Source organism: Ischnura elegans, chromosome 6 (genome assembly GCF_921293095.1).
Source record: "Ischnura elegans chromosome 6, ioIscEleg1.1, whole genome shotgun sequence".
In the NCBI taxonomy this organism is placed as follows: domain Eukaryota; kingdom Metazoa; phylum Arthropoda; class Insecta; order Odonata; family Coenagrionidae; genus Ischnura; species Ischnura elegans.
In genome coordinates this window covers 122,564,776-122,708,954 of record NC_060251.1, presented here as the reverse complement: position 1 = coordinate 122,708,954, position 144,179 = coordinate 122,564,776, and the positions used below count along the sequence as shown (strand labels likewise).

The 144,179-nt window shown below is 40.0% G+C and overlaps 4 protein-coding genes and 1 long non-coding RNA gene across 8 annotated transcripts in view; 3 read left to right on the top strand and 2 right to left on the bottom strand.

Moving 5' to 3' along the window:
* The window catches only part of LOC124160092 (guanine nucleotide-binding protein-like 3 homolog), a 79,424-nt gene extending 21,807 nt beyond the window's left edge, over window positions 1–57,617 (bottom strand). Inside the window, exons 1-10 of the mRNA XM_046535813.1 lie at window positions 57,508–57,617; window positions 57,102–57,205; window positions 56,893–57,000; window positions 56,518–56,818; window positions 56,302–56,444; window positions 53,325–53,633; window positions 41,832–41,919; window positions 34,454–34,634; window positions 19,499–19,641; window positions 3,979–4,261 (exon numbers count right to left, since the gene is read on the bottom strand). Coding sequence (XP_046391769.1) covers window positions 3,979–4,261; window positions 19,499–19,641; window positions 34,454–34,634; window positions 41,832–41,919; window positions 53,325–53,633; window positions 56,302–56,444; window positions 56,518–56,818; window positions 56,893–57,000; window positions 57,102–57,120 — 1,575 coding nt within the window. The 5' untranslated portion in view covers window positions 57,121–57,205; window positions 57,508–57,617. The remainder of the gene's footprint in view (window positions 1–3,978; window positions 4,262–19,498; window positions 19,642–34,453; window positions 34,635–41,831; window positions 41,920–53,324; window positions 53,634–56,301; window positions 56,445–56,517; window positions 56,819–56,892; window positions 57,001–57,101; window positions 57,206–57,507) is intronic.
* On the top strand, window positions 23,522–24,491 carry LOC124160093. 2 transcript variants are annotated; one of them, XR_006865072.1, is made up of 3 exons: window positions 23,522–23,923; window positions 24,037–24,197; window positions 24,281–24,491. It is a non-coding gene; the product is annotated as an uncharacterized LOC124160093 (long non-coding RNA). The 2 variants fall into 2 exon arrangements; XR_006865073.1 differs by having other exon boundaries at window positions 23,522–24,197.
* A 15,593-nt stretch (window positions 57,618–73,210) lies between the features above and the next one.
* On the top strand, window positions 73,211–132,050 carry LOC124160088 (high-affinity choline transporter 1-like). Of its 2 annotated transcripts, XM_046535808.1 has the most exons (11): window positions 73,215–73,654; window positions 88,722–88,829; window positions 90,133–90,285; window positions 94,272–94,420; window positions 101,205–101,363; window positions 102,511–102,640; window positions 104,739–104,830; window positions 104,898–105,020; window positions 109,555–109,658; window positions 114,375–114,505; window positions 129,169–132,050. In XM_046535808.1, exons 1-11 carry the CDS (start codon window positions 73,492–73,494, stop codon window positions 129,483–129,485), a joined length of 1,629 nt encoding a protein of 542 aa, XP_046391764.1. In that variant the 5' UTR covers window positions 73,215–73,491; the 3' UTR covers window positions 129,486–132,050. The 2 variants fall into 2 exon arrangements, with proteins under 2 accessions (XP_046391765.1, XP_046391764.1); XM_046535809.1 differs by lacking the exon at window positions 114,375–114,505 and having other exon boundaries at window positions 73,211–73,654; window positions 129,169–129,248.
* Window positions 132,051–132,134: 84 nt separating this feature from the next.
* On the top strand, window positions 132,135–136,966 carry LOC124160089 (PH domain-containing protein DDB_G0287875-like). The gene is made up of 5 exons (XM_046535810.1): window positions 132,135–133,758; window positions 133,848–133,981; window positions 135,961–136,149; window positions 136,262–136,622; window positions 136,718–136,966. The coding sequence occupies exons 1-5, from the start codon at window positions 133,707–133,709 to the stop codon at window positions 136,963–136,965; spliced, it is 984 nt and encodes a 327-aa protein (XP_046391766.1). The 5' UTR covers window positions 132,135–133,706; the 3' UTR covers window position 136,966.
* A 7-nt stretch (window positions 136,967–136,973) lies between these two features.
* Window positions 136,974–142,217, bottom strand: LOC124160090 (putative nuclease HARBI1). Of its 2 annotated transcripts, XM_046535812.1 has the most exons (4): window positions 140,456–142,217; window positions 137,808–137,955; window positions 137,585–137,728; window positions 136,974–137,372 (listed from the first exon to the last, which is right to left on the bottom strand). In XM_046535812.1, the coding sequence occupies exons 1-3, from the start codon at window positions 140,653–140,655 to the stop codon at window positions 137,618–137,620; spliced, it is 459 nt and encodes a 152-aa protein (XP_046391768.1). In that variant the 5' UTR covers window positions 140,656–142,217; the 3' UTR covers window positions 136,974–137,372; window positions 137,585–137,617. The 2 variants fall into 2 exon arrangements, with proteins under 2 accessions (XP_046391768.1, XP_046391767.1); XM_046535811.1 differs by having other exon boundaries at window positions 136,974–137,728.
* Between the last annotated feature and the right edge of the window lie 1,962 nt (window positions 142,218–144,179).

The window sequence follows — 144,179 nt, the reverse complement described above, 5'->3', positions numbered from 1 at the left end:
TCCAGCTCAACCACATCCATGCGAGTAGTTTTTGATGCCAGTACCAAGACTACTTCAGGTTTGTCATTGAATGACATATTAATGGTGGGACACTCAACTCAGCAAGATCTATACTGCATCATTCTCAGATTTCGCACTCATCAGATAGCTATGGTAGCTGACATAGAGAAGATGTACCGACAAATATTAGTTCATCCTGATGATCGCAAGCTACAATGGATTTTATGGCGAAAGTCACCACAAGACGAAGTTGAAGAATATCATCTCACTACTGTGACCTATGGTACTGCTTCTGCTCCATTTTTAGCCACAAGGTACTTGGAACAACTTGCTCGAGAAAATGAAGAGAACCATCCTAGCATTTCAAAGATTATACATGAAGACTTTTACGTGGATGATCTTCTTAGTGGTGCATCTACCCTTCAAGAAGCACTGGAATTCTACAAGGAATTGACCTCAGTATTAAGTACTGCTGGGTTTTCATTAAGGAAATGGTCTACAAATTCTCCTGAATTGTTGGCAAACATCCCTTTGCATTTACAAGAAACAAAACTTCAGTCATCCCTTGGACATGGAGTTGTTACTGCATTAGGTTTACACTGGGATCCAGTCAGCGATCAGTTTCAAATAAAAAGTAACTTAGCCTTACTTAATCATAATCTTGTTGTAACAAGTGCAACAAAAAGAAAAGTGATGTCTATCATAGCAACCATTTTTGATCCACTTGGATTGATCAGTCCTGCAGTTGTTTCATACAGAATATTTCTGCAGACATTGTGGCAAGAAGGAATTGATTGGGATGAGGAACTTACACCTTCTCTGTCGAGTACTTGGACAAAGCTCTTTGAACAAATTCCAATACTTACTAAGATAACGATTGATCGTAAGGCTGTATGTGATCATGATACAACCTTACACCACAAAGACACATCTAAAATTAAGTTTGACGCTCAGCCCAACCTGGAAATTCATGGATTTTGTGATAGTAGCCAAAGGGCTTATGGTGCATGTCTGTATCTTCGGTCAATTGATTGTCAGGGTAATTATGTGTCTAAACTTTTGTGTTCTAAATCTAAGGTTGCTCCTGTGAAAACAGTATCACTGCCTCGTCTTGAATTATGTGGAGCTTTACTCCTAGCAAGGCTATATGATAAGGCTAGAGTAGCTCTGAATCTACGTGTACATAAAGTTTATTTGTGGAGTGACTCCACATTGGTGTTAACATGGTTGGCAGGAAGCTCATCAAGATGGAAAACCTTTGTTGGCAACCGAGTATCCATTATTCAAGATATCACATCTAACGCTCATAGGAGACATGTCCCTTCAGTGTGCAATCCAGCAGATCTTATTTCACGTGGAATGACTGCTGATTCTCTTACAATTTCTAGATTATGGTGGAATGGTCCAGAATGGCTTAATCTAGCAGAATCATTCTGGCCAACATTGACTTTGGAATTACACAATCAGATAATTCCAGAGGTGAAAGTTTTGCATTCTTCTGCTGATCCTGCTCCTCAAGACTGGATTCAACGATTCTCCAAATTACATAAACTTGTTCGAGTTATCGCATACTGCAAAAGATTTATTGATAATTCCAGAATGCCTAAGTCCAGTCGTCAAACTTTATGTCTTACTGCAAGGGAACTGGATGCTGCATTACTGTCATGTGTTAAAATGGTCCAGCACATTCACTACTATAGGGAAATCAATGACTTAGTGAATACAAGGGAAATACCTCACAAGAGCAAATTAATGAGTCTAGTACCTTTTTTGGATCAAGATGGACTATTACGAGTGGGTGGAAGATTGCAACAGTCTCTTTTATGCTATGATGCAACTCATCAATTCATATTACCAGTAGAACATCATTTTACTAAATTACTCTTGAAGGCTGAGCACTTAAGATTGTTACATGCTGGCCCACAGCTATTAGTAGCCTCCATCCGTCAGAGATTTGGGATTCCAGCTGTTAGAAGTTTAGCACGGAAGGTAGTGCATGAATGTCTTCGCTGCCACCGACTGAAAGTCCAAGCATCAAAACAATTAATGGGAGAGTTACCTTCTTTGAGAGTGCAACCTGGAAGACCATTTAAGGGCACAGGTATCGATTATGCTGGTCCAATCCTTTTAAGGCTTGGTAATTCACGAAGCAGGACAATTATTAAGGGATATATTGCAATATTTGTACGTTTATCAACCAAGGCAGTACATTTAGAAGCCGTCACCAGTTTAACTACAGAATCCTTCCTTGCAGCCTTAAGAAGATTCATTGGACGTCGTGGCATACCTTCTCACATCATGTCTGATAATGCAACTAATTTTCGAGGTGCTGCACGACATATTAAGGAGTTGTACCAGTTACTTCAATCAAATAATTTTTCTGAGAAGATACAAGGATTTTTAGCTGGAAACAGCTGTGAATGGAGTTTTATCCCTCCTTATGCACCACACTTTGGTGGGATATGGGAAGCTGCCGTGAAATCAATGAAATACCATTTAAGAAGAGTGTTAGGAGAAAACGTTGTAACATATGAGGAATTAGCCACATTATTAGCACAAATTGAGGCATGTATGAATTCCCGACCCATCTCCTACCTATCCAACCAACCTGATGATATTAGTTATTTATCACCTACACATTTTCTCATCGGTGAACCCTTGACCCAATTACCATCTCCTGACTACTCTGACGAAAGGGTTAGTAATCTTTCCAGGTGGCAGCAGCAACTACAACGGCTGCAGCATTTTTGGAACCGTTGGACCAAGGATTATTTACAGGACCTGCAACAGCGTCGTCGCTGGCGGCAAACCTATCCAGATTATCAACCTGGGATGGTGGTACTTCTGAAGGATGATCATCTACCACCATTAAAATGGAATTTAGGGACTATAACTGAAGTGTTTAAGGGGCCTGATGGACGGGTTCGAGTTGCTCAATTAAGGACATCCAATGGCTCTGTTAAAAGGCCTATTGTTAAGCTATGTCCTTTACCTGTGACAACATAATTTGTTTTGGAAACAGAGGTTCCAAGGGGGCCGGTATGTTGGCGCCGAGACATTTGAATTGCGCTCACTGCCTTTTCATTATTGTTTTGTTTTTTTTTGTCTTTTGTCAGTCAGCGGTTGCTGGGCACATTGTGGAAGTTATTGGGTCTCAGTTCCTCCTGTAACGTGTACATGTACTTACAGTCCATTATAATACAGTCCACTATATATGTATCTTCAATCCGGCATTCATTTTCTTCTTCTCAGTTTTGCCTTCCTCAGCGCGAAACAGTCCATAATAATATTCCGTGTGTGAATGCTTTTAAGTTGATGCATATTATAATTTCCTTAAAATATTTCATTAAAACAATTGTCATCCTCTCATTACTTATTTTTACTACCCATTTTTTTAGCTGATTCCTGAAAAGTATTACCCAACCTTCATTGGGCAGAGAACACTTAATAAAGGAATTTTTGCTGCATGCAGCACCTTTTAGTTACTTAAAATAATATTTTTTATTCATAAATAGCCATTCCAATCATTACAGACCCTTAAACCTGAAAAAAAATGGCAGGTCCTAATTTAGTGTTTTTCCGCATTTAGTGTTTTAAATGTTGTCCCCCTGAAAAACGTTAAATCAGGATTCTACTGTATTTATGAACAACATTGGTTATCTAAGAGATGAGTAGGTTAAAATGGCTGTAGAAATATCTTGCAAGTTCTCCATTCTACCACATTCTCATAAATTGGGAAACAATATACCCTTTGCAGTTTCCATGCATCGAGGGATTCCTTCCTTCAAAAGCCAAAAGTTGTTTAATAATCACATATCATTTAAAAAAATCACATATTCTAGCTTTCCCAGAAACTTTTCCTTTCCTGGGAGAGAAGATTGTCCTATCGAGGACTGGACACTCATTATCATTGGAACTGATCAATAATCCATATACAAAAATTTTCAAATAAATTGAGAGCAATGACTTATTACTCACCAAGTGTGCCATTGCATTGCCATCGCCTTGCACGGGGGCCTCGTCAACGCTCATCACCTGCTCTCCTGGGGCCACTGCCTCCTCAACAATACCCCCAGATGGCAGCAGCATCGCCTTGCCACTACGCTGCTCCTCCTTGCCTAAACGTGACAACACATCCGTTTCCATGGCCTCAAACTTCGAGGGATCGAAGTCGGCTCCCATTGCATCAACTATTGAAGCACTCACGTGGCAGCTGCTATCATCCAGCTCAGGCGGCAGAGTGTAGTATTTTATCTGACCCCTACAATCAACATAAGAGAACACTTGGGAGTGAAATGAACAAAAGAATAGAGAGACATAATGTAGCTCACTAGCTATGATGTTCTTTCCAGAAGGCATTCAGAAGTGGTAAACAAAATAGCACAACACAAATTTAATTGAACTATTTCTGGCCCAACTTTGCACTTCTTTGAGGATGTTAAAGAGGAGAAAGACGTAACTATGAAATAGTTAACAGATAGGAGAGTGGAGAGAATGGAGAGCTACACCAAAACAACTGTAGACATATGATGATAAATCTTAATTCATTTCTGAGCAAAAACTACAGTAAACACTTGATTATATGAAGCAGGACTTAACGAAGTTTTCGATTATACGAAGTGATATTGCGGTCCCAGCGAAAAGCCTATGGTAAATACATGGTGCTATTCGATTATACGAAATGTTTTGAATTTACAAACCTCGGATCAGTCCCCAGGGGCGAAAGGCATTCGTTTATACGAACTATGGCGAAATATTTGTCAACAAAACTAGTTATGCTGGTGTAAGTAGCTAAAAAAATCAGCGCTTCCAACTGTGGTTCATCAAAAGTGTGAAATCGTTAGTGATATTTTTGGAGAGAAAGGGTTCGCCTAAAACCTCACGGTAGGAATTTAGGGAAGTAGGAGTTCAGTAAAATATCGCAACTGACATAATGCCCATATTTACGTGCCCATTCGTAAACATTGCATCGACAATACTTTGTAGTTTTACTTGTCAGGAAGGTCGCGCGGGGTATTTCGTACACTCCTACTTAACCCTTTGCACTGCTGTGAACGTACTTAGAAGACTACTTGACTACTTTTCGCCGAAGCACTTCGAAGGGTCCCTAATCCGGGACCCTTTCCTCGATGACCTCACCCTCGCTGGCTCCTCTCTTCGACCCTCCGAGCCTTTCTCCTCAAAAGTGACACCTCTGACTGCATTTTGAAAATCTATCAATCAATGTCATCATCAAAAAATAATTGTTTGCATCGCACTCCTGCCAATCAGGCATTCAAGTACGTCTCTGAACCGTGTTTCTGCGATGAGAAATAATGATTTTGTTAACTTTGCTAAAATGACCAAGTTAATAAAATTGTCATTTTTCATCGCAGAAACACGGTTCAAAGACATACTTTATTTCCTCCACTACAATCGCAAATTGCTGGAAATCGGCCTGATTCCCTTTGACAGCGCATCATGAGGATGTTCCATAGGTTGGTAATTGATACAACTAGCCTACTAGTAATTCTACTGCTATAATGTCACGGCTATGGTTGATTCGTTACGTTATACCTTCAGGAAGCTGCAGCGGATAAAATCGCGGAGGAGATTAGAGGCTTAAAAGATGATTTTGAAAAATTCTTGGACATCAAACGATTATATGGCCCTTGACGATGATCTCCGGGCTTGCGACAATGGGACGCTGGTACATGCGTCGGAAGAAGCAGCGGCCGGGACTAGTCATAATAGCAGTGACGACGAAGATGAAAGTGAAGTAATTTCACCAAATAAAAAAGAAGTACCCGCTGCCCTCCAAACATTAAGATATATTGATCTGGCTAACGAGTTAGGTCGCCAATTTCATTCCCATTTATGCAAGTGAGAAACCATGGTGGATGCAGTGATGGAGAAGGGCAAAAAGAAAAAAAATAACAGATTTTTTTAGTAGTATCTTTTCGTGTATACAATAGCCTTCCTGAATAAACAACTTAAATATCTTAAGTATTAGGCTCTATTAACCACCAACTTATTTTTCAGACTACTCGTAATGAAGACGCACTTCTAACTCTAACCATGAACTTTCTTCTCGCGCGTCTCCCCGTTTTCCCATGCTGAGAGATCTTTCTTTCCAAAGCCTTTGTTTACTTCCTCCCGCGGCCTTCTGCTGATCTTGTTAACACCCACCTTACGCATCCCAAACCCCTCCTTCCCCAGCATTTCCCATTCCCTCCCCCCCCTAAGGTTACGGAGTTTGAGTGCGTCGTAGAAAAATACGCCCCCCAGACGCAAACTGAGGCAGAGCTGAAGGCCCTTTCCCCACCCTTCTTTCTCCTGCCCCCTTCACCTCACCATATGCTGACCACTTCTATCCTCAGGCAATCCCCATCCCACTCATTTTCACCCCACCCACTGGGAACGTTCCCCGATTGTGGAGAAGGGCATGGTTCATCTTTACCTGCAACGGGGGTAAGTTATTAACCGGAGAGAGGCTGAAGAAGTATCTTCCACTATCGGGGAAATGGTGCCGCGCTTATAATTGTCTCTCTTCTTCTCTGCTGACGTTTCAATTGAAATTATTTTCTTTGCTCTTTCCTCACTATATTTATTTACGATTATGGCACGACTATTTTTTAGTGCTAAAGCTAAGAAAATCTTTTCTCTACGTCAATGATCCTTTGCATAACTTTCAATGCGGCGGAGAAAGGGACACGAAAACTAAATGAGGAGAATGTACAGGTTTTTGCGTGTCATTTTTGGGAATTCACGCAAGTGAACCAATACTTCACACACGTTGAGAAATGATGAAATATCTCTTGTAGGAAAACAATCAATGCGGATAATAACGTTTCCCTCTTTATTTCTCCGATTATGGAAGATGTTTCTCCTGTCGTTTTCCGGTTGGAACCTTGCTCCTGTCGGCATAAAAGAAGAGAGAAATACTATATGAACATAGCACTTCACACCTGGTATGAAGAATATGGTCCTGATGAAGAATAAAGTCTTTCGTAGCAACGTCTGCTAAGATGATGGAGCACAGTATCTGGACGGAGAACTCAAACAGAATTTACTTCAAATATTTGCCAGAAGACAATCATATCCTACGTAATTTATGATCGTAACTGAATCTCAATGAAAATAACTAATGGAAAAGATAGCACATTCAACTGAAAATATGGAGTAACTCGAAATATTAACTTACGAAGGTTATTTTGGAAACGGGTGTAGGCCCTCGTTTTTCTTTTTTTTTCTCTTCACTGAGCGATAGAGGGCGACATAAATGGCGGTTAGGCCCTTATAGTATGGTTAGGCCGGCTGCCGCTAAAATTCCGTGGGTGCTGGAAACAAATATCTATCTTACGCGTTCTTAATAGTTGTTTTTCGCTCCTAACCACAAATTTATAACATTAAATTCTTATAATAAACTTTGCAACACATTATTTGATTACGTTTTCTTAACTGGTCGGGAATTTCTTAAGCGATCGTTGATGTTGAAGTATGAACGAGAAATGGGAATTTTATAGTGGTATAATTATTTAACGATCTTTCACAGCATAAATCAATAAAAAAAGCCTTTTCTATGAATAATATCGAGAATAACCACCAAAAACATTTAAATAAGACCACTAAAGACAAAAAAGGGCGGAAGAAACAAAAGCGAACTTTTTTTTCGTGACTTATGAAAAAGGTTTGAAATTACGAAACTCGATTTTACGAAGTGCCAATTTTCTGGTCCCACTGACTTCGTAAAATCAAGAGTTTACTGCATCTGTTTGAAGTGCTTTGAATTAAATTGCAGCTTCAAGTTTATTCTACTCTCTCTTTTACATTTATATCTGCATCATCAGTTACTACACCAGTTATATCGGAGTTGCAATGATGTATTCATTATCTGCCATGATTATTATGACTATTAATAAATCAAACAACAGTTATTCCTTTACCTCTATGCTACATATTCCAATTCCAATTATTTTCTCAAAAATGACAGCCTACACACGCCAACATCAAGAAGTGAGTCACAATTAAAATTAGCACAGCTATCAAATGCCACTTGCTGCAAAAATAATTTTTACCAATTCTGTGTCATGGAAAAAGTAAAAGAGCAAGAGGTCCAAGGGAGTGGAAATGTATCGCTGAGCAAGAAATATGTACTCTCTTTAAGACTCTCTCTCCGAGGGGAGCGAAAATATTTCTCTTCTCCAAGACCTTTTTTCAACCGAGTGATCTGCTCCCTGCAATGGAAATAACCTCCCCACCAGTTCCTCTGCTGGCAACTTCCCCTCTGCCTTTGCGTCTAGCACATCTCCACCACCTCTGCCCAATACACAGTTGAACTTGTTTAGTACGTTTCTGAAGGGACCACAAAAAATGAACGTACTGACCAGGAAAAAAACGTCCTAACAAGGAAAGTAAATATTAGCAGTCAGGGTAATTGCAATCCGTGGAAAAGTCATCATAATTACAATTACTATCGGCAGCTCTTGTAGGATCGCCTTCCTGCTGGGTTATTCCACTAATCGTATGGCCGGGCCATAAGTCGAAATCGACCATAACTACGGCCTCGAGACATACGTATGGCTTCGAGCGATTCTACTCTGAGCGAAAGGCCATAAGTCGGGCGGTAGCTATGGCCTAAAGGCCGTAATACTATGGCCTGCCTAAGAGGCGGTCATAACTCAGGCCATACGGAATGACATTGCTCGCCTAAGGAGTTTTAGAAGAAATTTACGGAGTGTCGTCGATTATATAGCGATTGTTTCAAGAAATATATTAATATTGCGGGGAAGCACATATACGGATTCAACGGGCATTGGCTAGATATATAAAATAAAGACGCTGATTTCATCTGGAAAGGAGGAGTACGGGATACGTGTAATCCGTTCGTATACGATGATGGATATTTTCATTAAATATTTCCGCGCGTCAAAAGAAGTTGTTACTTAATTCGTATATATAGTGGATGAACTAAAAGTTCGCTTGTAGTTAAAAAGTTAGAAATACTTTTTTAAAGGATGCTCTGTTAAAGTGAACGGAGGAACGGGCTTTTATTTGCTTTCTGTGCCACATTTGCCAGCAGATTTCTTACTTGTTTCGAAAAGCTGTAGGTAGCTTGAAATATCCGCTATTAAATTTTTTATATTTTAAGATTCTCGTAGCATTACGATTCACGAGGGAGGATATCTAAGAAACATAGGGCAACACATTTTTTTTGGCAGTAAGGCAGTCTTCAGTAAGTCGATGCGTAAAGGACAAATGTCGTCCATAAATCAAGGAAAGAATGATAGTCTCATATTGATGTTTTAATTTTATACAGCTACCTAAACATAAGCCTCTGATAATAAAATTAATGAAACTTTAAGTTTCAATTTCATCTTTAAATTTCGAGCATTGGCTGGATTTCTATGGCTTTTGAGGGCAAATTATTGCAGCCATGAGACAATAGTTACACCATTGGAAGGAGAGAAAGGGGGTTATAACAACAATAGGATATCATGTTCTTACTCTATCCATTACATGTACAATTCACGAATATTATAATACTGTAGGGTACAAATCATGTACAAATTTCTTCTGCTTCATCTCGTCCGTGATTTGCGTTCTTCACTTTTTTTAAAGATCTCCAGCGTCTGCCGCCAGATCAGAGTTTAAAGAAAATCCAAATTTATCCTTTAATAAGAGTCCATTACAGTTAAGGAACATAGAATTAATTTTTTATCCACGTGTGCCATAATGGGCACTTTCTCAATCCCTCCGAGACTTCATCACGAGGAGACGATTTCGCGAGCGCCTGAGTGCAACTCTCGCGAAGCGCTGGAGTGCGTCGTGCCTGCCTGATCCACGCGTGCCGCTGATCCTCGCGTCCTGTGAAGTGCTCACATTTTATAGTGAATTCACCAATGGTGTCGGCCTCTTTATGCCATGTGTGAACTCTCGTTACCCTCCGCCACCACCTACCCAATTGTAAGGTGAAACGTCAGTGTGAAACCTGTCTTCCCCTCCTCTGCCTTCACCTCCCCTATCACGCCTGCTTCGAGCGCGGCCACTATCCTGTAAGCGAGCGGGCCTGCTCTCTCTGCTACTGACCTCAGACAAGGAAAGAACTCCTCGTGCCCGGCATCTTCCCAACAGCAAGAGTACATTAACCTCAGGCAATTTAGTATTTTATGTATTGTGCTCCTAAAGCTTACTTTGGATATTAAATGTATTAATACTGTACGAAATCAACCATATTGTTTGTTATTTTTTTCACTCCTAACCCCCTATTTCTCGTCAATTCATTCTCGCGACATGTGTGCGTTGCACACGTTGGAACAAACTTCCTTCTCAAAAAATGACTAGTGTTAAAAAAAGTGAACCCAACTTATAGTACCAATTATAATTCTCATACTTGCCTGCAGAAAGGGCGTTAAGACTTTTGGCCGGGCCATACGATATGGCCCCTCGAGAGTGGAATCGGTATAGGCCGTAATTTCGGGTCAGGCCATAAGAAACTTACGGCCGGCCATACGTATGGCCTCGTTTAGTAGAATAGCCCTGCTGACCTCTTTTTACATTTAAATCAAGAAAATGAGCGCTACATTGAAAAACAATACCATGTGAATAAAAACCACAACAATCATACATTTTCGGAAGACAATAGGGTGGCTTCCTATTATTTTTTTATTACCTAAATCGAAAGATTATTACTCCTAGAGTAGGTATTTCACGCTTTTAGATTTTTTAATAACGATATCTATTTTTCGCTATTAAATGAAAAGTGAAAATTTTCAAGCGCGCGAAAACGTGATGGCTAATTATGAACGCTGGGAAAATCCTGTGTGACGTCATTCTGCTTCCTGCTGTCGTCGTGTGAGGTGACCTTGGGGCGAGGCAAACAGTGAGATCATCAACACACTCGCAATACTCAATACTGTGCGATTAAATATACATGTGGAAGAACAAAGTTTCTTCTTTTCAATTTTCATAATGAATCGCTTTCACAAAGTTGCACCTCAAATCATCAATTCTCGCAATACTCGTTGAAATTCACCTCTCTGTGAACTAATCTATGAAACAGAAGGTGAGGAGCTTGGGGTGGGGAAAATTGTGGATGCAGGAATGTGTAATCTTCACGCTAATTCCACTCGCTTTACGAGTGGATTTCAGTCCACTTCCTCGAGAATTTCTAAAATTTTAATCTGCTTCACTATAAGTTTTCTCTCCATTTCAATTGTAATTTAACTGCCTTCGCTATAACTCGTGCAATAGAAACAGCTGCCCACTCGCAAAATTTGTGCGCAATGGGCACTCCAGAGGCAACAGAAGGTGAGGAGCTCGGGGTGGGGAAAATTGGGGCTTCTAATTGGCTGCAGTTTTGCGTAGTCAGACATTCCTGAAAAATGGCGGCATTTCATTATTCATCACATCACAAGAATTGAGAAATGCATTTCGATAAATCATGGTCGTAGAAAGAGAAGTGGAATGAAAGCAAGAATGTTAATGGCTAATAATAATAAATTAAATCAAGAATTCGAAGGCTTAAGAAGGCTTAAGAAAATACTAGAGAACGAATTGCGGGTTGCACCACGGCAAGCAATTGAGCGTACTAACAAGGAAAGAGCAATTTTTTCAAACGTACTAACCTAATACTTTTACCTGTATATTGTTCGGATGGTACTGGGACCAAGAGAAATCGCCATACTAAGGAGGAAAACGTACTAAGGAGGAACGTACTAACCAAGTTCCACTGTAATAGGTTATCATTGACATTGTCAGACTGCCCGCTGGCAACCAAGATGGATATCTGAAAGCAACCACAAAACATCCGCTAAGCTAATCTCATTACAAAAAGAAACCAACAGCAGTCACATCAGACCAAATAACTGACCTCATTTATAGTTTTTTTCATACATTGATGCAATTTTGATCAGTATTTTAAAATTTTAGGGCATGCGGGACACCTTCATTGCAGAGGAAAGGACAGAAAATGACTCAAGCAATCACGTAACACAGTTTGGAATTTCATCCTCATTACTGGACTAGATATCTGGTAATGGTGACCTCCAAGTGTGAAATAATTAAGCCGATATTGGGGACTAAGCTGAGGCAGGGACCAGCCAACCAAATATATTTTACCAAATTACAAATTTTATTCATCAAAAGATGCATTTTGAAGCCTTAACACCACACTTATAATATATAGTAATAATAACTCATTCTCCATTAAAAACGCTTCCATACAAGTAGGCAGAAGATTAGTCAGGGTAAATACAATATAGATAAAATCAGGAAAATAAAAGAAAATAGTCACAATATACAGACTGTCCCAAGGGTCGTGTGTCATTTTTGACCTGTAATTTTAGTAACTTTCCATAGAGCAATGTTCATGAAAATTGGCACACTTATGTGGAAAGGTCCTAAGTTTTGTTGAGTGTAAGCAAAATTTTACAATTTTGACCTTTTGACCTCACAATTTGGCTCCAAACCAAAAATTTGAATTTGCCTTATGTTAAAAAAATGTTCAATGTTAAAAAAATCGAGATAGAAAAATGTCTGAATTTCATTGACCAAGATGTCAATTCTTAAGGTTTCGGACCCGAGAAACCCGAAAATAACACTATTATTTACGAAAATTCAACCGTTGACCCAGTAAGGCCACCGTCAAGGTCATAAGAGTGGCAAAAACAATAGCATACCGACAAAGGAGTCGATCTATGGGTTTTGTAGGATGCCCAAGTCATTGGTATTGTCCAAATACCCGTATTATTCACTAGTTGACCTCCGAGGGTCACAATGGGGGTCTAAGGTCATAGCGTTAAACGTCGGGCCATCATGGCAACCAACGTGTCAAACCATAGGTTTTGAAGGGTGTCAAAGTCGGTAAGGCAGTTCATAGATCCGTATTGTTGGTTTTTTGACCTCCGAGGGTCACAATGGGGGTCAAAGGTCATAGAGTTAAAAGTCTACATCTACATAATACCCCGCAAGGCGCCTAAAAGGCGTGTGGCAGGGGGTGTTAGGACACCAGCCGTTTACAGCTATAAAAAAAAAAGAAGTGCTCTAACGAGGTTGGGACAAGCGTTTATTAAAGTCCTTTATTGTTCGGGGGAAAAACGAATTCCCATATCTATCCGTTCGGCAAAAAATCTCTCTTAATTTATCGCTTCTGTCGGACCTGGAAATATAGTGTGGCTCTAAGATTATGTTCTCTGTGTCGCTCTTAAAGATATCCATTCTTAATTGTTCAAGCAATCTAAGCCTAGCGCGCAGCCTCCGAGTCTCCAACGGCTACCAGCCTAATTCGCTTAACATCTGGGTAACACTGTCTGTACGCCCGTAGCGGTTTTTGACGAAACGCGCAGCCTTCCTTTGTATCTTATTCAGCTCGCGGATTAAGTCTTTCTGCACTGGATCCCATACACTCGCTGCATATTCAAGGTGCGGTCGGACGAGAGCGAAATAGCACCTTTCTTTTACTTTCTCATCCGAAAATCTTCCCACAATACGCTTGACGAATCCTAATTTCTTCAGGGCTATGCCGCAAATATTCTTTATATGTGTTCCCCACGTGAGGTTCGAGGTTATCGTAACTCCCAGGTACTTCACTTCGTCTGTTGCCTTTATGTTAATGCCATCTACTGCATAAACATTGTTAGTGTTGGACGAATTCTGCAAAAAATGTACCGCCATGCATTTGCTCAGGTTAAGTTCAAGTCCCCACTCTTGACTCCACAAATGAACGTTGTTTAAGTCAGATGATAGATTTCCATAGTCAGAGTGATCACTAATTTTGCGATAGATGACAGCGTCGTCAGCAAATAAACGTATTTTACTGCTAATGCGGGAGCAGAGATCGTTAATGTATATCATGAACAACAGGGGGCCGATTACGCTTCCTTGTGGAACACCTGATGTAACTTTTACAACATCAGAGCTAATTCCGTCAAGAACTACTTTTTGTTTACGATCTCTGAGGAAGTCGCGTATCCAGTTTACAACTGTTTCGTTTAATCCGCATGACTGTAATTTGTATAAAAGTTTGTTGTGAGGTACAGTGTCGAAAGCTTTCTTAAAATCTAGAAATAGTGCGTCAACTTGTCTTTTCGATTCACCAGATTTAATAACGTCGTGAAGAAAGAGCGCGAGCTGTGTTTCGCATGATCTACCTTTTCGGAATCCGTGCTGACAGTCATGGAGGAAGTTACGTCTGTCCAAGAAAGTCATGATATTACTAACAACTATATGTTCAAGTATCGTGCCTATAATTGATGTTAGGGAAATTGGACGGTAGTTGCCTGGGTCATTTCTGTTTCCCTTTTTGAAAATGGGTGTAACACTTGCAATTTTCCAGTCGGGCGGTAACTTCCCTTCGGAGAGTGACTTCTTGAATATGATCTCTAAGTAAGGCGCGATCTGTGGAGCTAACTCTTTGAGGACACGCGCGGGTATTCCTTCCGGACCCGGAGATTTACTATTCTTAATCGATTGTAGTTGTTTAGTTATCCCATCACGTTTTATAGATATTTCTTCCATCAAATCATCAGTATATGGGATGTCTAAATTGAATTGAGTATCGTCAGTAGTGTATACACTTTCGAAGTGGGCATTTAAAGTGTTAGCTTTGTCAATATTTTCGGTGACAAGTTTACCATCTTTATCAAACAACGAATCTACGGTTGAATGTTTTCCCTGAAGCTCTCTCGCGTACGACCAAAAGGATTTCGGATTTTCTTCGAGTAATTCACCAAGTACTTTTTTCTTAAACTTTCGCATTGCAGTTCGCATTGATTTCTTGGTTATTGAGTGTTGAGCAGCGTAACTTTCTTTAGCTTCAAGTTCCTTCGATTTATTACGAGACGTGATGGACTTTCTGTACAAGTTGTATAGTTTTCTCTGTTTCCTAAGTTCTCTTCTGACATCGTTGTTGTACCAGTGAGGTTCCTTATTATCACATTTCAGTTTTTGCGGAATATGTTTGTTGATTCCTTGGCGCAGAATTTCTAAGAAACGTGTCCATATTACATCTGTGCTTTGGTCCTTTGATGTAACAACGAATTTTTTGTAGGAGTCATTAAGCATCTCGCCAAATTTAGTGAAGTTACATTTATCGAATAGGTAAATATTGCGTTTTGGTTTTACGGCTGACACCACATCAACTTTTAACGTTGCAAAGATTACTCTGTGGTCGCTTATACCGTCAATAATATCGACTTGTTTTATCAACTTAGGATCGCTTACTGCTAAAAGGTCTAATAGCTTGGTTCCTCTCGTAGGTTTGTCAACTACTTGGGCGAGAGAGTGATTTGCAAGTATGTTGAGTAATACCTCGCTGATTTCTTTATTCCTTGAATTCGGTTTTACAGTGTAAGTATCCCAGTTTATGGATGGAAGATTAAAATCTCCCCCAATTAATATTACACCTTTACTGTCTCTCTGAGTAAATGCGGATATTTGATTTTCTAGAAGGTACATAATATCGACTTCGGAGTTCGGCGGTCTATAAAAAGAGCAAACATGAATACTCCTTTTGTTTCGTAGTTTAATTGTACACCATACGCTTTCAATTTTGTTGTCAATTATTTCGTGGGCGGCGCTTTGTAAATGGGATTTAACTGCAATAAAAACTCCACCACCTGTTCTATTGCGTCGATCGCATCTGTAAATTTTATATTCTGGAGGAAAAACTTCGCTGTCGCTTATATCTTCCGTAAGCCAGCTCTCTGTCCCCATGACCACGTCTGCGTCCTGAAAAATATGCTCGATTTCGGCGCGCTTGTTTTTTACGCTACGGCAATTAACTACAACAAGGTTAATGTCATATTTTGTAGTTAGAGTTTCGGTTGGTTCTTTTCTAGGCTTTTGTATACTCAGCGGGAGAATTTTATTGGCAGTACTAATAATATTTGATATTTTTTCTTTCTCTGGAGCACGCGTTTTGGGAATAATGACGCTATTGTCCGGCGTTAACGCTTCTAAGCTTACTTTCTTGTATATTTCGCATTGCGGATTTCCTCGGAGGCTACGTTCAATTAAATCTTTGATAACCCCGCTAGATGACCTACCCTCTAGTCTAAAAAATACCTACAGTGCTCAAAAATCCTACGAGCCACCCGTTCTGACCCCTCTTTGGAATAATGCACCCCAGACGAATTGAGGGGAGCCCGGCACGATCTAAGCACCGGCCGAAGATCCACGAACTCTGCCCCAATGCTCACACAGAGTTCCCACAGCCTCTTGTTGATCCAGGAAATCCTGTCCCAATCCTGTAGAGGGCCGCAGTCCGTCCGTGGAACAATGCTGCAGATGGACGGTCGCATATCGACACCAGTGCCCCTCCGAACGCGTTCCACTTCCGAGCTTAGATCCCTGAAGGAATTTAAAATCTCATCAGCTCTGCGTTCAGAGGCATCATTAGTGCCAACATGGGCCACCACCCGCAGTCTAGAACAGCCCGTGTCCTTCACAGCTGATTTTACCGCCGCCGTAGTATGGGGTACAAGGCCTCCTGGTATGCACCACGAGGTGACCCGTTGGTCCGCTCCGTCTCTCCTTGCCCTCTTCTCCAACTGGGGGAAAACCCGCCGGACGTTGGAACTCCCTAACAATACGATCCCCGCCCTCCCTCCCCGGCTGCCTCTCGAAGCTGCATCCCTCGCAACAGGGGGTTGCTTCACGACCTCACCAACTAGCTCCCCGGAATTGTCCTCCGACAAGACCGCGAAGCTGTTGTGAACGGGGATGGGGTTAGCCTCCGCTTCCCCCACTCCCCGACTTGGCCGTGCCACCGCCCCCCGCCCTTGGGGTACAGCCACCCACTCGGGCCTCAGGTTATGAGTTATCCCCCGACCCGAAGACTGCACCGTCCTCTCCAAGGTCTCCGCGCAGGCTACTGCCCCCGAGCTTGCTCGAGACTCCACCTTGGAATTGCTCGGACCCGTAGAGGGGACGCTACGATCCCCGGACCGTGGGATTTCCACAAAACCCGTTACCCGGGCGTGTATTTCTGCCACCAATTTCTCGAGTTCGGTGACGCGTGCCTCAAGGAGGTCTCTTTTCGCCTTACTCTTGATCTTGGTGACGGAAGATCGGCCAGCCATACTACTCTAGCGGCTTTATCGGCTTAATAAAAACGCTATGAAATTACAGAAATCGATAATAATGATATAAATATTGCGTAAGAGGAAGTTAGTTTTCTAAACGAGTTAGTTAAGACAGGTAATAATGATGAAGAACAAGGGTGAATGATAGAGCTCGCACACAAATGAAGGATCAAGTAACTTTTAGGAATTAACACTAATACCTTAAATCTATCAATAAGTTCTAATAGTATTATAACTAGGCAATCACTACAAACAATTAAGGCAACTTGAAATAAGAAAGAGAGAAGAGACATAAAAAGCTAATAAGTTGGTCAGCGACTACTTATCCGTTGCCCCGTCGCGTGGCAGGCACAGCAGCAGCTACAGGACCAGGAAGCTTCACAAAAAAACTTCACTACTATACTTTACTACTCTAGCTACTTCGCAAAATATGATTAGTAGAAATACACACTAAAATCACTACACTAGGAAGGACGGTAGCAACGGGGTGAAAGCCCAAGGCAATCGCTGGCGGTCAGTGAAGAACCGATTTCAGGAGCGCACGGCACACACAACCTCACTCTTCGAGAGCTGGTCAGAGAATGAGGAGTCGGGCCATTATGACAACCAACGTGTCAAACCATAGGTTTTGAAGGGTGCCAAAGTCGGTTATGCAGTTCATAGATCCGTATTGTTGGTGTTTTGACCTCCGAGGGTCACAATGGGGGTCAAAGGTCATAGAGTTGAACGTCGGGCCATCATGACAACCAACGTGTCAAACCATAGGTTTTGAAGGGTGTCAAAGTCGGTTAGGCAGTTCATAGATCCGTTTTGTTGGTTTTTTGACCTTCGAGGGTCACAATGCGGGTCAAAGGTCATAGATGTATGTTTTGAAACAATAGGAAAACTAATTTCCCCCACTAAAGGTTTTGAAGGGTGACCAAGTGAGTGGTGTAGTACACATATCCACTGTCTTTTCCGACAAGCCTCCCTTGCCCTCTTAGCTTCACGCCGCTGTTGATTATTCATTTCCCTAGACATCCTTTTTCCCGACTCTGTGTCCACATTCTTCCACTACATCTCTCTTCAAAGAAGGTCCTAAGGTTGGTCTAACGCCACATAGGACTTTTTTATAACTACTCTGAAATCCCATTGGTTTTAAAGATTAACAAGAAAATAGCAAAACCCATTTATGCCGCTTTTTATTTAAGTATTAGACCTCCATTGGTAAAGCTCAAGTTAAGGATTGCGAGTTTTTCCCATGAAAGTCCTAAAAATATGTTAAATAAGTAGTTAAGAAAAAGTCCCAGTTTCACTGTAAAGACCACAATTCCCTATGCCTGTCCCTCGCCCTGCAAACATTACTGGCTGCAAATTTATCAGGACCTCACTTCACATTCAAACTTGCAAATTGCTTAGGTATGTCTCTGCTTTGATGAGATTTTTGAACACCCAACAATCTCATCAAAACAGAGACATGCAGTTGTGGCTACGTCTTGGCATCTCCTTTAAGATGCTCTTGCCGCTGAGCACTATTGTCCGTGCAGCGTGTACTGGACAATTCCAGGTGTGCGATATAACAAAATTTAAATATTCTAAACTTGAAGCCCTAGAAAGTGTAATGTTGCAGCTTCGAGAAGAAGAGCATGGCAATCAAAACCATATCTGCAATTGGATTGTTGACTAGCACAACTCCATGAAAACTCCATGTTCACATTTCAGTTTATAATCCTATTAATTTTGTCGTTTTATGATATTTGTCTTTAATGGTTAAATATGTATCACATTGCATGATATAATCAAAATAAAAGCTGGATTTATCCATTTCTTTTATGTTTTACCTTATGGTTTCGGACATAGCCAATATCTTTTTAAACGGAGTTTTGTCTTTCACTTTGAGCTGCAAATCAAAAGGATGTTTAGAGAAATAAATGATGAACTGCGGCGTGAAGCTAAGAGGGCATGGGAAGTCTGCCAGAAAAGAATGCGAGGAAATGGAAAAATTTTGGAAGGAAGGGGGGTAAACGCATTGCATATTTTCTCAATGACTTTTGACCCCCATTATGAATTTCGGAGATCAAAAAAATCTGTTGGGCGGAACTATGAACTGCAAAACGGACTTGGGCACCCTTTAGAACCCATGGTTCCACACTTTGGCTGTCATGATGGCCCGACGTTTAACTCTACGACCTTTGACCCCTATTGTGAACCTCGGAGGTACACGTACATTTTCTGTGATGTTATCAGTGTCTCAAATACCCCTCCTAGCTCCAAGAGGACCAGCCAAAAGCAAGCTCAGGAGCGCCCACCACAATCAGCCCACCTTACAAAGAGCATAATGCCCAAGTGGTTCATTTTTTTAACCAGTCTCTAACAATTCGCATTTTTCCTGAAACAGTTTTGGCATGACAGCAGTCAAGAGAGAGAGACAGAGCTTTGTCTGAGTGGAGACTCACCGATTCCAGTCATCGATCAAGCACCGAGCGGCCAGCCGCACATCAGGCACACCACCCTTCTTCAGGCGACCCATTCGAGTGGCATGGAGAGCCAGAAATTCTTCAGGTGTGGAGTAAGTTGGGATTTTGTACAGCTCCATCATCTGAGAGGAAAAGGTACCATAAGAACAGCAATTAACACACTTATACTACGCCAGGGTAATACGAAGCGACCAAATACAATTCTTTCACACTCGAGACTAATTTTTTCACCATTGCTCGAGTAAAATGAGAATGTAAGGCCAAAATAAATGTGTGCAGAGAGGGAAAAGGGCATGCCCATAATTCAGCCAACACATTACGTCATCTTTGAATCGAACGAAAAGTCAAGGCTCTCAGTGAATTACTTCTCCATCTAATGAGAAAAAATTACTCTATTAAAACAGCAAAGTCTTGGATATAACTATCGTAAAAGTGTTCTTGAATTTTTATCAATTGCAGGCTTTACTTACCATGCAACTCTTAGTGAATTTCCACCACTCAAGTAGAGATAGTTTTTGAATTGATTGGACTTGAGGTATACCAAGGTAAGGATCTATTACAGTAAACTCTCAATTATACGAAGCTAGATATTACAAAGTTTCCGATAATATGAAGTGAAATTGTAGTCCCAGCGAAAAGCCTGCAGTAAATACATGGTGCTTTTCAATAATAAGATATGCTTTGAAATTACGAACCTCGGGCTCGGTCCCCAGGAGCACATGGCATTCGTTTATACAAACTACAGCGAAAAATTTGTCAACAACACGAGTTATTCCCACCAAAGCAACAAAATAATCAATGCTTCTGACTGTGGTGCATCAAAGTGTGAAATCTTATATGACAGTGCAACTATGGAGGGAAAGAATTTGCCCAAAAACTAACAGTAGGGATCGAGAAGAAATATGAGTTCAGTAAAAATATTAAGGCTGACACAATTTCCCTATTTACGTGCATACTCGTAAACATCGCGTCGGCAATACTTCGTACTTTAACATGTGAGGAAGTTCGCATAGGGTATTTCTTACACTACCAATTAAACCCTAAATAATTGAATCAAACTAAGAAAATGCTGCTTAGTCCATAAAACTGCTCAAATTTCAACAACCCTGCCATTAAATATTCAAACTCGTGAAACCACTTCTCAAATCAACAGTTTGGAAACACAATGAAGGAAGTGAATTAAAAGTCACTCAATCGTAGAATAGATATTTTTCATTTAGAGACAATGTTACATTTCTGAGGGGGGAAAGGTTGCGCAAATACTGCCCCTATGAAAAAATTGTATAAACCTGGATAAAATTTGTACACATTCTTATACATTTTCATGACAATTGTATAAGAATGTATACAAATTTTATACAAGTTTTACGATATTTTCATAGGGGTGCGGTTGTCAACAACTAGGTGGGGAGGTGTAGTAAGGATATCACAGACGATATAATACATACTTTACACACGAGCCGATATTAAGGGCAAAATGGCTCCTCTATTGCTAAATGTAACAGCGATTTTACGATTCTGTGCATAAAGATTTTGCAAAATCACCTTGCTATCTATCCACAAGGGAGGCTGGCTGGCTGTCTTTCGTCCTGGAACCCCCAAATCGTAAGCTAAGGGCTTGAACTCAATTCATGAGAGAATTTGCAAAAGGCTTCCATCAGTACCTGGCGAATGTCTAAGCAGCAAACAGTGGAGTAGAAGCAGCGGACATACATGACAGTAGTGAAGACAAAGGTGAAAGTGAGGAGGAGTACCTTAAATATTGGGCTCTATTTACCACCAATTAATTTTGCAGGCTACTCGTAATGAAGAGGTACTTCCAGCTCTAACCATAAACTTTCTTGTAGCACTCCTATCCATTTCCGAGACATCTTTCTTGCCAAAACCTTTGTTTACACTCTCCTACCGCCTTTTGCTGATCTTCCTGCACTTGCGCATCCCAAACCCCCCTCCTCTAGCATTTCTCCCCTTCCCTAGCATTTCCCACACCTCTCCGGTGACAGAGCTTGAGTGCGTCATAAAAAAACACGGCCCCCAAACGTAGTCTCAGGTAAGGTTGAAGGCCCTTTACCCCCCACCCACTGCACCTCTCTTTATCCTGCCCCCACTTCCTCGACCAGGCAATACCCATCCCACTCTTATTTACCCCACCCCCTTTGAACGTTTTGTGGCTGTGGAGGACATGGTTAATCTCTCCCAGCAACAGGGATATGTTTCCAACTGGAGAGAGGCTGGAGAAGTATTTTTCATTATCAGGGAAAGGAAGAGGAAAACTTTGTTATCCGCATTCATTTTGTTGGCTACCTGCCTCGCCAATTCTGTAATTGACCCTAATCATTTTAGCCAAGTTAGGCAGCATGAATCGTGTATTGGGGAAAACTAAACGAAACACCAACTTTTTTAAACCCATTACTTTAAGTTCATGCCCAAGGAGGAAGAAAAGTCAAAATGACATCACTTTGACCTCAAAATGACCCACAAAAAGTCACTATTCAGTCAGTACTGTAAAGGTGACTTTTTGCGGGTCATTCTGATGTCAAAGTGACATCATTTTGACTTTGAATTCATTTGAACAAGTTTTCACTAAAAGTGAAAATCTATAAAAAAATTGTCAAATATTCTCTACGATACTCACTCTCCCCGCATTCCAACCTGAAGGTTGGTTTGGAAAGGTGAGGGTAGAGCTCACCCCTGACACTTAATCACAAAACCGCGCATGCGAATATCACACCTAAAGGAGGGGGGCCAGTTCCTTTCCCTGGGCTAGTTCTACAGATAATTATTAATTTTGGGGAGCCCAAAGTTTCACCCCAGGTTTGAACTCCTGGGACCCATCTGCCAATAGTCAGTGGCTACATCCAATAGGTCACTCAGTGGCATAGCCAGGTTTTAGGCCTAAATTTAAAAGGCGGCGCCCCTTAAAATTCTCCCCTCCTTCCCTTCCCCTAATGGTACCCCAAGACGTGACTGCGCCACTTGCCCTGGGCGATATATATCGTGAAATATCGCGATAATTAATTATATCAGGAATACTAATTTGAGTTTTGTACATTATCGATAAATAATTGTCCGATAAATAGGGCCCAATAAAAGAATCGGGACCGATAGAATATTGGAACCGATAAAATATCACGATATATCGTCCAATAAAAATATCGGGTGCGATAAATTAACTGAGCCATTAAAAATATCGGAATCATTAAAAATAGTCTTCCGATAAAATACTATACGGAACTACTATTATAAGGTAGAAATATCCTTTTGATATAATATAAAGATATATCATCCGATAACAAATATTGGGCCTGATAAAAATCGCCATTTGATAAAATACTACGCTAGATAATCTGATAAAAAAATTGCCACCACTAAAATATCACGAAATATCGTCCAATAAAACTTGCTGCTCGAATAAAATATCACGATTTATTGTCTCATAAAAGCCGCAGCCGCGATAAAACATCGTGATTTATCACCCGATCGCGTCGTCGCGCGCGAAAAAATTATCATGTTTTGGCATCGGGAAATTAGTTTGGGAAAATGTTTATGGCTAGAATATGCATAGGGTTGGCCTTCGTTTATGCTAGACCATAAATCGGTGCGTTAAAAACTCACTAATGTATGGTACATCGCGATATTAAATAGGAGGTATTTTTTCATCGAATTATATAACGTGATGTATTTTATCTGAAGGCAAATTTTTATTGGGCTGGAGATTTTTTTATGAAATGATATATCGTGGTATTTTATCGGTAGGCGATTTTTATGGGCTTCGATGTTTGTATCGGATGATATATATGGTGATATTTTAATGGATATTGGATGATATTCATCGTGATTTTTTGTTCTCGATATTTTTATCGATTTTCGTCCGAGATTTAATGACGTTTTATGATAATTGTTCCTTAAAAATGGTCTATTACTCGCTTTTACCGCAAGAAAGTCCCCGGGAACGAACCTATTTCGCCAAAATATTTCGAAGGAAATCCGTGACGCGCCATTTCTAAACTAGAATGCGCCGCGGTTTTTTTAAATAACTCATCGTCGCTGATTGCGTAAGAAATAATTAAGCTTCTCCTCGTTTTCAATATCGGTGAGAGCTCGTACGTGCGTCACTACGGGAATAATAGCCAATAATAAATATCGGTCTTCATTTGAAATCAACAATGGAGTGTTTGTTTCACTGTAATGTGCCATTTCTCGGATTATTTACGCTTGTTTTTACAAACGAGAAAAGAGATTGCAACCATACAAGAGAGGAAAAGGAAATGAAAATTTGCTTTATATTGCTCCAGAAGATGAGATGTTTGAAGCAGCTAATATGCCAAAACTTCTCTGGATGACGAGAAGGATTTAAACAACTTTGAAGAGCTCCTAAAAACCTCATCTCTCTTCAAATCATTTGTGAGTAAATTGACTGTTATCCGCTCTACATCATCCATCAAATTAACCCTTCTATTTTCCCTTCTTGTGCCATATGTTAAAGTTGAAATTTATTTCGGTTTCCTTTCTCACAGGTTTAACATCTTAGACAAATTGCAGTTGATCATACTGATGGAGTTTTCAGCCCATGTGACCAGAAATATGTGTACAAATGAATTTGCTCGCTGCATCAATTGGGATGGAGAGCTTGGAAAAATTATGTTCAACAAACCCTACATCAATAAGGCTATTTGCAGTTAGTATCAATTTTTCTATTTAATGTATCATCAAAATTAGAAACTTTCAGCTTCTTGATGTTATTTTTTCCTTTGTTTGCAGTCCCACGATGGAAGAATTTCCCTCAGGGTAGAGTAATTAAGAAGAAGGCAAAGATTCAGCGGTGGTTCAACAAAATTGCTTAAGCAACTAGAGGCAACTGAAGGGAAAGGAAATGCTACAGAATCAACTGTAATGGCCAATGTAGATGATTTTTCTCGATTTCTATTTGAAGAGGGAGAAAAGGAACATTAAAAGGAAAATTAAAAACAAATCCTGAGGAATTTCTTCTTGTAAAATCTATCTGTTTTTTGTTGCAATAAATCCTAATAGAGGTTGAGTTTCATATCTGAAGTGTTTAATTTATCCCTAAATGACAATCTAAATACAGAAATTATAGTATGAATTGTTATTAGAAGAACAAATAGGTTTGGTCACAAATAGTCAAAGTGAGTTCAAAATGAGGTCAAAATGATGGGTAGTCATTTAAGGTCATATTGAAATCATCATGAGTCAAGAAAGATGTCATTTCACGGGACCATTTTGAGGTCACCGTGACTACCAAGCCATGACTTGAAAATGACATCAAGATGATGTCATAATGACTTTTCATTCCTCCTTGGGTGGAATTAAAAAAAAATAAAAAATCTGCTAAATATTTGAAAAGATTGAGTCAAAACCTGACGTAAGTCTAAAATTATGAGCTTATATTCAGGTTTTGCTAACCCACTATAAAATGGTCAACAAACTTAAATGATGCCTTGTGTAAATACATAGTGTTTTGGGCTGATCATTTTCTAAATATCGTGTACATATATTTAAAATTTCGCAATGTTGGTTTAGTTTCGTGAACTCTTAAAAATTATACCTTAATATGTTGCCCTTCTTTAGTTTTGGGTTTTTATTCTCCACCGTATTTAAAATGATGCTATGTAACGCTGGTATAGAAGAAAGATTTTTCAGTGTTAGCGCTGGATATAGGCACGCCGTGAACGAAACTAAATATTAGCGGAAGGCAGAAAGAAAAAACTAAATAATGATCGAAATAAATTCTTCTCAAGTTTCTGTCTGGGAAGGTGCTCCTTCTACCTCTCTGCCAATGATTCAGTCGTAGACTTTTCCATGGTCATCAATGCCATTTATACCTACTGGGTGTGAGGTGCTGACATTATCAAATTGTCTCTCTTCTTCTCCGCAGACTTTCAATAGAAATTAGTTCTTTTCTTTGTCCTTTCCAAGCTACTACAGTAAAACTTTACTAGTAAGTCTCGTTTTTACGCAGCGACACTCAAGTCCAGCTGGAAAGCATAGGGAATTGCAATGGTGAAACTTCGATTTTACATCTTTTCTTGATTTTACGCAGTTTTTCGATTTTGCAGAGCATAACCCCAGCCCCAAAGAGGCCGCTAATCTTGATTATACGCAGTTGTCTTTCAGCTTGTTTTTAAAATCCGACTAGAGCAATATGAAGTTAGGTAATTATTTCATTTCATTTCATCTCATTATTTCATCAAGTTGCAAAAATGAATACAGTAACGGTTGAAATGACGTAGCGCTATTGAGCGTGAAACTTATAAAAACATCGCAAATCTAATTATTGCTTCCCCCTCTGCCCTCTCAGTAATATTTCAGGCTACTTTACGAATGCGAATATCGATCTTAGTTCAAATTTGCCGTAGAAGGATATCAAAACCTAAAACATACGGCAATCGCCGTAGCTACTTTGATTAAGAGAGATGATCGCCGGAGATAGTAATGTTATCACCTTTCATTTATTATTCAACTTATTGATCAACGCTGTTTATAACATATTTATTGTAATTACTGTAGACAGTCGTTAATCCAGAATTATGAATTACGGAATATCTATCCCTAACGGAAGGTTTTCGAATTTTGCCAACGCTATGTTTTTTGTCGCCCCAGCGAAATATAACGGCAAAATGAGTCGTTAAAAATCCTCCCGTGCCAAAATTTTGGCTTCCAAGGTGATCCAGAAAAAGACAGTCGTACTTCTAGTATGGACATAAGTCGATGGTGATTCAACACGATGGTAAAAGCAACATGTATTGTCTCATTCCACGGGCTGACCCCACATCTGCGGGACAAATGGAGGCGAGGAAAAGTTGCTTGCGCGGCACACTTATCAGAACTGTCGCAACTCTCAAAATGGTTGGAACTTGAATAGCCACTAAATAGCTAATAGCTTAACTCCGCTAGGTTGCAAGCATTTACTGTTAGTGGAAGATGAGTTTATGCCCTCGGAGAATAACTTGAGTTGTCAATCGTTATGTAATCATTGAAGTCAAATTCAAGACGTGAATGATAAGGCAGTCCCTTTAAACTCGGGAATGGCTTAGCACCATTAAATCGAAACACAACAAGTGTCCGGTGTTGTTATCAGATATGGGGAAGTAAAATATTACGTGAAGATGAGTCACACGGCTTGTGAGTCGAAGGTCCCGGCGATGAATTGCCTAATGACGACAGAGAAGCTATACCCAGTGGTTCAATCTACTAAAGCCAAAATTTCATGTGGAAATGCTTTTTTAATGCGTAAAAATTATAAAGAGGGAAAATTGTTCCGGACTATTAATCATTTTTTATTCATCACTGGCGGCATGACGGCAGTTGCAAGGTTATTTAAATAGCTCACTTAAATAAAGTGATCTAAACACCGGAAAAATCTGAATTTCCAAATATCCCGGGTCCTGTGTGCTTTATATTATCTATGGTATGCTATTTGGAAGGAGGTAACTGACAGCTGGGGTTATTAGCGCCATGAAGTAAGGGCTGGGGGGATAGGAACCCTATGTTGGCATTATCCAGGTTGTAATGATAGGCTCAATAGGGACCAGGACTTAACGTCCCATCTAATGGACAGAGAGGTGCACTGGAAGTGCCCTCCACATTACACTCAAGTAGGGATAGGGCCATCTCTGATAAGTTTCTGCTACTGCCAGGACTTGAACCCAGGCCCACAGGGTGTAAAGCAGAGATGTGCGAATAGTATCCGCGAATACTCGAATACTAGAAAGTATTCGATATTCGAGGTCTCGAATAGTTATGGGAAAAGTACCGCCTCGAATACCTCGAATACTTTGAATTTCGCGTCGTACACACGTTGTTGGTAGTTAACTCGGAAAAATGTACAGAACTCTAGTCTTTTAGTGCATGCAGCGCCGTTATAGGCAAGTTGACGAACTACATCAAATTCGCGGGTCAGAGCGGTGAAAAGAGTTCGACGTGGGGAACCTAAATTGATCCGCGTGAAAAAAATCCGAAAATCCCCGGTTTCCCCCACCAGGAAACTCCAGTGCCGTGGGATAGTAACATCGGCACATTTCCCACGATCTGATATCCCCCTCCATTCAGCATTCGCCGCACCCACTCTGACGCTTTCATCTCCGAAATCAAACAAAAGGTCCTCGCTCAGGCAGGGGTCGTATTATGAAGACCTTAGCTTCGAAAAAAATATCAAGTTACGCGAGAAAAATAAAAACGTGTCTCGCACCCACCCCCTTTTCTCACCCACTGACCTTTTTCTACCTACCTTCTTCGAATTTCCCCCTTTCTAGAGGTCAACTGCTGCATGAGTCATCTACTAGCCCGAAAGGTGTCTAACTATGACTTTCGGAAATTATTATTACACCTTTATTGGATTGAAATATTAATAATGTGTGCGTAATTTAAAAAAGAACAAGACCAAACGTGATGTATTTCTGACTTTATTTAAGCATTTTACGCGAAGAAATTAACGTCAAAATAAGACGGAGGCTTGGCATTCTGGCGAGACTCGATATGAGCAGCAGAGCTTCTCGGAAGTTGATGTATTTTTTTCCGAAAACATACATCAAGTTACAATTTATGAGTGTTGCTATAAATCTGTATTGTTACAGTCCCAGACGAAGGGATATTTTCTAATTTTGATATTTTCTAATTTCTTTTCTATTGTTTTAACAATTAATTTTATCAAGTTCGCTAGTAACGCAGTTAAGGCCAGCCTCTACAGGAGACTTTCCATAAAGTACCGGATCGCAGCCCTAAACATCTTTTTCAACAGCCAGTGCATCAACCACAACATCATCCCTAATTACATCAACCGCCAGTGGAAGGAACCCCGGTCTTCAGCGGGCTCCTTTGCAGTCAACGCAGCCAAGAGGACTTGGCTCAAAAGGGAGTTACATGAGTGGTATGTGAAAAGAGACGCTATTTCCCATTACCTGTTTCTTCTATACGTGGAGCTCACTCGCGATCTTCACTGGATTGAGTGGTTGATTTTAGATGACTTAGTTCGCCAAAAAAGTAGTGAAATTGCCTTTGAAAAGAGAGCCACCATTCTGCGCAAGTTGGAGGCCCTTAAGACGAAGCAGACGTCTAGTACCAAACAAACCTTCGCGGATCAACCAGTGGTGGACGCCCATTCTTTCGGACCACGAATCGTAAATCTGTCTAAACACTCCTTTAAGCCAAATGAAGTGACCTTATTAGAAAAGGGCTTGAAATACGTGCCAAATATCCCCATTTCCGTGAAGGACGTTAAGAATTTAGCAGTGGATTGTGACATAGCTCTCCAGAAAGACAATATGCATGTGAAGCATTTCATTGTCCAGGAGTTAAATAGGTTTATAGTTCATGAATCAAAGGTGAAGAGACGATACCCAGAATTTGAAACTCTTAACTCGATTAAGTGTACTCTTAGGTCAGAACAGCTAGTTATTCAGAAAGCTGACAAGGGGAACGCAGTTGTGATTATGGATAAAGAAGATTACTTAGAGAAATGTGAACAGTTCATACGAGACAATGGGATCAAAGAATTGCCGATAGATCCGACTGCCAAGTTCCAAATAGAGTGCAAAAGAGCCTTAAAATCAGTTTCAGTGTTATTTAAGTGGAATGAAGTGAATAGGTTACACCAAATGAACCCCTCAGCTCCACGTTTTTTTGGGCTTCCTAAAATTCACAAGAGTGATTGTCCAATTAGACCCGTTGTTTCCAACGTCATGGCTCCAAGCTACCTCTTGGCGAAAAAACTCAACTGTGTACTAAGACACCACTCAAAGTTTACCCCTAAGTATGGAGTTACTAACGCCATTGACTTCATCCAACACGTCTCTAAAATTGATATCCCCAATAAGTGCTTGTTAGTGTCTTTTGATGTGTGCAATCTCTTCACCTGTGTCCCACCCAAAGAAGCCGTAGACATAGCAGAATCTATTCTCGTCCAGAAACGTGTGGCAGCTCCCATTATAAGTGACTTGTGTGATCTATTGAAGATTTGTGTGTCTCAAAATTATTTCAAATTTAACGGTGTATTTTATGAACAGCCCAATGGATTGGCCATGGGCTCTCCTTTATCCCCTCTCCTGGCGGACATATATATGGACTTTTTCGAAAGGAACCTGTTTTCCCCCCATAATCCACAGACCAAAAATGTGCTATCCTGGCATCGATATGTGGACGATGTGTTTTGTATTTGGACTGGCTCAATAAGACAACTAAAAATGTTCCTATCTTTTTTGAATTCTTTGGACCGCAATTTGAATTTCACTTACGAAATAGAAGAAAATAACTCTCTCAACTTCCTAGATCTTAAAGTCACTAAGGTCAACAATCACCTCGAGTTTTCAGTCTTTCGGAAAAACTCCTATACGGACCAAGTGATCCACTCCAGTTCAAGACATTGTTTTTCCCACAAGTTATCAGCCTTTCACAGCATGTTACATAGGTTGCTGCATATTCCGATGTCCCCTGCCAAGTTCAATGAGGAATTAAACACAATTAAACTAATTGCTAAAAATAACGGATACAACGAACAGTTAATTGATAGCTTATATCGGAAACAATTAAAAAAACAAGCAGTGGGAGAAATTTATGGATCCCGAACGCGACAAGAATCCACGGCCAAGTGGCGCAGAATCCTTTTTTTAAAGGACATTGGGCCGAAGATATACAAAAAGGTGCCTAAGGATAAAATTAAAGTTTCGTTTTACAATAAATCCAACCTAAGGAACATTCTTTCCCTCACCAAAGATCCCATCCCAAGAGAAGAAAGGAGTGGGGTGTATAGACTAAAATGTGAATGCAACGCGGTGTATGTTGGGCAAACGGGGCGACAATTTCAAGAGCGGGTAAAAGAACATCAAGCCTGCCAGAGAAATAAAAAGACTACTTCACAATTTGCTATACATTTGTTAGATAACAATCATCAAAGTGATTTTGTGTTTGAAGTGCTTCATTATGAACCTAAAGGACCTAGATTAGACGCTTTGGAACAAATGGAAATTTTGCAGCACGTACGTTCCAATGACAACATTGTAAACGAATTTTTGTATGACTACCATTCCCCTCTTTTAAGCCTCCCACTCCTAAATTCCTGAGCTAATGACATGACGAACTCTTCGGCCTCTCTCTCTCTCACCTGAACCCCCCCCCCCCTCCACCTGCCGTGCCCCCCATAAGGGAGCCTCCTCCCCCTAACTTCTTCCATACCACATGACCAAGGTTTTTTCCCCCCTCCCTCTTCTCTGTTAACCAATCCGTTCAACCTAATTACCTTCCTCCCTACCCCTCCTTGCCTGGTATAAAAGGATGTGATGGACCTCTGTAGAGTTCACCTGAGGATGACGTCTAACGTTGAAACCATGGTCGTGAAAAAATATTAATGTGAAAGTACAAAGTTCTTCTTTCTTAATTTAATATGCCCAATTGTTTCCATAAAATTAAAGTATTCCATTAATCAGCTAAATTCCTGTTCGAATCCTTTAAAGGAAATCAAAACTACTCCCCAAAATCTTGTGTTGCCTGCTACATAGGCAACCGAGTCAAACATTACAGCATTCATTATTTAGTATTCGAGGTATTCGAATATTCGAGCAATGATTTAATATTCGAATTCGATATTCGAGTTCGAGAAATCTGCTATTCGACCCATCTCTAGTGTAAAGCCTTTGTGATATACAGTGGAACCCCGATTTATCGTTCCCGCATTCATCGTTCGCTGCTCCTGGTCCCAAATTAAGTTCCATTAAGACAATGTAATTTTTTCCCGCATCTGTCGTTCCCCGAAGTATCTTTTCCCGCATTTATCGTTTGGAGATCGCGGTCCCGTCGAATAATTTTCCCGCATTCATCGTTTGATAAAAATGAGACGAAGTGTTTACAACGTATTATTTATGGATAATAACAACAGACACATTGTTTGAATCTTCCCCAGGAGATGGAAATGCGATAGGGAGAAGCAGAGTGCTGTGGGATAGTTACATAAGCGCATTTCCCAAGATCCGGTATCCCCCTCCATTCAGCACTCGCCTCCCCTCGGTTGAAGCTTTCTTCTTCTCCGAAATAAAAAAAGGTCCCAGCTCGAGCAGGGATCTTATTACGACGACCTTAGCTTCGAAAGAAAATATCAAGTTACTTGAGAACAAAAGAAACCTTTTTCACGCCTCCACCTTTCTCGACCGCTGACTTTTCTTTAGCCGACTCGCTTCAAAGGTGGAGGTCAACTGCTGCATGAATCACCAATTAGCCCAAAAGGTGTCTAAAAATGAATTTCGGCATATGGTACTATACTTTTATTACATGGAGATATTAGTGATGTGCACGTAATTCAGTAAAGAATGATTCCAAACACGACGTATTTCTAACGTTATTTAAGCATTTTAAGCAAGGAAATAGTTGGAATAATACGATGGTGATTTCTGGCGAATAACGTATCCTCGCAGCTGATAATGAGCTTCACGGCAGTTGATAACGATTTTTTTTCGAAAACAGGGCGTCTGGTTACAATTTACAAGTTATGCTATAAGTATCACTTGTCTGAGTTGCTAACGAAGCGATGTCTTCTCAGGATATTTTGTTTCTCTCTACTAGCAATCTGAATTCATCTGCTCATCTAGAGCTACGCTTCTTATTGTTAGAAATGAGTTGGTAAGTTGCCTTCTCTACAGGATAAAAAGTTTCATTGCGCAGTCATATATATAGCCTCTGTACTGTATAGCCTCACATATGAGACTTTTTCTGGATCCGGTTCTGGCTCAAATAAGAACTATACAGAAGTGTCTGACTAAGCGTTCCACAAATAATGAGCAAGAGTTATCCTGAAAACTATATTTCACCTCAATACCAACTCTTGATTTTACACACTTTGATTTTACACAGTGCCCATATTTCGGTCCCTCCAACTGCGTAAAATCAAAGTTTTACTGTAATTCTATATTACTGTCATAGTGGTAAGGCCATGCATGCCAGAGTGGTAGAAGGGTAGGAGCCTGATGAAAGGTAGTCCATGTGATGGTGTCATCTAGAAAACACTGTTAGAAAGGAAGAGGAAAATCCAATCAACTATTTTTTCACAAAAACAAACAAATGTACATTGAGTACAATCAAATGTGCCACGGCAACTCATGGAAAGGGACCTGAAAACAATTATTCACCTCAATACCAACTCTTGATTTTACACACTTTGATTTTACACTTGTGCCCATATTTTGGTCCCTCCACCATACGCATAAAATCAAAGTTTCACTGTATTTATTTTACAATAATGGCAAGACGAATTTTTAGTGCTAACATCAAGAAAATATTTTCTCTATACTAATGATACTTTGCATCATTTTCAATACGACGGAGAAAGAATCACAAAAACTAAATGAAGTTAAGGTTTTTCAGAATCATTTTCAGGATTTCACGCAACGAACCAATACTTAAAACTAAATTTTGTTGACAAATAATAACATGCATGTTTTAGGAAAAAAATGATAATAAGGTATGTTACTCTTTACTTCCCCCGATAATGGAAGATGCTTCCTCAGCTTTTCTCCAGTGAGAGCCTGGCTCCTGACGGCATAAAAGAAGAAAGACTTATAATATAAACATGGCACCTCATTCCTGGCATCAATGGCCTTGATGACGAATAAAAAGAATTAAATTTTAACGTCCGCAAAGATGATGGAGCACAGCAGCCGGATGGAGATCCCAAAAAGAATTTACTTCAAATATTCGCCGGTAGAAAATCATATCCTACATGATTTATGATCGCAACTGAATCATGTATTATCGTAACTGAAAAACCAAGTAGCCGTGATAAAATCAGGGCCAAGCTGTGAAGAAGCAAGAATTAAGAAAGGAGTGCGACAAGGTTGTACATTGTCACCCGTAATTTTCAACATTTACATTGAAATAGCCATTAATGAAATTAAAGAAAAGGAATTGGGAGTGAATATCCATGGAGAAAAAATTTGCATGCTAAGATTTGCCGATGACATAGCCGTTATAGCAGAAACAGAGAAGGATTTGAAAAACATTCTGGTTAATATGGGTAGGGTAATGAGTAGATATCAACTGAAAATAAGCACGAAGAAAACCAAGATCTTAGTATGCAGCAGAAGAGAAGAAGTCAAGACCAACATTAAAATAGGGAGGCAAAAACTGATAGAGGTGGATGAATTCTGTTATTTGGGAAGCAAGATAACTAGTGACGGGAGAAGCAAGAAAGAAATTATCAGCAGAATAGCCCAGGCGAAGAAAGCATTCCACCAAAAGAGAGACCTGCTTACAGCGGGAAACTTAAATATGGAAGTAAAGAAACAATTTATAAGAACCTACATCTGGAGTATGCTCCAATACGGAAGTGAGGCATGGACAATGACCGCAGCGGAGAAAGCAAGGATAGAGGCCTTTGAAATGTGGTGCTACAGAAGAATGATGAAAATCAAATGGATCGACCGAGTTAGTAACGAGGAAGTCCTAAGAAGGGTAGGAGAGAAGAGAAGCCTCATGAAAACCTTAATAAGAAGACGGAACAACCTTATAGGCCACATCTTGAGACATGATGGCCTGATGAAGACAATCGTCGAAGGACAAGTGGAAGGCAAGAATGGAAAAGGAAGACCCCGAACAAAATATATGGAACAAGTAAAGAGAGATGTGAAAGAGAAGAAATACGTAGGTATGAAAAGATTAGCTGATAGGAGAACTGAGTGGAGAGCTGCGTCAAACCAATCCTAGGATTGTTGACCAGTGATGATGATGATGATGAACTGAATCATAATGAAAATAACTAATTTGAAAGATCGTACCTTCACCTGATGATACGGAAGACGTGAGCAGGAGAAAATAGCACCCTTTTTCTCAGCATTCACCCCCTTCCGAAGGGTTTATCAGCACCATTGCTCATAATCCTCCCAGCAAAGGCTCATCAGCATGAGCTCATACAAAAGAGGAGGAAAACCCACACACCTGCTCTTTGTTGCATCTCTTGAGGATGGCCGAGGCAGGAGTCAACGGGTCCTCCAACAAGTCCACCCTCGTGGCATTCTTCAAAACTATTGACTCATCCGTCCTGTCACCAGCTGCAAACACAATGCCAGGAGAGTCCAGCAGGCGAATCCTCGAATCCAAGTGAATTTCCTGGGCAGACCTACATGAGGTGAAGAGATTAAGGGAAAGATTTGCTTCAGTACTTCAGTGGAAAGAAAATTAAGATTATCAGAACGAGAACTCATGTTCGAAGTAGACTAAAAAGTCACTTTCCTTTTAATTGGATGATAGGTAGGGACCCTGAAAAGTGGTGAATAAACTTGAGGGAAAGCGGTGCAAAAATCGCTAATTTCATGCTCCGGAGGTGAAAAAAATATTTATGTACTTCTCAATTTAATCAAACAAAGCATTGAAGTAGAGGCAAAAATGCTTATTCTATATAATCCTTATTGATAGTTAACAAAATACACTGTGATATACGCAAAATACAGGCCATTACAAAGATGACTCACAATGGCCACCCAGCCTGTGAGGATTGTGTTGTGTGGGTTGCCTATGCACAAATCTCCTTGATAGTGCTTCTTTGTGTATTCAAAGCATAATGTGTAGGGACCCTGAAAAGTTGTAAAAAAAAGTCAAGGGAAAGCTGTTAAAAAAATCATAGTTACTGCAGGTTAAAAATCTGTAATGTCATGAAACGGGTAAAAAGAAAGTACATATACAAAGAAATCACGTACGAAATAAATATTTGCAGGAATCTCTCATTTGCATATCTCAGTCACATGAAGAGTCAAAGAACACGTTAAGTTGCATTTCCAAAGTTTCTATGGAAGCATTGGTTCTCAAATCACTTAGTATATTTCCATATGAAGAAATAGCCCGCTCACTGTCCACATTTGAACATGGAACCCGCAATACCTTTACACAAGATTCCACAAATTCACTATATGGTCTCCCTTGATGCTGAGCAATGTATCGAGCACATCAGCTTTCTCACCTTTTAGCACTCTTTCTTTTACAATAGATTTCATGCACAAATAGCGAGTTAGTAGCACTGTGTTGTCAAGTTTATTCATTAGATTAATGGATACTGCTGTCTGCACAATGGATGTTTCAGTGTTTTGGATAATGTCCTTTGCATCAAATAATTTTCCCATACTGGAAGTTAAGCTCCGGGCAGTATCTGATGTTAAAAGCCTAGTTAACTTAACCTTACACAAACTCCCCAGATTTGTAAACAGTTGTATTAACTCTCCCCTCCTTACCACTGACTTAAGGTTATTAATCGCAGAAGTTGTCTGACTGCTGAATAAACCGTTACTGACTATCTGAAAATTGTCAAGAAGGCCATCAATTCTACTTTCTGTATGAAAGAAAATGATGATCTAGGGATGAGTCGATTCCACTTTTTTTCGATTCCGATTCCAATTTCGATTCCTTCAAATCGATTCCCGATTCTCGATTCCGATTCCATCGATTCTTGTTCATTCTAACTGGTGGGATTTTGATTTATCTGTAGCATCGCTGTCATTAAAATTTAAGAATTGAATGGAATAAAATAACTAGGGATGGACGGATCCAGGATTTTTGGAGCCAGATCTTTCGAATCGGATATTTTCGAATCCAAATGCATTTTCAAATTCGTGCCATTAATCAAAGTCATTATTAAAGTTTATTGTGGGTACATACAATCAATGGAATGCTTCTTAGATTTTCATTCACATTCTAATATTTTTATAAATTAAAAATTATTTTATGGGCTTTCAAGTTGTTTTTTAAAAACATCTTCACATACTCAGGGCCTAAACTGTTACGCTTGGGTTTTTCAAATGAAAATAGGAAAAATCTTAGGATGAACCACTGACCAGTGGCGTAGCGAGAGGAATATAAATATAAAAAATACAATTACTTTCCTTCATAAAAGGAAAAAAAATATTTAAAAATCATGAATTTACAAAAATGAAAAAAATGAATCCTTGAAAAATGAAGTTTTTCTATTATGAAGGGCGTTAAAATTAGTTTGAAACCCTCTCCTTTGTACCCTGTTGTTTAAAAATTTTCCCCCTGGTTTTGGATCCCCCCTTAACAAAATTCCTGGGTACCCCCCTGCCATCGACTTAATTCCAATTTTCCTCATGCACGTTTCCCCCGAATTTTACTTTCTCATCACTTACGGACTTGTGTTTCATCCGAAAATGCTTCAGTATGGTGAGGTGGATTTAGCACATCCTCGGGATAACTTACGCCACAGTGCACGCACATGGCATTCATTGGTTCTCCTTATCTCAGTGGAAATGTTTACACGCAAGACATTTTTATCGGCGTATCATTAAATTGAATTGCAACTGTGCAATTAGCAACACAATTAACAGTATTTAAAACGGCATTAACGTCATGTGTGACGAGGTGCTCAACTGCTTAGCATGAGGAAGAAGTGGGCAGCAGAAGCACGTAAAGGAGAGGTGGCTTAGCCAGGATTTTCGTTCGGGGGGGATTCAAAACCGGGGGAGAAATTTTTTAAAAAACCGGGCACTAAATAATGGGTTTTAAACTAATTTTAACACTTTTTATAATCGAAAAACTTAATTTGTTAAAGAAAAATTTTGTAAATTCCTGATTTTTCAATAATTTGTTTTCTTTTGTGAAGGACAATAACTGTGTTTTTATATTTCGGGGGGTGAGGTCCGGACCATCCCCATGGCTACGCCACTGGGAAGGAGCACGTGAAGGAGAGGTGGAGAGGAAGGAGCGCGCTCCCTCCGTATTTCAAACAACAAGGCTACAAATGAGGGAGTCGGACGAAGAAATCAGATCTTGCTTCAGTGACGTCGTTGCCTTCAAAGCGAAGCCGGGCGCGCTACGTGATATATGTAGTTGGCGTTTCCAATCCGTCTCTAATTGTTTGAGGGGTTAATATTATGATGCTGCGCTTGTTTCTTTGAAAATTATGCTGTTTGGACAATCAGTAAAGTGTAATTGTAGAATTGTAGATAGAAAACTGATTGGCGATCAATTAGAGCTGAAAAATAAACAGAAATATCGTCAGGAATGCGTCTCGTTTGGTCTAATTCTTTTTTAAATCCTGTGCATATCATCTAATTGTCGAAGCTATCAAGATATCTTCGGCCCCAAAAAGTCACTCTCCTAGCATTTGTCGTCTAGAAACAGAGAATTGAAGCAGGTAGGCCAAAAAAGGTCAGTTAGTGAGGCGAGTATGGTATGAAACACGCTTCAATTGTTTTCATGTGATTTGATATTTTCCTTAGAAGACAATGATTTTTGGACCGTGTGATTTCGGATACAAAAAAAAACAACAGAGGCACGGGCTGGTGGACGGCCGAGGGTGGTTTTCTGAAATCTGCGACGTAGTTACTTTTGACGTGGTTATTATCCTACGGCGCTGAAATTCCTCCGATGATTGTTCAATCTCTTGGGAAGAGTCACACTATGTGCCAGTCGTGTTTTGCCTTTTTTATTTTCTGGCTGAAAATCCTGGCCACGGCTGAAATTCTACTCGCAACCTCTGCGAGAGCTTTCAAACAAAACGGTTGATGAGTAGGACAAGAATCGCATGCGACGAGGCATTCGAAGAGAGAATCGGAACTCTTTCCACCCTGATGGGGCGTTGCATTCACTGAATCTATTATTTAAAATTTCGGATCCAGATCCGATGTCTTCCACGACTTTGGATCCGATGTATCCGATGAAGGGCAATATCCTCGTATATTTGGATCCGAGGTATCCGATCCGACCATCCCTAAAAATAACAATAGCCGCGGTGGCTACATTCTCGTTTGGCCGCGGTGGCTAAACAATAATGTAGCATTCATCGCGTCCATACATACTAGAGCAGCCTGGCGGGTGCGCGGTGGCGGCCGAACGCAACCTGTCGAGTCCGCCCGGAGGCCGCGGCGGCTTATGCCAAGCAAGTATCAACTTCCTCAAGGGTTGCATTGATGAAACTGGGCTATGCAAACGCGAACGTGTCTAATTTTTTTATTATTGACGCAGACGCGTGTTAGTCTAAAAAAGTTACGTATATAAAAAACCCGCTCTCAGCGCGTATTTATAAGAAACTTTTTTCACAGGAAAACTCGCTCTCTGCACGTTTTTATTATCATCAGAGTTCAAATATCATTCGGAAATAAAAAAAATATATTTCGATCTATTGTGCTTTAAAATTGGTGGTCGAGATGAATTCTCCGAATGTGATTCATAATCGTAATACTTTGATTTGCCGTGACCAGCGGCTAATAAAAGAACGGAAAACGAATGCATTGCTTCCCGATCCCGAGGTTTCCAATTTTTTTTTCTCTTAGAGTTGCTCATGATCACGCGCCATTTCAGGGTTCGTCGGTTTGTCGCTCTTTCCGACATTTTCATGTTTCCGAGGCCGCTTAGGTATGCTAGTCGCAGCACCCGCGTGCCGGGCGTATCCTCCGCCCGGGCAAGGCTGACACCGCGGCCGCTTATAATCTATAGATGTGTGGCAGCCTTTGTGCCCCAAACTTATAATCTATGCTCAAAACATTTATCTTCCTGGAATCGATGGAATCGGAATCGACTTTAGGCGATCGATTCTCGATTCCGATTCCGTGCCCGAGAATCGGTGGAATCGAGAATCGACATTTGGAATCGACTCATCCCTATGATGATCCCTCTAAAGTGATGATGGAGTCAATTATCTGTTGCCCATGTTCTTTGAGAAAAGTTGCACTGGCTTTGATTATTTGAATGTTTTGATCTTCTAATTCAGCCAAGTATTTCACTGCAGCACCTCCCTCAACCACAGTCTTGGTAAAGTCTGCCATATCCTTAATATGTTCCCCAATATAAATTGCTGACTTGAACCAAGAATTCCATCTAGTCATAACTGGCGATGGAAAAGCAGTCGTCGTTGTAGCATCTTAACTGCCCCCACAAATAACTTCTGCTCTGCAGTGCAGGACATTATCCTTAGCAAAACAATGAATACGTCACACCGATCCTTCCTGTCCTGCCATCACACATGATTGCAACTTGATGGCCTGTAACTGATGCCTTTATCTGCTCCTTTCTTTTCTTGGCAATTTGGGGAGCACATTTTGCTCTGCAGGTATCACCACCACGAATGTCTCCTGCAGTTATTCAGAAATTTTCAACACTTAGTAAGCAGTATGCAATGCCTCTTAACGAATCTGGGGTGATGGTGGATATCCCTCAGAAAATTAATAGACATAAAAACGCATAAACATATAGTTATCAGGAATGTTTTCATTCAACCATGCTTTGAAGTTTGGATTGTCTAATTTTTCGAAAGGTATGTTCGCTTTCATCAGAGTGCTAACTGTGTCACAAATCAATTCCTCTTTTTCTTGCTTCGCTTTTTTTGCATTGTTCATTGTTTCTGATACGGACAACTGTCGCTCATTGTTATTTCTCCCCCCTTCAACATTTTTCGATCTTTGGACATAATTGCAATCGTGCTTGCTGCTGCCCTTTATGTGCTTCATGATGGAATCTTTTCTGGTCCAGTCGATTCGGATGTCACAAAATTTGCTCATCTTGATTTTGCTTCGCGCGTCAAATATATATAAACCATCGCTTTCAAACTCCTTTTGGCGATCAAATATGCTGTCAGTTCTTGGCATTATGGTCTACAGAGATACTTATTCTGATCAACAGTAGCTCCTATCTAACTATAAAAATGTGGTGACACTAGTTCATCCAGACATTACTGAGAATCAGAAACATCTGCCTGCCCAGACTTGTTTTTAGCAGGTACCTCCCTGCAGCGCCGGTGACGCCACGGCTTATTCAAAATGACAATGCTTGCTTGCCTCACTTACTTTGTCTAAAATTTCTTTCGGGAGAAATAATGCGCCACATCATACGGAAAGATTAGTGCGTCCCTATCTCGTACTTTCTACCGCCCCGTCATGCAGGCGACCCTCCGCCACGGACGCCGAATGAGTTCACAGCGGCGTGAATGCCGTCATGCCGGAGTCATATGATACAGTCGGCAACTTATACTCAACATCAGGGAGTGAATTCGATAGTTTAGCCTTAAATAGCTCTTTTTGTATACCTGAGGAGTCATTACGACCCGTCAGTCACAGCTTTGGTGGAGCTCTCTTTGAATAAAATGGTTACGTCCAATGGACAACTTTATTTGCCTCTTCACTCAACCGCTAAGACATTTGAGATACTCTGGTCTAGCCAAGTTATCGGTCCCATTAATGCTATGCGCAGACTATATGAGATCATCTTTCGTAAGCGCAACTGCAACTTGAATGGCAACTTTTCTGAAGAATCTTTTGGGATAAATACAACACAAGTCAGATTTCGGCAGCGTGACGAAAACGATGCCCCGACCCTGCCACCATAAATGCGATCTAGGGAGAAATACGCACACATATATCATGCTGACGTGCATCATCAGACTGACGATAGTGGCATGGTCACGTGAGTAATAATTTCACAGCAAGACTTTACAAACATTTTGCCATCAAATGGAACAACGACTTTCATGAAGCGTATTTACAGACATCACAATAAAACTTTTCATGCTTTTTTCACAAAATGTTGTACAATATAGATTTAAAAATGTGAAATTTTGCACTGTAAGACAAATACCGTTAAATTTCGCGAATAAAAAGTTATTCGCAAAATTTCGCTGAGTTTAGCTATTGTTAAAATGCCAAATTTTAACTTATTAGGGCTTTAAACATAAAAAAAAACAACTTTTAGGCTCTTAAAAAACAATTCGCTAAAAACCATATTCACAAAATTTAAGGGTCCCTAATGATAGGCAATGAAATCTAAATGCTACACCATGCTTCTGCATTCATAAAATATGATAATAGAAAATTCTCAGCAAAAACAAAACAGAATGAATCACAGGACGCATTTTAGACGACATCACATATGCACTAATGAGTTACAGAGACTCCCGATCATCCGGCTGCGATTTATCCGGATTGCAGATTAACCGTGCATGATTTATCTCTCTCGCTCAATTTTTTCCGCGATCTTTATAAAAAAATAAAATCGGTTGCAAAATCATCAGAATTACTGCATTACTGCTCGGATATACCAGGCTTATTATTTCCATATAGTCTTGCTAAGTTTCCAGCCAAGATTGAAGGCCCACTTTGAAGACGGGCCAAGGAGTGGGAGAGCCAAGGTCCCCCCCTCCTTCGACGCCATGTGCTACCTGTCCCTTGAAATCCAGCCACCCAAGGCTCATGCCACTGTCTTCAACAAGGATTCGACACTCAGCGTGAAACTTAACAAGGCTGCATGTGTATTCACCACCACTGAGGTGGCATCAGGGAAAGAAATAAGTAGGATGAGCAAAATATATGTAGGTACTCACTTGGTCACTCCTGGCGTAGCTCCAACTTGGCAAGCTTTTTTCCTTTTCAAACTGTTGATGACGCTGCTCTTGCCAACATTGGGCAGACCTGAAAGTGCAAAAATTTCATATTTAATAGCTTCATTTTTTTGACTTTTGCCTCAAGGCAAAATGAGAGGCATGTCAAGGTATTAAGAGTACTTTTGAGCTCTCCAACCCTGGGAATTTTTTTTTAACAGTCGGCTACACTGTGTGGTACGAGGAGAATGTCTGAACTCAGGTGTGTATATATATTTTTTTTAAATAAATTATTATTTATAAGATAGAAAAATTCAGTAATCTTACTTTCTGAACACCTCTCGTAATTGCCTGGAAACTCATTATCAGCAATAATAATGAAAGTACAGGCGGTCCCCGACTTTCGTACACAATGCGTTCCCGAAAACGTGTACGAAAGTCGAATGTATGAAAGTCTAACCATTGACTTCCATACTAATTAGGAGTTACGTTCCCAAAGAGCGGAAAATATGTACTAAAACCTTTTTTTTTCACGGAATTCATTTCAATTGACTTAATTTTAATAATATGTTAATAAAACTCCTCAAATCATCTAATTTCTTTTGAAAATACGCAGAAAATGCAAATAAAAGTTTAAAAAACAAGAACTCCGTAGGCCATCGAGTGAAACTTCCTCTCGGCGTTTAGTTTGACATTCCACTTATTACGTCCACTATAAATAAAAAGACATATCAAGAAGCATAATAAAATGTAGTTGTTGAACCCGCACTCTGGATACCTTTTAATTTTTACACCAAAATTCGACATTTGGCAGGTGACATATTCGTGATCGCGTATATTTCGCATGTTATTCAAAAAAGACAAAAGACAAACGGAATTCGGGTGATATTTCGTGCAATATCGTTGCTGAAGGTGTACATGAATTAAACAGCACTCAAACGAAAAAACACAATTAGAAAGAAGATCTTACTAGTTTTATTGAAAGCCATTTGATGATGTCTAGTCAACTTCTTTTGAAAAATATCTTCAATGAAGGCTTTCTTCTTCTCTTGATAAAGGAGCCTATAGCAGGCAGTTTCTCTCCCAAATAAATCACCTAAATTAGAGTCAACTACTAACAATTCCCTTTATTATATACGTTCATATTGTTCGCATATACTGCCATTTGAAACAATTGAATGTTGGGATGCGCAATAAACATCGCGGGAATTTAAAAAAAATTACAGACCAACGTCCGAAAGTCCGAATTTAGCGTACGAAAGTCAAGTAAAAGGTGTCAATTTTGAACGTACGAAAGTGCGAATTGTACGAAAGTCGAGTGTACGAAAGTCGAGGACCGCCTGTACAGTGAAACCTCTATTTTACACTTTTGGATGGACCACTTACAAAAAGTGCAAAATTGAGTAAATTGTAAAATAGAGTATCATTATTTAAAGGTTTGGGACCTGATAAAAACTGTGCAAAATTAGGAAAAATGTACAATGGGGGAATGTAAAATCGAGGTTTCACTGTATATCAAGTCTGTGGCCTTCAAAATTATACACTCCTGTTGCTGGCTAGTCTTCTCAACAAAAGACAATAAATGAGGGGAGATGACATCAATAAAAAAACACAAAATTGTTGACTCCATGACTCTTTTCATCTGATAGCTTGAATAAAGTTCACTCCTAAGTTTCCACAAATATGAAGTGCAGCAGATATCCTGAACTTAGTCCACCAAACATCTTGGCTGACACGAACAGAATCCAACTCACTTCAGTCCCTCCACCAACTGGACCCTCATAATAAACGTTTTGCTCAATAGGGTGTGCATCTTTCCCAACTCTCAATCTCATCTCTCTCCAGCCTGCCATCTCTTCCCTCATTGTGCATTGCATTAAAATTGCACTCCCAAGGCTATCATAATGAAATTGCTCAACACTTTCACAGAGGATGACATATACATGTATTTATCCCCTCAGGCAGAAGGCATAAATGTATGGAGTTCGTTTTTCTGCAAGTCACTAGGGTGCCCCTGGCACACTGACCATAATTACATTTAGCGCTTAGATAACGTGAATGAAACAGTGGAATGGTATGCATACACCCATGCCTCCCTCAGCACAATTTCGATATAGCGCAAATTCGTTCCTCGGGGAAACATCGCAATGCAGTGTAGCCTAATCAAAAAACTTGCTGTTGTTGGCTGTGGTTTGTTTGCTGTGTTGCTTGCTGCTGTTGGTGCTGCTCTTGGATAAGTGCCAGCTGTTGGCTGTGGTTTGTTTGCTGTGCGGCGAGTTGATGCTGGAGTTCCGCGATTGGTGCCTGCAGTTTGGCGAGTTGCTCTGAGTCTACCATGGTCATTTGTCATCAAGGTCACCAATGTAGCGATTTACTACGCTGAATAATACTTTTGTAACGATTACTACGCTAAATAACACACCTGTGTCATTTCTGCAGTGGAGAGTTTATTACCACTTCGCAGTACAGACAGACTGACTGACTCATTGCTGGCCGAGATGGCTTGTTTACAGTGCAACCTCGATAAAACGAGACCCCACGGTGATCAAATAAATACTCGCTATAGCGAATTGTCGCTTTACCAGAGGTGGAGCAAATAATAGCCAATATACACATTGCGAACATTTAAACAGGAACAGGAGTGGTGCGGCGATAAAGAAATTTCTATCCGATAAACGTAAGCATAAATCTAGACGAAAGGCGATTTTTTTTGCATCACTAAATTTCCTTACTTAAACAACAGCTAACCGTTCAAACAATTTATAAGTGCTGTAATGAATAAAAATCATGCAAAGCATTGCTTTGTCAATCATTATGCCAATGCACAACCGAAAAAGCCATTTTTCTATGTACTTAATTAGTGCATTTACGTTTTCATTCTATTATTTCAAAAATGGTATTTTCCACAGAAAATTCAAAAAATAACTGATAAAACTGTATCGTGGTTATTTAATGCCTCAAATTCTTCCATTGGTGTATGTTTATCGTTCCTGTATGTTAAGCGGCAGTTAAGTGAAATAACGTATTGCATTTGTTTCTGCAGACGAAAACGGTGGAAGGTTCTATAATGATCTGGCCTCGGAAGACTTTTTCTATCATATAATGCAATGTCTTCATTATCTACGGTAAAAAGTTAACAAAGCATGCAAAATGATGTGATTAAAATTGCCGTAGTTAAAAAAAAGTTCCTTTTAGAGTGTTACGCTCGCGATGAGTTTGAAATAATACACTGAGTTTACCACAGCACTGCAATAAAAATTTGAATTAAAATTGTTAATATTAGAAAAGATATTAACATGATATTATCTCAATAAAAAATAAAACTCAGATTTATGCTGATGTCACTTAAGTAAAACAAAAGCAAGGCGCAAGAAACTGCGACAAATATAACTCACATCAGGTAATATTTGCGCCAAAGAAACGGAAAGGCTCCGCTCCGTAAAATACTCCGATTTATGCTTAAGCATAGCCCCTTTCTCAGAAGTTCCCGCAGATTGAAGTGGGCAAAACCACCCGAACAAAGCTCCTCCTAAATATTCATTGTCTGCAATCCTTGGGTGCTTTTGCTTTTTTTAAATTGTGAAGAGCGAATAGGAAGATAAATTAACTACACCACTCTCATATTACTCTATTATTTTCTTGCTTTAACGTGTTTGGTGTTTTGTGGCCATGGTGTCTGCCATCAAATGCTTTCTATTCATGCAACTCACGGACGCGCAGGTATGCTGACGACTGCTTTCTGCCATCCGAGGAACAAAAGAAGATCAAGCATTCGCGAATGTAAATGCCACAATATTTTCACCAAAATGAACTACTTATTTATCGAACGACAGTTTACTACATGAATTTGAGACTGAGCACACACGTGCCGGAGAGTGTAATTATTTGATTTTTTCTTGCCTTCTAGAATTCCTTTCTAGAAATTTCTTTCATGTTCACGAACAGTAACATAGAACATTCTGGAAGTGCACCAATAGAATAAATACTGAGGCCTTTCGGCCGGCAAGTCAGTCTGGAAATTGGAACGGATCAATAAACATCGTCCAAACCACTTAAGTGCCTTATCATTGCTAGCAGACAACCCAGACGCCTGCTACAAAGGTTTTCCGGTGATGGAAACTCTCCCTATGGTGAGTGCCAACACCAAAAGGGCCTTGTAAAAACAAATTTTTCTACATGCTTATTATAGGGTCTTGACGGTGCCTTGACGGCTTATTGACGGTGCCTTGGCTATCTCTCGTTATGGCGGGGGTCTCGCAATAGCCCATACTCGCTTTAACGAGGTTCCACTGTATATAGTAACGGCGAACGCCGTGCTGGAAGTTCCTGATTTTCTCTATTAAGTGTTGTGGCGGATATTGCACCACATAGTTTCCTTCAATTAGGAATTATGTTACTTAGCACTGAAAATTGAGCAGTTAGTTACCATTTGTATAATTTAGAGGCTTATGAGCAAACATGTACAGTCGGATACGGATTTAACGTCTTCGCATTTAACGTTTTTCCGCATTTAGCGTTTATTTTTTTGGGTCCCGATTCATTCCATATTAGGACAATGTAAAAATTATCCGTATTTAGTGTTTCCGCATTTATGGTCGTAAAAATTTGTCCCGCTCTAGATTATTTTGCCCGATTTAACGTTTTTCCATGACGGTTCATCCAAATCTTCGAATTTATGCTCATCAACAAGAACAGTCTCATGAAAGTTAACCAAGAGTCGATAGAATCTACCGGGGAACGCTTCTTCAACTGCTTTCTTCCGCGAGCGCAGCGCTACGACCTTCAACTCGCAAGTTGGTTGATTTGTCTTCTCGTAACGTTTCGCTCCCCTTCTGATCCAAACACCAGGCACCTTTTGTATCAGATCCTATCTAATGGAGCAAAGTCATTCCTTAATATCCTCGAACTACCTTATCCTTCACTTCTTGAACTTGACTTCGATGATACGTGACGACTGATGACACGAGTCGGCCGCTACAATAATGGTTTTCTCATTATGTTTTCAATTGATGGCTTATGCCCCTTTCAACTCTACCCCCTACGGGCAGTCGATTATTTGCCCAATATTTTTTCAGTCGGCTACTTTCTCTTTTCAAAAGAGGAGGCCCAATATCAATTGCGCAGTTCACTAGAAGATTCTTTCTATAATCCATTTCAAGGTAGGTTTCCACGGAGGAACAGCGAAAGAACAGAGGAAGTGTTTCCCCTGTCATGACCGTGAGTGAGAGCATTCTTTCCCTACGGAACAACATTATTTTACATCGTAATTTAGATATCCCGGAGCCAATTTAACGACATGTGGCTGGTTGATATCGCTGTCGATTCAAAAATATTTATCTGGTGCTAATTAATGTCAAAAGAGAATGACAATCGGAGTTTTGACGAACTATCACGGTCCATGACTAAATAAATCGCTCATGCTGGAAAAAAATCACCGCATACTCACGGTAGAGTAGATGAGCACGGAAAAATACGAAAATCCGGCAGGTATCCCTAGGTGGTTGACTTCGACATCATAACCCTAACGAAATTGCCAAACTCCAGAGGCACTGACAATTTTTCGGATGTAATCCAGTTCTGTTGAAGATTAAACCTTTTCACTTAACAGAGTTTAGCTAATTGTTATTCAAGGTCCAACCAAATTTTATTAAAAGCTGCCGAGAAACAAGGCGAGTCGGAGTCAAGGTGATCAGCGCGCCGCATAAGCAACTTCCCCCGGCTCCATTCGACCTGCATAAGGCCGCGGATATATGACAACGAATCTGGTGTTATCATCGAGTTGAATCACCATCAACTTACACGCATACTAAAATAAGATTCTACTTTTTTGGAAGACCTCACAATCCAAAATGTGCGCATAGGAGGCTTTTTAAAGGCTCATAAATCCCTTGTTTCGCCGAGGCAACAGAAAACGTTAAGTTGGCAAAATTCCAGGAAACCTCCCTACTAGATATTCGGTAGTTGAGAATTCGGGATTAGCGATCTTCTGCTGTCCCTTTATTTCACTCATTCCTCTTGATTTTTCGAGTACCTCCTTACACCTTTTCTTATTATATTAGAAATGCTATGGTCACCTACATGTCACTTTTACAGAAAAAATTCTAAATTTCATCGAGACCACTGAAATATGCATAAAAATGGAATCACTAATGTCCATAATAATAATCTGTGTGGGAATGCTTTTAAGTTGATGTTTATTAGAATTTTCTTAAAATATTTCATTAAAACAATTGTAATCCTCTCATTACTTATTTTTACTACCCATTTTTTTGGCTGATTCCTGAAAAGTATTATCCAACCTTCATAGGGCAGAGAACATTTCATTAAAGAATTTTCGCTGCACCTTTTATTTACTTAAAATAATATTTTTAATTCATAAAAAGCCATTCCAATCATTACAGACCCTAAAACCTGAAAAAAATGGCAGGTCCTCATTTAGTGTTTTTCCGCATTTAGTGTTTTAAATTTTATCCCCCCTGAAAAACCTTAAATCAGGATTCTACTGTACTTTATTAAATGGTAACCTTGTCATTAAACACAACATAGTATTTTTTTTCTGTGCACCACTGAATATTCTCGGCCACCTGAGCAAAACTTTGCCCACATGACAATGGGCACAATGTGTTGGTGCAGCATGAAATGACACGTGAATTTAAGCAATGCTATTTCCATTATAAATCACTACCTTAACCTTTTCGCGCCGAGCTCCTTCACGGAAGTTGCTTTTTGCTCTACGAAGGGTTTGAAAATTTCTTTTTCGCCCCATACGGAGTTTTTTCTTGGCTTGGGACTGACCAGGAAGTCGCTTCCTCCCCTTAATGACCTTTCCTAGCGGGGTCCCAGACCCTTTCCTCGGCAACTGGGCAAATATAATTCTCGACCCTTTTCCTCGAAGGCAGCCCATCCCGGCATACTTTTGCGGTCACTTTATTGTTACCAGTGCAATTTTAATTTTTTTAACTGTTACTGTTGCATTAAATGTCAGTTCATCAATGTATTCCTTTCATTTTGCAATGCCTGTAGAACTTTTAAACGAAGTTCTACGGTTATTTTTAGGGTTTTCAGCAAAACGGCATTATATCATAGACCAACAAATACTTTAAAGGGAATGAAATCTTTCAACGTTCCTAGCCTACTTCTAGGTATTTACGATTTATGATATTAACATATTTTAGATCCATGATGCCCAAATGCACACTCTCCTCATTTGCGTCTGCTCTCCAGTTTTCTGAAAACGTGAGAATGATACATTTAGAATTTTTTTAGAAGAATATTTTCCAGAAAAATTCTCATAAAACTACTTGAATTTTACAAATTCGTTGTTTGCAATGGCTAAATATTATTTTTTTAGAGCATACTTGTTTGAATAAATATAAATTCATATTACGCACGAAATAAGAAAAAATAAAAAACACTGTTTCTAGAATAAATTCCATCGAATTTGAATATTCTATCGAATTTCACCGCAAATGTACACTTAGAATGTAGCTAACAGAGTAACGCATATTTTTAGATGTAAATCATTACAATATCGCTCCTATAAACTTGCTAGTAAGTTATGAAAATAACAATTAAACATCTAACCTTAGCGTCTCCAAAAATTGTATTAGGTGATGATCAACTCCGTTAATATGAACGCTAGAACTCGGTTTAAAATTTGGAACCAATCAGCAGAACATACAGAATGTAATTCCTCGCATTGATTTTCAATAAATGCAATATGAACGTTTTAAGTTATTTTAACTTATAAACAAATGAGTGACCATGAGCACCTTCCTTGAGTGGGACACAGAGCCGGAATGGGCCGAGGCAATCCCCACACGGACAATAGGAAAGGTGCGAAAAATCCACAGAGAAAAAATCATTCGCCTTGACCGGGATTCGAACCCGGATCCCTCGATTTCCGGCCGAGTGCTTTAGCCAGTTAAGCTACCGAGGCGTCATTCTTCCCTGTGGATATTTGAATGAAGAATGACGCCTCGGTAGCTTAACTGGCTAAAGCACTCGGCCGGAAATCGAGGGATCCGGGTTCGAATCCCGGTCAAGGCGAATGATTTTTTCTCTGTGGATTTTTCGCACAATTGTACATTGCGGGTGACTCCCGTAAAAGTTATCACCGTGGCTAGTCCCGGTATACTTAAATTCGTCAATAGGAAAGGGTCGGACCTCTCGCGCCGAGGGACCCTAATGGCGGTTGGGACCCACTTGGCATGCTTGACCGCGAAACCGTGAAAACACGGCCTTTAGCATTTTGCTTCGAAAAATTCAAGCCGTGAAAATCCGGCCTTCCTTCTTTAGCATCAGAAAATTCAGGCCGTGAAATCACGCCCTGCGTAGGGAAGAGGTTAACCCGGCAGTGGTCGCGTGGGGTGTCCCAGACACCCCAGCCTTATAAAAGCACTATTTTTTCTTGCAGTTGTGACTGCAATGATCTGTAACCTCCTCTAGCTGATTTTTTAAGCTTTCTGAGGATGCATGTAAAATATGATTATAAAATCAATGCAAGTTTTTAAGAAAAATTACTTTTGTCAGAGCTCTGCTGAGTGGGGTGCGCCAGGCACCCCACGCGACTGTTCTCGTTACGGTTTGCCGCCTAGTATTTATAGTCGCCTTGAATGTTTTTCATTCATTTTCATTACATTTGATAGCTACTCTTTCTGAAACTGACGACGAAAGTTGTCTTTTTACGTTTACGTAAGGAAATGTTTATGTATTGGTATATTTTTTTGCCTAAATTCATGTAAACAAATAGAAAGTAAGTTATTTCTAATAATGTTACAAGGATTTTTCTCGAAGTGATCCACGAAAAATCGATCATGTAATACTTGCAGCACGTTCATTCAGTACACTATGGATTCCTGCAGTCTTTCTGTAAAAGGAAAAAGCCTATATATTTTGACTTTTGATTGAAAATTTGAAGGAGGGGTTATTTGTTTCTGACGTCAACCCGTGTAGAAAATGCGATGTTTTAGATGTGATTTTTTGAAGACTTCGTTCAATTACGTTAGTGCAGAACTTATTCACAAAAATCATTATTAATATGTTTCTGTGAATTTACCATTGAATATTGGCCTTATGATACCTACATATATCATTTTCAATTCATACTAGATGTCTGCTACCTCTAGTGTAAAAGAAAGAGACTTTGTCTTTTGAATGAATCTTTTAGGGAAGAAGATTGATTCTGATGAAAAAGAAGATGGATGTCATATGGCTCGCATGACACGTACACTGGATAGCAGTGCAGAGATGATGAACTTTTGTAAAAGGGAAAAGAGATTATGTACGTTAGGAAGTATGGAGTTACAATGTGGAATACGCAGGGATCAAAACCAAACATAAGAACATAAAAGTGTAGCAGTCTTCCTGAGAAGAGTGGACTTATTGGAAAAAAAAATTGGATTCAAAACACGAATGGTTTGTTTTCTTATGATGTTCATTGAAAGAATGGTAGAGAAAATTGTAAATAGCACTAATATTCCGATAGAGTAAGTCACTGAAAATTATCCTCGTAAAATAGATAGTGAAACAGATACGAAAGACTTAGAATTTCTGAATAGTATTTTACTTTTAGCCGGGGCAAATAAAACTGAGTAACTGATTTTTTGATTATTTTGGAACCACAATGGATTAGGAGTGGAAATATGCTATTCCTCCATGAGCCATAACATATTTCTCTTTTCCCCTTTATCTCTTCGTTTCGACAACGTGACTAATAGAGCAGAGAAAATGAAAAGTGACAAATTAGCACCAAGCAGAGATGTATTTGAGATGTTTGCTCGCAATAAACGGCAACATTATAGAATTGGGCCATGAGAAAAAGCTGTTGAGCAATTGATTCCTTTTCAAAGAAGATGTTCATATAGGCAATATTTACATTCCAACCCCGCAAAATATAGCATCAAATTCTTTGCATTGTCAAAAATTCGACTGTATGTGAACTTTGAGATGTACCTACTCAGGGTGACAACCAGAAGGTCCATTTTTTGTAGATAACAGTCCAAAAGAGGTGGTAAAGCGAATGTTTTCTTTTGTAATCAGAAACGGTAGGAACATAATCTGAACTACTGGTTCAATAATATTCCGCAAGCAGATGAAATTCTAAGCAATAATTTGACGGTTGCTGGAACAGTGCGCAAAAATAAAAGAGATTTAGCACGGAAAGTCGTATATGTAAAAGAAAGAAGAAAATAGCAGCTTATTCTGGTTTAGGGAGAAAAAACTCTAGTTTTCTGCGTCGAAGAATGGTCAAAAAATGTAATTCTTTCGCCAACAATTCCCACAGATATTCCTATCAACGAATCCAAGACGAACAGATAATAAATGAAAACCGGAAATATTAACCTTTTATAACTCAACTAAAGGAGGTAGCCATATTAGACAAAATAGACAGTACCTATCATACAAACAGAAACATCAGGAGATGACCATTTTCTTTCATTTGCCAAACACTGCTCGCATCAGTGCACTTGTTGCACATAGGTATTCCAATTCACAATCAAAATTGCAGATAAGTTTTCTTCGTAAGATAACTCGATCCTTAACTTTTCCATTCAGTAAAATTAGATTGATAATGAACACGATGTCCAGAGCCTTGAAAAAATAGAGGAATATGCGTGAAATGAGCCTGAGAAAAGGATGAGGAGAAAACAAGAAAAAAAGTTGGAAGATGTGTTTTTCCAACAGATTTGAAAACAAAAATATACTGTGAACTATGTTAGAAACTAATGCGTGGTACAGAATTGCTGAAAATTTTGAGAAGTGATTAGAAGCAAATAAATAGTTTACATGATTTATTTTCTACATTCTTTAGATTCAATAAAACTTTTCAATAGCGCGAAATTGAACTTCTGTTGGGGACTACATATTTGTTGGTTTACCTCTCCAATGCTGTATAAAATTTGTAACAGGAGTATTTCAATAGTTATAAGTGACCGTAATATCATCGTAAATTTTTCCTCAAGAAAGCATTTTGATAAATCGATTCCATATCGATAAATAAATTATTTTAGTACATTTATTAGTATTTACGTAAGGCAAATAGAGGTCGACGCTGAAAATATGATGAGATACAGTGATTGATGTTTATAAAAAAATATGCCATGTATTTATATCTCAACATTTCAACTGTGTTCTTTGGCTGAAAAAAATGGCAATTTTTCCTGAGGAACTGGGACTGCCTACTGGAAAATAGAGTAATCAAAAATATTTTCTTAAAAAAATAAAAGTTGAATTTATGGTTTGAAATATATAGTATAGCCATTCCTAAATAAACAAATGATACGTCGAGATGTGAAATTTTTAAATAATATATACTATTTGAAAGAAATTGAAGAAAATCTTTTGGGGTGTCTGAGACACCCCACGCGACCGTTTATGTTCGGAAAATGGGCGCGACTACCGCCGGGTTAAGACAAGAAATCATAAATGGTGATTGAAGAGGATACGAGCCTTTCACTTAAAGTCAAACTAAATTCTAAGATATGACGTACGTACCGACGACACCCACACGGATTGAAGTGCGAACTGCCGTCCCCTCAGGCCCCTTGCTACTGCAGTATCCGCTGAGCAGGGAGAAGAGAGGGCCAGCACCAACGCACGGCGACCCCTGCACTGCCTTGGACCATGCACGGCCCAGCTCCGGCTGCCACCCCTTCTTCCCCTTGCCCTTGCGTTGCCCACGCTTGCTGCGCCGCTCCCCCAGCTTGTTTGCCTGCTGCTGCGTGCTTGCTTTGAATGCCACAGTGGGATACGACCTCCGTAAGTACTTGAGCCAGAGCAGAAGATTCCCCTGGGGCACCAAGTCTGGAAAATATGTCAACTGCTGCATTAAAAAAATCATTGCATCTCTTCAAAAATCTCTACATTTCCATTTAAAGCTTCACTAGGAGTGCTTGGGGAGAAACAAATGTTCTTATCCAAACAACTTTAGAGTTAACCATAAAAAAGAAATCTTTGAGAGGGTTTCGAATTGAGGAGGATGGAAAAGGTAAGATGGACTGACCAATTCAGAAATGAAAAAGTGTTTATTGGGAAACATAGATTCTAGTAGATTCTAGGATTGACAAAAGGCAAAAACCATGGCTAGTCCATGCACACATCAAGAGAGAGCATCTTGCAAAGCAAGACTCATTGAAGGAAAGACAGATGTCTTTATTCGGGCTAGGCCCCGTTTGAGTCCCCTCTGGGGACTTCTTAATCTCAAACTCGGGATGGGAAAAGGTGAGACAAGGAATGGAATGATATGGACTCGATGACGATGCGCATAAGAGATAGCACAGGATAATACCAATGCTTGGAGAGGCACACAACGCAGCTGAGAGGAGACCCAAACAACAAACTGGCAACATGGTGCACACTTCATTGCAATCAAAATCACAAAGAGACATCCATACGATAAGACATGATCCATGTTTTCCTGATGCGTCTCAAGGGGTGTGACGTGACAGTGATGACAGAAGGGAACAAAATGTTTCCACTGGTTTCATTGTTTTAGTGCCTTCACTCATTCGTTCACCTAAACTGTTTCCCCCTCCCCTCACTCCAATTCCATATGCCCCCACCTCCTACCTTGGCCTGGGTATTTATACCGAGAGAGTTTCTGTTGGATTACCTTGAAAATGACACAAAGTGCCGAAACCATGGTTGGTCGTTAAGTGTTGAATAAAATAGTGTGGAAATTACCAGTTGTGTTTTCATCATGGATATAGCATTATTCCGCAAAATTAAGCCTGAAACGATTATAAATGGAAATTGTTGCTGAATTAAATGCATTAATATTGATGGTAGAGCATCGTTCAAAATTTGACAGTTCTCAGAATGAAACTGGAAATTCAATTCGAAGTCTACAATTTATGTTCTAGAACAATTAATTATCCATATAGCTTATTCATATAAACAAAGTATGATTGACCGCGAGCCAATGCTGCTGTTAGGGTTATAAACCCCGAATGGAGGGAGCCCAGCTACCTTCGGAGTCCGAGATACATAATAGAGAGTCCCCTTAGGCTAGGAAGGATATCGAAAAAGGTTGGAGCTGAGAGAGTGTGATTATCCACAAGACCCTTATTAATGAATGTCCTGCAAAAATTCTCCGTGCGGAGGGTACGGAAGAGTGTCTTGGGGCTCAGTACAGCAGTCATGTTAAGGCAAGAACTCCCTCGTCTCGAAAGGGTTAAACGACCCCTGAGTGAAGACAGGTGTAGGAAAGAAACACCACCGACCACGGCAGGAGCCATACAGTGTATTTAAGGTTCTTCCTCCTGTAAATTTAATGCTGCAACTCCCTCATAGGACGCCAGTTGTACATAAAAATAGTGTAAAGCCTCATCCTTGCCATCTTGGTCTTCCTTCTCCTGCAATTGCAGGCGCTGCCAGTGAGAGACGAAGTGGGAGGCCAAAAAAGCAAACGGTGTCTACCACCTTTGAAGGAACTGAGATGGAATCTCCTTCCTGGGATCTCTCCTCGTATTCTGAGAAATTTATCGGAGCCGAGGAGGGGGGAGAGGATTCTAGGAAGTCTCTTTCCTCATCGAAAGGGCTACACTACTCGTCACCTAAGCTCCCAACGCTTAGTGGTGAGCATCCACTGCAAGATATGCCCATCTGCGAGAAGAGAGAGGGTGGAGCTTGCTGACAACAGCCAAGGCCCTCTCCCTGTTATGAGTGAAGAAGAAAACATGTGGAGTCCAGTCCCGTCAGCAGCTCTTCCACAGCAGTCCCCATACTTTCCTCATGCGAGAGCACGTTCTTCTCATTCCCAGCCGCCCTACCTGCCTGCATTACCCCCTCCCAACCCCCCTACTATTTCCTGCACGAAAGAAAACCACCACCGCCAAGATGTGCAGACGAACAACACTAATGTGCAAATTATTTTTGGTAATGTGTGTTTTGTGTTTAATTGTGGATTCAGTGGGTGGTTCGGTTGTGGTAGAGAGTAGAGTGGAGTTTGAGAGGGCAGACGACATTGATACAACGTGGGCGTTAGACATAAATTTTGATTTGGGGAAGGTTCAAAAGGAGAATGTTAAATGTATTAGTTGTAAATGTTATTCAATTGTTGACTTTCAATGTTGTTGAATGAATTGTTGACATTGTAATGGAGTTTTAGGGAATTAAGAAAAAAAGGCAAACAGGCTCCTGGAGTAACAATGGGAAGGGGATTCAAAGTTGATCTTAATATGATTAGGGTGGAGTATTGTTAGAGTGAAGAAAGAATGGGAACAGAACTGACAAAGAGGAGCTCAAGAGAAGAGTAAGACAAGGAGTAAAAGTGAGGGCGAGTCGAAGTAAATTCTGCCAACGCATAACTACACAGACACACGAATTCAATACAAAACAGAGCTGAGCAAAATTAACAGGCAAGCCTTCCAGTCACAGACAAGTCGTAAACCTGTGGGCCAGTACCTGCGTAAACCAGTAGAGCCGCGGCACACGCTACGCACACGCACAACTAAAGAGACTACAGGCTTACCGGCTTTGTTGAGTACGATGATCAGTCTTTTGTTGGCTTGCAGTACCGTGTTCTCCACCTGACGACATCTCGTTCCCAGCGGATCCCTCGCGTCCACCACTTCCAGTATTACATCCGATGCGTCAACGACCTTGTGGAATTCCCTGCAAACGAATTTTGACGTTTATCAGCGCGGGCTAATAAAGCCTGTTTTAAAATGCATCATATCTCACATACTTGCAAAATGCCTTGGCAGAACCATCGCTGAGGCCGCCGACCTCGCTGACGTCTTCAGATTCTTCCAGAAGATTGGTTTCGTGGGCGCTGGTTCTGGTCTCGGCACTCGTCACCAGATCACTCAGCCCAACGCGATTTCCACTGAACGCTGCTTCTCTGCCTTTCGACCGGATTTCTCGCAGCTCCTGGCGGCGTCTCTCCCGCTCCTCATCCATCTTGCTTTTGTACAGCGCCACATCCTCCAAAATCTGTTCTTTGAACGGACATATATTGGGCACTTCGATGGGCTTTCGGGGTTTATCTGCAAGGAAAATGGCAAAGATGTTATCGATTGGTATATGAGTTGGGTGTTGGGGTAAGCCGAGGCATACGTACTGCTCTTGTTCTTCTTCTTGGCTTCCTTCTTTAACTTCCTGTTGTGCTCCTTCACTTTCTTTTCGATTTTGTACCGTTTTCTGGCAGGTATACGTTTACTCTGTTTCTCTGAAAAGGAGTTAATGAATAAAAAAATAGTTGTAATGCCTGAGAATATTGAACATAAGGACGGAAACTAAACCAATCCATGAAACAGAGGACCTACTCACTCATAAACCCCTTCGCCATCCTGCAGCGGAGAGAAGAGCTTCAGGTATAATTCACGGGGTTAGCTACCCGAACAGAAGTTACTGTATATTCAGTATTGGGGTATCTAATTCGAAATGCAAGAAAACAGAAAGTTGATTGAGACACAACTAAAAAACGTAAACCCTACCCCTATGAAAAATTTGTATAAACCTGTTTCAATATTTTATACAATCTTATACATTACCATGGCAATTGTATAAAATTTTGAAACAGGTTTATACAATTTTTTCATAGGGGTAAGGGCACAAATGCAGAGATTTCCACAAAAAATTAAATTCATAAAATACTTATTCACTTATAATTCACAAAATAAGTATTACAGAACGAAAAGACGATTAATCACAAAAAAAAAACAATTGTCATTACCTCACCCATTTACACGTGCTTCTCGGTGAACTGATCGCTGCGATGAGGCATTTCGGAAGTCATTTGTTGAAAGAGTTATAAGTTACTGGAGGGGGCATGACCTGAAGCCAGGCCTAATGGTACTCTTTGCGCATTTAGCCATCATACCAGGTCCTGCTTCGTCAATATGGAACTGGCAGCACTTGCACTCCGAGTCTTAAGCCCGTATGACACTTGCCAATTTATTGGCCAATATATCGGCGCGCAATATTGGTTAAAATATTGGGCTTTAGGCATCGTATGACACGTACCAATATTTACACCAATATTGGCCGTTATAGTGTTCTAATACCCCACTAGAGAACGCCACATAACACAAAATGACAAAAGAGCATCTCAAGACGCAGATTGATTGCCAATGAGCTACAGAATGAGAGGTGGCATAATAATTGTAAATTTAATAACTATTTCGAGGGGCTGCAAAGATATTTTCGAATTGCTCGAAATTTCATTCGGGTGAGTTCCTTGAATGATGAGAGATAGGCAATATGGTGATCTCATAGGTGAGCCAAGATAACGTAGCGGCTCGTTTTGGCTGGAATATGTTCATCGAATAAACAGAGATTGTGTCATCAATTGGGACTTTCACCCGAAACTTTAGCGCTCAAATCATGAAAAATAGTTTAATAATTGTAAAATAAACAAAATATAGACGCTATCGAGGAGAAACACGACGTTTTTATTCATTAAATATCCGAAATGTTATTTCCGAATTACCCACTTTAGACAGTTGATGTTTGTGAATTTATATTCTCTCAAAGTACACATTAATTATTTGAGCTATTTCATGGGTTGCTATGCTTCTATATGATATTAAAATTCCGAGGTGAAATGTTTTGCAAAGAGCTTCTAGTTTTGGCCACTAGGAGTCGACAAGACTGAGTTCTGATTGGAGATTGGCCTCGAGAAAATAGAACCTGTTCTAAATTGTAGATTGGCCAAGAAATTGTGCCCAATATTGTGAAACTGAGATTGGGCTAGAAATTGGCGTGTGTCAGTGGGTACACAATCCAATATCCAATGGATTGGCCAATAAATTGGCAAGTGTCATACGGGCTTTAGAGAATGGAGAAAGAGTCAACCTCAAGGTATACCCGACGGCAGCGCCACGTACGGCTAATATTGGTACTGCTTCCACATTCTAATTACAGTTTTCGCAATAAATAAGACGTTTTTGATGAAATTTCGTAGTCTACCAAAAAGGTTGACTCTTTCTGTGGATAAGTTGTGATTACATAAGAAGTAATGGATTAAATCTAGTAGTCTACCAAAGAGGTTGACTCTTTCTGGGGATTTGTTTTGATTACATACTGAGGACTTGATGAAATCTAGTAGTCTACCAAAAAAGTTGACTCTTTCTGTAGAATTGTTATTATTACATGCTATGGAATTGATGAAATCTAATAGTCTACCAAAAAGGTTGACTCTTTCTGTGGCATTGTTATGATTACATAAGAAGTAATGGATTAAATCTAGTAGTCTACCAAAAAGGTTGACTCTTTCTGTGGAATTGTTATGATTACATAACCAAAAAGGTTGACTCTTTCTGTGGATTTGTTTTGATTACATGCTGTGGAATTGATGAAAGGTAGTAGTGTACCAAAAAGGTTGACTCTTTCTGTGGAATTGTTATGATTACATAAGAAGTAATGGATTAAATCTAGTAGTCTACCAAAAAGGTTGACTCTTTCTGTGGATTTGTTTTGATTACATGCTGTGGAATTGATGAAATCTAGTAGTCTACCAAAAAAGTTGACTCTTTCTGTGGCATTGTTATGACTACATAAGAAGTAATGGATTTAATCTAGTAGTCTACTAAAAAGGTTGATTCTTACTGTGGATTTTTTATTACATGCTGTGCAATTGATGAAATCTAATAGTCTACCAAAAAGGTTGGCTCTTTCTGCGGCATTGTTATGATTACATATAAAGTAATGGATTTAATCTAGTAGTCTACTAAAAAGGTTGACTCTTTCTGTGTATTTGTTATTATTACACGCTGTGGAATTGATGAAAGGTAGTAGTCTACCAAAAAGGTTGACTCTTTCTGTGGAATTGTTATGATTACATAAGAAGTAATGGATTAAATCTAGTAGTCCACCAAAAAGGTTGACTCTTTCTGTGGAATTGTTATGATTACGTAAGAAGTAATGGATTAAATCTAGTAGTCTACCAAAAAGGTTGACTCTTTCTGTGAATTTGTTTTGATTACATGCTGTGGAATTGATGAAAGGTAGTAGTCTACCAAAAAGGTTAACTCTTTCTGTCGTATTGTTTTTATCACATATAAGAAGTAATTGATGAAATCTTGAAGTCTACCAAAAAGGTTGACTCTTTCTGTAGATTTGTTATTATTACATGCTGTGGAATTGATGAAATATAATAGTCTACCAAAAAGGTTGACACTTTCTGTGGATTTGTTATGATTACATAAGAAGTAATGGATTAAATCTAGTAGTCTACCAAAAAGGTTGACTCTTTCTGTGGAATTGTTATGATTACATAAGAAGTAATGGATTAAATCTAGTAGTCTACCAAAAAGGTTGACTCTTTCTGTGGATTTGTTTTGATTACATGCTGTGGAATTGATGAAATCTAGTAGTCTACCAAAAAAGTTGACTCTTTCTGTGGCATTGTTATGTCTACATAAGAAGTAATGGATTTAATCTAGTAGTCTACCAAAAAGGTTGACTCTTTCTGTGGCATTGTTATGATTACATAAGAAGTAATGGATTAAATCTAGTAGTCTACCAAAAAGGTTGACTCTTTCTTTGGAATTGTTATGATTACATAAGAAGTAATGGATTAAGGGGCTTATTACGTAAGTCATAACTCCGGAGCTATGGAGCTATAAGAGTTATGATGGCTGCCATAGCTCAATTTGCGATTACAGTAGTCAAAATAACTCCGATAGGAGTTGCGAACTGGAGCTATCTCGGGGCTGGAATAACGCAGGCTTCTGACCCGTCCTTATGATAACTCCAGCCCGATTTCCTTCGGTTCTCAACTGTCATTTGTTGATTTCTGCCGTCGGAAGGTCGGAATCTGAAGGATTTGGCAATGGATGGACCAATAAACATATGTATATATTTGGCGAAGGATGACGAGGGTGTTTGCGGAGTATACATATATGTAAGAAGAAGGAGGCATCTGACATTAGAAATGAGACGAATAAGGGGTTCCCACAATCCGATCGAATTAGATGAAGACCATTTTCGAATGTTTTTCAGAGTGTCGAAAAACACTTTTCAATATCTCTGCCGGTCTCTGGGACCCACACTAAGGAAACGCAGAATATCACTAAGCGTGGAAAAACAGATAAATATTATTGAAGAGTTTTCATTATATCACTATGGGCGTGTGTAATGTTGAATCTTCTTATTCTGCGTTTCCTTAGTGTGGGTCCCAGAGACCGGCAGAGATATTGAAAAATGTGTTTCGACACTCTGAAAAACATTGGAAAATGGTCTTCATCTAATTCGATCGGATTGTGGGAAACCCTTATTCGTCTCATTTCTAATGTCAGATGCCTCCTTCTTACATACTCCGCAAACACCCTCATCATCCTTCCCCAATATATGTTTATTGGTCGATCCATTGCCTTATCTTTCAGATTCCGACAGCAGACATCAACAAATGACAGATGAGAAGCGAAGGAAATCGGGCTGGAGTTTTCATAAGGCATTTTTATTTTCATTATTGGTGTTATTGGTATTTAAAAATATGTCGGTGTGTGTGCAAATATCTTCGTTCTTTGTAGGCATCTGTCAATCTCAGTAGCACATTTTTGTTAATTGTCGATGAAATATTAAGGTTTGTCACCCCACATTTTATTTATTGTTGCCTCCCCGTTTATTCCTTGGAATACGCCAAGGACAAAGCTTCTGTGGTCACTCATAAAATTAGTGAGCACCACATACTGCTTCCTGCTCATTTTCTCCGACCTTTGCCGGTATCTAAAATTGTATTCATTGCCATAATAGTAACATGGGCAGAGAATAGGTTTGGATTCGACGATAAATGAATGACTGCATACATTGGATGACATATAACTGTATATGAATAAGCTTTAAAGTATAAACATTTCAACAATGTAGTTTATATTAATTATTTCACGGATTTCACGTTAAATTACGAAATACAAGTTTGGGACTCCATTCCGAAATTCACGTTAAACCCGTCTGCTCAGAAACATTTACTATCGGATACCTAAGCTCCTATTGGTTGACTCATTTCTGGAGATTTGCTTTCCGAATTTTCCATAGCCACTGTAGCTCCGCATTCTTTCGGAGACTTCTCGTAACTCCTGCCGGTACGTAATAGGGTTGGAGCTACAAATCAAAACAAATCCGGGCGGAGTTACAGATAGCTCTAGCTCCGAGTAAAAGTTACGTAATAGGCCCCTAAATCTAGTAGTCTACCAAAAAGGTTGACTCTTTCTGTGGATATGTTTTGATTACATGCTGTGGAATTGATGAAAGGTAGTAGTCTACCAAAAAGGTTGACTCTTTCTTTGGAATTGTTATGATTACATAAGAAGTAATGGATTAAATCTAGTAGTCTACCAAAAAGGTTGACTCTTTCTGTGGATTTGTTTTGATTACATGCTGTGGAATTGATGAAAGGTAGTAGTCTACCAAAAAGGTTAACTCTTTCTGTCGTATTGTTTTTATCACATATAAGAAGTAATTGATGAAATCTTGAAGTCTACCAAAAAGGTTGACTCTTTCTGTAGATTTGTTATTATTACATGCTGTGAAATTGATGAAATATAATAGTCTACCAAAAAGGTTGACACTTTCTGTGGATTTGTTATGATTACATAAGAAGTAATGGATTAAATCTAGTAGTCTACCAAAAAGGTTGACTCTTTCTGTGGAATTGTTATGATTACATAAGAAGTAATGGATTAAATCTAGTAGTCTACCAAAAAGGTTGACTCTTTCTGTGGATTTGTTTTGATTACATGCTGTGGAATTGATGAAATCTAGTAGTCTACCAAAAAAGTTGACTCTTTCTGTGGCATTGTTATGTCTACATAAGAAGTAATGGATTTAATCTAGTAGTCTACCAAAAAGGTTGACTCTTTCTGTGGCATTGTTATGATTACATAAGAAGTAATGGACTAAATCTAGTAGTCTACCAAAAAGGTTGACTCTTTCTGTGGCATTGTTATGATTACATAAGAAGTAATGGATTAAATCTAGTAGTCTACCAAAAAGGTTGACTCTTTCTTTGGAATTGTTATGATTACATAAGAAGTAATGGATTAAATCTAGTAGTCTACCAAAAAGGTTGACTCTTTCTGTGGATATGTTTTGATTACATGCTGTGGAATTGATGAAAGCTAGTAGTCTACCAAAAAGGTTAACTCTTTCTGTGGCATTGTTTTGATTGCATACTGAGGAATTGATGATATCTATTAGTCTACCAAAAAAGTTGACTCTTTCTGTCGTATTGTTTTATCATATATAAGAAGTAATTGATGAAATCTAGTAGTGTACGAAAAAGGTTGACCCTTTCTGTGGATTTGTTATGATTACACACTTAGGAGTTGATAAAATATAGTAGTCCACGAAAAAGGTTGATTCTTTCTGTTGATTTGTTTTTATCAAATTCTGAGGAATTGATAAAATCTATGAGTCTACCGAATATGTGGACTCTGTCGATTCGTCTTCATTGCATTAATGAGGAATTACGTATTCGTTTATAGTGGAGTGAATCTAAAAATTTAACTCTTTCATTCAGATAGTAATAGAAATGTACTTTATGTCCCTACATAAAAATTCTTCACTAACATGTTTCATACAATGAAATCTTTTCTTATACCTCCATAACCTTTCGTCCGTTCCCCGCCATTGCTTTATTATTGTTTGTGTGGTTTCCCTGCATATTTTCAAGTAGTTCTTCTATCATCCGTTTTGGCGCTGTCGTCGGGTATACCGGACGGTTGACTCTTTCTCCATTCGGAACGACTCCATAAACGGGGCATCGGGCGATCGAGGGTACAGGCCAGCCAGGCCAGGCGTGCAGGCTTTCTACGTCATCACCTCCATTTCAAGATGGCGGACCGTTTTTGGCGGCGTTGAAATTGTTCGAATTTTGATTGCCAATAATTCCATCATAACTTTTTCAGCGCATCTGTCATTAATCCCAATCAAAATTAAATTACATCAGAAGTGATGTACATTCGTTTTTTGAGACCGTTCTGATAGGCTTGAACAACCCTAATAGTTGATAGTAGGGTAGAAGTTTTTGTCGCAGGCGTCTAGAACGGATATTTTTCTTGGGAAAATCAGATTCTTTTACATTCATCCATGTCATAAACCACAGTATATACTCTGCCTCGACCTCACAATCAGACCACTGACTATCGTAGAACAGTGTCAGCGGTTTCAGTTTGTGAATATTTTTTTGTTTTGAATTCTTTTGGATTAAACAATCTAGAGCTTCCAGAATGTCTCCGTTTTTCCCGAACCGGTCAACCAAACTTGTAATAAATGAATCGATGCAAGGTATGAATACTGATCGACGATAATATTCCTCAGGAGAAATGTAAAGAGGGGCCCTAGTAGAAAAAAGTGTGTTCATTCAGTGTTCTTTTTATGTTCATTTAATGTTCAAATTGTGTTCCTTCTATGTTCACCAAATGTTCACTTTATGTTCTTTTTATGTGTTTTGTGACAGAAAGAACATAAAAAGAACACAAAATGAACACTCGTCTGTGAACATAAAAAGAACATAATTTGAACACAAAATGAACACTTTTTTGAACATCAAAAGAACACAAAATGAACATTTTGTTGAACAACAAAGAAAAAGCTTTCACGGAAGTCCCATCATTACCATGAACACTTTCACATCTTTGTGAATCAGATGTCAGTATTTGGATAAGTTACAGATCATTTTATTTCCAGCTTTTTTTATTAGAATCAAACTTAATCGTAGAAGCCAAATGCTCAGGCCTTATCCCTGTTTAGTATGCAATAAAGTACATATTGAGAGTGTTTTCAGGTGTTCCTTGATTGCATTCTCGGATCGTTCAATGTCCATTTTTTGATGATATGCCTTCATTTTGGGATAATTTTCCCGGAAATTCATTATTTTAAATTTCTAGAAATATTATGGAAAACTGCTAAAAAATACAGTTTTGTGGATTTCAAGATGGCGAAATTCAAACTCATTTTTGGTAGACAAAGTCTCCAAAATCATCTGTATTACTTGTTTTATGTAAAGCTACTTGTCATGACACATGAACTGCAGTTATCCACAATCACCTCCAAGGAATGAGAATTTTTATACTGGTTTATTTTAAAGAACAACAAAGAAAAATGTTCATTTTGTGTTCAACATAGTGAACATAAAATGAACATATAAAAAAATGTTCAATTTGTGTTCACCATGGTGAACATAAAATGAATACAAAGTGAACATAAAATGAACGCATAAAAAATGTTCATATTGTGTTCACATAAAATGAACTCAAAGGGAACACAAAATGAACATAAAGAAAAATGTTCATTTTGTGTTCACTGAGATGAACATAAAAAGAACATAAATTGAACATCAAAAGAACACACCAAGAAATTGGTGAACATAAAAGACCACCAAAAGAACATCAAAAGAACACTTGAACACTGAATGAACATATAAAGAACACCAAAAGAACACAATTTTTTCTACTAGGGGGTTGTCTCTCTTGGTTTGCTTCCCCACTTGCCGGGGCACAACAATTGCCGTTTCAAATTCGTCTTGAGATATTTTTTCAGCCTTATCAAATAATGAGGAGTTTAATATCGCTTTCTTCATTTGCAGATGGGATACGTAAATACTTTAGTCGTTCGACCGTGTCATCAGTAAATTTAAGGGCAGACGAGAGTTCACTTCCAGGTTTTCGGAAGTACTTCGAAAGAGTGATGCTAAATATAAATTCACACACCACCATTGCAACAAGGATACCTCCTTTTTCAACAGAGGCTAGGAGATTTGCAGCTGAAGACGATATCTACTAGCAGTAGATAACTCTTGCAGAGTAGCAACAATAGGTGGAAAAACTACAACAAATGTATTGATAGAATCTTGTGTCACACAGGCGGAGGGGACGTGTTTTTTGAGTGACTGGTAGAAGATTCTCAATATGTCTTTTTAAAATATCACCACTTTGAGTATTATTTCTCTTCATATTGACCACTTCATTTATAATTCCCAAACAGTTCCTTATGTAAGGGATGTCTAAGCAGTCACTCAAAACCAAATTCAGACGGTGTGCAACACAGTGCACATAAATAGCTTTGGGATATGATTCCCGAAATCTTTTATGCACGCCAGACAAATACCACTAAACATTTAACAACCATCGTACCCTTGTCCAATGACTTCATCCATGTTGAGACCTACACTTGCACTTAAATGGTTAACATAGTTTCGTAAATGCTTTCAGAAGGCAAATCAGTTATGTGGGTATATTCAATGAAGTCTTCTTTCAGGATAAGTTTATGTGTCAAATGCAAAGTGAAAACTGCTCTTTTCCAAACACATCAAGCGTTTCATCTCCTAAAATGGAAAAACAATCTGCACTGTTTATAGATTGAACAACTTTTTTCTGCGTAAGTTTTCGACAGATGTCAATCATTTTATTCTGTACTTCAGAGCTAATATAGGTTCCATTTCGTGCACATTTAAAAATGTGGTTTTTTAAACTTTTGACAGTGACTGCTCAGTGCCTGAGCAAGGCTCGAAATTTGCCCTCCTTTTCTAAAGGTTTTTCAGCCGTGAGTGCCGCAATGTCCCCGAAGGGGTGTTTTTCTATTTCTCCGCAGAATATAATTGTGTCAATTATGGGCTTGAGTGAAGCTCTGTTTTGTTCTTTTTCTTTATTCTTCTGCGAATCCAACATCATTAAGATGTCTTCTACTCGGTCAGAATCGTCCTTCATAAAGCTTTCTACAGCTACACAAGAACATTTGTGGTATTCAGAGATACTGTGAGAGGTGAATTTATCAATTGCGTCTCTTCGCTTCCTATAAGGCATAGTTACTAAGGCTCCCAATTTTTGGTCTTGGCCTTTTCCAGTGAACGCATTGGCAAATAACACACAAAACTTACAATAAGTTCCATCCTTAACCTTAGAATAAGCAAGCCAATTGAACCTTTTTAGCCAGGTACTCCGAAACTTTAATTTTTTATTGTGAATGACGGTTACTGGAAAAATATAACTCTCCTCTGGATAAAATAATCAAATCTGCAATTTTTAAAACTGTTTTGGAGTGAAATAACTGGTCAGAAACTATTCCTATATCTATAGAGATTAGGCCAATGATGCTTATCAGAAATTCCGTAGGCCAAATAGTATTTGACTGGTCACAAGATGATGAACAACACAAAGTTGGAATGAACGGACTTCTTTCTTCTCCCGTCGAGCCATCAGTGGTTTCTTCTACCTCTCGGGACAACCGCGAAACTAACACTTTTCCTCTTGATTCCGTGTCCGTTTTTAAAGTTTTCGGTTGAAAAAACTGACCAATGGTTCTCTTACTCATTGTTAAAAGAAGCAGCAGTGAGGAGTAAAATAAAAACTTAATTCCTTAACGTTAAACAAACATCAAAAGAACAACACTCATCCCGTCACTGTCAGTAAATATAAATTATCTGGTGACACGACGGAAGTCTTTACGTCAACTTAACACAAGCAAATATTCAGCTGTAGACACTGCTCATTTCATTCATTTAAATTTGCGGGTGTGCTGGAATGGCAAAAGCAATTGGGGGGGGGGGGGGGGGGAAAGTTTCGCGACACGTGACTTTCCCTTAGCCAATCAACGGAGCCGAGCGTAAACGAATCGTTTCATAATTTATTATTTTAACAAAAGGAAAAATCTTTTTTAACAACGATATGATAATTTATTCTCTGTAGACTTTCCGTCGATCCATGATTAATTAATTTTTTTATGCATCTAAATATTTCCGGGGGGGGTCCGGACCCCACGGACCCCCCCTGGCTACGCCACTGTTTCCCGCACCTGGAAGTAATTTAAACCATGCGTTTTCTTACATTTTAAAGCAAGAACGGTTGAAAAATATTTCCAAGCCTTTCTTGCACAAGGGAAACGTTTGAAGGGGTTTAGTCTCATTTGGTCTATCGTTGGTACAACTTCACGACACAGAGAACTTCGGCAGTAAAGTACAGTGGGAATAAAACGGTTGTGAATGCGGAGAGGAATCAGGTCATTTGATAACTAGATTCGGTAGTTTTACACCAAATATTTACCAGAATAATCATTTTCCAAAGAAGTCGGTTCCAGCGATATTATCGAGGCTGTTTTGATAAGTGATTTCTTCAGATGATATCGTTATAGTAAAATTATATAATATTTTGTATTATTTTATGATGGCAAAGTATATTACAAAAATAAACGGCCGGTATATTATTTATTTTTTCATGAAATGGTAATAAATTATTCAAAACGAGGACCCTTTATCTCATACCTCGTATATATAAGATTAAATTTCCCCTTTGCTGGCTGGATATCAATTCAATAAATTCCCGGTTTACTAATCTAAGTCACCCGGTCACGATTTTTATGATATTGTGCATTTCCTTGGAGCATAGCTTTTTCAAACAATAGGTAATATTCACAATAATTCTTTGAATAAAAAGAACGGATTGGAAATAATTCAAGAAATCGAACCCGTCGACAAAAGGAATAGTGCCTTGATCAGTTTATGAAAACATTTAGCCACCAACGAAGATAATTATGAAATACGAGAGCCTTCAACGTTAATTAGCCATTATAACGGAATACTTAAAGCGAATCCAGCTCCTAAAAAACCGAAGAGCTATAGAATAAGTGGCTCAGATACAAAGGTATTTAATGAGGCGAGAAATTTAAAAATCATTTTAGTTAATTGTAGAAGGATTCGTAAAAAAACAGGCGGAGTTTTCAAGTATTTACTTTTCGCACGTTGAAGCACTTGCGCAGATATTATACTCGGAACCGTGAGTTGGTTAAGCGAAGAGATTCATAGAGTATATTAGGGATATATTAGGAAAAGCGAATATAATGCAAAGATTAAATAGCAGAACTCTGAGAGGATGCCCACCAAAATTCAAAGAAATAGCTGATATTTTGTTAGTTCTGCCCAGAGTTGAATAATACTGCGCAGTTTGGGATCCTCATGAAGTAGGACTAGTCACAGATTTAGAAATCCAGCGTAGAGCGGCTCTTTTCGTTAGTAGTGATAGCAGGTTTGATAGCAGCGTTTCGGCTATGACAAAAAAAACCCTCCAGTGGAATGCGCTCAAGGAGAGAACGTACCGAAGAAAGCTCTTTGAAAAATTGGTCGCTTCTGGGTCGAACGTGCTAGAAGACGTAGTTATTCTACTTAATAACGAACGCCACCTTGGAGAAGCGTCGAAGTAGCGACCTGAGGAGTTAATTACGCAAATTGATAATTTTTAATCGATAATTTCAGGTCTTTCTTCCCATGTAGCATTAGAGAGACCAATTAAGAGTAGATTAAATGAAGTTTTTTTTGTGTGATGCACCCCCTGCCATACGCCTCTGGCGGCTCACGACGTAACAATCTAAATCTGATTCGCCTTCACGAGTAAATTGAGCAGTAAACGTACTTATCCGCAAAATTTCTCATAATAATATATCGTAAAATGATAAGGAGGCCTTGCTGTGAAATGAACTTTTAGTTGAACCAAAGCACACACAAGTATACAAAATTTGAAGCTGAAATTTGAAGAATCAAAGCTAATTTCACCGCAGCAGCCTCTTGAACTCCCTTTCTTATGAATACAATTTAGGGAATTGCATTAACTAATATGATTCATGACGACAGAATAGGAGCCAAAGAAATATTAGCTCACCCTGAACTGACTAGACCACTATTATAAATTGAATTCGAGAGAAGCTTAGTTTGACAGCCTAGTCGTTTGGTTTGTGTACGAAAGACGACAAAAGTGCATGTGCCGAACTCTGGCACTAACGCCTTCGTGCCATTTTTGACTACGCGCTCTCATGATAAATGCTTTACATTTGTAAATGAAATGTACAATATTAATATAAAAAAGTTAAACTGCATTCATATTTTCAGTTTACCCGAAGTAAAACTACTACCATTCCAGAGCAAAATAACGTGTATATAAATCTAGTTTTATGGCCAGCAACCAGGCATGCAAAACAAAGACATATAATTTATACTTGCTCCTATATGTTCGAAATTATGCCGCAAACCCATAAACATTTTGTTTTGATGTTTTTTCATATGGTAATTACTAATTTTATTTTTAAAAGCAACCATTTAAATATCTAATCCACGTCTTATTATTAATACATACCCGTATCTATTTTGTAAATATAAAATAAATTTTATTTCAACAAAATTTAATATTTTAATATTTGTTGTAGAAACAGAATGGCAGGAGCTGGCTCATCAAAGAAAATATGTAGGCAGTATAATGTGGATTATACTGAGTACGGATTTTGATAGTCACCTATAAACAAGCACATGCCTATGTGTTTAATATCCGAAGATTAAGTATGTGTTTTCTAATGAGGCGATGAAACCTTCTAGACTAATTGACCATTTGAGGAAAGCACATCCTGGCAAGACCGAAAAGCCTTTAAATTTTTTTCATTCAGACAGAGTGTAAAATCGTCCGACACTTTCAAGTATGTTGTGTAATGCTACAAAAAATGTCAATGATGGTTTGCGTGCGTCATACAAAATTTCTCTATTAATTGCAAAATCTGGAAAGCCACATACCATTGGTGAAGAACTCATCTTCATTGGTGAAGAACTCAGCAATTAGTGAAGTCCTGAGTACTGTTCTACATAAGCCACCATATGATACGATAAAAATTATTCCCCTAAGCAATACTTCAGTTCAACGACGAATAGATGAAATGGCTGAAAATGTGGAAGATACATTGCGCACCATACTGAGAACAACAGAATTTTCATTAGTTGGACGAGTCAACTTTGCCAGGTAATGAATCTTTGCTTGTGGCTTATGTACGCTTTATTAAATATGACAATCTATGTCAGGAGTTGTTTGCAAGGCAATTAGTAACTGACACGAAAGGGGAGTCAATATTTCGTATCGCAGGGGAGTTGTTCAGATACAAAAAAATTCCACATACTAATATATTTGCTGTTGCGACAGATGGAGCTCCGTCAATGACTGGTCGTCACCATGGTTGTATTGCATACTTAATAAAATATGTACCAAATGTCTTTGCTATTAATTGTGTCATTCACCGACAACATCAAGTGGCAAAAAAGTGATCGCCTTCACAAGTCATTAAACATTGTAATTACAGCAGTTAACAAAATTAAAACCCATGCTCTTAATGATCGACTCTTTCGAGAGTTGTGTGATGAGAACGACGAAGATTTTAAACGTTTGTTACCACACACGGATGTTGGTTGTCTGTCAAAAGGCAATTGTATAAGGCGCTTCTATAAACTTTTTGACACTGTCGTGCAGTTTTTTTTGAGGAGAAAGATGCTTTTCGCAGCAACAACGTTATAGAGATTAGTAGTGACGTTGCATCTTTGGCTGAATTTTTTGGAAAGTTTAATGAAATGAATTTACAATTGCAAGGAAACGACACAAATCTTCTAAAGGAAAAATCTGTGGTGACTGTGTTTATTTCCAAGTTGATTTTATTTAAGCGCAACATAGGTCGCCGCGAGATTTATCAATTTCCTTCCCTGCTTGAGGTAGAAGATCAAGCTGGTTTATGTGATGATGATTTGAGCGTCTTTTGCGACCATTTAGATACCTTACATAAGAATATGGCACAAAGATTTGATGATCTTCTTTTGCTGGAAATTCCAGACTAGGTGATAAATCCGTTTGTAGATATTGAGGAAGTTGGGGTATGAGAGGAAGAATTAATTGGATCAAAAAATGACATTGAATTGAAACCAAAGTTGAACACAAATTATCAAGAGTTTTGGCTACAGAAGGAGATTTCCAATCGTTATCCTGCATTATGGATGGTGGTTAAAAAAAACTCCTTGCATTTCCGACTTCATATTCGGTGGAACGTGGTTTTAGTGCAGTCACTCGGCTTATTTTCAAGCAGAGAAACAAACTTCAGGTTTGCGAACGCGGTGAATTAAGACTTCTGCTAAGTGACATTAAACCGAACGTTGGAAAACTTGTATTATGTCATCAAGCTCAACCTTCTCATTAAAATTTATTTGATGGAAATATATAAATAATTTTCGCAATAGAATCTTCTTAAGTGACTTCTAGACCATGAACAGCTATTATAAAAAGTCACTTAATTGTTAAAATAATTTTAACAAAACATGATTGGTCATTCTATTACTATTTTTCATTTATCATGCTATATAATTGCTTGCTTAATTTAAGTAAAAAAACGAAGTGTAAAATTCTAAAAAAGCTTTCAAAAAATTATTTATGTTTATGTCAAAAGTATATTCTCAGTTAAGTTTTTTTATTGTATATTAAATAATTTGCATACATTTTTAAAAAACCATACATCTATTGGATTCTAAATAAAAATTTCATTAGTGATTGTTTTTAATTTAATTATTACAATGTTCCTCATTCGGTTAATTAGTATATGATTCTGATTATTATTTTAAAGATACCGATTAGGGGGGCGTTGAGTATAGGTTTATGGAGCCAAGGGGGCGGTGGCTCGAAAAAGTTTGGGAAACTCTGCTATAGAGTGTAGTGACTGGTACAAGTGTAGCAGCCATCTTGAAAAATTGAGTTTGAATGACGACGGATTCCCCACAATAGCGGATTTAAAACTGAATATTGGTACTTATAGAGATAAGGCAGCATAGGAACATTTGGCTCACCACACATGTGGTGGTGAGCATCATTCGAACGCATTGCAAATTGGAAGTGGCGGCGAGCCCGTAATCGCGTAATTTGATATCGTTTCAGGATGATGAAATACGGGAATCCATTATTTTAATCCGCGGTTTGAACTTCCAATGAAAAATTAGAGAACACGATATTTTAAAGTAGTTCGATGCAGCAAAATGATTGAGATTCTTTTCCAAATAGTGGAGAGAGTCATTATTTAGGGCAACAATCTCAAGTTCGTGTAAAAACGGAAATTGTGCATAAACTTGCGAAAAATCGCGTTCGCGAGAATCAAGGAGCTCTATCAGGCGCGAACGTCCGACCCATCGCTAATCTAATGACGCCACAGTCCTTTAGATTGCCGCATAATAACTGCGAAGTTGTGGAGAGGGAGTAGTGTTGAGATGCAGAGTCTGGAGGGCTCTGAGAATATACGTTGATGTGCTGTTGATTTACTCCCGAAACTGTTACGTCACCAAATAGAGTCGTCGCATACGCCTCCATTTTCGATGTCCGCCATTGTTAGGCCCCGTGTAGTCCCAATTAATGGGATAGAAATTGATGGGCAGATGTGATGGTTTTGTAAGGTTCATTGAACGCCTGAAGATTGTCGGCTACTCGAGAACAGCCAAGATATTTTCAGTCTGCAAGAACCAAATTACAAGCATTAAAAGCGTCACAAGTACGGGAACGTGGGAAATAGACTGAAACTCATGTATGAAGTTATCATTAATGTTTATTCCGTACAAATATGCCATTTCTCTTAATTTTCAATAGGAAAATAAGCAAACTGCTCTCACCTCGCCGCCTATTCGACGCAGTCGGCCGTTAGCGATATGCCAAGCAATGGTGCGACCACGGAGAATACATTATATTGCATTAACATAGTGTGCGACACTACTTCGTAGTAATCACAAGGCAATCTAGAGGGCGGTGCGGCTGTGGGGCCATCGGGAGAAGACTTCCCTCAGCGAGGGTTAGGGGGGTGGGGGGGTGGTTGAGCAGTTGCTGCGGTGGCCGCAGCGGCAGCACGAGCTGTTGAGGCATTCCAGCAGTCGTGTGTGCGTGTTCCGTGAGTGAGGATGGCCGTGTACGTGGAAGGCGTGGCAGGCGTGCTCGTATTCTATGGCGCCGTGCTGGCCGTGGGGGTGTGGGCCGGCACCCGGCGCAAGGACTCCGGCGAGGAGCAGATGTTCCTGGCCGGGAGGGACGTGGGGCTGGCGCTCGGCGCGCTCACGCTGATCGGTGAGTGTTTGAGCAAATATCCGTGAGCAGTTGAGTCTCGCCACTGCAACAAAGGAATCATGATTGGTGATTAGTGATACTCGGTCGTCGATCTCAGTTCGCCAGTCACTTGAGTGAGTCAATCGCGAAATGGTCGTTCACTACCTAGGTATGTCACTTTGGACCAATGTCCGTCCTGATTGAACTACTTGGGATGAGCGAACGCCACAAACTAAGTTTATTTATTGTTAAAATACGTATTATAGGATTATATAATGGGTAGGCAGGATACACAGCTGTGAGTCCACACACACAAGTCAAGCCTGTTAAAAAATACAATGAATTCATTCAGCCCGTATGTTTGCGACAGAAACATAAAAATACCCGAGAAAACACTTGATTAGACTAATGTATCAAATGGTTTACAAAAAATAAAATTTGAAGATAATTTAATACGGGTATGGCAAATTAATCCAGGGACTCTACATAAATATCTCACCCATATTTTTACCATCCTTTCCTCATAACGCGCTACCAATACGAATAATTGAAGTCAGATGGAACTTATTTAACTCCCATTAATGTAAACAGATGGTACATTGGCTGTGTTGTTCAAGCAGTTGAGGTTGTTGAAATTCTTGTGAATTTCATGACACCTGCTGGTAAGGCTAAGTCATGCATGTGGCCAAAACATTTGCATGAGTGCTGGATACCGTCAGCTGATGTGTTAATGAAAAAATACCAGAGCCTAAGACCATCACGGGAAGGCAGTTCCCCTTGCCCGATTGCACAGTCGCTGCGATTGGGATGCTTAGGTACCATCAGGCTTAGAGGTCAGAGGTGTGTACTTATTCTTCAAATATTTAACCAATTTTTGCCTAATTGCAATTATCTAGTAAATACATATATTTGCCAAAATGTTGCCATTTTATAATCTTTGGAATATATAAAAAGATTGGCTGGAAATTTTAAAGAGTTTGATAGGGGCCTAGAGTAGCCATGAATTAGGGTTGTGGTGGTTTCAGGCGCAACTAAAACTGGGGGATCCAGGGGGTGTGGAAATTCGCCAGGGTATGCAGGAGGTGCGGGGGCCCTCCCCCAGAAAAACTTACGGTAAATGGTGAGTTTTGCTGCTTTCTTGAGGATATTTTTATAATCTTCTCACTGTTATGAAAGTAATATTAATCCAATGATGTAAAATTAATTAAACTTAAAAATTTCTCTGAGCTCTGGAGGGGGGGGGGGTTTAATCCCCCAAAAACCATCCCCCCTCGCTGTGCCACTGGCTTATAGGAACCTTAATACTTAAATTATTCAAGTCACCTGTTGGGGGAGGCCCTTAAACAAAAGAGCCTGCCATTTTACAACCACAACTAATATAAATCATAGGAAGTCAATCCTTCATGAGAGCAAATTCAGATTTATTTTTCCTGAAAGACGGAGGTTAGTGTAAGTCGTATTAAAGCTCTCAGTCACCTAATTGGTGTCTCTTTTTTGTAGTTAGAAGTTGAAAAAATGGCATTTTGCTACAAAAACATGAGCGTAATGGTCATTTTCATTATATTTGTCGACAAATAAATTCGAAATTGCCCAAAATATCAGTCTATTTTAAATTAAGTGGTCTTTACCATGTTTAAAGAGATTGTTGTGGCTTTCATGAGATATATGCGATTTTTTACTCATGCCTGAAATTTTTGGTTTTTGTGGAAATTTGTCAAAAGTGCAATTTTTGAACATTTATAGAAAATAAAGTTTTCAAGTGATTTCATTTTGATATCATTTTTTGAAAACTATAGCTGCATATTTATAGCCTCTTAAATTTTCAGCAGCTATGCTCATTTGGTTTAGGTTTTACAGGGGCACATATATGGTAGTTTTGAATAATTTGATTAGCGGGCAGAATTTTTGTGTGCCTCATTGATTTCAAATACTTACATATTGGAAAATACATGCAATGGACCTTTAATATTACGGAATTTTCTTTATTGAAGTTGAAACTAACAAAAGGGAAAAAAATTATCAAAATCTGAGATGGTGGGCGTGTGACCATCCAAAAATTGGTTGAGTTGACGTGGAATGACACGACTGATAAAAAGAGATTTTGGCTTAAAATCTTCTACTGACAATCAAGTATGTAGTCCAATTGCTGTGATCGCACATAACTTGAACGGGTGTGGCATTGCGAAGCGGAATATCACCGCAGCAAAACCGGAGGAGTCGCTGCTACTCCTATTTCTTTTAGGTAGTATAAGAGCTTACGTCAATCTTTCGAGTAAAATATTCTTGAGGTAATCTAGCCCGTCATTGGGATATCCGGGCGAGGGCCACTCGAGAGGGAACGATGGTCAACTGCGATGAAGTTGACCCAAGAAGTACCTACGTCCATATGAAAAGGCTATAAGCGGAATGGAGACCAGCGTCAAATCAAACTTAGAGTCATCGATTAATTACTAGGATGCGTTTGGATAAAAATGACCACCATTTGATTCCTGTGCACTTAAATTCAAGTCGATTGATTAACAACGAAACTTTTTTGTGAAATTTGCTTGAAAATACGAAAGGGAACCATTTTTGTCACTCCGCATATAAATGAATAAATTGTCATTCATGTCTTCTCCTCATGATGGCGCGCGGCGCATCAAGGATCGTAAATATATTTCAAGTGGACTTTGCGTTTAATGTGTTTCAGTATTTTGACTGTATTGCAATTTTATATTTAACCAATGATAATCCGCAGCAGCAAACTAGCAATGGGTATTGTTTTTAATCTAAATAGTTTCAGTGTATTAATCTGTTCGCCAATATTTACAATTTTCGTAAAATAGCAAGTTAATGTTTCTTAAATTTTTTTGGATCAGAATTAGGTTTAAAACGAGAAATCGCAACAGAAAAAGAAAAACACAATTATTTGGAGTGAAAGTAAAGAGTTATTATTAACAAGTTTAAAGTATACCGGGACTAGCCGCGGTGATAACTTTTACGGGAGTCACCTGCAATGCACAATCGTGCGAAACATCCACAATTTCACTCGACTGGAGCAACCAGCAACCGCTTTCATTATCTATTATTGTCTAAATGTGCTATCCATTCTTACGTAATCCGCTTAGTTTCTAGTCCAACCTTGAACTGACGTGACATGAATTGGCAGACCGCAGGGACAGCTTCGATCTGTCCTCTGGGTATCTTACCTCATCAAGCCACAAATGTGAATAATGGCGGTGCCCACGTGAAGAGCTGCTCATTGCGATTCCAAGCACTCCGTCATTCACTGCCTCGCTTTGATTTGAAACCGGTTTACAATGCGCGCCCTCCACGCATGGCATCCTCTGAATTGGAATTCTCGCCTCGTTTCCTTAAACTGAGCGTAGATGACAGACAGCTGCCTTTGCATGCCTGCGTATCCCACTCGATGAATGAGTCTACTTCTCTGCGTAGTTCCGGAAAGACTGTAGGACTAAATGGTAGCGAAAGCCCTTTCAAATTTCCTCGAGTATTTTAATGACGAAAATAGCAGAGTTTAATCAGAAAAAGTTTTGGCACTAATACATTATACGGTTATGTAAGAGTTTAAAGCAGAGGTTAGTGGAGGGTCTGATCTAGAGCGTAGAATTTTACGGTGCGGAAAATTGGAAGCTGAGGAAAGAAGAGAGGAAAGAAAGTTCGAGATGTGGGTGTGGCGAAGAAAGGAGAAGGTGAAGTGGAGGGAGAGGAGGAGGAACGACGAAGTGCTGGACATGGTGGGTGAGGAGAGGCAGGGTAAGGGGGTGTTGAAAACATTGTTAGAGGGCAGAATGATAGGTAAACGAGGGGGGGGAAGGAAAAAAAAAGACTTTTAGATAGGAGGAAATGGTGTACGTCTTGTTATAAATTGAAGCGAGAAATCCAAAGAGTGTAGATGTAGGTGAGACTGCCAGAAAACTTCATAAATGCTCCATGCAAACCTTCCGCAATCGGAAGAATACGTTAATGATAATAATGATGATGATAATGAAAAACTGAATTGCAATTTTCCACGAAAATAAAATTTAATTCGACTCGAGTTTCGATGTTACTACATCATTTTCAAGGTACAACTGAGAGAGGAGAAATGGGATGGAAGGTCCTCAAGGAGGTGGCTGGAATGGGTAGAAGTGCAAGGCGTGGGGGGGGGGGGGGGAGGGAGGGGAGAGTGGAAAAACCAGAGGAGGTAAAAAGGTTGGGAATTGAAGGGTTTTTTCCAGGGTTAACAAACTTTGAACATAGAAATGAAAGCATTTGAATACACGTGGCGGTCTTCTTATCTTCGGGTGTTGTTTCCGAGGGCCATCGGTGAATGGTGTGGGGCCCTCGGAAACAACACCCGAAGATAAGAAGAATACAGAACACATACAAAATACTCTCTGCAAAACTTCATGATCATATTAACAATTAATTTCCTCGATTAATATTAGTTTTTCGTGTTTGAACAAATATTTCATTTTTGTCTGGTATTATTTTCATCAGTTTGCCATTGAAGAAAACTTTTACATGAGCATCTTCAACCATTTTTCTTTCACGATGCATGGAAAATTCATGAGAGAGAATTACGATAGAGACATATGGGATACTTTAGAGTAATACCCAGAAAATGAATCAGGCCAGAATATTTCAAGCGGAGTGAAAAGGTGCTACCCGAGAAAAGTCCCATGTGCTTCCGTTGACCCGCCAAACGTGCGATGAGCCTCACACGGAAACTGCTTGTGCGCATGGAGTTCGACTCCCACCGCTCACGACTCTGCGCTGAGGGAGTCGCGCACTTGAACTCTCACTCGCACAGTGCCCATCACTATAATGTCCGGCCGCCGGGAGTTGTCCGATAAGACAGCAAGAAGGGGAAGGGGGCAAGGTTGCCAGGTAAGAAAGGGAAACGGCCACATCACATGTTAACAAAAGGGTTCCATGAAGAAAGCAGCCAGAAGGGACGACGAGGGTGAAGGATCCAAAGGAAGAATCGTTTGTTTTGGCGATTCGCAGAAAGGGCTTGTTTTGGTGGTTCATATGCACGTGACAACGTTGTATGACTAGGCAAGGGTGTGAGGTGCATTTGAGGGACAGCGATTGGTTGCAAACCATGTTGGCGCAGGGTTCTCCGACCCTTTCTCCTCTTAAAGTGCTGTCATCGGACAACTATCGCCGGCTGTACCCCAAGGATGCTGCAACCCGGAAGACAGTGGTTCCCAGACCATGCGTAGTTGGACAAAAGTCTAGGAATGATTGAAATTACATGTTTGAATGGTTATAGAGGGTTTCTTATTCTGAAAAATTCAATTTTATCAGTTTCGGATCCTTCAGTAGCTGATTTTAAGAATTTAAAAAAAAATTATGCATGTTTTAATTTAGAATAAATTATGGAAAATTTCTTATGCATGGGCAAGCATCCTTCGTAGCCCAGATCATTTGCTTAGCTGTCTGCAATATCTAATTCGAGGTAAATTTGTGAAATGAGTTTTGCGGTATTAATTAATATTTAAAAAGTACCATTGGATTTCTTGATTTTTATGTTTGAAATGCTCAATTTTTACTGAAGATTATAATAATCACAGCTCACTTTACATCATCAACATGAAGCGACTTCACAAATTATAACGGGCTAATATTTTAATTTGGAAAGCAGTAAAATCTGTAGGTAATTGTTAAAAATATAATTTTACAATTAAGTAATTCATATATAAATATTTATATTTCTTATAAAATATGTTAATCTAAATTATGTCTTCGTCATCATCTCATTATTTATTTTAATTTGTATTTCAAACATTTCCTACCATCTTCAGGAGGCTGTAGTACCGTATTTACCTCCTTAGGTATGCTCCCAATTTCTCTTCCAGGCGTTTCATGTTAGTTGGACACTAACTGATCTGCTGATAAAAGAAGCGTATGCAATAAGTCTTCGTTGCATTCTTTTCGGAATATTTTTGTGTTTTTAACTCTCTATATGTATGTTAGGCCTCTGGTGGTTCTTCAGAAAATCGTCCTTCGATCGGGAGGGCTTTGATAATTCCCGATCCGTGAATGAGCATTTGGTGAAGGGACGTACCATTTGTGCAAGGAGCAAAATCTATCGGCCAATTCCAAAGTATACTTTATGAGCGATTTTACGTTCATTTCATAGGGACTAGAGAGAGCACTCAAAATAACGAGCAGACGAATAATCAGATCCGCATAGATTCCAGTAATGCTGGATGCTAGTTCTGGAAAAAAAGGACGGGTACAGTTCCCGCCATCGGATGTAAGTACCACTGCCTTGTCTTGGTTGTTCTACTAATGAACCTATAACATAATCAAATAGTTGTTTTTTTCTTTTCATCACTGCTTGACCAGTTCTTGTACAACTTCAGAAATAGCTCCCTGCGTTTCAAGCTCATGCTTATCACAAAGCGATAAGGACTTTCAAAGCCTTAGGAAGAGTAGATTGTCGACATTATCGTAGAGTGAGTGTATTATTATATGCAGTTAATACTGCCTGGCGTATGGCAGTGTACTCCCTTTTTTCCAAGCACCAATAATGAAAGACTAAACACAAACGGATGCGCGCGGCACACTAGTCTACGCGAAATGTGATGTCTGCTTTTTCACGGAATATGGTACTGAATAATGATTCACTAGTTTGAAAACGTCGTTTTGTCGTTCAAAATTGTGAAAAGTGCGATTTTTGTTTTTCTTAAAAGAAACTTCCCTACATGCACCTGAATCAGTTGAACTTGGACTAGGAGCGTTGTCATAAATAGCCTGGTCGCCAATAAACAGTTCTGAACAACAATAGTGGTGACCTATAAGTCTCATTTGCTTCATTATTTTATTTATCACCCACTCGGTACAACTTAATAAGTCATTTTCCTCCCCGTAAAAAAATTATTTAACACAGAGATATAAAAAATCTTGTGCAGAACATGTTGCTCGGATCGAATGGAAAATGCTTGTCATTACTTCCTTTTGAAAATGGTAAAAAGTTAACTGCGCCTACCTACGCCCCTTGGTGTTCAGTGATAAAATATAACGGCTGTTCTCCAAACTGGGCTAAATAGCAAACTGTCATTTCAATTAGCATTCGATTTTACGGGGAGGAAGATGATGGTGGACTTATTAAATTGGTCATAACTCGTTAATACATTAAAAGTAACGTATGGAACGCACAATGTAAAATTTTTCTCTTACTTGATCGGTTGACTTTCATGATCCGATTATACATTATTTTTATGTAGTATAGATTATATATGGGCATTAAAAAATACGCCGGGGCGAACGAATGCTGCGCGCGAAACTTTGCTTCCTGAACTTCTTCTACTTTGGCTAGTAGTTTCAATATTATTTCGTATTATAAAGTAGTTAGAGTGGTATCGGCTGAAGTCAAATGATGTACTCGGCCTACCTATTTTTTACGCAAAAGAGAATGAAAAAAAGAAAAAGGAAGAAAACGTAATTAGAAATGAAATGTGAGTGCAATTTTGAACCTCAGCACAATGCAATCGTCGAAAATTATTTTTCAAAGGTATTTACAGTATTCAACTTGACTAGTTTAAACACTGCTTCGAACCATTGAACACTTAACTGTTGACCTTCTGAATCTTCGCTAAGATTAACATAGGTACTCCGATGGACCACCCTTAAAGGGTTGGAAATGGCTGGATGCAAATACGAAACTTTTGATGTGCCGGTCTCGTCATGACGAATTTGATTTGATTTTTTCTCCAGAAAACAATTTGCTTTTTGCAATGATGTTCTCTCTGTTATGGATACTCTTAATTTTGAATTCAACACAGATGATTAGCGTTTGCTCCTTCATTCCTCCTAGGCTATTTTAATGGCTAATCTCTTACATAATGGCAATGAGCTCCCGTAAAAATATCGTCAGGAATGTGTCGCGTTTGGTAAAATTATTTTTTATGCCGTGCATATCATCTAATTATCGAAGCTATTGAGACATCTTCGGGCCCAGAAAGTCAATCACCTAGCATTTGCCGTCTAGAAACGGAGAATTGAAGCAGATAGGCCAAAAAAGGTCAGTTGGTGAGACGGGGTAGGGATGAAACACGCTTCAATTTGTCTCGTATTATTTGATATTTTCCTTAGAAGGCAATGATTTATGGTGCGTGTGATTTCGGAAACAAAAAAAAATACGACAGAGACACGGGCTGATGGACGGCCGAGGGTGGTTTTCTGAAATCTGCGACGTAGTTACTTTTGACGTAGTAATTATCCTACGACGCTGCGATTACCCCGTTGATTGTTCAATCTCTTGGAAAGAGTCGCACTATGTGCCAGTCGTATTTTACCTTTTTTATTTTCCACGGCTAAAATTCTCCTACGTAACCTCTGCGAGAGCTTTCAAACAAAACGTGTCATGAGTAGAATCGCATGCGACGGCGCATTCCAAGATAGAATCGGAACTCTTTCCACCCTTATTGCGCGATGCATTCACCGAAGCTATTATTCAAAATTTCGGATCTAGATCCGATGTCTTCCGTGACTTTGGATCCGATGTATCCGATGAAGGGCAATATTCGCGGATATTTGGATCCACGGTATCCGATCCGACCATCTCTATATTTTACATTTGGAAAAATAGCATCAAGGAAATTTCAGCAGCACATGTTGCTGAAATTACCTTGGAAAAACATAAGTTAGCAAATTACTGATGAGCACTGAATAGGGACTTACCAGATGCTAAATACACGAGAAAATCCTACGAAAGTACCTAATGTTTCACATTTTTAATAATCACAATTTATTTGCTTGTATATAATACCCTTATTTAATTCGGTTGTCCTAAAGAAACTAGACACGATAGAAAATATCTTATCTCAGATTTGGAATCAGGACGAAAAGCACCTCTAGGATCACCCGACTACATCTCTAGGACAGAAAAAAGTTTTCTTGTTGACCAGTGTAATCAGAGTAATTCCTAATGCTCAAAATCGCTCCTCGCCATTGCTATCACGTCTAGCGAATATTTATCCCGTAAAGCCCCTATCGCGTTTCAGAGACGAGAAAATGAGGAAGTGGAAGTGGGCTTTTGATGAATTTTATTACGAGTGGGTGCGAAGAAGGAACGGAAAGAGGTAGAGAGATAAAACGGGTTAGAGGGAGATAGCGGGTAAAAGGAAAAAGGCACAATTCATAAGGATATCGAATGCGCATACATTCTAGAGAGGAGTACGAAATACGTTCGAGCCTCGGTTCGAGGCAGGCAAATTCACCGTCACAACCTTGGTGGCTGGAATAAGACCGTATTTGAATTTCCCTCGTCTAGTTCCAACGATTATATACCGTTAGAAAGGGAATACATTCTCCTGCGAAGCGATGGATAATTCTGTAGGATACTTTTTCCCCCATAGTACATGGAACGTGAGATATCTTAGGACTCGCGGAAAGCTAGAAAACCTTAAGGTGGAAATGGAAAGATTCAATATCGACTTACTTGGAATCAGCAAAATAAAGTGGCCTGAGGAGGGAGATTTTTGGAGTGGAAGTTATAGGATTATGTACACACACACACACGGCACTGGATCCCTGACAGTAATGCTGGGGTTGAAATAATGCTCAGAAAGAGCGCCGGAATGCGTGTGAAAAGCTTCTTACTGTACAATGAAAGGATACTTATGGTAAAGATAGAGACTAAGCCGGTAGATACCGTAGTGGTACAGGTCTACATGCCTACGACAGACTTCGAGGATGAAGAAGTTGAAGATGTCTACGATGATATCAGGGAAGTAATCAAACGGGCAAAGGGTGAAGAAAACCTTATTGTTTTAGGTGATTGGAACGCTGTCGTCGGCGAAGGTCAGGATGGAAGAATAATCGGAAAATATGGATTAGGAAATCGAAATGAAAGTGGAGAAAATATCCTGGAAGTCTGCACAGTACACAAATTAGTGGTTGCAAACACGCTGTTTAAGAATCACATGCGGCGAAGATATACATGGAAAATGCCAGGAAACAAGAGAAGATTTCAATTAGACTATATTTTAGTCAAGCAGACGTTTATGAACCAGGCAAAGGAATTTAAAAGCTATCCAAGGACAGATATTGGCAGAGATCACAATCTAGTGATGATGAAATGCCATCTGAAATTCAAGAAATTAAAGAAATCAGGAAGAATGCATGGCATTTAGAGAAATTAAAGGAGTCAAAAAATCAACAGGCCTTTCAAGAAGTATTGGAGAGGAAGATAGGATTAGATCAGACTGAAAAATCAGTGGAGAATAGTAGGAAAAAATATCAAAAGTGAGCTTTAGGAGGCGCTAGAGAAGTTCTAGGGAGAAGAAAACGTGTTAAGAAAAAGCCACGGATCAAGGATCAAGGACAGGCTTTATACAAGAGAATAAAGAAAGAGATTTGCCGAAAAGCGAGGAAAGCCAGAAAAGCGTGGATGAGGAACATTTGCGAGGACGTGCAAAATAACCTCGTAAAAGGGAAAGTGGAAGCGGCCTATAGAATAGTGAGGAACCATTTCAAGGAACGAAGTACAAGATGTAATACCATAAGGGACAAGAATGGAAATATTCTTATCGAAAACGAAGACAAAGCCGAGAGATGGAAGGAATACCTGGAGGAATCATACAACGGAAGCAAACTTAGCCAAAAATTATTGAAGATGAAAGTGAAGTTGAAGAGGATGACATTGGAGCGAGCATCTTAAGGTCGGAATTTGACGCTGCAATAAGAGACCTCTGAAAGAATAAGCCCCCAGGAGTAGATGACATTCCAGCAGAGCTAATAAAAAATGCAGGAGTAAAGGTCTTAACTCAACTGTATAAAAATATCTGCGATATATACTCAACAGGAGATTTACCTAGTGACTTCGAGAAGAACATCATCATTCCTATACCCAAAAAGAAGAGAGCTGAGAAGTGCAAAGACTCTAGGACCATAAGCCTGACGACACAAACGTCGAAGATTCTAACAAGAATCATTTACATAGAGAAAATAACGAAGAGCAGAAGAGTTCTTGGATGAGGACCAATTCGGATTTAGGAAAGCAGGGGCAAAAGAGAAGCAGTTTTGACTCTTAGGCTGCTCATGGAGAAGAGAATGGAGAAGAACACATTTTCATAGAATTTGTCGATTTAGAGACGGCATTTGATAACGTGGAATGGAATTCAATGCTCAGAATTTTTATAGAAATCGGAGTACTCTACATTGATCGTAGAATTGCCCATAGTTTGTATAAAAACCAAGTAGCTGTGATGAAATGCGGACCCAACGGTGCAGAAGCAAGAATAAGAAAAGGGGTAAGACAAGGGTATGCGCTTTCCCCCTTCATTTTGAATGCTTATTCAGAAAAAGCCATCAATGAAATCAAGGAGAAAGCTTCGGGCATCAATATTCACGGAGAAAAAATTAGTATACCGCGATTTGCTGACGACATAGCAGTCATAGCCGAGACAAAGAAGAATTTGAAGAAGACTTTGGCAAATATGGAAAGGACAATGGCCAGATATCAGCTGAAAATCAACAAAAAGAAGACTAACATATTAGTTTGCAGCAAAAGAGAGGAGGCTAAGACGAAGATTAACCCAGGAAAGTATAAGCTTGAAGAGGTGAAAGAATTTTGTTACCTGGGAAGCCGAACCACCAACGATGGACGAAGCAAGAAAGAAATAGTCAGTTGAATGGCGCAGGCGAAGAAGGCTTTCTAAAAAAAGAAGAAGCTTCCTTACTTCTATGCTTGTATTCTCAATTTTAAAGCTGATACTACAAGCATAGAATTAAGGAAAAAATCATCTGATGCTACACATGGAGCATGTTTCTCTATGGAAGCGAGGCTTGGACGTAGACAGCAGCAGAGAAGTAAAGAGTGGAAGCATTCGAAATGTGGTGCTACCGAAGAATGATGAAGATAAAATGGATTGATCGTGTAAGTAATGAGGACGTTCTAAGAAGGGTGGGAGAAAAGAGAAGCTTCCTAAAAACCTTAAGCAGACGACGAGACAACTTAGTTGGCCACATTTTGAGGCACGATGGTCTGATGAAGACAATCGTTGAAGGACTAGTGGAAGGGAAAAAGGGACGCTAGGGACGGCCCCGAATTAGTTATATAGGACAGGTTATAAATGATGTAAAAGAGAAGAAATACTTAGCGATGAAATGGCTAGCGAATGGGAGAGAGGAATGGAGAGCTGCGTCAAATCAATCTTAGGATTGTTGACTAATGATGATGTCATCCTCAGAAATCCAAACATGAGTGATAGAGGGTCCTTTACTGTCCCTCTCTTAAAATAACTGTCCTTATTCAGTGGCTTCATCGATGAATTCCCGCCTCATCGCATGAATTCGCGCTCAATTGATTGACTTCTTGAAAGAACTTATGATTGTGGCCACTCCGTTTAGGGAGAGTGAGAGAATCAAAGCGGATGCAAGAGCAGCAGCCGGAATCAAGTGGCAGTTCACACACGCAGCTACACATTGGCGTCGCATGCTCGGCAGACTTTCGCAGGGCAGCTCCTGATAAATTCCCTGTCATGGCTGCAATCCGCACTGCTTATTCCACGCGATTCCCTCGACCGATTTAGTAACGGAGCGCCGCGCCGCCAAGCGGTCCTGATTGGCATTCACGCCACGCATTGATTGCCGTATAGCCTCGCTCCCGCTTATCGCGTCCAATCTTCCTCCCCTTCAATTGTTCCCTCCGCTCCGTTGGCGAGTGGTCCTCCATGTGAGCACAATCTGCGGTCCCTCATCTCATCTCAATCGAAGTGTCCTTGACGGTTAACATGGCGTGTGTTATGCTTCACCTAAAAACTACCTCATCCGCCGTTTTACTCAATAAACGCTTTCGCCAAATTTACGTCAAAATCTATTCAACGCCACATGAGTTCTCCTCAGAATTTAAAATTTGAGCATAATGCTTTTTTTCTCTAAAACGTTTATTTTTATTTCTGCTCTGCTTATGACTACGTGCACTAACGCAGTGAATGTGAAATAAGTGACGTATGCATTTGGGAGTGTCCAGAGAAAACGGAAAACGAAGCATTTTCATGACTGATATTTAAATTTAATCGGCTGACGTCATTGTGACCCTTCAATAGAAAAATGCAAAATTGTCATAAACAAGTGGGGAGGACTAGCCATGATGGTCCGCCTTTCCATGAGCCAAACATTTTATATAATTTTGCAAAATGTTCACTGATGACATTGATATAAAACTGTGCGTATCTCAAAGATTTTATTTCAAAATTAAAAAGCATTTTACAAAGCTTGAAAACTCATAAATTTGCACCGATTTTTCTGCGAAATGCCGCAATTCGTCAACTCGCCCGCCAACGACCAGGACCCCAGGCCGGGCCTGCCATCAAAGACGGACTCGAGTGACATTTCAGAGTCCCCTTACTCCACCTCACCTCACGCTCCTCATTGGCAGACGAATGACGTGGAATGTTTAAATACTTGAAATACAAAATTTCGTGTATTTCAGAAAAGGGCGAAGAAAATTAAGAGAGATATTTTTACAAATAACAATGTGGACATTGTTAAAAATGCAGCCTAATGACTTCTGCAGATACAATGTGTAAATTTGTGTTATTAAAATTGCTAAAATGTGCATTGAAACATAAATACTCCGCGATTCCGAGTAACCTTTTGCACATTAAGATCCACTCGGTCTTCCGTACCGTTTGTGCCGTGTCAGAGTCCACGATCTCCGAACGACTAAGAAAGCCATTCTAGCCAAGCAATAGTCGTCTGTGAAACGCCACGCATGAATACCTATGTGCGTTTCTATTCTAGCTTCTAACTGTCTAAAATAGGAATTTATTAACATTATTACAAACTTGTGCAATGAAAATAAACAATGCTGTTAAGAGGATACGAACCTTTCCAAAAAGGCATTTGTCCCGCCCCACGCCAACTAGAAAGAGAGTTAGAACTAGAAAGAGATTACACAGCGAGGGAGAATACATCATCATAATGTTATCACAAGAATTTCGCCCGGCGGCCATCTTGAAATTAGGTTAAATGAGTGCCAAATTGGAAATAACTTTTACGTCAGAGTAAGTAAATATAGTCTGTGTGATTGCCTTGCGTGAAACAAAACAGTTTCCAGGCAGTACTTTCGGGAAGTTTTATCTGGGGAGCGATCATCAATAATTCACTTAACTATTCGTACTTGAATGTCACTCCTGTCATAATTCAGGTTAGGAGTTTTCTAGTAAGATAACGACTTCAGCCACCCGTAACGAGTTTATTTATGTATGTGTGTGTATAGAATCTAAACAATCATTGTTTTCCCCTGAATCACAACAAAATTGGAGCAAATGCAATCTTGTTATTTCCTGGCACAAGGAAAAACACGATATCGAATAGATATGAATATCTCCGAATAACTTATTATGTGTAACAATAGCCAGTATTTACGAAAAAGATTAGCATTCCTGGATCTTTCGGGAAGCTGATAAACTGTACTTCTCTTTCAGCCTTGAGTTATTTTTGCAGTTAATTGCAGAGCACCAAAGTAAACCGCCTCCTTTACTACATTTCTTGTTCTCTCCCGCAGGACAGACAATATCACTACTAGCAGACTATTTAGTAAGTTCCGACACATAAAACGCGAGCAAATGTGTCTTAAATGCTTTTTACTGCTTATCGGCCACAATTGCCGCATCTAGAACATGACCGAATTACGTATCGAGTGATCACCACTTTCTACGCCCCATGTATTAATTTTCTTACTCTGTGACTAATTGTAAGTCGGCCGGCCCGGGTGGCAGTGCTGATTAATGGGAAGTTGGACATACATTAAAAAAAAAACAAATAAGTAAACAGGGCATATCAATCGGGGTACATATAAATTCGAACGGAAAAACTTCGCAGTCGCTGCTCTTTAAATATTTGTGTCTGAATTGGATTAATTCTTCTGGAGGTGGGCTTGACAATCTCTTCAAAATGGAACATAAAATAGTAAATCTGGTTTCGGAAGCTCAGTACCATAGAGTAGAATAAATGCTTGGTGCATCAGAACCTTTGCCGATGCTCGAATCCCACTGACCCCACGCCCCTTAATTTGCACCTGCACTCCGCCTCCTGTCTTTCGAGTGACTTGTTCTTGACATTCCGTTCCATCTTGTGTTGGCAGCCACGTGGGTGGGAGGAGGATACGTCAACGGAGCGGCAGAGATTATGTTCACCAAGGGGTTGCTATGGTGCCAGGCGCCACTCGGCTACAGCCTCAGCCTCATAGCAGGTGAGTAACTAACGCACTTTCATTCCTGACAGTAAATCATTTTCAAACGAAACACAAAAAAATAATATTGGGTGCAAAAAGTAAAAAAATGAAATTACAATGAAAAAAAGAAAAAATAACTATTGAAAAGAGCACTTGAAAAGATTTGAAAAGATTTTCAACATCACTATTGAGATGATTTTTTTATTCCGCTAATAACTTTACGAAATAGGGTGGTTTCCTATTATTTTTTAATTGCCTAAATCGAAAGATTATTACCCCTCGAGCACGTATTTCACGCTTTTAGATTTTTAAATGACGACATCTATTTTTCGCGATTAAATGAAAAGTGAAAATTTTCAAGCGCGCGAAAACGCGACGGCTAAGTATGAATGCGGGGAAAACACCGTGAGACGTATTTCTGGTTCCAACTGTCGGCGTGTAGGGTGACCTTGGGGCGAGGCTTGAGCGCTGATATGACGCAGGATGCTAGCAGGTAGCTGAGTACCATGCTAACGGGTAGCGCATGGCTTAAATAAGGATAATTATTAATACCTTATCAAACGAAGAAAACTTTCCGAACTTTAATAGTTTTATTAGGTGATTATTAAGAGACGTTTCCCTGAGCTCTGTGCCCCATGTATGCATTGGTAATCTCAGACCATGAAAAACTCCTATCTACTCGTGTAGAAACTAGGTCCCTGTGACGTCACGTGGAGTGGCATCGCATGGGCGCCAATCTGGCCTTTTTCAAATGAGGTTGAAATTGACCTTTGCCATTCGTCTAAACCGGGATTTCTAAAACCATAAAATTTGTATATTATGAATACACTGATGGTGGGTAACGAATCGCAATCAATGCCTTTCGTTTTCTTTGATGAATTGATTGACTACCCTTTTGTTCTCGCGAGTTTTCTTATTTCACGCAAACATTAATTTAGACAGACAACTGAGAATTAGGCGCCATTTTTAATTTTTCGCTTAGCTGCTCTGATGGATGTTCACTTCCAGAGGGCGTACGAAGCGTGTAAAATTCGCCTCCAGAAGTGCTGAGGGAGCATAGTTTATAGACTCCTAGACATTTGTGGCGATGTGACTGTTGTCATCACCAACAAACCCACGCGGTTGCACCGGAAACATGGAGAAATTGGAACATTTGTGGCGATATCTATGATTAAGTTTCTTCATGGAATTCATTCTGATTACTTAAATTAAGCACCCTGTGCATAAGTGACAATGATTGGAAGGTGACAACGGTGACAAGTTTCTAAAGCAATGCGTGATGACATACAGTAATTAATCATGATGTTCCGTTTCCTTTCAGCCATGGTTTTCACGGAGCCGATGCGACGTGCTCGCTACGTCACCATGTTGGATCCATTCCAGGCCAAGTACGGCCCTCGCGTCGGGGGGCTGCTGTTCCTGCCTGCGCTCTGTGGGGACGTCTTCTGGTGCGCCTCCATCTTGAGTGCGCTCGGTGAGAATCACCTGTTCTGTTCGACGGACGAAATACGCAATCGAAAAAGATTTCGTCGGAGTGATCTCGATACCATTAAACGGTGGCACAAAATGGGGCATATCGACCACCATTTCATTCGGTGTTCATTCCATTTCCATTCATTCAACCATTTTGTTCAATCATATTTGTCAGTAGTTGTAATTTACATGATTTCGTTGTTAAAGTAGTTTCTTTTCGCTTTCCATTATTATGAGATTTATAAAATAATTTTAAATTAGAAAATTAATAAATTTAACTCATATTCTCCGTAACGCACGGGGTTTATGACTCGTGACTACGAAAAGGAAAGTTTAAACCTCGCGTTAATAGCCCGTTTGTATGGAGGGTTATAAAAATTGGGGGTCGCGGGCCGTTTGGAAAGGGGTCGCGAGATGACTACAAATGATATGGTCAACTATGCACTTAAACTTATACAACGATTTTTAGGGGGTATCGGCCAAAAATTATGGGCTAAAAGGGGTCGCGGGAAGGAAAAGTTTGGGAACCGCTGCACAGTGGGCGGAAATCGGAAAAAGCCGGACAAAATTACAAAATGGCTTTTTTTTGAGTTATAAACTTGAAACTTTGCAATACTCCAGAATGATTGAAATTTATGGATATGCACTTCATTTGACATAGATCCCACCCGTTACTGAGATACAGAGGCTCAAACGTGAACAAATTTCCATAAAAACGCCCGTCTTCAGTTTTCTCTGAAAATCTTCCAAAGTAAGTAGATGGTGAAGTTATGGGTGGATTCTTGCGGAATAAAAAACCACATAATCTGTTGTCATAGGGTTTTTCCTTTAATTTTCCGTAATCTTAAGGAAAATCATCGATAAATTGTTACCGTGCGGTTACAAAATGGCGGACACTGTTTTTCGACAAAGTTTTACATTTAGGTAGAGTTTCAAATTGGTTTTCGGCAAAGTCACGCGGAGTAACTTATATGAAAGCATTTTTTGAAGATTGCTTGAGGTGCTTATGCAGTTATCTTTGAAATAAGTTTGCGTCGCCGGAAATTACACCGATTTTTCGATCGCGCGGCAGGGTTCGTCCCCGCGCGTCGGGAGTTGGATTAGCCGCGACGCGGTAAGGTTATTGAAGCTTTACGGCTTTTAACGCTCAGCATTCACCGTTTTTATGTTTTGCTTCAAGATACCCATTCTCAAATAGTCTATGGTGAAGACGTCGGAGGATTTTCAGCCGAGGTAAGTGCACGTTTCATTGAAGTTCATTTCGTTTTCTTTGGATACGATCGAAGACCATGCTTCAATTAAAAGCGTTCAAATCTCGAAAAAGTGAGTTGTTTTCCTGGGACTCATACAAAAAGACCTACCAGAAAGATACCAGCTGAGACTCTTAGACCTTCTTTACTCTCCGATCCCTGACCCCCAGGATTCTACTGCGAAAACGGTCGTTTTTTGACACCGCGGAGCGTAGCCTTTGACCGTCTTAACGGGCTCACTTCTACGGGAACTTCTAGGTTTTTAAATGTGTATAGAAAAATCGGTGTAATTTCCGGCGACGCAAACTTATTTCAAAGATAACTGCATAAGCACCTCAAGCAATCTTCAAAAAATGCTTTCATATAAGTTACTCCGCGTGACTTTGCCGAAAACCAATTTGAAACTCTACCTAAATGTAAAACTTTGTCGAAAAACAGTGTCCGCCATTTTGTAACCGCACGGTAACAATTTATCGATGATTTTCCTTAAGATTACGGAAAATTAAAGGAAAAACCCTATGACAACAGATTATGTGGTTTTTTATTCCGCAAGAATCCACCCATAACTTCACCATCTACTTACTTTGGAAGATTTTCAGAGAAAACTGAAGACGGGCGTTTTTATGGAAATTTGTTCACGTTTGAGCCTCTGTATCTCAGTAACGGGTGGGATCTATGTCAAATGAAGTGCATATCCATAAATTTCAATCATTCTGGAGTATAATTGCAAAGTTTCAAGTTTATAACTCAAAAAAAAGCCATTTTGTAATTTTGTCCGGCTTTTTCCGATTTCCGCCCACTGTGCGCTGGTTATAGTCACGTGATAGTGCATGCTGGCCTCAACCACCCCTTGGTGCACTAGGCATGGGCAAAAAATACCGGTATTCGGTAGTACCGGATACTATTTTTTTTTCTACTCCGGTATTACCGGCCAGTATTTTTTTGGCGGTACTACCGGAGTATCGGTACTAGAAATACCGGTACTTCGACGGCGCTGCCATCTTATGTGTTATCAATCAACTACCTACCCAGCTTGTTAAACAATTGAGAGCTGATAATGTATCAAGCGAACCCAGCGAAGTAGGCCATTTCCGAGGAGGTTGTAAATATACTTCGTATATACAACCTCCTTGGCCATTTCCAAGAAATAAACACCAATTTGCAATGGATTTCAGCAAGAAGGGTTTATTTAATTAATTCCAAGGATATTTCTCAAGAAATCATAACAAGAGACAAGAAAATTAGGATAGGCCTACTTGTGCAATAAGTGCACACTTGTATTAAAGCACAATAATACCTCTGTTTATTTTAATTTAAACTGATGGTATAAGCGCTGACACAGCTGATCAGCGTAGGAAGAGACTGAAAAATAGCGATGATAAGGTTAAGTTTAAGGCTTAATATATTAACAATGTTCATCCGTTTCTCGTTTTTTTTCCAGACAACCATTCAAGTGCACCACCAAATGAAGACCAAATTAATTTTGCTTCTTAATTATTAAGATGTGTCCTCCTTCCTTAGTTTCTTTCTTGTTTTCTCATCATTTTACGGTACTTTCACAAAACTGTGAGTTCGAGACAAGTGTTATCATAATTGATAAAGAAGATATTTATTTACTCAATTGAGGCAAGAAAAGTTATCGAACTCCACACATGCATTTCTGTCTTTGAAATAAAAGGAACAGCGACCTACAAGTCAAATTTTATTCAATCGCTGTATTTTAGCCGTAACTAAAACCGATTCTTGTTGTGTAAAATTATAAAATTAAATGTCTTAACATTATAGGAGCTTTTCCTAGGTAATCTTAGACTGACAACGTAAGCTCTGTGAATAAGAAGACTTTTCATTATAAGTTCACGGCAAAAGACGTTCTAATGTTGGTCTCGAGTCCAAAAAAACCGGTGGCTTCAGGAAAACAAGTCATCTGATGGAGTTCCCGAGAGAACTTCACACTTCATATACGCCAGGATAACACCAAAATTTAATGGTAGCACCAAAATCATTGCCTTTAAAAACTTCATGGCTATCACCCTTCTCACTATTAGAGAATCTAGCTCCTCCTTCTAATCTCCTCCTTCTTCCATGTTATTAACGTATTGTATCAATTATGAAAGTACCGGTGTACCGGTATTTTTTTGCCGGTACTACCGGGAGAGTACTATTATTGCTTTTTAATACTCATCACAAAAATACCGGTACTTTTTCAAGTACCGCCCATGCCTATGGTGTACGGCGTGTATTGCCTCTTCCGGATTACGATTACTCCAGCGATCGTTTAAAATATCGTGCAATCACACAACGATGGTTAAAACCTGTGCTGCCCTCCAGTGCTGAAATCTGGAGTGTACTAGAAATTGAAGGTTAGCAAAGCTGTTGAGGTATGCATGGACAAGATATTACTGTGTTTAACGTGTATTTGACGTATTATTTTTCATCCGCCCATATTCTTCCTTGCTTGGACAAATGCATTAAAAATAGAGCGATGGGAGCCTCACAAACTTTTCCTTCTTCTCTTGTCGCTTCCTCTTCCGGTTTCGCAGCGCCTAACCATCGTGAAGTGGCAACGTTCGGAACTGCGTGAACTGTTGTCAGGACATGCATTCACACAACTATTTGTGCCAACTATCGTTAGGACGATCGCTGGGACAATCGTAATCTGAACGGGGCAGATGTGTGCATTTGGTCTGAGTTCTGCCATGAAAACAACCATAGATAACATGATGTCGGATGCGCGCAGGGTCATCGCTGGTGGTCATTTTGGGGCTGGACAGCACGGCGTCGGTGGTGGTCAGCGCCCTCTTCGCGGGCGCCTACACCGTCGCTGGAGGTTTCTACGGCGTCACATACACCGACGTCATCCAACTAGCCTGCATCGCCTTCGGCCTGGTAAGACATTAATTATTAAGACGTGGGTCGTTTATCCAATGTGGGTAGAGAAGACAAGGTGATCGATGGACAATTATTTTATGCTACACTTTTGGTTATTTTTCGATGTTTTAGCTTCAGCGATTGAGGAATTCGTAGTGCCTTTACCATACCTTCTTCATAGACCGTTGCCATCATTGACTTTCAATGAATTTTGCCGTTGCCCTGAGGCTGAATCGTGGTGTATCCGCAAACGATTCTCTCCCACTCACATTCTCATCTGAGCGAAAAGATGGAAGTCGCACGGCGCTGGGTCGGGTGATCGAAAATGTCCCAATGAAATTGCTCTAGGAGCAGTTGGGGTGCTCCGGCGCATAGAGGGCGCTTCCAGAAGTCACTCTGCCCCTTCTTTTGCTTTGAATGGCAATCGGCGAGATGCTTTCCACTGAGCAGCTGCATTTATCGTTGTCCCCGACTGCGTCAGATCCACTAGCTAAACACCTTTTTGACCCCAAAATACGGCAGAATAACCTTTCGAATGTTGAAGGATCGCCTGAATTTTTTGTGGTTTGTTTGCTGATTTTTGGTGCATCCATTGAGATCATTGTTGCTTTGTTTTAGGCGTGTCATATATACACCGTATCATCTCAAACCACAGTCGGTTTTCAACACTTTTCTCTATAATCGGCATACAGGTCAAGGCATGTCAATTCTGAAGCCATTCGTCGAGTTTTGTGGTTGTCACTCCGCAGTTGACACAATTAGTGAGACTGCTTTGACTTAAGAAGGAGGGGCAGTTGCATATCTGCGCCTCTGTCACTTGCATAGCGACTTGACTTAATTAAAAAATATAGGATGACTAAAGCCGCCACGAAGGAAGCGTTCAGGAATGCGTTCACGAATTTTAAAAGAAAAACACTAGTAGAGCAGTTACAGGATAACCCAAAAGCATTTTGGTCATATGTTAGGGAAGTTCAAGGTAAACGATCTACCGTATGTTCGCTGAGAAACGACAATGGAGATGTGTTGACAAGCAGTTACGATAAAGCCAATTTATTAAATTCCTACTTCAAGAGCGTGTTCACGGAGCCTTCCGAAAACTCACCCGAGACCGATGACAATCCCTGTATACATAAGATGCCACCTATTGACATTAGTACGCTCGGAATAGAAAATATATTGAAATCGCTTATTCCAAATAAATCACCTGGTCCAGACGAAATCCCTTCTCGCGTATATAAAGAACTAGCCTCAGAAATTGCCCCTTACTTGCAGTTAATATTCAGTAAATCCATCAAGCAACACGAAGTACCTAATGACTGGAAAATCGCTAATGTAACGCCAATATTTAAAAGTGGAGACAAGGAACAGTCATCTAATTACAGGCCGATATCTTTTACGTCCATCTCTTGCAAAGTCCTTGAACACATCGTAGTCAGCTCGGTAATGAAACACCTAGACGCGCAAAACTTATTAATGGGAACTCACATGGATTCAGGAAAAGCAGATCGTGCGAAACTCAGTTAGCGCTTTTCGCCCACGATATTTTAGTCTCCGGGGAAGACAACATTCCAGTAGACGCGATTTTTCTTGATTTCAAAAAGGCATTTGATAAAGTACCCCACGGAAAGTTAATAATAAAACTGAAATCTTATGGTCTAGACGAAGATGTCATTTCCTGGATAAGAGAATTTCTGAGCGACCGCGTCCAAAGAGTAGTATTAGACGGTGCAGTCTCCAATGAGGTTAGAGTCACTTCTGGCGTTCCTCAGGGTAGTGTCATTGGCCCACTCCTATTCCTTCTTTATATAAACGACATTGGCGAAGTAGTGCAGAGTAAGTTACGATTATTTGCAGACGACGCTGTAGTTTACAGAGAAATCCGTTACAGCAAAGATATAGATGAACTAGCGAATGACCTTGCTGCTATCCAAGCTTGGTGCGATGCTTGGCAGTTGGAATTAAATTTGGAAAAATGCGTCGTAATGAATTTCTGGAAGAAGAATAACTCCCTACAGCGTAACTATATCATTCGAGGCACCCAATTAAATGCAGTTGAATCCGTGAAATATCTAGGCGTTAGACTCAATAATGATCTATCGTGGAATAAACATATTCGAGAAATAACCGGTCAAGCTAATCGTAAAATGGGTTTTGTTAAAAGAATATTAGGAAAGTGCGACGACAAAGTGAGAGAAATTAGCTACTTTTCCCTCGTTAGACCACATTTGGAATACGCTGCCAGTGTTTGGGACCCTCATGAAAAAGGCTTAATAACAGAGTTAGAACGCGTGCAAAGAAGAGCTGCCAGGTATGTGAAAGGTCGTTACGATAGTCTTGTTAGTGTAACAGACCTCTTAGATAAACTCGGATGGGAATCTCTGTCGGACCGTAGATTGAAAAATAGACTAAACCTTTTAGATAAATTCAAGGGCAGTGTCCTCTCTAACGAAGTTAACCATATCTTGCGGACGCCAACGTACTACGGAAAATCAGATCATATAAATAAATTAAGAGAGATATATTGTAGAACAGACAGATTCCGAATGTCATTTTTTCCTCGATCGATAAGAGATTATAAAGGCAGCAATAGAACTCGTAAATAGATTGCATGGCTTGTAGTGTACCCTACTAACCTATGTAAAACTTAATGCATGTTTCTGAATTTCTATTCTATATTCTATTTCTAACAGCATACGGGACGTTTTTTGGACGGTGTGGTGTGCATGTGGGAGTCCAAATGCATGCTGAATGCTGGTGATTGATCACCCCCTGCCAAACACCCTAGAGGTGGCTCGCAGGGTATTATGTAGATGTAGATGTAGACGTTGACTTGTCTGAGGTTGAAACAAACAGCATTCGTATTTATGTTCGAATCTTAGCGCTATTAAACAGAAATACTCAGTATTAACTATGAAAACATTTTGCGCGTTATTTCGCTTCCAAATCGAATAGTAACAAAGACTGTCTTAAACTTCCAAAAATTTTCACTAAAAATAAAAGGCATTATTTAACCGTTTTTGTCTCAACTTTGTGGAATGTTGCTAGGAGACATCTGAAGACCACCATCAGGCAAAATGGCAATTGGGACGAGGTCAAACGTTCGGACCGGAGAAGGACCTTAAATACCTCAAGCGAATACGAAATTCCGAAACCAATCGCCGGGGCTAAACTTCCCCATGCATCTACGGTGTCCGGGAAAATTTCCAAGATCCTCCAGTCATGAAAACCGTCTTCCGAGACTTATATCAAATACCCTGTGAATGCGAGAACGAGAATTTAGAAACATCGGAGGCGCCTCAGGAGAACAGATGCACGGTGCGCACAAGTTGATTGTCGGAAGGGGTGTCCCAGAAGACTCTGGTCTTGTTGGAGCTACCACAGTATGACCCAGCGTTCTGGTACGACACGCGTCACAGAACCATTGTCGGCACTGCTCACTCAGTAACTTGTAGCCATCATCGGATGTTGCGAGACATATCGGAAGATGAGAAGTCACCCCATTCGCAGCAAGAGAGCGATTTTGGTCTCGCTTAATGGATTTCACGCAAGCACTACAGTTAGGCATTTCGTAAGAGCTTTCAAGAGTAAAAGAGGCAGACAGCGATCCGCACTGCTCGAAGGCTTAGCTGAGATTGTATTTCAGCAAGTTAACTCATGTATCTCCACTAAAAACACTCAAATTCCCTTGCAGTCTGGCTTCCGTGTTAGACATAGCACCCAAACTGCACTTTTAAAAATTACCGAGGACATTCGTGATGCAATGGACATAGTCAGGTATCGATCCCAGTATTATTTGACTTCACCAAGGCTTTCAACTCCGTTTGCCATGAATTGCTCCTCCGCAAGATGAGTACCCTAAATTTTCCAAAGAGTGCAGTTGACTGGTTTCGTTCTTACCTCAACGGTCGTACTCAAGCAGCATTGATCAGTGAAAACCAACTATCAAACTGGATCCCAAATACCATGGGGATGGTAGGAGGATCAGTTCTTAGCCCACTTCTTTTTCTCTCTTCATAGACGACCTCCCTGATGCCTTCATGCATTGCGAGTACCATCTATACGCAGACGGTTTCTAATTATATCATCATTCATCGCCATCCGACATTATAACGTCAGTCACACTTATCAATGAGGATATCAAGAGAATTAACAGTTGGGCGCAGGCCAATCATTTGGTTCTTTATTAAAGGAAAACAAAAGCAATAATTATTGGGAGCAAAACTTCTTTTCCCAATTAGATCCTGAAAATCTGCCAAAAATCAGAATCGGTAGCCACAATATACCTTATGAGGAAACGGTAAAAAACCTCGATGTTATGTTTGATCGAACCCTTAGCTGGAACAAGGGCGTACCCAGGATCATAACTAGGAGGGGAAATTCATGGTCTAAGGTGGGGGGGAACGGGGGCAAACAAAGTTGTGACATTAGTTTATGAGGTTATTTCCTTGAAAAAATAGTTTTATTTTAGTTATATCTTATACTAATACATCTAATTTTTCGTGGGTTTAAAAAAATTGTTGAATGCTTTCGTTTCAATTCAGAACTGATTTTGCTCAAAGATTTTTGCAATTTTTGCTTTGCTTTTGCGCTGGGTACGCCCATGAACTGGAAGCCTCAAACACATTTTGCGAGGCGTAAATTCTTAGATCTCTACATCAACTTATCAGAGCTAGGGAAGTACTTACCCCCGATATACGAATTCCTCTAGTAAAGACCCCTCACCTGGATTATTGTGCAATCTTATTCACAAACCTTAACGACGAATACACTAACAGACTCCAAGTTTCTATGAATTCAGCTGATAGATTTATTTGCGATCTAAAAAAATGGGACCATATCAGCGACTCTTGCAGCCGCCTTAACTGGCTTAAAAGTAAGGAGCGTCGCACCCTTCTGATAATAATTTTAGCCTTCTGTGTCTTAACGACCAGTTTCCCACAGTACCTGTACGAGAAATTCGTAAGAAAAACTGAAGTGCACAACAACCTACCCGAAAAAAACCAATAATCTCCGTATCCCAAAACATCGCACACCTCATGTGAATAAATGGTTCATAGTAACCGCCTCACGAATATGGATAATATGAATATCTTCCAGTCCAAATAAGAAGCATCAATAAATTTAAACATAGCACATATGTTTTTCTGAAAAATGCCTAATTAACTTCATGTTGAATTCCTCTGGTTTACATATACATAGCCTAAATATTATTATAATTATTTTTATTGATATACATGTGAATAAATGGTTAACTGACTCTTAGAATTCTATTAAATCACAGTGTTATCCTAATGTTTTGGTTTTTTATTATTATTATTTGAAAAAAATATTGTTTGTTTGAAACTAATGCCATAATGAAATATCACCTTAGATTCTTGTAACTATTCTGTTATATCACAGTGTGATTTTTTTCTTTTGTTGAAAATATTGTTTTGCTGAATTGTTTTCACGCTATTGGCGATCTGCACAGGGCGCATTTGTCTGAAATTCTATTTATTTCTTTTCTTCTATGAATGTACCAATGCTGAAAAATGTAAAAAGTTGAACATTTATTTTCTCATGGGCCTCAGTGCTCACGAAAATAAACGAAATCATTATTATTACTTTTCTCTCTCATTATGATTAGCATCGTCAAATTCAGAGGAAGAAAGTCTTCGTAGCAGAGCACAAACACAGAGGGGAATGCGTTTAGCACGCATTCGTTCGGCGCGGTTGAACATAGTAATAATTATATTTGTTTAGGTGAAAGGAATTATTATAATTTCCTTTCAAAACGTATTTTAATGATAATTATGATTATTTACGTTAATATCACGAATATAATTTTAACATTTTCTAAACATATTAATTAAGGCCGATTTTTAGAGACAAGTTAGTGATAAATTGTCCGCAAGGAGCCCATACCGTGAGATTCCAGCAGTCACTCATGCATTAATACGTAAATGGCGGCGCTCAAGCAAAGATTAGCGCGGGTGTTATTACGTTATGTGAGATTACCGTGAAAATTGCCGTGGTTAGGGCTTTGGTTGATTTTCGACCGTCGGGAAAATTAGCCCAACACTTTGGAACGCGCGCTGTCGTATTCATATGTTCAAGCGCCTTTCTTTTGTTAGTTCTAACGGTGAATCGGGGAAGAAGACACCTCGCAATGAAAAACAACCCGGATATCAAACTGTGGAATTGAGAAGTAAACTCCTGAAAAGACATCGATGCGGCTGCCAGTAAACAACTCAAAGCAATTTCAATATGCACGGCACTTGATGCACGGCGCTTCGCAGTCATAGTCCTTTAGCAGAAGAATACCATTTCAGCAGTACAGGGTATTTTTCTCCAAGTGGAGACGCTAATTTTTTTTCGATAATCCTTGTCGCTATTTTTTCCATAAATCGGCCTTTACACTTTGTACTAATAAGGACTAAAATTTGTGAGGGCTCTATTCAACTTAATAGAGATAATAAAACTGCCTCTCTGTCTAATGGTCCTTGCAATATGGAGTCCATTTAGAGAGGAATGGCCGTTTTGAAGAGGACACTCCTCAGATTCCTCATATTTTTTGCCTCTTAACATTTGAATTTTTACATCCTCATGACGTCTAGATGGTCTGTAGCCATGAATATTCATAGACTTACAACATACCCCTCTATGTAATTTATGCATGCATGTATTTCATTATCTCCTATCAGTATGATCAGGTCCAATAGAATTCTAACTGATAAGTTTTCAGGATCACTGTTTCCTATGTGGCTCTAGACATGGAATGGAAGTCAGATGTGTGATTGACACGAGTTATCTACGTCATCAGGTGCTGTCCGCGCCCTTTGTCTGGTCCTCATCCCCCAGACTCCCCCCTCCAGCCGACGGAGGCGCCGGCGCCGGTTGGCTGGGACACCTGGCGCCACTGGACGCCGGACTCTGGCTCGACTACATGTTGCTGCTAGTGCTTGGAGGCATCCCGTGGCAGGCGAGTGGTCGCCAATCGTCCAGACAGCCATTCATTCCCCCACAAAGTGTGCACCCCATTCTGTTCAATCGCCACTTTTGCACTTGGAAGGCTGAGCCTCCGCCACGATAGCAAAGGCGCCAAATTAATCCGCCGACGGCGCGCCGTCCCAACAAGCTCTGATACAGTTTTAGGGGGCATCGATTAATTAATATCGTGAGCGGGGGACAGGGGGTCAAGCCGATTCTCACCCAAGCTCACGTGGGGGAGTCCTGTCAAGTATCACTTAATTTTTTGTCCCGCAAGACACAGTGGTATATTGCGATCCCAGTAATCTTAAATAATAGTGTTTACTAATAAAAATAATTGAACATTTGTTTTTATAAATCAAACGCAATGAAGCATAGATTTAAGTATTTACACTGAAAATATGCATTCTGAATAATCTCATGCGAGAGAAGAGGGTTGAGCGAAATGATGCGATATCCCACAAAGGAAGGGGCCAAAAATTACGAAGTTAATGGCCGCGCCCTTAATAAGGAGGCCATTGACTTCCAGCTTTGTGAAAATAATTTGAATCGAGACACTCAGTATGAACTTAGAAATGCGGAGACTCCCATTTTTATGTTAATAATAAATGATACAACTCCTCTCTTTCATGCGAATTCCCGCCATCTAACAGAATCAAAATGAGCCTGAAACCTCAGATTAGTATAACGATTTAGAATCATTCCAATGGCGGATCAAAACTCTGCATCGCTTAAATCTGATGCGATTCCTCCATCACGATCGGTTTGTTTTGCAATTAAGTATCTCTAACGGCATAAGTTTCAACTCTGTTACTTGTGCCTTCTTTATAACGAAATGATATTTCTTTGGTAATGAGACGGGAACGCATGCATTACAAGTGCATTATTTCTTGTTTCTGGAAGGGGTTTTCACTCCTCTATTGTAAAGTACTAACCTTAACTAACTGCATCATACAGCATTGTTACAGCACGTGATGACAAACTATTATTCCTATTCCTTTTTAAATATTTCTTTAAGAACTTCAATGACTAATTACGCCATTGTTGTCGCATCAAATCAGTCAATGAGTGTGTGGTCATCGCCGTGTTCCATCCGCGTGTTTTTGTTGGGCTGCTCATGTTCGCATCCTATTTCGCAGGGCTATTTCCAGCGCATCCTGTGCATGAGGAGCACTCGTTTGGCCCGCCGCCTTTCCGTCATCGCCTTCTTCGGGTGTCTTGTCATGGCTGCGCCCTCCGCCATCATTGGACACGTTGCCAGGGACACCGGTGAGTCATTGCTCGTGGACTTACAGTGTTGAACGAGTGAATGGAGTGTAATGACGTCATTAACTCGTGAAAAGTGGGCGGCAACTATCCCCTTTTCTCATTTTCGTAATTATAATGAATAATGAAATTGAGACTCCTGTGTCTTAGACTCGGGTGAGCTCTACCTTATCCCAACCAATCTTCAAGGGTTAAGTAAGTGATGTACTGCTTGTTTCCATCGATATCACTTTTAGTGTGGATTTCACGAATATTGAACAAGTGGCTCACTCTTGTGGTCTTTTGAAGGTATGGACTTGGATGTTTTTGGAAGGTGATTTGGTACGGTGTTTGATGTGTTTAATGTCAGCCAAGCACGTACGGGACTGTCTTGTTTCGGCGGATTCGCTTCATTCTGTCGAGAGAGAATATTCGATGCAGTTAGTCCATCCGCAGGTACCTCACCAACTCATTCTGAGCGAGCCAACACCTTTCAGCCTCTCTTCCTCACATCGGCGCAGTGCGCTTCGCCGTTGTTAACGCTTTTGATGCGAGGGATTGTTTCACGCAATGCATAGCTGCCCCCTAAGGAATCAATTAGCTGACATTGCGATGACGTTTTCTCGTTTTCAACTTAGCGGTGTAAAGTGGTAGATTGGATCGTGGATCCACGCGGGGATAGACATGGCGTCTAGGTACTGGAAGTGCGAAGCAGGTTCGCGCATAGACATCTTGAGACCGGGGGTAGAGTTTGGGCGTGAGGGCCCCGATGAGAAATAGGCCCTTTAATTCTGTAGCCCGGGGCTGTTTGCCCCCCCTGCCCTCTGGGCGGCCCTGCTGCGAAGTCCCGTAAAATGTGACGGAAGGAAGACAGCCTTTAGCACCGAGTTCAGTTTTTAAGTACGCACTGTCGTTCGAATTATGCGATGGAGCTAACTGCACTTTTCAAAGGCCCATGGGCCTTTTGCTGGTAGTTGCGCAGTGGAGATCGCGCTCATTGTCAGTGATCATGGACCATGCAATTATTTTTGGGCGAGATTTTAGGGAGTATTTTGATAGACTTATAAGTGTTTTGGCGAGTTTGCACAATGCAGGACTCAAGATTAAGGGGAGTAAGTGCCAATTGATGATGCAAAGAGCTAACTTTTGAAGCCATATTGTGTCAATGTGGTATTGTGTGATTTGGAAGACTAATGTATTAGTATTAATCAAAAAAGAGAGGAGGCCAGGGCGAACATTGAACCAGGAAAACAAAAGCCTTGAAGAAGTGAAAGTGATTTAATATCTAGGGGGCCGGACGACGGGGAAAGCAAAGAAAGAAATAGTAAAGAGAGTAGAGCATGCGAAGAGGGCATTCTACGAGAAGATATGAAGTAAAACACTTTGCACTTTCCACATAAAAATTTATTAAACTACATTCGACATGTTTCGCTACACCAGAGCATTATAGTCTTGATAATGAGTCTCGATAATGCTGCAGTGTAGCGAAACATGTCGAATGTAGTTTAATATATTTTTATGTGGAAAGTGCAAAGTGTTTCACTTCATATCTCATAATGGATCTCCACAAAGTATCTGCCTCATCCATCCAATTCTGCGAGAATCTAAGAATCTAATTATAGCTGATAATACAACCATAGTAGTTAGGAAAACAATCATCAGATGTGGAGCTCGGTACTTACAAGTAGTGGGAGCGGGGCTTGGGCGTCGACAGCAGCACAGAAGCAAAGAGTGGAAGCATTCGCCATTTGGAGTTATGGAAGAATTATGGGCATAGCATGGATCGACCGAGTGAGAAGTGTGGAAATGAGAAGGAGAGATGGTGAAAAGTGGAATTGTCTACGACCCCGAGAAGAAGGCAGGATAACTTAGAAGGCCACATTATGAGGCATAAAATTGTAAGAGGACAAGTAAGGCAACGAAATAACCGAATGAGTTGCATAGGACAGATTATCAAGGATGAAAAAGGGAAGAAATCCGCGACTATAAGAAGGCAGGCAGATAGGAGGCCAGAGGAAGCCGCGTGAAACCAAACTCGCGATAATTATGATCTAGGTGTGAGAAGCCACTTCCATGCATGCACTTTCTTTCAACTTCCACTGAGTTGTTGTCGTCGTTGCAGATTGGTCATTGGTGAAGGGATTCGGGCGCAACGTGACGTCACAGGAGGCCGGCATGATCCTGCCGCTGGCCCTGCGCCATCTGACCCCAGCGGTGAGTCCCTCCCTCGTATCGCCCCACTTGACCATGCCCCTCATCTGATCTCGGCCTTGCTCCGCAGTGGGTGTCCTTCTTCGGCCTGGGCGCCGTGTCGGCTGCCGTCATGTCATCTGCGGACTCCAGCATCCTGGCCTCCAGTACCATGTTCGCCAGAAACATATACAAACAAGCCATCCGTCCCAAGGTAGGACACCTGCTGCCTGTCAAATATGTCTTTCTCATTGATTGCATGACTCTTCACCCTCATTCGCCCCCTTAGGACACCGCCCGGACGGACATCCAACGGACACGGTTTTTTGATTACCGTGAGGATCTGCCGAAGATAGCCAAGGTATCGGTCATACATACGTACGTCTTGCTTGAAATTTAAGACCGCAGCCAAAGTAATTTTCACTATTATATCACGTTATATAAACGTCTATAGTATTAAAATTATTACGGAGGCTTCCGCGGTGAGTTAATTGGTGATTGTTTTTCGGGTTCATTCCGCGTTGACTCATATTTTGCGGACAAACCCGAAAAACAATCGTCTATAGTACTGTTTCTTTTTACAGAAAAATACCTGAATAATTATCCAGGATTATTTTCTGTGTAAGACGAACGGTTTTAAAAACCGAAATAATATTTTGTTAGGCTATTTCTCCACCTGATGTTTGGGTGGCCCCAACATTTTCCAATCGATGCTGGTCGCCCCCTCAACGTTCCAAGGAATAGATTTCATGGAGGAAAGGAAAGCAAACTGATGCAGAGAAATTCCCCAAAAAAGTTCTTAACACCTTGACGACCACCCGTGGACATTTTAACAAATTGAGGGTTTAAGGCCTGGGTTTTCCTTCACACCCTAAGTTTGGTTATGCTTTATTTCGGTGACATTTTTAAAACAAAATATTCAAAGAAAGCTATCGTTTATCCTAAGCGCTCGTATTGTGACTTTTATTTATAGAATAAATATCTGAGTAAAGGCAATGGGGTTTAAGAGTCGAGAGAGAGTTTGGGTCGCCAATGGCTCACCATTGTCATTCTCCCAGTTGGTGCCATCATTCCTTGCGGCCATTTTGAAGATTACCTTCAGGCAGTTGTGCTGAAGAAGCGATGAAAGTGAATTGATTGCAGGGAAGATGAGCCGATCGGCATTGAAAAATTTGGACCATATCCCTCTTTATCTTCGCGGAACTTTTTTTGCTGGACAATCACCATGTCGCTACTCCCAACGCACCCAATGGGGAACTTGCGTGGGTCGTCCATTGGTCTAAAAACTATTTTGAATAAGTAAAATGGATACAATAGCTCGCAAAAATACCTAGGGTTTCTCCCTTCATCATCAAAAGAAAAAAAAATTGACTTTTAAATCGAGAAAAATTTTTCTGAGCCGACCACTGCGCGAAGACACCCGAGCGTTGCCGAGGCCAGGGGTGACGTCATAAGTGCCTAAACAACCGTAGGGAGTTGGAAAATACGCTGAGCGAATGCTGTAAAATTTGTTTTTATTTATCACGTTTTATGTTCGCCCAACATATACATGATTATAGGGTGAACAATCCAAGAATGTAACTACAGGAAATATTGAAAATAAATTGGTCACAGCCACAAAAATAGTAACAATCATGATAAAAAATGCTGAAAAATATGAACTAAATGCTATCACAGTCGCGGAACATATTATTAACATCTTTTACAAAGCACTATTTTTAGACAAGTCTAGATCGTTGACATTTTTGTTAAATACTACAGAAATCCTTCGTATTGGAACAATAATTGGTTTTAACCTTTGATGTGTAAAATGTTCTTTTAAACCGGGTATTAGCATTTGGAATTATTTCTTTAGGAACTACTTACTTCGAAAGTGTATGCACTACTGACGATACTCAATTTAGTTTAGACATCCCATACAGTGGCGCCGACTCCATGGGGCTTGAGGGGGCCAGAGCCCCCTCAAAAATTCGTTATGAGTGCGAGGAAAACATGAATCAGGATTGTCGATTTTCCCCGGAGTGTCCAGATATCGAGATTCGAGTTATCAGGGTTTAAATGTTGATCATATGACTCTTCTAAAATGCTTAAAAAACTTAAAACTCACTACCTATAAAATTTCCCGGGCCAAGATCCCCGGTTGGGCCCCCCCAATATTTTTCGTAAGTCGGCGTCCCTGATCCCATATACTGAGGAATCGATGGAAGAAATGTGTATAAAACGTGATGGGATAACTAAACAAATACAATCGATTAAGAATGGTAAATCTCCAGGTCCGGGGGAAATACCCGCGCGTGTCCTCAAGGAGTTAGCTTCACAGATCGCACCTTACTTAGAGATCATATTCAAGAAGTCACTCTCCGAAGGGAAGTTACCGCTAGGCTGTAAAATTGCAACCCATACTTAAAAAGGGAAACAGACATGACCCAGGCAACTACCGTCTAATTTCATAAACATCGCTCATAGGCAAGATACTTGAGCATATCGTCGTTAGCAATATCACGACTTTCTTGGGTAGACGTAACTTCCTCCATGACTGTCAGCACGGATTCAGAAAAGGTAGATCATGCGAAACACAGCTCGCGCTCTTTCTTCACGATTTTCTAAAATCTGGTGAATCGAAAAGACACGCTTTCGCATTATTTATAGATTTTAAGAAAGCTTTCGACACGGTGCCTCACAACAAGCTTTCATATAAATTACAGACATGCGGATTAAACGAAACAGTGGCAAACTGGATACGCGACTCTCTGAATAATCGTAAACAAAAACTAGTTCTTGACGGATTTACCTCTGATGTGTTAAAGTGACAGCAAGTGTCCCTCAAGGAAGCGTACTCGGCCCCTTTTTGTTTATTATATACATTAATGACCTCTGCTCCCGAATTAGCAGTAAAATACGTTTATTTGCTGACGACGATGTCATCTATCGTGAAATCAGTGATCACTCTGACTATGAAATTCTATCATCGGATTTAAACAACGTTCACTTTTGGAGCCAAGAGTGGGGACTCGAACTTAATCTGAGCAAATGCATGTCTGTACATTTCTTGCGGAATTCGTCCAACTATAACCATGTTCATGCAGTGGATGGTATTAACTTAAAGGCAACAGACGAAGTGAAGTACCTGGGAGTTACGATAACCTCGAGCCTCTCATGGGGAACACGTATAAAGAATATTTGCGGAATAGCCCTGAAGAAATTAGGATTTGTCAAGCGTATTGTGGAAAGATTTTCCGATGAGGAAGTAAAATAAAGGTGCTATTTTATCACTCGTCCGACCGCACCTCAATTATGCAGCGAGCGTATGGGTATGGCTGAATGAAATACACAGGAAGGCTGCGCGGTTCGTCAAAAACTGCAACGGGTGTTCACCGCACAGATAGCGTTACGTAGATTTTAAGCGAATTAGTCTGGGAGCCGCTGGAGACACGGAGGCTGTGCGCTAGGCTTAGATTGCTTGAACAATTGAGAATGGATATCTTTTAGAACGACACAGAGAAAATAATATTAGAGCCACACTATATTTCCAGGCCCGATAGAAGCGATAAATTAAGATGTTTTGCCGATCGGATGGATATGGGAATTTGTTTCTCCCCCGAACCATAAAGGACTTTAATAAATGCTAGTCCTAACTTCGAAGAGCACTTCATTTTTATGCGTAGACGGCTGGTGTCCAAACACCCCCTGCCACACGCCTTATAGGCGGGTTGCGGGGTATTATGCAGATGTAGATGTATTGTTATTTCCTTCAGTAACTCGTAATATAGGCCCTTATTGATGGCATCATGCAGAAACAGCAGATCGTTTATGATTCTTCTATTTTGCAGGGTATGGAGACCAAACACTTTTAACTAATCACTGTAACAAACATAATTTTCGAAAATCGGATACACACGATATAATACAAAATATAGAAATCTTAAAAATCTCTTTTGAACCTGCTCTAGTATGACAATGTTTCTTTAAATAGGGATTCCAAATAACTGACCCATATTCCAACTTACTTCTTACATAAGAGTAATACAATGTCTTACCATCTCAGAGTCAAATTATTTTGAGGGAGTTTTAGGAGGGAGAAACAAAATAAATGGATGAATTTATTGTATATAAAAGTATAGCAAACATAGTTAACATAAAAATTGTGTCATATGATGTTTAGGCACCTATGACGTCATCGTGACTTCGTCGGCGGTGGCTTGGGGGGTGAGGGAGTTTTTGGCGCGCTTAAAATTCGTTATATTTATCATTAAATATCTCGCGAAGGAAAACTCAGATTTGCATGCGGTTTTCTTTGTTGAAATCAGAAAATAATTTTCTGTCCGCCTGTGAAATAAAAAATCATGCAAGTTCCCCATTGTGACCCTTCCTTCTGCGATAAGGATATTGCATAGTGCGGGTGGCTATCCTTTAATCGCAGGACTGTATCCTGGAATTCTTGGATACCTAGCTGACACCCTGTGCTGACCTGGGAGGTGCTGCGATCCCGTGATTCTTAGCCCTCCATTTATCTTATCAGTTCTCACCTCCAATGGCTTATTTCATTTACAATATGCAACACAAACTAAGTTTAAACGTCGTCGTGGATTGCCTCGCTTTAAGGTATGAAAATGCCTATTATCGGCAATCTACTCGAGCCCTGAGCGCGATTGTAACTCATTTCATGAAGTGGAACATAAAAGTATCTAAAATTATTAGTGACTTGGATTTAATAATTTTTCTCTTTCATTTGCAAATGTCGACCCCAGGCCTCCGAGACTGAAGTCGTCTGGGTTCTGCGGATCGCCGTCATGGTGATCACGGCGCTGGCCACAGTCGTTGCACTGACAGTCGGCAGTGTATACTATTTGTCGTGAGTATCAAAACCATTAATACTGCTGCTACCAACGGAAGTGAATGCGTGTAAATGAGCGAACACGCCTTCCGGTGGGAACGCAATTTCAGAGTGAACATAAACAAGAGAGCAACGACTTTCGTCTCTTGTGCATGCGACAAAATTTTTATTGGCAAAAATCCCAGATCACATAATTCGTGAGGGGTAGGTTTTCTGATTGGATGATTCCGAAGATAATATTCGTTTACACGTTGTTTCCTTCGATTGGAAATTAAAATAGTAAATGGAAAGAAAAAAAGAAAGTTGGGTATTAGGATTTAATATAATCCATTCATAACTATTCAATTTACAAACTATTGATCAACAATATGACATTGACGTTTGATACATATTCTGTTGAAGTGTTTGCCATTACTGCCACCATGAGCGCTTACATGTGGCCCGAGCTCACCTTTGCCCTCAAATGGGTCTAAAAATGAGTGTTAATGCTTGGGGGTTCATTTGCAGACACGAGCGTCGAAATATCACACTCCGTATCAGATGTACCTATTATTTTTGGCACACATATCTTCTAGCATTTTTCAAATCACTCTGCACTTGCATTGGAAGTGTCCAGCCTCGTACAAGAGAGGAAATCTATTTAGATCAATTAACTTTTCGCCCAATTTCTTTTCTGTCAATCATTTCTAAGGCTCTAGAAAAACTTGTTCACGAACAAATCACTACCATTCTCAAGCAAAATAAAATACTCAATGATTATCAATCTGGCTTTCGGCACGGACATAGTACCACCACTGCCTTAGTTAAAATAACGGATGATATGCGACGCTCCATTGACAAGAAAGAGATCACAGCACTCGTTCTGTTAGAATTTAGTAAAGCCTTTGACTCGTTAGACAAAGACATTCTTGCAGCTAAAATCCATTGCATGGGTTTTTCTCCTACTGTTGTTAAATGGATTACTTCTTATCTCTCGGATCGGAAACAGGGATTAATTGCAAATAATTTGGAATCCTCTTGGATCCACCTTTCTAGAAGAGCCCCCTAAAGGCTCCATCCTCGGTCCACTTCTATTCTCACTTTACATTAATGATTGCCCAACAGGACTAAATTGCAAGTATCAAGTATCAACGATCTACATATCAATTTGCATTCCACAGTCAATAATTTAAGCAATAGCTTGATGTCTATCAATGGTGACTCAGCATACCTCCAAGAATGGTGCAATAATAACTTCCTATGCATAAATCCTAATTAATCCCAAGCAATACTAATTGGTTACCCAAGAATTTTAACGAGAGTACAGAGGGATGAACTGCCAAATTTACGTATCGCCGATTCCCCAATTTCTTTTCGCGATGAAGTCAGAAACTTAGGATTAATTATTGACCAAAATCTCTCTTGGGCATCACATGTAAATAAAATCACAAAATCTGTTAATCAATCACTTTATCCCCTATTAAAATTTAAATATGTCATCCCTACATCTCTTAATGCGCATTTAGTATCTACTTTAATATTACCTTTATTTGACTATTCTGACATTGCTAACCAGGACCTTTCTCAAGAACTTAGTCTTAAGCTTCAACATTCCATGAACAGATGCATTAGATTCATATTTAACTTACAATTATCGGACCATATTAAAAAACTGTCATGGCTGAAACTCGACTCTCAACGTCGGCTGCATACTCTCTCCGACATCAAATTCTAAACACAAAAACACCCCCTTAACTATCATGCGAATTCAGGAGTCTTGACGCTGTCCATATGACAAACACAAGAGGGAATCACAATCTTGTTATACCTCATCACCTAACTGTCATTTACAACAAATCATTTACCGTTACTGCATGTAGGGAATGTAATAATCTTAACATTAACTAAGAACTCATCATCATTGGCATATTTTAAGAGGAGGCGAAACATAGCACTTTTCACTTCACAACTAACTGGTAAATATGCATGACACTGAGAATCGCCTACGACAAAGTGATATGTATCACTCGATGCTTGTATATATATGTTGTATTTTATATCTTAATTGCATGTGTAATTTTTTTAAGAAATAACGCAAAGATGGCAATATTCCACAGGTTTAATTTTCCGTACAACGCGTTTCGACCGTTAGGTCATTATCAAGTACAATAATGAATGGTTGGTTTAGGGGTTGTATTTATATAGAACGGATGGGTGACAGGTGAAGGGGAAGTTGGGGAAGGGTATGTGTCATTGGGTGGAGCGCTTCGGGAATTGTATGGCCAGGAGTGGGGAATGTCCAAAAAATAGTTGCTCATTCATTAGTGAAATGCCTCCTTCTTGCACAGTTTCCAATTTCTCCAAAGTGTCCAATCTTCGGCCTCTCGACTCCACGTGGACGATCTCCGGGTCAAACTCGCAAGAATGTTTTTCCTCCAGGAGATGTTTCGCCACGAGAGAGGTGGTATCTCCTTTCTCCCAGCATTGCCTGTGCTCCTTCATGCGTGTATCAAAGCTCCTGCCTGTCTGACCGATGTACACTTCATTACAGTCGTTGCACTTGATTCTATAAAACCCCGATTGTTTGAGGTGAGGGATACCTTTGATTTGAACTTTGAGTGTAAACTTTTTAATTCGGGCAATTTTTATGTGTTTTTTCCACAAAATGTTTGTATTCAGTTGTACATATTTTTGACATTTCACACATATTGTATATTGTATAACCTTTGTATTGTAAACGTTTGTCCATTATTTTGTAATATGTTTGCATTGACGCTATGGAGGGGTAAGGTGGAAGAGGGGACTTCTTCGTCTCAACCTCGCCCGAATAAAGGCATTTTATTATTATTATCCTCAGCCCAACTAGGGCACTCGAGATGAGCACGAGGTGGGAACAGCCTCAGGCGGCCACAGATTGCAAACTACAACTGGCAGAATCTACAACGCAGAACCTTGTGCGCAAATCTGCCGCGCGATCAGCAGTTGCATTAGCAGTCTGGCGGATCAGGGCCTCTCTACACTGTGGCGCCCTCTAATCAAACAAAAAAGATAAAATATCATTCCTCGTTACCCAACTTCTTATCCTCCACTCCACTCCTGAAATTTCCTCCTCCGTTTGCTGAGGAGGCCAATTTAAAATGTTTTGACTCTTATTACAGACAATTGTCGATAAAAACAAAATAAATCCTGGCTAAGTTAATTTCTCGCCTATGAGTCTGTCATGTTTCCCTGCGGCCTGAGCCCTTTTCGGCTTCTCCATTGTTATCAAATCTATTGCCAAGGAAAATGATATGCTACTCGGGGCAATGAATGAAATGACCAAATGAGTTAAATAACATTGAACATCGTCGCATAGGGGACCACGTACGCACCACGTGAGGTCGAAATAGCGAGGGAAGGAATGCGCGGAGGCTGATCGTGGCTGTTCTGGACAGCGGTCCATGCATCGGAGACGCACTTCCCAGGCGCCAACAGTCGCGTCGTCCTCTCTTATGGCGCCCTCTTCCAAGTGCAAGGGACGAAATGAGGAGATGGCGGATGGATTTAAAAGAACGGAAATACTTAGGGACTCACGAGCAAGTAATGGGCAAAAGAAATAATTTGTTCCTCAAAATTTCTATATATATGCATAATCCAGTCAGCAAAATAAAATGACCGTTTAAGTTCAAATATTTTCTCGTCGAAATTGTGTTCACGTGTTTTCTTAGTTCACACAACCACTTCACTTACCAACACGGACAATAGAAACATGTGCGCATCAATCATGATTTCAATTGTCAATTGACTGATTTCATCGGATCAGCATTGTATCCGGTCCATTGGGCAGCTGTCGATTCACGGGAAATGCCACGGCAAAGACGTATTCATTTGATTCCACGAAGAGAATTTATCCGCGAAACTAACTCCAACCATCCGATCCACGCATTCAGGATGAAGATAGCAGATGATAAACTTCCCCTTCTTCTGCGGCTCTTCTTAATCGGCCAATCACCCGTGTGTTCCTGGAGTGCTTTGCAGATAGAATCACCTGAGACATCCAATGACCATCCATCCCATGATTCCCAGTTAAGAGGCCGGCCTCCGTTCCGGAACGACAATCCGTTTTCTTTCGTCCTCGCGACATAAATCGAGAGCCATTTTCTGGAATCAATGCACACGAAGCACATTTTCTCTCTTTCAATATCTAAGCTGCTCTGCGATACAGTGTGTAACAGGAATATTGGAGATAAGGCGTGGACATTTCTAACAAGAAAATAATAATGCATTATTTGCCAATAAATTTCTAAAGTAACGTTTGATAATGTATTTTTTCAGTTACAGTGTAGATTGAGTAAAGCTTCGATGACCACTTGTCATGGATGAAAACGTTTGGCCTATGTCAAGTTCTTAACGAGCACTTGAATCCCCCGATAGTTGGTGGTTTTCTCTTGTGCTGAGCCGTTATTAAATGAGGAATTGCATTGTGTGACCCGTCTGAAATGTGTGATGAAAGCATGCATCCTTGCCATAATGGCCCCTGGGAAACAGACCGATTTGGAGGAGTGAGATCTTACGTGTCTCTTCTCTTCCTAGGCGCCCCAATCTGAGTTTCGGGAAATAGCTCACGCTGCAAACGGCGAAATACAACATTTCCTTTAATTTTAAGAAGGACCTAGGTGGCAATAGAGTTAGTTAGTGAGTTACCCTTACGTTTAGCAGTTGGATTGAGCGAAGCGCGATGTCTCGATGATGATGATGGTTTTGTTTTGGCTGCAGGTACCTCAGTGCTGACCTTGTCTACGTGGTCTTGTTCCCGCAGCTGTCGCTAGTGGTCTTCTGGCCGCAGGGCGTCAACACATACGGCTGCCTCGCGTCCTACGCCGTCGGCGTCGCCATCAGACTAGCAGGTCAGTCATCGCCTAATACTTAACGTGAAAAAAAAATATACATTCACAACACGCGCGAGCATGATTGAAAAGGCCTAATGGTCAAAGGAATAGGGACAGTTGCAAAGTTGATCGAAAAAGTTAGTCGTGATGAAACGTTATAACGAAGGTTTAGCAATCTACGAATCCCTTTACTGGGATTCGATCTTTTTTTAAATTACTTGTTTTCGAAGGTCCTTAAAGTTGAAGGTGCGGATGGTGTTGATGCACGGAGAAAATGGGCAAAAATAGCATTCCCATTCAGTTACTGCGAAAAGTATTAATTCGTAGTTCAGTAATGCTAAGGACGGAAGCCATTTGCATTACTGCTAATTAGTGCCCGAGGATGAAGAACAAAATTGGAAAAAGAAACTAAAAAATAAATTAATACAAATAATTGAAAATTTCTCTTCAATTTCATATAAAATTGAAAAAAATATGCAAAAGGAAGTGACCAGAATGGTATCTCAACAAATTTAAAAATCGAAATTTACCAAATTAAAAGAAAAAAATCAGCAATAATAATAATAAAATTTATATAATAATAAAAATGATAATAATAATAAAAATAAATAATAATAATAATAAAAACAACAACAACAATAATAATAATAAACCAAGCGAATAAAATTTACTCGGAAAATGAATGAAGATGTAATGAGAGCATTCTACCGAGTGAACAGGTGTGACGATCATCCCCTCCCCGGTTACAGACAGCTTCTTCACAGAGAGTTTACGCGGATGTATCCAGACTTAAATCTTACAGAGCAAAATATAGCTGATCGGCGAGGTGTGATTCAGAGAAAGGGATACCTATCAGCAATTGATTTAGAAGCTATGAGACGAGAAGTGGGGTTTGAGCTGGACCAGCGTGAGGCGATGGCAGATGTTGATGAGAGCCATCCCGTAGAAAACGATCAGATCACTTCAAAAAACAGTCCCGTACTGGTAGATACCTATCATCACCTAGAAAACTCACAGGAATTTGAAAGATTCCATAGCCTCTTGGAACTCTATCGCAATACCTATCCGACTAACCGGCCAAACATACCAGTGTTAAAAAATATAACCAAAGCCCTCCCATACATAGCCAAAGTCAATAGTATTTTAGAAGAACATCTAACCAATGTCCATGATTTGGATGAAGTGCATTTATCGATCTACTGTGCCACAGTGACAGTTATTGAGTTAAATGGTCAGATAACATATGTACCAAAACTGACGAAGAGAAATCAGAAATCAGAGAAAATAAAATCTTATAAACCCGCTTGGAGGATACGATTGGAAAAAAGTATTGACCATTTCAGATCCAAGGCAGATGCCATAAAAGAGTACATGAAAGGAGGCCCATTGAAAAAATTAAAAAAGAAAGTGTTAAATATATGCTGTAATGAAAAAGTAGATATTGACGACCAAAACATCACTCAAAAACTCATTGAGTTAATGGACACATTTAGACAGAAGGGTAAACTAAAATGGGCAAGACTCAGAAGATATAATGAACTGACAAAGAGGAAAACACAAAACGAGATGTTTTGGAACCAGCGAAAGAAATTTTTTCGCCAACTGGAACAATCGCCAGAGATCCAATCGAATTCAGCTGTAAAATCCGTTGACTCGCACGCTTTTCAAAACTATTGGCAATCTCTGTGGTCTACACCACAGAGTTTTAACGATAGAGCAAACTGGTTGGTTGGAATAAAGAAACATTTGGAGGAAGTACACCCAATGTCTTTGGAAAGTTTCACTGCTAAGGATATAATGTTAAAAATCAAGAAGGCAAGCAACTGGAATTGTCCAGGACCTGATAAACTTCACAACTTCTGGATTAAGTATTTCACAGGAAGCCACAGACCACTAGCTAATAGCTTTACTAAACTTCTACGAGATCCGAAATTACTTCCCTCATACTTAACTGAAGGAAACAAATATCTCTTGTTTAAAAAAGGAGATTCATGTCATCCAAAAAACTACAGACCCATTACATGCTTGTCTGTTTTTATAAACTCTTAACTGCATTAATCTCTGAAAGTGTCTACCTACACTGTGATACCAACCACCTCATAGGAGAAGAACAAAAAGGATGTATAAGAGATTCACTTGGTTGCAAGCATCAATTAACAATAGATGCTGTAATTCTGAAGCAAGCTCAGCGAAACCATAGAAACCTCCATGTAGGATATATTGACTATGCAAAGGCTTTCGACTCAGTACCCTATGATTGGCTGTTAAAAACAATGGAAATACATAAAATAGATCCGAAAGTACGGGAACTACTGGCTGAGATGATGAAAACCTGGAGAATCAATTTGCTCCTCCAAAACCAAAAAATGTGTTCCCTAAACATCCGAAGAGGAATATTTCAAGGTGACTCACTGTCACCACTGTGGTTCTGTTTAGCAATAAACCCACTTTCAACTCTACTAAAGAAATGTAACATCGGATATTGGTTAAATCGTAGCAATGATACTAGAGTCAATCATTTAATGTTCATGGATGATCTGAAACTGTACGCCGAATCCAAAGAAAAACTTCAGGTACTCATCAGAACTGCGAAAACGTTTAGTGAGGATATATGTATGGAATTGGGACTGGATAAATGTGCCAGTGTTCACTTAAATAAAGGAAAACCTCAGACACCACTGGAATGTATAGACGATATAGAGATACTTCCTGTAGATGGGTCATATAAATACTTATGCATTTATCAAAATCATCGGATAGACCATACTGAATTAAAGAAAGCCCGAGCAAATGCATATAAAAGTCGGGTGACGAAGATCCTGAACACAAAGCTATCTGGAAGGAACATGATAACGGCTATAAATACCTGGGCTGTGCCTGTGCTGGCTTACTCCTTCGGAATTTTAAAATGGTCTGACACGGATCTAAATGAGCTGGACCGACTGACTAGGCGACTTTTGAATAAATTCCGATGTTTACATGATAAGGCTTCAGTAATCAGGTTATATATCCCAAGAAAGGAAGGAGGTAGAGGCCTAATAAATATTCTCCGACAATGGCGATCTCAGGAACAGTCAATGAGATCCTCCTTAAAATCGTCAAAAGATGCATTAATGAAAGAGGTAATAAAGGCTGACGTGGGATACACACCAGTGAATATTTCCAGCTGGTTTTAATCAGCTGAGAAAGTGCATAAACTCAAAAATAATAATCATAGAATATGGAATATGGAACAGGTTTATATAGCTCCAATTGTCATCTCAGCTACCGGTATCATTCCAAAACATATACAAAATAGTTTCAAAATACTCAACCTCCATCCAAATACATACATCAAACTGCAAAAGGCTGTAATAATTTCAACCTGTCATATCACGAGAAAATTTCTCAACCCAATTCAACAGTAAAGAGTTACCTTGGTGAGAACCCGTGCTCTTAACACTAAAGCTACTCAGTGAAAACTGAAGAAAATTAAAGAACAAAATATAATAATAATAATATTAATAATAATAATAAATAGATAAATTTCGAAATTACTTTTTCCAAAAAGGCGAGACGACTAACCTGTATAAGTCAGTCGTAAAAAATGATGATAAAGCAACACCACTCCAGCTTAATGTCAGAGACAAATCAATAGACGAAGAAAAAATAGAGGAGCTAGAAGACACATGGAGAAGCAAGCAAGTACATGGCATACATCACAAATTTCTTCATCAGGAATGCGTAAAAACCTCACTATCAAATGCCTGGTTACAAAGAGGTGAGCTATATAAGGAAACGGAGGGGACAATGGTAGCCATTCATGACAGAGTAATTGGTACGAAGAATTATAGGAAATATATAATCAAAGACGGAAGCGTATTAAATGACTTATGTCGCAAATGTAATGCAAAGAGTGAGACAATAGAACACATAATTAGCGAATGTACGAATCTAGTAGGTAATGAATACACCAAAAGACACAATAATGTATGCAAAATTATTTATTTAGAAATAGCGTATGTTACCGGATTAAAAGTGGATCATGAACCATATTACCTTTTCACCCCTGCTACAGTGCTGGAAAATGAAAATTACAAAGTATACTGGGACAACACAATTTACACAGACAAACCTGTCCAGCATAACAGACCGGACATAATCTGGATAAAAAAAAAGAAAAGCAGACCTTTATAATTGAAAGAGCAGTTCCGGCTGACAACAACCTTAAGAAGAAATACGAGGAAAAGAAACAAAAATATCAAGACCTCGCAAGGCAAATAAAAACTATCTGGAAACAGGACGTGGTCACCATCATCCCCATAGTAATCTCATCAACAGGAATAATACATTCATCACTCAATTTTGGAATTGAACAATTAAAAATTAAAAGAAACACAATATATAACATTCAAAAATCTGTAATACTGGATACATGTCGAACAGTTAGATTGTTTTTAAATGAATTGTAACTTGAGGCAGCGTCTTGGCAAGGCCCGACGCTGGCAGACCTCCAAGTAAATCTTGTGGAATAAAGAAGAATAATAATAATAATAATAATAATAATATGCAGCAAATGAATATACCAGTAGACATGACAATGTAGCTAAAATCATGCACCAAGAACTGGCAAGAAAAAATAGAATCCTGGACACCGATGAACCATACTACAAATACCATCCACCTGATGTTATGGAAAACGATGAGTGCAAATTATACTGGAATGCAGAAATAAAAACTGACCGAGCAATTAAAAACAATAGACCAGACATAGTTATAATAGACAAAATAAAACGGCACACTACCCTCATAGACGTGACAATTCCCTTAAACCATAATGTACAGAAGGCACAAACCACCAAAATTAACAAATATGCAGAACTTGCAGCAGAGATCAAAGACTTGTGGAAGATGCAGTCAGTAGATTATATGCCCAATAGTGATAACAACAACAGGAATCACACCGTGCGAAGTTCTACACCAGCTAAAAAAGCTAAACTTGGAGAAAACTCTACCAAAAATACAAAGGTCAGTCATCCTGGACACTTGTCATATTGTCCGACGGTTCCTTTCAATAGAATAATAACGGAAGTAATAACAAAACACAGTTGAACTTGACTTGGTCCGTTCACTGTGAACAATCCTTGTAGGATAGCAAGAGGGAAAAATGAAAATAATAATAATAATAATAATAATAACAATAATAACTTTCATTTTACGAATGTATTGGATTTGTCCTTTCCCTTGGGCTACAACCTTGTCGCGGTGGAAAGGCTTGCGCGTTCCTATGACCCCTAAAGCTGCACTGGCGGGATTAACTCTAAATTATTCCCGGTAGGGCTACCCATGCCAGATAGGTCGAAGGGTAGGAGCCAGACGAAAGGTAGTCCACGTGATGGTGTCACGTGAAAAACACTGTTGGAATGGAAGTGGGAAACCAACTATCTCTTCCCTGAACACATGGAGTACAACCAAATGAGCCTCGGAATCTCATCGCCCGGGACCCGTCCGCAAAGGGCGGGTGTCGGGCACGGCAGCGAGGTCGGCAAGGTCCTCGGGGTCGCCAACATGCGAAATCCTTGCAGAGACTTATCATCATCATCATCATCATTATCATCAGCAGCAGCAATGAAGAAAGAAGAAAAGAAGACCAAGAAGATGGAGAAGAAGAAGTCGGCTATAAATGTAGGGACGTGGAATGTGAGGTCAATGATGAGGGTGGGGAAGTTAGAAAATATCAAAAGGGAAACGGATAAAGGGAGGATAAATATCTTAGGATTATGCGAGGTGAGGTGGAGGGATGGGGGGACTATTGGAGTGATGGGTATAGAGTTATATATAGTGGTGGGGAGGAAAGCCAGCGAGGGGTAGCTTTAGTATTAAACGGGAAGATGGGCAATCGTGTGGTAGGCATAGACCAGGTAAGCGATAGGATTCTGGTGGTAGAAATTGAGGCGCGGCCCACAAACCTTGTGGTGATCCAAGTTTACATGCCCACTAGCAATCATAGGGAGGAAGAAGTAGATGAGGTGTATGAACAGCTCGAGGAAATAATTAGAGACACACCGGGTAAGAAAAATCTGGTAGTAATGGGGGACTGGAACGCCTCAGTCGGGGAAGGGAGGGATGGAAACGAAATAGGAGATTTTGGTCTAGGAATACGGAACGACCGGGGAGAGAAAGCAGCAGAATTTTGTAGGAGAAACAAATTATTCATCACAAACACGTGGTTCAATCATCATAAATGGCAAAGGTACACATGGGAATGTCCAGGGGATGTGGGGAGGTTTCAAATAGACTGCATTATGGTAAGACAGAGGTTTAGGAATAGTGTGAAAAACTCGCGCAGCTTCCCTGCAGCGGATGCGGATTCGGACCACAATCTAGTGCTCATGAAATGCAACGTAAGATTCAAAAGACTTATAAGAGTTAGGAAGACGAAGAAATGGAACGTAGAAGCCCTGAAAGGGAGTATGAGGAGAGAATATCAGGAACTAGTGGACATTAGTATGCGGGACATGAACAGCACCAAGACTGTTGAGGAAAGATGGGATAAGATTAAAACGGGAATAGTCAAAGCGGCGGAGAAGTCAATTGGTTACGCTGACAGTAGAAGGATAAAGAAGCCGTGGATAACGGAGAATATGATAAGGGAAGTGGAGGAGAGGAGGAAGTGGAAGAACGTGGGCACGGAACAGGGCAAAATAATGTATAGACAAATTAATAATCGATTACGGCGTGAAACAAAGAGAGCAAGGGAGGCTTGGTGGAAAAGACAGTGTGAGGAAATGGAAAAGTTCCAGAAGGATGGAGAAGTAGGCGCGTTGTACGCCAAAGTGAAGTCGCTATCGGGCTGCAAAAGAGGACAAGCCATGTCTAAAATTAAGGCGAAAGATGGGAGGATACTAACCGAGCGAGAAGAGGTACAGGGTAGATGGAAGGAATACGTGGAGGACCTGTGTGACGGAATGAACAGACCAGAGAGATTGACTCTAGAGGAGTAAAGTGCAGTGGAGGAGGATAATCTCGGAGATATTAGATTCGGAAATAGAGAGAGCACTCCGTGATATGAAGGCTAGGAAAGCAGTAGGCGTGGACAATATACCGTGTGAGCTTCTGAAGAATCTAGGGAAGGAAGGTAATAAAAGGTTTTTCGAACTAGTTCGCAGGATCTATGAGGAGGGATGTTGGCCGGAAGATTTCGTGAAGACGGTTTTAATTCCGCTTCCGAAAAAGAAGAAAGCTGTGGAATGCGGAGATTATAGGACTATCAGCCTAATATCGCATGCGGCGAAAGTGGTGTTGAGGATATTGAACAGACGAATGGAGGCGAGGGCAAACGAGTATTTGGGCGAAGATAAGTTTGGTTTCAGAAAAGGGAAGTCAACTCGTGATGCAATAGCAATAATGAGGTCCCTCGTCGAGAGGAACCTAGAATATGAGCAGGACGTATATGCGTGTTTCGTGGATTTTGAGAAAGCGTTTGATAGGGTTAACTGGGTTAAGTTGATGGACATTCTCAAGAGAATAGGTGTAGATTGGAGGGATAGATGACTGATTCGTAATCTGAATATGGCCCAGACTGCGCAAGTGAGGGTAGCGGATGGAGAATCTAGGTGGGCAAGCATTGGCCGAGGTGTGAGGCAAGGCTGTCCTTTATCGCCGCTGCTCTTTAACGTGTACGCTGAAGAGATGGTAAGGGAAGCGTGGGATGAGTTAGAAGCTGGAATAAAAGTGGGAGGAATGATGTTCAAATCAGTGAGATTCGCGGATGATCAAGCGTTGATTAGCCAGTCAGCTAGGGGGCTTCAGGCTCTAGTGGATGCGTTATACGAGCGTTGCGAGGAGTATGGGATGAGGATTAATCAGAAGAAAACTAAGGTAATGCGGTTTTGTAAAGCATCACGAGCGAGGCATGTGAGACTCAAGATAAAGGTGGGTGGTGAAAAACTTGAGCAGGTTGAGAAATTCAATTATTTAGGCAGTACGTTAGAGGAAAACGGATACAGTAGTAAGGACATAAGGAAGAGAATCGCATTAGCGAAGGAGGCATTCATGAACAGGAAGGAGCTTCTGAGAGGATCGTTGTGTAAGAGTTTAAAGAAAAGGTTAGTGAAGAGTTTGATCTGGAGTGTAGCTCTCTACGGTGCGGAAACGTGGACAATGAGGAAAGAAGACTGGGCTACGGTGCTGCCTCAGCGTCAGAAAAGAGAAGACATAGGCAGACAAGTCGGGCATATTATATGTACCAAGTCCATCCAAAATTTGCCTCCATTCTGTATTTGTCGTAGCCAACACAATCATTTTCTGCATTTCTCCAGGGTTTTCTTCCGCGTCAGATTGTTGGTTGACAACAGTTTCGCTGGCTATCCTGCCAGCGTCTTCAGGTCGAAGGTGTCGGCTGTTGGTTTCTGCCTCGCTTATATACTGTAGGCTGGATGGGAGCTGCACTGTGATTGGCTGTCTGACTGGGTGCTTCTCTTTGGTTGGCTCTCTCTTTGATCACTCTTTTCCAGGCGCTGTGAAGGAAGTATCCATCTTCTCTATTGAAATTCAAAGGTGTTTTTTGAATTTCTATTGCTTCCCTGATTTGTCTAGGGAAGTATCGGCACTCCTTAACTAATAGTTTCTTCTCGTCAAATTTAATGTCATGGCCGGGTTCCGACCATGCATGTTCGGCGATGGCAGAGAGTTGAAACTGCTTGTTCTTGGTCGCCCTCTGATGTTCTTTAATCCTCACATGCACGGAGCGGCAAGTTTCCCCTATGTAGGATTTTCCGCAGGAGCAGGGCACCTTGTATACCCCCTCATGCAGTTCTTGAGGAATGATATCCTTGGGCCCGGGGAGGAAGTCTCTTATCTTGGTCACACAGTTATATCTGGTGACCACGTCGTGCTTTTTTAATATTCTGGCGATCCTCTCTGACGTTCCAGCAATGAAAGGGATGGTGACGGTAGAAATGCAGAGATCAAACCATCGCACAGTGGGCTGAAATCGAAAAAAGCTGGACAAAACCTCGAAAATGGTTTTTTTGAGTATGGAAATTGACACTTTGCACAGTGGTTGCCAACACATTAGTGCATTTTTTGACGCAAAATATTTTTCTTAGGCTAATTTTTTATATAAAATACATAGCCTCAAAGTTGAACAAATTTGGCGGAAATTGCCCGCTTTGAATTTTTTTCGATATTCAGCATGTTTAAACTAATGTCACACCTTTAGTAGTAATTCAATAGCAACAAAAATTTATAAATTTGTTAAACGGTTTCTTATCATCGATTACCATCAACGTTCATGACTTAGTTGTTGTATTTGTGACCAATACGATACAAAATGGCGGACCCTGTTTTTCGTCAAATTTTTGTGTTTATGTAGGATTTTAAAAAAAGGATCACCGAGTTACCTCGAGATATTTACACCACATATACAACAAAGTATATAGATTATGATAATCGGAAGTACAGCTGCGACCACCTGCGACGCCGAAATTAAGATCGATTTTTCGAACGTGCGGCACCGCCCGGAGCTGGCTGCTGGCCACGGGAATTGCCGTACTCGACGGATGTTGGATAGTGAATCATTTCAAGCAAATTTATTGAATAAAAGCTATGATATATTATTACTACATTTATTTTCCTTTTGTTGTAACCGGATTTCTTTACTGTCTTGTAATATTTATCGCCGATGCAGTACAAAATGGCGGACGCTAATTTCAGTAACATTTTTGCCCGTGTGTGGCAGTATAAAAAGGAGGACACCGAGTTGCTCTCATACATTTACATCGTAATTGCATCTAGCCTTTAAGAGTCTTCATCCACGGAAATAATCTGCGACCGTTGGCAACAAACTAAATAAAACCGATGTTTTAACCGTGCCGCGCAGTACGCGGCTGCTCCCTGGGCTCATGGATTGTCGTGACGCAGCGTACATTATACAGCGCTATGAATGCAAAGCCTTTGCTGAGGATGTATTTTATGTTATTATTAACTGTATAGGCTTTTAGGCTTCTTTCTCAGTCCTTCCATTTTTGATAAAAGGTTATCAATGAATATTTAAATGAACCCTATGTACTATGTAATAGCATCACTCCGAGTCGGTTGATGAACTGTCGCTTTCACTTCGAGGCTGCAGGATTTCTGGGTCATCGTCAATTAGTTATAGTAAATTCCTCACTTCTATCGGCATTCTTCGTGATTTCTTTGTAATTAGGGGTGCGGCGTTGGATATTACTGAATCTGAGGTCAGGAGGAGCCGACGAAATAAGTCATCGTTGATAGATATATTCTGGAGTGCTTCCTGCTGAAGCTTTCTCGAGGTTTTCTGCTATCTTTATTGCGTGCTTCAATTGCTTCTTCACATAATTGCCCTAGAGGAAGAATCATCTCTGTAGCTATACCTGCTCCGTGTATTAGGACCTTATGAACGGTTTGGGGCACCATAGAACTCCTACCTACAAATATTCCTCCGACCTAGGCTCTTGTTGCCAAACCTGCTTATACTGCGAATGCCCATAACTGCCGTCGAAACCATATTTACAAATCAGAGTGCACTTCAATTCACTTCTGGCATCAGGAACAGTTGCCACGCAAGCTAGAATCGGTGAGGCAGTGTGCGACAGGAGAGTTTGTTGATTGACTTCGCACGATATTTCTATAATCTCTATGCCATCCGGGTACGTAGTATTTTTAGCAAACCTCACTCTATCATAGTTCGGGTATAATTTATGACCATGGCTTTCAGCTATTTTCCAAAGACACTTGTAGTGGTTTTTAGTCAGGTGCATCGATATGATAACAGAAAGATTAAATTAATTAAATTTTATTAAATAAAAGATTAAATTAATTAAACTACTAAATTCATATATGACTTTCTTTCTGACATCATGGAGGAACCTGAGATGGGTGTCTTCCATTTAGCTAGGACTCTCCTAGCTCTGCTTGGAATGGTCGTTGTAACGTCCTTCACTAATTTGGAGGCCGCCTCATCTCCTTCCTCTCTTAATGTCATCGATGCTGCGAATGATAAATTTGCCGCCGAGTGAGAAGATCTAAGACTTTCAGTCTTCCTCCTCTTAGTTCTTTCGCTAACTTTGTCATTTTTTTCCGGGCGCCCACCAGATTATAATGGGATCAAAGTTAGTAAAAAATCGCCCTTAAGTCCATTGAGATAAATCAACAACTCAGGTCACTTATTAATCGCATATACTTATCCAAAGAATTAGAAGCTCTTGTCAATTCAAGAACGTTTTCTGGTACATATATAGGTGCTTTCATCCACTCAATATTTCTCCTCAAAAATCTTTCATTGTTTCTACTGCAGGCTTCCCATTTCCTTTGGTAGCGAATCAAAAAATATGGTGTAAGAAAGTCACTAAGGCCCTTCGTAGCTTCAATATTACCTTGCGCGTTAAATTTTTTCGTCAGATATTAGGTACATTAAAAATTCATATCTCTCTGCAAAGGATTTACATCCGGATTTTACAACCTTTTTATGAAGCAATAGACGAATTACCTCGAGACCAGACATTTTTAAAATGCTCCAAATTTGTTGTTCAATTCAACACTGGTTCTATTTCAGGCGAACGAGTTTCCAATAACAAGTAACATACATGAAAATTAAAGAAAGGGTCAATTCTAGAGGCGTTAATGGTAAATAAAAAAGGGAAATTGCTTATAGCACGAGGCAAACATAAAGAACTACAAATGCAAATCTCTTACCAGTGTGGATGATAGATGCCTGGTGAATGAGTGATTGACACCGCCAATGCAGTTAAAGCAGAAAACCGATGATATTCCGCGGAGTTCTCAATATCTAAAGCGCGTGTATCCAAGTGCATCCAAAATCACCACAGCAAAACTAACCTCTTTCACTGTATATTCAAAACTAAATTCATATATGAATTTCTTTCTGGAAACGGAATTTCCGAAAAAAAGGTAAAAGGGACCGCACACGAGCAACGTGGGGTCATAAAAAGACCCTTTTCGCGACTACCGCATGGGGTGGACGGGCAAATACCAACCAGCTGCAGGCTGGTCGCCTGGTTGTAAAATCTATTTTGTCTTTGAGGTTAGAAGCAGGCTAATAGAGCCGTTTTACCCATCCAAGGGGTAAAATGCAGAAGCGGAATTGTCAGAGTTTCAAGTCAGCTAGTTTGCATTCGGGAATTTGCTAAATAGTCACTAGTCAGTAAAAATGGATAGAGGAATGCATTCATTTACCTAAAGTGACAACAAACCAACTTGAAATGAAATGGTAATAATTATGTTGGAATAAAACATACCCACAGCAAAGAATTCATAGCGCTTTATGATGTACGCTGTGTCACGACAATCCATGAGCCCAGGGAGCAGCCGCGGACTGCGCGGCACGGTTAAAACATCGGTTTTATTTAGTTTGTTGCCAACGGTCGCAGATTATTTCCGTGGATGAAGACTCTAAAAAGCTAGATGCAATTACGATGTAAATGTATGAGAGCAACTCGGTGTCCTCCTTTTTATACTGCCACACACGGGCAAAAATGTTACTGAAATTAGCGTCCACCATTTTGTACTGCATCGGCGATAAATATTACAAGACAGTAAAGAAATCCGGTTACAACAAAAGGAAAATAAATGTAGTAATAATATATCATAGCTTTTATTCAATAAATTTGCTTGAAATGATTCACTATCCAACATCCGTCGAGTACGGCAATTCCCGTGGCCAGCAGCCAGCTCCGGGCGGTGCCGCACGTTCGAAAAATCATTCTTAATTTCGGCGTCGCAGGTGGTCGCAGCTGTACTTCCGATTATCATAATCTATATACTTTGTTGTATATGTGGTGTAAATATCTCGAGGTAACTCGGTGATCCTTTTTTTAAAATCCTACATAAACACAAAAATTTGACGAAAAACAGGGTCCGCCATTTTGTATCGTATTGGTCACAAATACAACAACTAAGTCATGAACGTTGATGGTAATCGATGATAAGAAACCGTTTAACAAATTTATAAATTTTTGTTGCTATTGAATTACTACTAAAGGTGTGACATTAGTTTAAACATGCTGAATATCGAAAAAAATTCAAAGCGGGCAATTTCCGCCAAATTTGTTCAACTTTGAGGCCATGTATTTTATATAAAAAATTAGCCTAAGAAAAATATTTTGCGTCAAAAAATGCACTAATGTGTAGGCAACCACTGTGCAAAGTTTCAATTTCCATACTCAAAAAAACCATTTTCGAGGTTTTGTCCAGCTTTTTTCGATTTCAGCCCACTGTGCATCGCCGCGGAAACCTACGCTCTAACACAATCATTTTTTCCATCTAACTATGAGGGTGCTTATTCCACCAATTCCCAACTGTGCATCGAAGATGGTGTCCTCGGCTGCCTTCAAGAGGCGCAAATCCTTCCCTAGGACTCATTCGTTAGCACTTCTACGGAACTGGAGCTCCTCTTATTGTTAGAGCAAGCTATCTTGTGGCCGACCCCGCTTAATCAGATGGAGTCATCCTTTCACCATTCTGATTTGATTGAATCATCCTATCACATTTCTCCCCTCACCTCCGCCCACCCCTGCAACTACCTCCCCTGCCCCAGTAAAGATCGCCTGAAGAGAAGACAGCAGCAGTCCATTATAACATTGGGTAATAGGTACATAGTGGGTTATCCCACTGAAATGTTTGGCAAGACATTTTGTGTGTCCCTTCTTCTGTGTCCCTAGGTTTTAAAATCTAATTATTTACTTATTTAAGTGTCATAATTAAAATTGTTTTCCTCATGTTTGCAAATTTCCATAGGGTGCCAAGCCAGGATATATTTGGTGAAGGTCTCTTAGTTTCAATACAAATGTATTTTGTATTTTAAAACGTATTTGAAATACTATTTTGCAGTTTGTTTTTTTAACATCCAAGTCAAAGGTATTTTCCATTTCAAATACATTTGGTGCAATTTTTTGTATTTGAAATTGTCCTCGACCTGTATTTTTCCCAGCCGGTGGTTCAGTCCTAATATACTTAATGTTTTCCTTTCGATTTAATACATATCTGTCCATAGTTGCTCAAGCAATCAAAGCAAAGATCTAAGCCTTAAAATTTTTGCGGCTCCCGTATTTATTCCTTTAAAACCTATGTTACACTTTCTGTTCGCTCATAGCAGTTTTTGACGGCTCGCGTTGGTTTCCTTTCAATTCATTGGGTTCGCGGATTTTATCCTTCTGCGTGAATCAGATTCCAAATGCTTGTCGCGTATTCCAGTTGCGACAAACGTCACTTGCCCTGACGAATGCGAACGAATTCTCTCTCTTCCCTTTAACTTTAACATCCGAATAAAACCTTTGTCCTCATCACGCGTGATGAATGCAAGTTTCTTCTGGGTTCGGACACAAATGCTTATTACATGCGTTCCTCACCTTAAGTTTGAAGCTATCTTAACTGCCAGATATTAGATATCATCTGATGACGGACTTAATGTGAACTCCTTCCGCGCGTGTAGTTGAGGTTACTTAGTCGTTATACGCAATGTACGTAATGCCGTGCATTTGCTGACATTTACTCCAGTCCTCACACTAGGCCCCACGGATTAATTTATGTTTGGCCTGAGATTAGTGCGCGTAATTTAGTTTTGAATCACACGTAGCATATATTTTGATCGTAAGTACGATAATTTTGAGTTTGCGAGGGCAAACCGAAATGACATGTGAATGCGTTTATTTTATCGGCAGCCGGTGAGCCTGGCATCGGCATCCCAGCAGCCATCCGCTTCCCGCTCTACGACGCCGAGACCCGAACGCAAAGGTTCCCGATTCGCACGGCCGCCATGTTGTGTTCCCTAACCAGCCACGTGGTCGTGTCGCTGTCTGCGCGTGCGCTGCTCGGGAGGCCCGCGGGCAGGCGATACGACTTCCTCGGAGCCTTTCCGGCCACGCCGAGGCAATATGGCCGCCGTGCGCAACCGGGGGAGGAGAGAGGAGGAGATGGAGTCGCCGCCTTGGAGATGGGGGAGGCGCTGCTGTCGTCTGGAGAACCCCGAGTCACGTGACATCCATACCACCGTTCCATTACAGTGGATGTTTGTGCGCCTGAGCCACTGCAATCGCCCACTATGCACTGCTATGGTGGGTTCCTTGTTTGCCCAGACAACATTCAGGGCACTCAGACCTGTATTGCTTAGTGGACTCGGCGGTCAGCGCCAGCCACCTTGACAATGGAAACTTGAGTTAGCCGACGCCGGTTAGCTCGTAACTCGGTTTGAAAATTGCAGTGAAAAATATAGGTATCGAAGTGACTGCTGCTATTCATCATGCGAGCACGTATGCTCTCTATGCTCATTGATCTTTTCTTGGATATTTCTGTTCATAACATACACATTTCCCGAAAAGACGGCTTAATTTAGTACTACTCCGCAGGGTGGTTCCCATGCAGTATCATAGAGAGTCTGTGGTGCGAAAACAAGGCAGGGAGATTGGACTTCGGTCGGACCCCAATAGATAAGCCAATGTGTGCTGCGGCTTCGCTACAATCACTTCCTCTAAACCTCGCATTCAGCGGCACCCTCATTCAACTGTTTCCTGCGTTTCAAGTGTTCACAACCAACTAAAAGTAAAAACTTACGCTCAAAAGTCCCAACGGACCGCGTAGGCGAGTATATAATAGGCCGCTTATTCCCCCGCAACTTACATGAATAGACCACCCAAAATGACCGCGACGTGGCAGACGCAATGGTTTTTAATTGATTGTGGTGTTGATCGACTAAGACGGAAAAACAGATCGCTCCCACTCATAAACACCGACGTCACACTGTTTACATTTAGATCTGTGGAGTCTTTCAATGACATTGTTGCCAGTTTTGGTTTAGGGATTCACGTGCTTACTGTGACAACAAGAACAGAAAGTATGCTGACGTGAAGCAGACGTGAAATTTGTGTTTGGGCCAGATCCTCCTGAGTCTTGAATAATCGTGAAAAAATTGGTTTTTATGATCGATTTTAAGCCATCGCAACGCCGCACCTACTGTTTTCACAATTACACAATCGCACCATATCGTATTGGGGCATTTGGTGATTAAGGAATTCTTTCCTAACGACCCCTGATTCGTTGTGTTTGAGGATCTATTTTATAAATTAGGGCATTTACAAAATAAGGATGCAAAACAAACAGGAAATAGACTGAATTATTAAATTCTCTCTTTCCGTGAGGTAAATGCGAACACTTGTGTACTGGGAAACAAACGTGATAAGTAAAAAATAAGACTGAAGCGGCCCACAAAAGTAGAAGAAAAATTTAAACCACATACTTTCAATGGATGCAACATAACTTGACATCAGAAATCATCAGAAGTAAAATCAGAAAATACTTCCTCAGATTGAAACCATAAGTAATCTATGAATCACAAAACAACACATTAATCTACCATATCCTTACCGTACCGTAGCCTCGAGAAGAAGTAAGAAATTTGTGAAGCTGCCAAGACTTGAAAATCACCTTTAAATTATTAATCTCATCGTGAATAGGATACACGTCCAAACACCATTTTTATGAAAGAATGAACCGCAAGAAAGAAAAAAATAAACGCCTTGTGATTGCAAATTAAGAAAAGGATTTTTTTTAGCCATCTCAAAGTCACTAATAAAATATTACGCCACACAGGGCGGTTGAATGAATAGTAAAAAAGTTAAGAATGATATGTTTGCATGTATATGTTGTTATTATATTCCGCGGTTAATTGTATGATGCTTTCCATGCACGGTCGGTAGTGTCGGAACACGGCATTGATAAAGATCATATCATTCATAGGGGAGATTCGAGCATTCGCACAGCGCTACAGCAACCACAAAATTACGGGAATCATTCTGAATCCGCCTGGATAGTAAAAAAAATCAATCGTGTTGCTGGCTTTCATCTGAGCAATACTTGGACACTAATTCCGTAAAAAATATTAGGAGAGCATTAGAGATAATTCAGATATTAAAGATAACTCAAAGGTAAATTAGCGAAATCGCCCAATCAGACGACACGTGAAATTAATTGTTGATCCTGGCCAAACGCCAATTCAATTGAGTGTGGAATCTCGAGTGACGTGAGATAGACACACACCCTAAAAATGGAGAGAAAATCGCTCGCCGGAAATGAAATCGATAACCTCGTGCAGGGACCGAGAAATAATAGGAAATATCGCCAAATACAATTCATTCCCTAACTGCGAAAAACTTGAATCGTATATGTTATGTCCACCTGTTGTTCAGAATGATCTGATTTCATTCCTAAATTTGTCATCGGTTTGGTGTACACAATGTAAAAGCCTTGAGTGGCTTGCAGCTATTGGCAACTTATTTTCAGAGCACCCGGAATATAATTGCTGCGACGAATTGCTTCAAGTGGAAACAACGAAAACAGTTCGTTTCTTTCCAATGAGTGTTCCTGCCGAACTGTTTGCCCTCAAACCACGCGATCTCACGCGAGAGGCATTGTGTAAATATTATCAGATTGGTTATCTCAATTAAGTTAATCAAAATGTCTTCCACCACCTGAAAGCAAATTTACATTTTGTAGAAACATTTTCAGAATGCAGGGACATCAAAAAATAAAATATTTATTTTTTAAAGTATTTTGATTTGTGGAATACCCTTAGCCGATGTGGAGATTTTTTTAGATCACCTAATAAATTCACGGCATGTGTGTTGGGACACTTGTATCACCTTTCAAAATTATTTATAAAAAGATTAATACATCACAGCGTCCTTGAATGTGAATAGCCCACGGATGATATGAACGTTTGAATGGACCTAATGGCGGGTCAATCAACTGAAACACAGGCATTCTTGTCGTCAGGCGTTTCCTTGTTCTGTTTGGGCGCCTTGGTGGCGCCTACTTGACGGAAGGAGGCGCCAGATTCATGGAATCGACCCGTAAGGCTCCTCTAATACAGCTCCTCGATTAATTAGTTGGCGTGCCGGGGTTGGGAGGCGCTTACAAATAAGCGACGATAGCAAGAGTAAACAGAAACAAAAGAGTCCTTTAGGTGGCCATGGTAACTGAATGAGCTTCGGACGACACTGAAAACTGCGGACGATACTTTAATATTATAAAATGGAGACGTTGAAAACAATTTGCTTTAGTATTACCTACAAATAGATTTTTATCATTAACCAGAAACGTCTCCTTCATGATCACACAATTTTATGAAATTAAAATTTTAATAGGAACACAACACCGTCACCAACCCTTCTTTAAGCGGGGCTATGCAGTACTTCTTCTCAAAAAGAAAATTCCGTCGCTCTCAATGAAAACACCCCGCGCGCCAAGACAAATTAATCCAGCCGACTGAACCTCACTAATAAGTCCTTTCCTGGTGCACAAAAAATATCCAGATAGACCTTTACCCCATCATCAGCACAAACCACACTTCCGGTCTCCTCCCTTCCTGTCCTTCCGTCACACACAGAAAGGCACCCAACCTACGCAATGTATTCCTATCCAGTCTCTCTCCGACTTTGGTGCCGTGAACATCGCTCTTAAGCTTGCATTGTTGCCAAATGTAATATGTGGAGATTGCGCTCGTACTGCCTCAGGCACGGTATTAGAAAATGAGACCCATCCCACTCTTCTATCCAATCCCAGAAGAGTGAGTGGCAGGTGTGAAAGTGTGGAGGAGGCCACAGCCTCTATCCGATTTCGGTGCAGTGAACTGGCAGTGTTGCCAAACTTAATCTATGGAGATCGCGCTTGTACTGCCTCACGCACAGTTGTATCCACGGACTGGCAACGCTGGTCGATCGTGTGGAGGGGAAAAGGGAAGGGGATGGAGGGGATTCAAGGGATGGAGGGGAGCTAGCTGTGATTGGCTGAAGTCTTCCGCACGTAAGGGAGGAGCTCGTGCGCTTTCGAGCATAGGGCCCCAGGGGCCCTATGCTCGAAAGTGCACGAGCTCCTCCCTCACGGTCTTCGTTTCGTATGGTCCCATACGTAGGGTTAGCGGACGGAGGGGAAATCGGTATGCTCCAGTACCCTACGGATAGGGCCATGCGAGGGGAGCTGCTATACGTACGGCAAGAGTTGGCAACGTCGGGCCAAGAAGACATGCGAAAGACTTCAGCCAATCACAGCCTCCAAAATCCGTGATTCATTCATTTCCGCGAAACTTTGTTTTGAATTCTCCTTCCACCCTCACAAACAATGTACCTGTAATCCCTTGGAGTAGGAATGCAGTTTCGTGAGTTTGCTCATTTTAAGAAGTAGGTGCCAGACAAGCGCAACGTGAAGAATGGCGAAACTGAATGAGGAGCAGAAGAATATCCTGCTAGAATTTGTCGAAGGTCAGTAGAGTTTAAACATACCTAGTGCTTATTTTTGTAAATGCTAACGGATAATCAAATTCTTACAATATAAACGTTTTTTCTAACAGGTAACGATAATATTGCGAAAGCAAAATTCACCTCCAAATTTGGGGCAAAAGATGCGGCCGACGCATGGCGTGAGGTGACGGTGAAATTAAATTCTTGTGGTGGTGCGGTGAAGCAGTGGAAGGAGTGGAGGAAAGTAAGTATTAAGCACTCATTTTTGGACTCGTAATAACTTTCTGTGATTAGCGACTACACATATATAGATCATATAAGGAGGACGAAGGCAAGCGCACACATTTTTTCGAAGGTGTACTGCTTGTGTCCCATCATTATACAGTGTTTCATGCATCGCCTACGTTTCATGTACCACGAAAAGATTTCCTAATATATTCACTTTGAGTCGGCAGCATTTCGCGGCGAGCGTCTGTATTATAATTTCTACGTCATTGGCGAACATATACATGCAAATGCAATGAAAATCTTGCCGTGAAAAGGTCATGCTAATACATCTTAGTACAGTGATGTTTATTTTATCGGAAACTAAATTTTAAATATTAATTTGATGAGCGATAAATATCACTCGATCCTTTACATTTCTTCCAAGAGAATTCTGCATAATGAGTTTTTGATTCCTAGTCAATTTTAACCAGTTTTACTCATACTAATTACGATTGATATACGTTTCGAAATGCATAGGGTCTATTGATTTGATAATTTATTAATTAAAATCTATTTGATTGATGAAAAATTCAACGTCGGGTAATTCAGTTGTTCTTGAAGCATGGGCAGTAATAATGAGTGCCGCAATGAGCAACAGCTGCAAACGTATGACATTACCTTGTATTCCATTGAATTACTGGAAAATTTCCCTAATGTAGATATAAGAAACCAATCCTTAATTTGCGCAATATTTTTGCATGAAAAACAAACAGAAAAGCAACGGTCATTAATCCCATTCATTCTAGAGCCAATGTTTGCTTTCACACAAGAATTCAATGTAAATGCGAATGCAGTAGTAAGTACAACATAGATGAATAATGTGCATGTTTTTCAAAACTTTTGTGCAAAAGAAATTTTAGCTATGGTCCTGAAACTGCATTTAGTAAATTATTAGTAATCATGATTTTCTCAGGCCAATAATAACGTTGACAAGGTAACAGTTCAGAAACTATTTACACCTTGACATGCATGGAATGAATATTCTAAAATTTAACATGGAAATCATCAAACTTTCCCAGTGCACTTACCAATAACCCACATTCTCAATGCTTTGTTATATTCTAGTATTCTCAGGCATAGGAGACATAGATAACAATTTTAAATCCCATAATGCTCAATCATTATGTACAAGTCACTAGTGCCATTCAGATGTCTGATTTCAGTGGTTGACCAGAAGTGAACTCTCTGCCCTCAACATCTACCTCACATTTGCACAAGTTTTAAAGTAATCTGTGAATCTTAATAAATGTTATTTGTCACTGTCATCCTCTTTTCATAAGCGAGTCGGAACCGGTACAGTTACATATACCAATAACTTCCTCGTGTTTGAACTACATTGTTGGATTGGCTCTGTAGAGTGGAGGTGATTTACCTGTAATAAGTGAGACATTGAAATCAGCTTCTATTCCCACTTGGTCTTCACATTTTGGAGATTTCTCTAAAATCTAATTTCATTATTTTTTTAAATTTTATTTTGCATTTACTTGTGGAATAAAGCCATGGTTCTCATGTCTCGCTTATCCTTTCCATATGGCTGTCTATAATGAGAAGCCAACTCTTGAACTTTAAGAGGCTTGCGGAGGTTCTTAGAAATGGAAGGGTTTAGAATTGATACCGTTCAAATGGTAAAATAAGAAATAATGTATAGCATTGGATCTCTATTTTTATCAATGAATAGTCATTACTGTGGATTACCTAATGAAATTGTACGCTAACATATTGTCTATATTGCAAATATAACATTCCTAACACCTCAACTTATATTCCATGTCTCAGGAATAACTACTACCATTGCAAAAGTCAGTGATTAAATAATTATTCCATTTCAAGACATGATTCAAATTCTTTGATTCCCACATGCATTCATCCTATACGTTCTATATATCATTGTCACGCCTTGTTTCATAAATCAGAACAATTTTCATTGATAAATATCCCTTTCAAACTCTTCAACAGACGTGGCAAGACATAAAAACCTTCACCAAGGCTAAAGTAGCTGCCTTGGTGAGGGAAGGAGGAAAGACTGGTGGTGGCCCGCCTTCAGTTGATGAGCTAACCAGCTACCAAATGAGGGTTTACCAATTACTGGGCAGCAATGCCGTAATGGGCCACCAACACACAAAGGAGTCCCAGATTATTGTACAGGTGAGGTGTAATTGATGCCAGCATATTGATTCATGACAATAATATATTTACTTTGTATTTTCAATTTTTATGCATGTTAAACTTATACAATCTCATCATATTATTTTAACAGACTGAATTAGAGGCAGGGAATCCGAGAAACCCTTCATGCAGCACTCCCTCCTTCCATCCCGACTCTACTTCCCCTACTTCACTCCCTACAGTAATTATTACATCTCCTAACATTTCAACCTATTTCTCCCAGAACCCCAACACGAAAATTTTAAACGTATCCACAACCTCCATCCCAACTCCATCCACATTCACCACAACTCCATCAAACATCTCCAGACAGAGCCCTCCCAGCCCAGCCATAATCCCCATTCAAACTCCAATCTGCCCAAATACAACCTCCGATCAAGCCCCATCCACCCCAACTACAACATCCCAACAGAAGAAGCCCCCCAAGCAAGCTGGAAAAGCAGGAATGGAGAGTAAGTACAGGAGAATATTGACATTGTCTGTCTTACATTTGTATTTTATGCATTATGTAAGAAGAGAAAGTAATTCACAGCCTATCATTCTATAGGACAGAAAAACCTGACGTCCATCGCAGAGGAGCTTATAGATGTAGAGAGGGAGAAGGCAGTGAAGGAAGAGAAGATGATGGCCATGCAGGAGAGGAGGCTGAGGTTGCAGGAGAAGCAGGTGGAGCTGGAGAGCAGGCGGCTAGAGCTCGAGGAGAGAAGGTTGAGAGTGGAGGAAGAGTCACTTTTGATGCAAGTTGAAATAGTGACTTTATTAAAAAGAATAGAAAATAAAATTAATGAAAAATAAACTTGGGTTTTACCAAACTACTTTATTTTACTGGAAATAATCCCTAATTATTCTTTGTCGGACTTGGAGCCCAGCTCTGTGGTTTTGTCCTGCTGGATTAGGGTCAGCATACATCCCATTTTCCTCCACATTTATAGGAATTTCTCCCTCTGCCACATTTCTTTCGATGCACATGTTGTGCAACACACAGCAGGAGTTTATTATATCACTTGCTTTCTCTGGCATATAATGCAGGACCCTGTGTTTCAACAAGCACCTCCATCGAGCCTTAAGCACACCATTGCATTGCTCGACAATGCTCCGGGCACGGCAAAGGCTCCTGTTGAATCTCTCCTCTGGAGAATTTGGTAGTATATCCCCTGCTATAGGGGTCATTAACCCTGGCTCAAGGGGGTAACCACTGTCTCCTGAAAAATTTGGAGAAGAGGGAGGAGAATTATTACCTATTATTCAGCAGGTTTGTTACCCTGAGTAAAATTATTTTTTTTCTGTTGGATTTCAGCACTACACCAGATTTATGTGCATGTGTTACTTGTAACTAATTATTAATATAGTCATCAGAGCTTCTATCCAGGTGGTATGTATGTATTTAAATGTACAGAAGGGAAAGAACACTTACCAATTAGCCAGGCATTGACATTATATCTCTCCTTCATCTGTATAAGGCCCCGTCGTAATTCCGAATTGGCATAAAATATGCGTCATTTGTGGCCCCTGGAAATCTGGCATTAACATTTAAAATTCTCATTTTAGAGTCGCAAACCTGGAAGAGAAATAGTTACAAATTACAAGGCAATACTTGACAATCATTAGAAAACTCATAAAAAGAAAAATGCAATTACCAGCTGTACGTTTATGGAATGGTATCTCTTGTGGTTATAGTATTGCCTTTCCATATAAATCGGGTTGTCCACTGGTGGAGCAACTATAGCCACATGGGTGCAGTCTATAGCCCCTATCGCTCCCGGAAAGCCATACTTCTGGTAGAAACTGGAAAAAGCGAATTTTAATGATATCAGTTTTGGTATCAGGCGACAACAATTACAATCTTTGAAAATCAGGGTCATTTAGATGAAAGCAGTAGTTTTGAGACTATGTATTGGAATGTGCAGTTAATGATTTAAGGTAGCAAAAAACAGAGGATGAGCTTGCATCAATATAGAAGTGCAAGAAGATGGTGGAAGTTTTTACAGATGGTGATTGGGGTCATGATAAGAAGGATGGGAAGTCTACGACATTTTAATAATCATGACTCTGTAATATGTAAGTGCTGATATCTTAAGAAAAGTTTTACACTGTCTCAGGGTTCAGAAATATATAAGTCAGTTAGGTTTTTCATTGTTTAGGACTAATTACTTCCTCTGAAGTGGTGGGAATTATTGTTATAGGAACAGGTGGTTGAAATGTGTAACTGTTAGTGATCCTTCAGAATTTAGTCAGAGTAATTTGAACTCAGAAGTTAGGTTAGATTTTTTTTATTTCCCTCTGCAGTGGAGGGAATGATTGTTATAAGAGCAGGTAGTTGAAATTTGTAACTGTTAGTGATCCTTCAGAATGTATTCAGAGTAATTTCAACTCAGAAGTGAGGCTTGGATTTTATTTTCCTCTGAAGTGGTGGGAATAATTGTTAGAAGAATACTAGTGCAAACATAGGGATATTGCTCACTGTTTCCTGAGAAATGTGAATCATTTTTGAAACATGTGATGACTCTATGCAATGAGCATTCTTTACCATAAAACATGTTCTTGCATGATGTAAATGGTGATTTTCCTACAGTATAGCTTATTTATTTGCATCACTTTTTTCATTTGTGTACTCTATCTCAAGTCCTAAAATGCTCTATGACCATACTTTGACCACTCATATTATTTTTAGCTCCTTATCAGTGTCTGTTAAGGAAATTGAAAATGTATTAAAAAGCCTAAGCACAGATATAGGATGTGGTCCTAATAATGTTCCTGCTATAATATTCAAAAATTGTGCATCTGTGTTAGCATACCCCCTGATTATATTAATTAATACACCTCCAATGTTTTTTCAGATATTTTAAAACTCAGTTATGTGATGCCCATATTTAAATCAGGGGATAAAAGTGATGTAACAAACTACAGATCTAATTACTATCCAATCTGAACTTGCTAAAATCATAGAGAAGTTAGTTCTTAATTCTCTGATTACCATGTTGAAGCACATACAGGTTACTGAACAACACGGTTTCAGAAAAGGAATGTCTACCACCACCAACTTAGCTGTTTTTAATCATTTTATAATAATTGCAGTGTTACTTTCTTCACTCGGAGGAAACTCTGTCGTAATTTTAGATATGTTATTGACAATGAAGTCATTCCAAGAGTCGGAAGTGTGAGAGTCCTGGGCGTTTATTTTGACCAAGCTCTGTCTAATAATGCTCATATTGAGCATGTTGTTTCGAAGTCCTTATGTATGCTAGGATTTGGAACCTACAACATACATAACCATTTTCATATGCACTTTGACAGGTATATAGAAACAATAATTATCCTTTTGTTAAATAATAATAGCCACCTAATGATTATGATTCAATGAATTAACATGTAATTTGTATTTGAAATGTTGCCTTGCAACTTTATTTCAAATGTATAACATTCCTTACAATAAATATTTGTAAATTGGGTTAGCTCCCATGAAAGAAATATTATTATTATTATAACATATTTAAACTCAAATTGAAAAGTTACCAGTGTGTGTAGACAAAGAGTTGGTAAGACGTAGGTTTCTATAGGCAAATGTATACTTAAACTTCAATGAATTTGTAACAGAAGGAAGTTTATATATCTATATAGGTAACGATCACTCTTATTGTTAGTATATCGTCGATATAGCCAATTACTATTAATAACCAAAGATAGAGATACCCAAAAATCCAAATTAGGAGTATAACAATGTTTCAATATCACTAAACATGTAAAATTCATACTGGTAAGGAAGGGAGGCTTTGGCTCACATTCCATAATAGGTAGCACAGTATTATTCAAATGTGAAGGCAAAGTGAAATGAAATACGACAACCAACACTAATACTAGGCGAACAGAAAGCTCAATATATTGACCATACTTTTCACCTAAATGGTAGTCAGACCCACTAAAAAGCTTTAACTTCCATTTTTGCCTGACTTAAGATGATGTTAACGTCGAAGAAAATGAATTGGGAAATCAGACTTAACACAACACGGTGAAATATTTACAAACGAACGGCGAAATTCCAGAAAACAAGAATACTGATCCATTGCACATTATAGCATTCTACCGTTTAGCTACTTGAAAAAAGTTTCTACAGCATAGCCATCAAGGTTCGCGACTCTCAACCACATTCTCCCGGGGGTAGTAATGAAACATTTACTTTGCACGTACATAAGAAAAAACTTAAAAGTTGTATTTTTGTGTACCTTGTACATGCTTTTTATTAATTGATTAATACTATCACCTCTGATTACTATTTTAAAACACTCACCCCTCACGAAGTCCAGCCACAGACTCTGGAGATAGATCTAATTTGATCCAATGTTGCATCAAATGTTCACATATTGCCTTGGCCACTTCAGTTATACAACGGCTCACCGACGATTGGTCCATGGCTGTATATTCCTCTTCTCCTATGTATGACTGGTATGGACCTCCAGCGAAAAACCTTAAAGCTGCCAACACCTGCATGAATAGTATTTGCTTAGCAGGAGCTCAAAACATCAAATAGTATATTTTATGTAAAATTAATTTGACAACGAATTCTAAATTCTTACCATTTCGAATCCCTGTATAAAAACCTCAATGCTACCTACAAATAACTATCTACCAAGCAGAAGGCCTAGCCTCTAAATAACATCTTAATTTAGGCTTACTATAAACATTATAACTCCAAACAATTACCTTTGTTTCCACAGACAAGGCTGAAGATCGCGATGGAGCCCTTAGGTAAGGGGTTAATTGAGCAATTAGCTCGTGAGCTAATTCCTTCGGGAGGCGATAAAGTTTTTTAAACTTCTTCTCCTCCAAATGGAAAGCTGAAGTACGCTCCCGCATCAACCGTGGCGGCCTTTCCTCTTCAATAACTTCATTTTCCTCTTGGAGCATTATCATAGCAAACATTGCAGCCGCCATGTTTTCCCTGGTTCGTATACGAACTCGTCCAGTCCCGACCGCACGAGCGCCTAGTTCGTATGAATCGCCCTCCCCGACGACTGGAGCATACCAAATTCAGCCGTCACACGGAATGTGACTACGTCATTCGTATGAAACTCCCCTCCCGTATACGAACCGAAGTTCGAGCATAGGGCCCCAGGCTGGTTTCAGTGCTTCATGTGCACGTGACAACATTGTATGACTAGGCAAGGGTGTGGGGTGCATTTTGGGGACAGCGATTGGTTGCAAACCATGATGGCGCAGGGTTCTCCGCCCCTTTCTCCTTTTAAAGTGCTGTCATCCGACAACTATCGCCGGCTGGACTGTAGATACATAGGCGACATCTTCTGCACGGAAAGCAGAGAGTCCGTGGTTCGATTCCCGGTCGAGGTGAAAATTTTCCATGAGTTTTCGGCCTTCATTCCATTTCCACGCCACGCTGTGTCATCGTCATGCGTTTATGTTTCTACCTTTCAAATTCTATTTGTGTATTCGCCTGTGGCGACTTGTGTGTGGTTCACGGCCCACCCGGATTGAATCAGGGCCTTGAGACACAAACATAAGTGCAGTTTTAAAAAAATCCCGCCAAATCCTACCGCGCGAGACCGCTGAAAAAAACCACGCTACCCAACATACAGCAAGGAAAAAATCGCCTCAAGAGAGGATACGGCAGTGAGGCATTCCCGAACTGTGCCAATCGTTCACGTTCCCTAGCTTAACCGCTGGAGTATTTCAGACTGGAATCGGGGACAAGGGTATGGCAGGGGTTGACTTGGAACCTCGCCTCGCGAAGCAAATGAACTTCTCGTGCACAAATCTTTCGTTTAACCACCCATTATTATTCGTGAGTCTAGTGAGTATTTTTTCTTCCTGAATTTCAGCTCTTTTCAGCTTCTGGTTCCTCGCTCCCCGTTCTTTGAAACCCTCCTCGGTTGGGAGAGGGGCGTGAAGAGGAAGGGGACTTAACAAAGAGGGGGTTTCAATTAAAATCTAAACACTTTGCCATTGTCCCATTTGATTTCCTTTCAACACAATTGACTAAACGCATTCACTTCACTTTCCTCACGCACATGCATTCACTCGCCGAGCCGAGTCGAGAGGAGGGCGGGGGGAGGAGGGGGAGGTTAAAGGAAGTGGGGAAAAGGGGGGGGGGGGAACCAAGGAACATATACCGTAACGTGTCGAACCATTACATCATCAACGGCGCCTTAGGGTGCCTTCATAGCTCGGCGTTGCGTACTTGGGGGCGGAGCTAACACATCGCAGCAAGTTGGAGCCCTTCATAGCTCTGCGTTGCGAAAACAAATGAAAGGCAAAAAGCGTCGGCTCCTAAAAATCGGCCTGTGAGCATATCATCTTATGATTTCGCCAACCAACAAGCACCTCTCACGCTGTATTTAGCTTGTGATACCATTTACGGGTATGTGTTACGCTATCTATGCTCCTCATTGATTGTAATCTAATGTATGGTTAACATTCGTCTAATGTTTAGGGAAGATACGAAATATCTAAGCTGAGCACTTCAAAATAATAGTAAATAATGAAATAAATAGCATTTGCCACTCCCATTAGTGCTAATCTTGCATATTTGTATACCCAGAAACAAACACCAATTCGAAATCGTCGGCGTACTGCCGCCTTGACGCAGAGAAAATCCGACAGGTTCAGTTTTTCTGCGACGACGCAGCGAGCTGGAGACGTGACGTCATCAATTCTCAAAGATGGGCTCTGATTGGCTCGCTAGCCGCGGTGTCAACGCAACGCCGAACTGTGAAGGCCCCCTTAAGCGCAAACATACAAATAAATTCATAGAGAAGGAAAGAAAGGGATAGGAGCACATAATGGGAAAAGGACGAGGGCAACGGTGCTGTGGCAGATGGAAAAAGCCAGAAAATCAGAGGGTAAAAATGCGGCCTGACTGGGACTCGAACCCAGAACCTCCCGGTTGCTTCTACCAGTTGCTCCACAAGATGCTCTACCTGTTGCGCTACCAGGACGCTTATATTCACCATGATTTCGGCGGGGGTTTATGCACATAAAACTCCCTTTGCTTTGGGCCACAAGAGGAACCAATAGATGGCACCGGGGCAGCTCACCACTCACCAGCAGAAGGAATGGACGAGGACACAAGGATGAAAGGATAGATACACACTCACACGATAGCAGGAAAGAGACAGGAACATGCGTTTTGGGGCAAGCTGAGCCCAAGTGAAATAAGCCAATATGGCCGATGCACTTCGTCATTCAGCCAGTCTCGATGGCGGTGTACTCGCTCGTCAAACCGCAGGTCGCGAGTTCGAATCCTGCCTGAGTAGGTGGGCCCTATGCAGGGCATGGGTGTGTGTGTGTCGTGCTCTGGTAATTCCTCCATTTCAAACGCCTCTATGTGCTGTTTACGGGGAAGTTGCAAATGAATAAAATAAAATAAAAACCTATCGTAAGTATGGACAACACTGATGGCAAACATAAAAGTTGATTTTAAAATAACTATACTAAATGTGTGTGCAATTTACAATCTGCTGGTGTGCTTATAAAATTGACGTTAAAATTCACTAATCCAAACCGTGACATACGCATATTAATTACAATTAAATAATTCTGTTACCAGAAGATATTTATTTTATAAAGAACCATCTTTCATGTCGAAATCGAAAAAAGCTGGCCAAGAGTCATTTTTTCCGATTTTTTTCAAGGAATTTTGTAATGTTGTATTCGAATTCTGCAGGAAATCGTCTACAAATTACGCTACTTATTTGAAAATTTCGTTGATCAGAGCGGCGGCTACAGGGACCTGTCAAACATGGAGCATTCAGCGCAAAAATGACTGGGCGCGTCATGGAGGACAAACTTTGCGCGATATATTGAGCCAAACAACATTTTTATAGGGATGGACGGATCCAGGATATTCGGAGCCGGATCTTTCGGATCGGATATTTTCGGATCCAAATGCATTTTCAAATTCCTGAGGCTGAGATTCCCCCAATGATTGTTCAATCTCTAGGGAAGAGTCACGCTATGTGCCAGTCGTATTTTACCTTTTTTATTTTCCACGGCTGAAA

Coding starts and splice junctions, on each gene's coding strand:
- LOC124160088 (XM_046535808.1), top strand. CDS start 73,492: ATGGCCGTGTACGTGGAAGGCGTGGCAGGCGTGCTCGTATTCTATGGC. Junction 104,831..104,897: donor TGCGCCATCTGACCCCAGCG/GTGAGTCCCTCC, acceptor CTTGCTCCGCAG/TGGGTGTCCTTCTTCGGCCT. Junction 105,021..109,554: donor AACAAGCCATCCGTCCCAAG/GTAGGACACCTG, acceptor TGTCGACCCCAG/GCCTCCGAGACTGAAGTCGT.
- LOC124160089 (XM_046535810.1), top strand. CDS start 133,707: ATGGCGAAACTGAATGAGGAGCAGAAGAATATCCTGCTAGAATTTGTC. Junction 133,982..135,960: donor AGTGGAAGGAGTGGAGGAAA/GTAAGTATTAAG, acceptor ACTCTTCAACAG/ACGTGGCAAGACATAAAAAC. Junction 136,150..136,261: donor AGTCCCAGATTATTGTACAG/GTGAGGTGTAAT, acceptor TTATTTTAACAG/ACTGAATTAGAGGCAGGGAA.
- LOC124160090 (XM_046535811.1), bottom strand. CDS start 140,655: ATGCAGGTGTTGGCAGCTTTAAGGTTTTTCGCTGGAGGTCCATACCAG. Junction 137,956..140,455: donor GTGGCTGGACTTCGTGAGGG/GTGAGTGTTTTA, acceptor CGCTTTTTCCAG/TTTCTACCAGAAGTATGGCT. Junction 137,729..137,807: donor ATTCCATAAACGTACAGCTG/GTAATTGCATTT, acceptor TTTCTCTTCCAG/GTTTGCGACTCTAAAATGAG.